This window comes from Puma concolor, chromosome A3 (genome assembly GCF_028749965.1).
Source record: "Puma concolor isolate L17-30 chromosome A3, mPumCon1.1.hap2, whole genome shotgun sequence".
NCBI classification, from domain to species: domain Eukaryota; kingdom Metazoa; phylum Chordata; class Mammalia; order Carnivora; family Felidae; genus Puma; species Puma concolor.
In genome coordinates this window covers 93,308,515-93,452,693 of record NC_141669.1, presented here as the reverse complement: position 1 = coordinate 93,452,693, position 144,179 = coordinate 93,308,515, and the positions used below count along the sequence as shown (strand labels likewise).

Below are 144,179 nucleotides of genomic sequence, written 5' to 3'. Positions count from 1 at the left end.
ACTGGAGAGTGTTATGCTAAATGAAATAAGTCATACAGAGAAAGACAGATACCATGTTTTCACTCCTATGTAGACCATGGGGGAGGGGAAGGGGGAAAAAGTTACAGAGAGGGAAGGAGGTAAACCATAAGAGACTCAAAAAGTGAGAATAAACTGAGGGTTTATGGGGAGTTGGAGGGAGGGGAAAGTGGGTGATGGGCATTGAGGAGGGCACCTGTTGAGATGAGCACTGGGTGTTGTATGGAAACCAATTTGACAATACATTTCATATTTTTAAAAAAAGAAGATGTGGTATATATACTCATTGGAATATAAAAAGGGATAAAATCTTGCTATTTGCAACAACATGAATGGACCTAGCAGGTACAGTGCTAAGTGAAATAAGTCAGAAGGCAAATACTATATGATTTCACTCATACGTGGAATTTAAAAAACAAAGAAAAAAAGAGACAAACAAACAAACAAAAAAATCAGACACTTAAATACAGAGAACAAACTGATGGTTGCCAGAGGGAGAGCTGGGTGGGGGAGAGGGGTGAAACAAATAAAGGGGATTAAGAGTTAAGAGTACACTTATCTGAATCAGCACTGGGAACTGCATAGCATCAGTGAATCACAACATTGTATAACAGAAACTAACATGACATCATATATTAATTACATTTGAAACAAAACAAAGTAATAAAAGAACCAAGGCTCACCAGGAAACCACATTCTTCCCCCAAGGTACTGACCCCAGGACATGGGAGGAAGCACACACTTTTTGCTGGCTGTCCCTTATCTAAGAATGAGACACAGAGCAGGCAAAGCTCACCCTTGGCTTTCACAGCACATTTCAGGCACTGTTAATATCCTGTGCCATGATCACCACTATTTTCTTATCCAGCTCCTTGTCAGCCTCCAGTGGATCCTGCCAGTCATCTTGTACAGCTTGTCCCCACTGACTTTTTAAATTGCAGAATTAAGAAATACAATACAGCAAAGAAACGGTTGGATTACAAAAGTTTGTTTGCACACTGCTCCAGTAACTCAGAACACATTCCCCTAGAAATAAAGGAGATAAGGCATCAACACGGGATGGCTCTCTCCCTCTGCTCAGCAAGAAAGGATTTGGCCTATGATATTTTGAAAGTACACTACTGTCTCACGAGCAAATTGTTTTCCAAAATAATGCATTCTGACTTGAAACTTAGATGTCTAATGCCTTTCTAGGACCATAGTGATTTTAAAGCATGACCTCAAATTTTTTTGTGCTTTTCTCATTGAGGTGAGTCTATGTCCCCTCCTCTGGAATCTGGGCTCTGTGACTACTTGACCAAAAGAGTATGGCAGAAAGGATACTGTGCCAGTTTTATTTTATGAAGATAATATTATCCTGACAAGGAAACCACACAAGGATAGTACAAAAGAGAGAGAGACCTGTATCCCTACTAAATACAGATGCAATGATTCTTTTTTTTTTTTTTTTTTTTTTAGTTTTTGAAAATGTTTTTATTTACTTTGGAGAGAGAGAGAGAGAGAGAGAGACTGAGTACAAGTGCGGGAGCGGCAGAAAGAAAAGGAGACACAGAATCTGAAGCAGGCTCCAGGCTCCGAGCTGTTAACACAAAGCCCAACACAGGGCTTGAACTCAAGAACCACGAGATCATGACCTGAGCCGAAGTCAGACACCCAACTGACTGAGCCATCCAGGTGCTCCACAGATGCAGTGATTCTTAACAAAGATAATTATGACCAAGTGGGTGTTTCTCCAGGAGTGCAAGGCAAGGCTGGTTCAGTATCTCAAAACAAATCAATGTAATCCACCATATTAACAGGCTAAGAAAAAAGTCACATGATCATATCAGTTGATGAAAGAGAAAAAAGTTTGACAAAATTCAACACCCATTCATGATAAAAACTATAGGAAAAATAGAAGAGGTTAGAACCTATCAACTTGATGAGGAGCATCTATAACAAGTATGGTTTCCCTACAAGGTCTCTCTTGACTGCAGGAGAGTGGGAGTTCTTACTGGCTGAAAGGTATGGAAGTCTTGGCTCCCTAGGGGGCTTCTCTGATACCATCCCATTGTAGGGGTGAAGCTCCCTGTTACAGCCCTGTGGGGATGAAATTCCAGGTTCCTCGTGCAGCCTTGGCTGGGGTGGATAAGGATGGAACCCCATTTTTTTTTGTGGAGTTTGGCTGGAGTAGAGTGGTTCTTGTCAAAAATGTTTTGTCTTTCTAGGCAGCCACCTGCCTAATGCTTCAGCTAGAGATAGCAGCTTTTTGTTAGGGCCTTTCTTATCTGTGCCTGTTAGCATTTCTGGGTTCTTGGCTTCTTCAGGTCCAATTCCAGGATATATGAGGTGAGATAAAAGCCTGCAACTCACCCACTATAGTTTTCCTTGGGTCCTGAGGTTCCTAGCCAGTTAGCTTTTTCTCCACCTTCCAGAGTCTTCTTATGCTTGCTTTACATAGGATGTCCTGGATTTTGTTGTTCTTAGCAGGAGGAAGAGGAAACTACATCTATTCCATCTTCCTAGAATATCCGGCAGAAGTCCCAATATTTTTGAAATATTTTTGTTCTCACTTACACTTTATTTGTCTGAATATAGAATTCTGGGTTGTTCTCAGAACTTAACAGTTTATCTGCACCAACTTTTACTTTTACAGTGTTGCCTTCTGATTTCATTTCCTTTGAATGGGTTCCTCTTTCTCTTTCTCTCCCTTTCTCTCTTTATCTCTCTCCCATCCTCTATCTCCCTCTCCCTCTCTCCTTCTTCCTATTCTTCCTCCTCTCCTTCCCTACTGCCCCTCTCCCCCCTTCTCTCTCTCTCTTTCTCTCTCTCTCTGGATACTGCTTTCTGTCTAGAATTTAAAACCTCAGGAATGTGTGCTTTGGTGTGTGTGTTTTCATCTCTTTGGTTAGGTACTCCTAGGGCTCACTCAGTGTGGAGATTCATGGCCTCAGGGATGGAGAAGTGTCCCCTACCACTTATGTGATAGTGGTGGCTTCTTTACCCTTTCTTCTCACTGTTTCTGAGTTTCTAAAGAGTCAGGTGTTGTGTCTTCTGGCTTGCTTCTCTAAGTTTCTTATCTTTTCTCATCCATCTTATATCTTCTTTTAGTTTCTTTTACTTTCTGAACAAATTCTTCTAATCTTATTTACTATTTTTGGCGATTGTATTTTTTAATTTAGACTTTCTTCACATTGTCTGATTTTTTTTCCGTTTTTCATAACATGGCATTTCTGAGAATGGAATGACTTGACTTTGGATTCTTGGTGTATATATGTTCCAATGTCCACTACATTACTTCCTCTGGGTTTCTTAAAAAAGAAAAACAAACAAACAAACAAACAAACAAACAAAAAACCCCAAAAAGTTTATCCTCTTCACCGCATGTCCATTTCTCTCAGTTTCCCTTTGTTTGCTTATTTGTATGTTTGTGTGCTTTTTTGGTTTGCGTCTCTCTTCCATGTTGAAGGGGTTCACTTATCTGATGCTCCTGGAAGCCATTTCAGGCTTAAAAAAGAACTGAGAGCTGATTAGAAAGTGAGCTCTATATTTTTTACTGGTGGCTCCAGACTGCATCCCTTCCACCCTGTTCTGTGCCCCAGAGGCTGACCTACTTGCATCATCTAGCTTCCTTTACACTATGGATTCTGATGGGCTTTAGCCACCGGAGCACTGGCAGGGGATCAGACATCAGGATGAGATAATGTTTGGGGAACTGATGTCCAGGTTTTCTGCTGAGCTGTGTCTTGGCAATGGCTGCATTCCTCTGCTGAAGGTTACAGACCTCTCTTGTCAGTTGACCTTCTCTGACAACCTCAGCCCTAGTTGGGTTCTAGGAAACACTCCCATCCTGACTCGCAGACACAGAAGTGATAACAGCTGCCTCTGTTGTTCCTCCCAGGGCTTGCACCACCCTGCCTTGGTTTCCCTTAACCACACCCTCAGCTCTGTAAGTAACCCTTTTATTAAACTCGGCTCTACCTCCCCTTTAGAGAGTGCCATCAGAATTTCTTGCCAAGGCCCTGATCAATACAGAAGCTCCATGCACTTAGGTAAGACCTGTGAACTGGTGGATTTCATGGTACTATGACTGGCCTTTTCAGTGGAAGACATCCAATGCATCAGTTTGCTCAGGCTGCCATAACAAAGTACCACACATGGGGTGATTTGAACAACAGAAATGTATTTTCTCAGAGTTCTGGAGATCAGAAATCCAAGACCAAGGTGCCAGCAGGGCTGGTTTCTTCCATAGGCTTCTCTCCTTGGCTTGTAGATGGCCAATTTCTTGCTATGTCCTCACATGGCCTTTCCTCTATGTATGCAAATCCCTGGTGTCTCTTTATACAACCAAATTTCCTCTTCTTATAAGAACACCTGTCAGATTGGATTAAGGCCAACCCTGATGGCCTCATTTTAACTTGATCATCTCTTTTTTAAAAATATTTATTTATTTATTTTTAGAGAGAGATAGAGAGCAGGGGAGGGCCAGAGAGAGAGGGAGACAGGGAATTTCAAGCAGCTCCATATTGTTAGCATGGAGCCCCATGTAGGGCTCAAACCCACGACTGTGAATCATTGACTTGAGCCTAAATCAAGACTTGGCACTTAACCCGCTGAGGAACACAGGCAACCCTTAATCATGTCTTTGAAGGCCCTGTTTCCAAATATCACCTACCACATTCTGAGGAACTGGGGGTAAGGACTCCAACATAGGAATTTTGGGGAGACACAATTCAGCCCATAAAAATCTATATCTGGAGGTGTCTCTCTGGATAAGACCTCTCTGGGGTCTTTTTCCTTAGAAGAATCCTCTAATTCATTGTTTGGGGAGCACACACCAGGCTATGAGCCTTTTGAAACAGGTCCTGGAAAATGACCTAACTGTTCACAGTGGGAATTTTCAACTCTTCCAAGAGTTAGTCCTGGGACTCAGTCTCCTCAGTGTGTGTCCAGAATTGTAAACCAGCCTGGTCTGGTGTGTCCAGAGAATGAACTGATCACCTACCTTGGGATAAGAGAAGGTGTCTCTCAGCAACCTGGATCCAGGGAGACAGCACCATCCTCCCCTTTCCACCCTGTTCTTCAGCCCTGCCCTTAGGGGTATTGGGCACCTCTGATGCATTGGCTGTTCTCGGTTACTGCAGAATAAGTTAACTCCTTGCCGCTCCTCCTTTCCACAGGCATTTGGTTTACTTTTTTTTTTCTGCTTTTATGGATATGTTACCACCAGTTCTGTGAATCGTCATGTAGAAGGATCTACACTGATGCATGTTCAGTCAGTGTTAGCTATTCTCTTGTCTGAAACATTCCAGGGATACCTTCTTTGTTTTCTTTGTCCAAATAATTTATTATACTTTTTCCCCGCCTTTCATCATTGTGGTAATTTTTGGGAGGTAGTAAAGACAGAGACTGATCCACCACATTTAACAAAAGATCCACATTGACCTTTTGGAGTTAGGCCCTGAGAGTCCTGCAGTCACTTTGGCCAAGTATTAGGAGTGTCCTTGACCACTAGTATCCAAGCCTATGCAAAAGAGTATAACAAAGGGGCTGGATTTCAGATTTTTTTTTCAGTATTAGGTATTTCTATGTGTATTCCTTAGCATAATATGACTGGTCTTTTTGCCTGAAGAATTTCACCATTTTATTACCAGCTTTCCTCAAAACCCTCTTGCTTACTCTAACCTAGAAATAATTCAAGAGCTTTAATTTTATATCAAATTCTAAAAAATACTTCAGAAGCACTGGACTTACACAGTGCCTGTGTTAGGACCAACCCTTTTTTTATGATTAGTTGTATTTAAATAATCTTTTTTTTTAATTTCTAGAAAAGTGGTAAAGACAGTATGGAAGGCACCTAGGTGCTCCTCCTCATCCAGTTTCTCAGACTGTCAGTTTATATTAGCAGATATATTGATCACATATAAGGAACCGAGTTACTATTAATGAATGTCTCATTCATGTTTCATTCACTAGTTTTTTTTTTTCTAATGTCCTTTTTCTGTTTTAGGATTTAGCTCAGAAGATGAAATTACATTTAGTTGTCATGTCTCCATAAGCCTTCTTTGGTTGACAACTGTTTCCCAGATTTTCCTTTATTGATGACCTTGATGACTGTTGTTCAGGCATTTTGTGGAAGGTTCCTTAGTGTGAGTTTACCTGGTGCTTTTCTCATGGTTAGATGGGGGTTATGGGCATGTTGGTAGGAAGACCACAGAAGCAGAGTGCCATTCTCAACATGTCATATCAAGGGAACATGCTGGCAACATGTCTGATGGTAGTAATCTTTATCCACTGGCCACTCTAAAGCTACTCTCTCTCTTTTCTATGTTCTACTTTTTGGAAGGAAGTCACCATGTGCAGTCCACATTTGAGAGTGGCAAGTTGGGTGACACCTTCTTGAGCCTCTCTCCCACAAATTTTTGATTTTACAAAACCACAGATGATTTTAGATGGCTTGAGATTGGCGATGACTCTCTCTGGATGAGTAGAAGTTGCTCTAAACATCATCAGTTACAGACAAAAACGAAATTGTCTTCCACTGCCCCCAACATCCTTCCTCCTGAAATAAAACAATCGTCGTTTCTCAGAAACAAAGTCCATGACATCACGACAACAGGTTTTTCTACAAACAAGCAGACACACTTCAGGAGGTCTCCTGGGGGTGCAAAGGGCCAAATTTATACTTGGATGTGGATTTCAGAAAGTTATTAGGTTCTTGGGTGTGTTTGTTTGAACAAAGTTGTGTATTCTGGCAATGAGGAGCCTAAGAAGAGTGATTGGAAACCCGGAGCAGTGTGTGGGGGAACAAAGGTTCTAGGTTTTTCTCTCATTCCACAATTTCCTTTGTCCTAGGGAAGATCTGTGTCTTCCATTGTGCAGGACACAGATCGCATTTCTTGGCACTTCCCCATCTCACCAGGCACTTCTGGAGGCTAATGAAATAAGTGTTTAAAGAATTCTTTGTGCTCCCTGGAGGAAAGGAAAAGCCCTGTGCCAAATGTATATTGTCTGTGTGAGGCCAACTGCTCCGCTGTGAGCCACATGCACAGATTTTCAATTTCTCCAGATTCATGGGAGGGAGTTAGTTACCTGCCTGAATGTAAAAAGTACTAAAAACAAATCCTAACACTATGCTTTACCTACAGCAGCTCCCAAAAGTGCCCTCACCTTTCACTGGCATCTCCTAGAGCCCTTGTTCTCTAAGTACCCTCAGCTTTCACCGGTGGTGTCTCTTTTCTTTCCACTTCCTAAGTGTCACTGAAGCCAGTGGTTGCATATAAGTATTTGGGGTCAGGATCCTTTGGCTTTTTGGCCTAAACAACATAACTTTAGTTTTACCAAGGAAGTGCAACTGGCATCCTTCTCAAGTTATTTTTGGAATTACAGACAAAATCAAGACTTTTAAAATGTCCTGGACACGGTGGACCCTGTTACAGGTGCACCTTATTTTATTGTGCTTCCTTTAGTGTGCTTTGCAGACATTGTCCTTTTAGGAATTGAGGGTCTGTGGCATCCCTGTGTAGACCAAGTCTATAGGCGCCATTTTTCCCACGGCATTTGCTCCCTCATGTCTCTGTGTCACATTCTGGTACTTCTTACAAAATTCGAAATATTCTATTAGTACTATATTTGTTCTGGTGATCTGTGACCAGTGACGATCCACTGAAAGCTCAGAGGATGGTTAGCATTTTTTAGCAGTAAAGTATTTTTTAACTAAGGTATGCACATTGTTATTTTTGACATAATGCTATTACACACTTAATAGACTACAGTGTAGTGTAAGCATAACTTTTATATGCACTGGGAAAGCAAAAATGTCATGTGGTTCACTTAACTGTGCTATTCTTTTTTTTTTTTTTTTTTTTTTTTTTTTTAATGAGAGCAGGAGAGAGGAAGGGAGAGAGGGAGACACAGAATCCGAAGCAGGCTCCAGGCTCTGAGCTGTCAGCACAGAGGCCCTCTCAGAGCTTGAACCACAAACCCTGAGATCATGATCTGAGCCAAAGTCTCATGCTTAACCAACTGAGCACCCAGGTGCCCCTGTGCTGGTCCCTTTTTTGTGGTGGTCTGCCACCAAAACTGTAATATCTCCAAGCTACCCCCGTGTTGGGGATGAAATGATCACTGACTATAGGATCACTGCTGCTCCACAGGGGAGAATTATAAGCTACAAATAGGTCAAAAGCAGCTGGAATCCAGTCTCCAGTTCTTTCAATCACTCATGCAATCATCAAAGGTAAACCATGCCTGCGCACTAGCCCAGCACCCCTGAAGACTGGACAACAGAAAGGAGTGGGGGTGGCTGGCACCATGGAACTGAAGGAAGTATATTTTAAAGGAGGCCAAGCTGGAGGCAGTGCACAGGAATGGTTAACCCGGCCAGCCTTGCACACTGTTTCCAGGAACACACCCAGGAAAAGGTGAGGTCCACCCGTTAAATTGACAGTCCGGCCCAGTTACAAAAAGACACTGGGTTATTTTTATAAAGAAAGAAAAGAGGCAATCCCTTCCAAACAAATCCCAGATGGGCTGAGACCCCTTTCTGTAAAATAAACACACCCCGAACTTAGGAAGTGCAAGGGGAAATGTTTACAGGAGATCTGAGAGCTGCCCAGCCAGGGCCCGCAGACCTGGGCCATCTGAAGGCAGCCGCCTTTGTGGAAATCGCCTGGCTGCTAGAAGGTGAAACTCAGCATGGATGCTAGAATCCTACCCACAATGGAATTGATTTCTGACACTCTAGGATGGTCTCCTGCACGAGATGAAATTCTTTTGTGATTTCATTAAACCTTTTATTTAAAAGGTGTCTATTAAGCTACTGCCACATAATTTTATTTTTATTTGAGGGTTTCTGACATGCATTTATAATAAGCAATTAAATTGAATGTGCAATGCAAAGGAAAAGAGGAGTGTGTGCATGTGTGTAAGTGTGTACCAGTGTGTGTGAGTGCACATGGGCATATGTGAGTGGGTATGTACGGTGTACAAATGGTAGATTTGCCAAGTTTAGCAAATAAGAATATAAGACGTTTAAATTTGAATTTCAATAATGTTTTGATCTAAGTATGTACCAAATACTGCATGGCAATATTGTAAATACTACATGTGCAAATACTGCATGGAAAATATCTACACTAAAAACTTGCTCATTGTTTATCTGAACTTCATTTTATTTTTATTATTATTTTTAAGTTTTTATGTATTTATTTTGACAAAGGAAAGAGAGAGAGAGAACAAGCTGGAGAGAGGCAAAAAGAGAAGGGGGGAGAGAGAGAGAGAATCCCAAGCAAGCTCTGCACTGCCAGCACAGAGCCTGATATGGGGCTCAAACTCACTAACTGTTGAGATCATGACCAAAGCCAAAATCCAGAGTTGGACACTTAACCAACTGAGCCACCCAAGCACCCCTGAAATTCATTTTAAACTGAGGGTCCTTTTCTTTTCTGTATTTATCTTGAAATCCTAGTGAATGTGAGTGTTCAGAGTTATGTCAGTATGTGTGTTGTGAGTGTGTGAGTGTGAGTGTGTGCACATGCACATGAGCATGCTACAGCCAGGTGGGGGAGGAAAGTATATGTGAGGAACATGGGTGACAGTGCCACACCAGTCTGAAAGAAGTCACCTACTGTCAGTTTTCATTCCATCCACCCTCTAAAAGCCTACAGTACCCACAACAAATCATAAATTGCAAATCACAATCATTTCCAAAAGGCTTCATACAAATTGAAAGTGTACATTTTTTGAGACTTTTTGTGACTTTGATCAAAAACGTCCATGTCAGGCAACATTGGGTCCAGTGAACTTCCAACTTAGGGACTCTGACGGGCTTTTCCCCAAGACCCAGGATCTCTGACACATCATTTCCTCTCTTATTGCATATATGAAGAACAGTTTTAAATTATAAACTTTCAAATTATAAACCTCACTTCATTAATGCCACCTCTGGGGAAATCATCGTAAAAAAAAAATCTAAAATGTGTTAGCTGCATTATGTGAATTCATGGTTTATAAAATGGACTGCAATGTTTATAAAATGAAAGCAACTGTGAATACCTAAACATCATCATACAGGATGCCCGAGTTGGTTATGGTCCATTTACACAATAAAATAATATGCAATCAGTACAGCAATACTTATGAAAGTTTTCCATCATTCAGACTAAAGGAATTTGAAAACAGGAGACAGAAACACACTTATGAAATTATTTCTCTATGCATAAAAGGTATAAAATATATAGTGCATGAAAAAACCTGGTAAGAAAAGAAAAAACCTGAATGAATTATTATCAAATTGGAAAAATAGAAATGGAAGGAAATGGACCAAAATATCGATAGAGCTTTTTCTTTTGTGTGTGCTGGGTTATTTATTTATTTATTAGATTTTCAATGCTTTCCGCAATGAATGTGTGTTACTTTGAAAAATTGGAAATAAAATTTATTTTGGAAGGAAAATAAGTACACACAGAAATGTGCTGTGGATGGTTGTGATGCGGACAAGGCACACAGCATCCCCATGACCATGTGTGAGCTGTGTGGGGAGCCTTGGAAGTTCTCGCCCAGGGACCTTGTCAACACTGGATGCACAACTGACCCTGTGAAGAATGTGATTCAGGTTCCCTGGGAACTACCAGCTAGCCAGGGACACTGTCAACCATTGGGGGTAGTCATGTTTAGGTAGAAAGAAGGTTTCAGGGAGAGGAAAGTTTCAGGCCTTTATGCAAGGACAGCTAAATGGTGGCTGGTGCTCTGGCATGTGGGCTGACATTGGGTTATGGAGCTACAGTACATATGTATGCCTGGGAGAAGGACATAAAGGCCAGGCCAGCACCCCAGAATTATTTAAGCAGAGTGTCTATCTCCCACTTGTTGGCTTTGTGCCCTTGTGTGATCAAGTTTCCCTTCTCTCCTTTGTGGTTGAATGTGATTCTAGCTGTTGCCTTCTCTTGCATCTCACTTTTCTTGATTGTTTGCATGCATTGATGCCTGCAAAGTGCACTTGTAGATTTGTGTACTTACTCCGAGGCATACCATGACATCTCTGAGCCTGGGAATGGTCAAAGCATGGAGCAGAGGCCTAGTCTCTGTGAGTGCAGGGGCCCAAGGGAAGGTTTATGCAGACCCAGTTAATGGCTAACCAGTCAGAATGGGAGAGTTCAAAAGTGACATGTTGGGGCGCCTGGGAGGCTTAGTCAGTTAAGCGTCCGACTTTGGCTCAGGTCATGATCCCACAGTTTGTGAGTTCAAGACCCACACTGGGCTCTGTGCTGACAGCTTGGAGCCTGGAGCCTGCTTTGGATCCTGTCTCCTTCTCTCTCTGCCCCTCCCCACTTGAGCTCTGTCTCTCTGTCTCTCAAAAATAAATAAATGTAAAAAAAATGGCATCTTAAAAATCAAAAAGGGAATATTGCATTGTATTAAGCTCTGTTACAGGGCATGACACCATGACACCATGTGACATGGATCTAGATACAGTCATTGGAAAAGTCACTTTTGTTCTTGCCCTTGGCATGTATTCCACACTCCTCTATTGGGGAGCAGCTGTGGAAGAGGGGAGCCTGACTGGTCTCAGTCAATGGGAACAGTCATCTACCCTCCCTGGCTTTGGTGACCCCTTGTAAGTCCTGATTCAAGACATGGCTCAATACCTGCAACCCAGTCTGGGCCAATGGAATGCAAGAGCAGATTCCTTGGCAAAGTCCCATTAAAGGGTGGTGTGTGAGTGTGAGGCTGAGAACTGTAGCAGCCACACCATAAAGGAAGATGAGGCCCCTGGGATGGACCTGGCAGCACAGAAGGTAGGGAGAATGCAGGACAGGTGCTGTTGATGAGCCAGCTATTAAATCTAAGCATCATGGAAGGGCCTCTAGTCCCTGAGCTTTCTAAGTGTGGGATCCAATAAATGCCTTTTATTGTTCAAACCTGGTTGCATTGGATTTTCTGTCATTTACACAGAAAATAAACTGGTTTCTAAACTGATTCCTTTAGAAGTTATATTTTTATAAGTCATAATATGGGTAATAATGTATTGGGGAAATAACATGCACCCCACTGTTTATAGCAACACTATCAACCATAGCCAAATTATGGAAAGAGCCCAAATATCCACTGACTGATGAATAGATAAAGAAGATGTGGTATAAATATACAATGGAATATTACTCAGCAGTCAAAAATAATGAAATCTTGCCATTTGCAACAACATGGATGGAACTAGAGAGTATTATGCTAAAATAAATGTCAGTCAGAGAAAGACAGATATCATATGATTTCACTCATGTGTGGAATTTAAGAAACAAGACAGATGAACAGAGAGGAAGGGAATGAAAAATAAGATAAAAACAGAAAGGAAGGCAAATCATAAGAGACTCTTAAATACAGAAACAAACTGAGGGTTTCTGGAGGGGAGATGGTGGGGGATGGGCATTAAGGAGAGCAATTATTGGGATGAGCCCCTGGGTGTTACATGTAAGTGATGAATCACTGGGTTCTACTCCTGTCACCAATACTACACTGTATGTTAACTAACTTGAATTTATATCGAGAAAGAATTGGGATCTTCATGGAAAATTCAGAATCTACAGTTTTCATACATAAGCCACAAATACAATTATTTTCCCCAAATGACATAACCTAGAGGCTCATTTGAAATCATAACTTTCAAAAAGGTGTGAAATGAAATGATTTAGGGGTAAGACCAAAGATGGACCAAAGATGGTCCCAGAAAAGGTTATGTATTTGGGCTCTCTCACCAATACAGCCCATCCTCTTGCCTGCCCCCATTTCTCTCCCTTTCTGTATCTCCACCTCAGTGATCAATAACGTGGCCACGTTAGTCAGATTGCCCTGGACAGATCTTGGCTTCTCCACTTACTGGCTGAATGACTTGGGGCAATTTTCAGAGGAGGCCCCAGCAAACTTCCCTTTAGGTCCCACTGGTTCCCAATGAGGCCAGTGTCCATCCATGAGCCATCCTTATGGGGGAGGAAAGGCCAATTGACAAGTACACACTGACACAACCGTTGGGGCGGGTGAGTCTGTTACCCCAGTTGGCCCAGGCCAGCATTGAATAGAGGGCCAGGCATGCACTAAGCACCAAGCACATTAGAGTTTGAGATTATTTTTTTTGTTACATGCTTACCCAAAGCAGCCTGTTTCTTTCTACTCCTGCCTGATATTGTTATTAAACATTATTGATTAATGTTCAAGTGAGTATCAATATCAAATCTGTGGCCCCCCTAATTGATATGATTTCTTTGATAGTAAGGACTGGAGTCTTGCTCAAGTGGAATAAGGGAGGGGTCTTGCTTTATTCCTTGAAAGGAGGGAACATAAGTGAAGACAGAGAGTGATCAGAACCTTCCCACTTCTTACCTCCCCCAAGAAGTTGCCAACACTGCCAAATTATATTACACACTATGAACATGACCAAGTGTAAATATGAGACAAGATGAGTACCCTTTGCCAATGCTGCCATGACTATAGTTTCTAAACACAAAGCTAAACAAAACTGGGAGGGTTTGGTTTAAAAAACGGTCAGAAGACTTAAAATTTGTAACAGTCACAGAGAGTTAATACCCTAGGATTTCTTTTCCACATCTCAGATTGATTACCCTGTGCTCACTTGCAGTAGGGTGGATAAGATGTGAGCAATCAGAGAAAACATCTGAGAAAGAGGAAATCCATTCTTCACGCACTGTGTGAAAATGGAGAAAGTAGACTCATGAGCAAGAGGAAGACATGTTTCCACTTTAAGAAAAAATCAAGTCCCTGGGTTCAAATCCAGGAAATGTTTCCAGCAGGGTCATAAAATGTCACAAATTGTAACAAAGCTTGTGGCACACTAGACCTCAGTTACCACAAATAATCCAGGTATATGTAAGAATAAATAATAAATTCACTTACATTTTTTATTGCCCCTTTTACTTCACACTTTAAAGAACACTAAGGGAAAAACAAGTTAAATTGCAAAGAAATGTGGCCCATGTTGAATAGCCAATTGAGCAAATACAAATGTGAGCCATTTTTGGAAAAACTGTTACACAAATATCTTTCAACTTAGAAAGACTCATAGTTTAGAGAAAACGTTAACAATAGAGGAGACCTTAAAAATGGTTCAACAAGGACCTTATTTAAAAGGTGTGTAATGAAAACAAACAGGAACAGACAGAATACTGTTTCCATGAAATCTCTAATTTTCAGATTTTATTTGTATTATCTGGGATACCTTTGCTATACACAAAAGAAGACTCACCTCACAGACACAGATGATGAGACAATTTCTTACATCAATTAAGAGATATTTGAAAGTCTGGCAGGCTCCCAGGTTGGTCAATTCAACAGCTGGCAATGGCATCAAGGACCCATGCTCTTTTCTGTCTCTACTCTGCCATCTTCTGTGGGCTGGAATTGCCCCCAATGGTTCCCCTTGTGGTTGCAAGATAGCTCCAGGAATTCTGGATATTAAAACCAGACCTTTAATATCCACTGTCCAGAAACACAAAAGGACCATCCCTTCATATGAGTCCTTCTGAGGAATGAGGAAAACTTTTCCAAGACTCCAGCAATCATCTCAATTACTCGTTGGTCAGACTGGGCCAGTGTCCACTCCTAATTCAGTCATGGCCAAGGCATCAACCCACCATCCACAGCCAGGCCCACTCATCTGTTCCCCCTGAGGAAGGAAGAGTCATCATCGCCTCTGGGTCAATAGTTAAGGAACAAATACCTGAACAAAATTAAGAGTCTGATCAGGAAGTTATTTCAGTGATCAAGTTCTAGTCTAGTTGTTTCTGAAAAGCACAAAAGTTCAATTGTTTGAATCAAGAGGACAGGAAAATACTTTTTAATTCACAAAATAGTTTTAGGATCAGCAATTGGGGTGGTTTCTTTTTCCAGATTTTGCTTCCATTGTAATCTTCTATTTTAAATGTATGATAATTTACTTTATAGACATTGTATACACAGTTTTTGAGGGTCAATTTATTGTAGAGAATAAGGTTTACTTACATTTACTTTGGAGCATACTTTGTTAAGGGAAAATATAATAGATGCACTCCAATGGCATGATTGGGCTGTGCTTTGAAAAGTTGATTTCTGTTGCTTCTTACACAAAATGTTATTTTAAATCTTCTTTTGTTTAACTTGTATATGATGCTAAAATTTCCATAAAGAAATGCTAATTGAATTTTATATGTAACTGAAGAATACAATATCATTTAATATGATTGCAGAAATGTAGATATTTAGTTTGATTGACACCAAATATGGAAGAAAAAAAACCTTGAACTTTGTGTCTGAACATATTTGAGGAGTAATTTTCAAAAAAAACAATAACAACCAACTTCCATCTCCCTAAAAAAGGCCTATTTTAACTTAATTTGGGGAATATAAATTTATATGACAATGCTATGATGTTTATCCCGAGGTATGAGAGAATGTGGCCAGTTTTAGCCAACTCCCAAACAGAAATTAATCCAAATAGCATTTCTGGCAGTTTCCAAAATGGGAAAGCCAAGACTCATCTTACTGTGGGTTGGCTTGATGACCATGATAGTGAAGATAAGTCAAAATTCCACTTGGTTATGAAAGATGTTATTTGATCAAATGTTTCTAGAAACACAAAACTTAGAATTAAAGAAAAATCCCAACTCCACCTTCACTCCTCCCAGTGTTCTAGGTTTCCTTTACTTTTTTTATCTGTTTTGTGGGGGACAGGACTACAACAGGAGACTTGTGCCTATTTTCGTTGCTGACCCTGCAGTGTTCTGAGTACCTGCTTCACTGCTATGCCTGTGGAAACATAAAAATTGTTTATTAACTCTTGTCTCAAACCCATGCTGATAGTAAAATTTTTCCTATTTGAGGTATCGTAAGGAGCTGGCTTCTCTCCAACAAGGCCTTTGGTGTTGTGGGGAAGGATTGATTGAAGCTTTAAGGTATCATGCTGCTGTGGGTTTGCTCTAGCGGTCCACAGATGTGGTACCTGGAACTGCACCATTAGCATCTGGGAACTTAACAAGTGCAAGTCCTTGGTGGCTCCAGAGATAACTGAAGGGGGTACCCAACAAGCTATGTGCAGACAAACCTCGAGGGAATTCTGATGTCCATTCAAGTTTGAGAACCACTGGGTTAGCCATTCTCAATTCTTTTTCCCCTCAAAGATCTACTGGTCACTTAACTGTAAAAATTAGTTTGTTTTAATGATGGGGGATGGGCATGTATGAGTGTTATTTAAGGTTTGGAGGGAGAACTATGGATTTCCCTGCTGTAACCACAACATCCTGGATGCAGCCCAGCCAGTATTTCAGATTCTTGGTCTCTTTGAGCCTAACCCAGGGCCAGAAGCCTGTACCATGGGATGGGCACAGTTTCTGCCGTCCGTGAATAAATTACTGCAGGAGCCCACTGGGCTGAGGGCTCAGCCCAGGTCATCACTGAGTGTCCCTTACCTTGAAGTAATCATCCATGTGTGCTCTGGTTCCTGATGAAGGAGTTTTGTTCATTTCGGTGGTAATCAATGTGCTCCTATTCTATGAGATATGCCACACTAGGGTGTTGAGGCACTGATATTAGGAACACCTGCGACCAAGGGCAGGTGCCATGTGGTGTGGGGACCACCAGATGGTGTGCCATGGCCCAGCTGGAGCAGAGGGATCCTCCACAGAATCACAGAAGGGAGGACAAAGTTTACCTGAGACCCGGATATCCTGAGTCTACATTCATCCTGCCATTAAAAGCATCACAGAATATGGAGAATGGAGTCTGGTGTGGATGGAGATGCAGGAGAAGCTCTCTTGCTTTTCCCACCATAGACAGTACCTGTACCCTGCACCATCCCCTGGGTTCCTTGGCAGAGGATCAGTAGAGCTCTACCTCGTTGGAGGCCCAACACCAGAGGAAGGAGGATGGAGGACTTTGAGCCCACAGTCTCCAAGAGGCAGCTCTGCAACTGTGGAAACTGATGGGAATTTACACAAAAATAGGTGCCAAGAGTTTTCCTTTACAAAATCTCATTGCCTCAAAGCCCCTAATGCTCACCCAGGGCAGAAAGGCATTAGGCAAAGTGTTAAGCAACTAAATGGCCCTGGAGTAAATAGTAAAATAAAAATAAAAATTAAAATTAAAATTAAAATAAAATAAAATGTCCTGAAGTTATAGGGGACCGGACTTAAACTCTAGCTTGGTAGCTCAAACCTGTCATGCAGTCCTGGGGTGAGTTACCCATTGGTTCACATAAGAATGGTTATTTCAACATGCACCAGCTACTTCGCTAAGCAAGTGAAATTCTTGGGTAAGAAAGGGTTTGTGGACATTTATAGGAAAGCACAGAAAAATCAGATCTGTTTTTCCCTGATTTCCACTGAAAGTTTTTCCCAAGATATCCTTAATAATTAAGAAAGAAAATCCTAAATACCCAGCAGCAGAAACCCAAAATGGAAGTGGCTGCTCGTGTGCTCAGTAGTCCTGAAACTGTGTCTCCACATGCTGAGAAGTCACTGTGAACATTGACATCACCAAAGGCATTTTAGAAGTCCTGGTGCCTTATCTGAATTTCTTAATCTAGCAACAACACTAGTGTCCACCCACAGGGTTTTATATTCCTTCTCCATTCCACTACTACTCTGGAAGCAGTTGGGTCGAGTAGGGCTGGACACAGAATGAGTAGTGTAGGTGTCTACAGGCATATAATCGTGCCAGGAAGTCTATCTCCCTCTCCACAAAGAATATGGCTATGCTAATATACTTGCCACAGAGCCAGACATCCCAATACTAAAAGTTCATTCAGCTGGATCTGGAAGATGTTTTCTCTTCAGTGCCTCACTGCCGCATGCACACCTGTGGGCGAGGTGTCACTGACCTGTATGCAGCAAATTCATTAATGGGACGTGTCCAGTGGACCGGGGGAAACAAGTCCACCAGAGAGGGAAGCAGCTGTCGGGAACTGCTTTGCCACCTGAATAAATTCATGTGCAAAAACACCCAAACAAACCCTCAAAGTGCACATGCTAAGTTTTCAAAGGGAACCTCCTGCTGCCTGTCAGGCTGCCTCTGCTAATGCCAGCCCATGGTCTTCCTGTGGTGGAAAGACCCAGATTAAACAACATCCAAGCCCAACAGCCACTCAGACATTAACTTGGCATGGATTACACATCAGGCAGTGTCTGGTTGCCGACAATCAAGATATGGTTTGGGCCCAGTTTCTTCTTCTGGGCCAAGTGGGCAGGTCCTGTCCTGCTCTGACCTGCTTGCCTCTTCCACAAAATGGGAATAAAGTAATTCAAACCCCTTGCCTATTGAGAGGACGGATGAGGTACTCGGCAGACCATACAATGACAATGGCATACACATGGAAGGAATTACTGGTCTTTTCCATAAAGGCAAATCCAGCCACAGACTGTGCAAGGCGTTGTGAGTATTCTGAATCTCCTTCCTCTTCCCTGGATCCAACCTCACCACAGAGCCGGTTCCAATGAGGGATCTAACAGTGTCTGTTAAGTGATCAGTTGAGCCAATCCCTCTCTCCATCCCTTCCACAAATCAAACTCAGGCAGTTTTACTTTTCATGCTGCTTGGTGATACTTAAAAATTAAAGGCAGATTTACAAACACTCTGAAGATGGCAGGCAGGACACTCCATAAAGATAGCTCTGTGAGATGGAGACCTGCTTCTCACTGTGCATACATGGGAAGTCTCTGTGTCACACTCACACCTTTTCTCCCTGCATGTGTTCTCAATAAACCGCTCATAGGAATAAACCAGTTTCATAGGAAACCGGACCTTCTTTGAAATGAGACACTGTATTTAGAGCTGCTCTTGACCAGTCACCATCCTGAGAAGCCATGCAGAGTTCCTGAGTGCAGTATGTGCTCTCAACTGGTGTTTTGGCACTTGGAGTTTTCCAAGCCGATTGTGTCGACCTGGGTTTGCTTTGAGCTGGCTCCAAGTGGGGTGAACCCCTGTATGAGTTAGGGGGTGGACACCAGTGCTGTTGGCTACCTGCCCATATCCCCTAACTCCTCGTTGGTCCAGTGAACGCCTGTGGTGTCCCTCTGCAAGGACCTGTATTCCTGCTTTCTGACCCCCAGGGAAACCATGTCCCCAAGAGCTGCCTTGGGCAACAAGGGGCAGGACTTAATGGCAAGTCCTGGAAACCCTAGTCCTAGTGGATCCCCCATCTCCTTCAGGCCTGGCAGCAGGCAGCAGGCTGCTGTGCTGCATGCTCAACATAACCTCCTGGAGGTGACACAGATGAAGTGCTCATGATGCAAATCTGATCATCACTCCCTGTGTTTGTTCTTCCCTTCCCTTGCTCACTCCCCCTGAAGATGCACCTGGGGTTCACCTTCCAAGCCAACACACCCCTTTCCCTTAAATCCCCCTCCTCCCAGGCCTGCCTCTGAGGATCCTACTTTAAGATTGAACCATATGCTGCAGGCTCTTGCTTGGGAAGATCCCATCAACAAGGCAAAAACAAAGTTTTGGAGAAAGAATTGAAGCAGCTGCTAGAGCTTTTTTCTTCCTTGGACTTACTGACACAAAGCCAGTTAGTGCCTCATAGCCCTTAAATCACTATTGGTGACCCTGACCCTGAGCCTGAGGTGGAAAAGCATGTGATCAGAGTCTGGAGAAGGGGGATTTCCCTGTGATGATCACCCCAAGCTCCATCTGAGCCCAGAAGCATTCACCAGCTGACTGATAATCCCAAGCACAGCCTCCAGACACATGGGGGCAGGGTGACAGCCTGGAGAGTTGGCCTGAGGATCTCCATAGTCAGGAGAGATCAAAGTCACATTGAGTATCCTAGAAGGGCCAGCAGTGCCCCTTCCTTGACAGAGGCACGTCCCTGTGGGCCACCCCCACGGGGCCATCACTGCTGCCAGCACAAGACAGAGACGAGACCACCTTGAGAACACCTTGTTATCACAGGGCCCCTGGTGCCATGTGCAGAGAAGGTGCCCCAAGCGTGTCTGTGTCCATTCCTAAGAGAAGGCAAGGCCATAGCCACAGTTAGACTTATTTGGCCAGCCAAGATCCAGAGGCCACTTTTAAATACAGACAGTTTTGAGGAACTCACACAGATGGAGCAAAGAGAGCAGACATAGATGCCAGCTCCCAGGTCCTTATCCCACACACCAAACAGGATAATAGAGTGAAAGTGACTGGGTATCGCTGGGGGGCTGGAACCACACTGCACCCGAGGGCAGAAGCTGGAAGCTTCAGTCTCATCAGGACCCAAGAGTCCATGAGAGATTGTCTCCTAACAGCCTTGGGGGACATGGGGAGGCCGGTGGGGTATGGCCTCATATTTTGGGAGGACCGTAAAGTGTCTGCCAAGACTCAGATCCACCGCGTTCATGCCTTTGTCTGTGTGGCCATTGTGGGTACCTGCATGGTTGCCTTTGTGGATGTGAAGAATCACCACAGCTCAGTGTACTTATAAACAGATCATTACGATCATAACTCAGAGCACTTTAACTTTCATTCTTCTCCACTGATATTTGAGCACAGATATTGAGCCAGATGTTGTATGTTTAGAGACATATTGTATTATTTAACTGAATCTTTACCAACATTGCAACCCTTTTGCAGGTAAGGCAATAGATCCAGGTGGTTACGGGATAAGTCCATGGTTGGGCTGCTGGTGTGTAAGCCAGGGATTGTCAGAGAACCAGATTTCTGGGTTCATCACAACACTTTCCAACTTCCACTTTCAAACAAGTTTAATGAAATACTTTCTTTAAAAAATGTTTATTTATTTATTTTGAGAGCAAGGGAGGAGCAGAGATTGAGAATCCCAAGCAGGCCCTGCACTGTCAGCACAGAGCCTGACATGGGGCTTGAACCCATGAACTGTGAGATCATGAACTGAGTTGAAACCAAGAGTCAGATGCTTAACCGACTGAGCCACCTGGGTTCCTCTGACATACTTTCATATTATACATAATTTTAAAGAGTGGTCAGGAATATTACCCATTGTTTTATGAAAAAAGAACACCAATATGTCCTTGAGCAAAGTCACTGGGTTCTATCCTGAGTCAGATGGCCTTTCGGTGGGGCCCCTTGTACAAAAAGTGTCAGTGTCAATCAGAGCCACTTCTGATCACCAAATACTATGCACTATTTGCAATTTGTAATGGAAACAGCAGCTTGGTGACCTTTAAACCTCTAGATCTGACTGCCTGGGTTCTCTGAAAACCTAAATTTAACAATTGAACTAAATGAGAATAGGAAAGAAACACAAATAATAATAAATCTCTTTCCTTCCTGGCCTCCAAGCTATATCTAACATCTTTCATCCACAATTTCATATAAACGGAAAAAGGAAGGAATCCCACACTTAGCCCTTCTCCAGGGCCCACAGGGGACACAGCCAGTACAGGCCCTCCTTCTGCTTCAGGAAGAGGCAGGGAGATGGGTGATGGCTCTATGTTTGGTTCTTCTGAAAGGAATATAAACAATGGAGTGAGTCTCATATTAGTTACAAATGAAAATGATTTTACCTGTAACTTCCTCTTTAATGTTTCAAGTGTTTACTCCAATGAATTGATTGTTTGTAGGCTATGATTTTAAAACTTTTAAACTCAGCTGTTTCCTAGTTCTGCTTTCTAAAGTCATAATAGAGAAGATGTCACTGTCTTTCAAGGGACCATACTTGCTGAAACCCCCACAGGAGCCGGTAGCTCATAGGCTCAGCTCCTCTGGGAAGCAGGGCAGGTCTTGAAGCTGTGAGGCCTCTGGTGCTGGAGGAGGCAGCTGGCAAGCTGAGAGCCAGCCTTTCCAAAGCAAAGCTACAATGTAATGCCCTGACAGGATTTTTGACCAGTCCATTAACAAGACTGCTAATATTCAAGGTTAGCAAGGGAATAAGTAGCATTCACTCTCATACCATATTGGCAGAAGTGTTCGCTGTTAACGGTATTTTGGAGAGCATTTTGGTAACACCTATTAAAATTTGAAATGCACATACGCTTTGATCCAGACATTCCACTGTGGGATTTATAGAGTCCAGAAATACTTAAAGATATACAAGTGAGTGGTGAATGTGACTCTGTAAATGACATAAAAATTTGGAAATAATCATCAATAAAGGAATAAATAGGCCACAGAACAGCTTTTATAAAATACTATGCAGCTAGTAAAAAAATGATGTAATTCCATACACCACAATGGAAGGAATTCAGATTAATTAAGTGAAAAAAGGAAGAGTAGAATGATACATTTTGTATGATAGTCTTTCAGGACAATCATTTGATCCAATAGATCCACACACAGACCACTGAGCAGTGCATGTGGGTGCAGCTATATGCATATATGAGGGTAAAGTCACCAAAGGGCTGATAGCAATTAGCTGTAAGATTGTCGAGGAGGACAGCTGACCCAAGCAGAGTCACTCTCCTGGTATTCTGAGACTGGGTGTCCTTGGGTAGCAGGACACCACCATATGTAAATTTGGTTGCAGATGGGAGAGCTGTCTTCCTCCCACCAAGTGATTAGCTGAGAAGTGAATCTCTGGAGCATAAAAAAAGGAAACAGAAACAGAGAAGGGAGGCCCAGGAGATGGAAGTACTGTTGTGTGGGCACCAACTTTTCATCTAGCTTCCAACCTCTTCCAATGTGTAGCATATTCCCACCTTTGAGAGTCACTGCTCTGAGTCCCCTGGAAAACATGGGATAAGTTACTTCCTCTGTGTGTGGAGATGCTTAATTCAACCCAAGTTGTTTCTATTACATGTAAACACATTTGCATCTTAGTATATGTTAGGGAGCTACTTCTATTGATTGGGGAGCTATTTCTAAGTCTCTTGCAAAGTATAGACTCATTGGTTATTCAGCATACTATGCCCTTCTCTCTTGACCTTTACTTTTATTTTATCTTTTCCATCCATGGTACTTAATGTGGTGCTTGCTGCTCAGCTGGCATTTAATAAATGTTTTTGGTGAATGAAAAAGTAGACATATTCAAATGAATCAATGATAGACAAGGACAGCCAGTGGATTTATCATATTCTAACAACATCATCCTATTGACTACAAGCACCTTTAATTGCTGAAAGTCAACTATTTTCACCACAAAATGGAAATTCCACATGCTATTATATTTTACAGTCTGTAAGGCATTTTCACATCCTTTGTCCACCAGTTGATGGGGCCAGGCTGTAAAGGAAGGAGGGATTCTTCCCAACACACTGAGTGGGATGGATTCAACACTCGATTCCAGCCCCCATGGTAACTTTGGCAATATTCTCCTTTGTTAAAGAACAAGTAAAGAGTAGCTTGTGCTGTGTTGCAACTTGGCCCTACTTTGGCTGAGCACACTGAGGAGATGGGGCAGAATCCAATATCCCCAGAAGCCATGCCCACCACATCCACTGTAATTCAAGAGACACTTGAATGGTCAAGTTGGCTCCCTCTGCCACCTCTCAGAAAATTCAGTGTTGCCCAAGACCTTGGGGACTCATATTCAAAACTGAAAAGGAAGAGGGAGGCTTCCCTCTACGTACAGTGAGAAAGAACCCATTTCTCAGGGTCATAGATTCCGTTTCAAGATCTTGCCAGGAGCTTGGTTTATATAAACCAAGAGGCTTGTGATCAAAGTCAAGTTTTCCTGTTAAAGTTGCTAAATATGTCACATCACAATAACAGGCACATTTTAGCTCTGAATTGGGATGTTTGAGAAATAATTCTAATAGCTCTTTTCAAAGTTTGGATTCCCACCAGCTGAGCAATAAACCCAATCATTGCCACTTCTTTCCTTTCTCTCCGCTCCCTATCTCCGACTTGCATTTTCTGGCTGTTGCATGCTACACGTGTAAACAAGCAATTGCAGGCCAAGCTTAAATGCAATCACGTGGTATCCCTGATATTTAAGTCTTCCAACAAAAGATGACAAGTAAACGGCTTAGTAAACGGCTACCATGACTATACTGAGATGGTAAATATAACTTTTCTTGTATATCCAGGATGTTTACAATGAATGCTACACTTGAGTCATAAGCCTTAAAACTTTTATGAAGATTGAGAACCAACTATTTGTTACTTACACCCTTGATTCTTCATCCATTTTACCAGTTTTCTTTGTTACCACCTATTCTTTCCAGGAAAAGACAACCCCAGCTTTCAGAAATGCCTGTAATATTTGGTTTCCGTACATGAGAAGCAGTATGCATTCTAGTTGGACTTTTCTGACTTGTAACAGGAATAAGACCTGTCACCTGGGCAGCACCAGCTCACCCATGTGAGCCACACTTGGCCCCATCACCTAAACCATAGCTTGTATTTGCATTTCTGTCATTATTCAGCTCTGAAACTTTCAAAATCCTTGGACAGTTGTCTTTCTAGTCACATACCATTAACAAATAAAGTAAAAAAAAATAGGTAAACAAAGGTAAAGATCAATAAGTAAGTACATAGATACACAGATGCAATACGTTTTGCTGTCTCAGAATAATGCAGGCACTCAAAATGCATATTAAATCTTTGATTACAATCAAAGAATTAGAATGGACCTGAATGCCTGTTCAATGCATTAGCACATTTTTATTTCACTATGTCTTTTTCTGTGAGAGTTCTCTGTATTTTCTGGATATACATCCTTACAACAGGGAGCAGGCAGTACTAGGATAGACAAGAAAGTGAACAAGGTTAGAGAAACCAGAGCTAGACCCACCTGATTTACAACAAAGGGGCCTCTGAAATATAGTGAAGAAGGGTTTTTTTTTTTCAATAAACCACTGGGTCAGTTGGTCTGCCATGGGAAAAAAGTTAACTTTGACCCCTACTTCACATCATACACAGAAATCAACATCAGATACATAGATCTTACACTGAAATATGAAAGGTAACATGATAAAGGTTTTAGAAGCAAATGGGAATATTTTCATGACCTTGAGGTGGGCAATTTTCAGAACAAGTATATAAAAAGCAAGAACTTCAAAACAAAACATTAATAAAATAAACAATCTTGATGTTAATAATGTCTCATCAAAATGTATCAATACACAGATTTGGAAATAGGTTTACAATGCATGTAATATGTGTATTTTCAAAGTCAGTTCAAAACACCTTCACAGTAAAATGAAGTAAAATAAAGAATAAATACCATTTATTGAGCATGCATTCTTTGGGGTTGGCCTAAAGACTTTTCCCACCATGATCTAATTTAATCCCCATGAAAACCCCAGATGGTAGGTGCCACTAAATCCATGTTTCACAAGATAGGGGAGAGGGCTGTTTTAGGTTAAGTAAGCCCCCTAATCTCACCCAGGTAGCAAATGGCAAGGTTAGGAACCGAACACAACCCTCAGCCTCTGTGGAACTCTCAACCAGTGCACTCAACCTTCCATCTTTCTCTCCTCCTTCCATTTCTTCCGTTCACGCTCTCACCCATGTATCCATTATTACTTCTTTGCTTCTGTTCATCCATGGTAGTGTAAGGTTTTGAATGAATGTCCAACAATATGTGCTGTTTGGACATTTGGTGAAATTGGGAGAGAAGAAATTGAAAGATTGACATGGAAGGATGATGAGTCAGACTTGGACAGATGCTCTAACCTGTCCATTCCCTCTTCCCCTCCAAGCTGCTGGCTTCTCAGCTGTATGGATCCCCAGTTTTGCACCTTGAGAAAATTGTGTTCTTATTCCCTTAAGAAAGGTTTGAAGCCCCAACTTTGACTTTTCTACTTCAAGCAATGGGAAATATAGAGGGAAAACTCTCATGAGGAAATATGTCACTACCCTCAAAACTGTGAACATGAAAACTCTAATAAATTGGCCAAGTTTACAAGACCTCTAGTTCTATGGCAAGTTATAACAATTGTCATCAGGTCAGAGGTAAGAAAAGTTTCAATGATCATGCCATTCAAGTTTGTCAGCCCTGGAGGCATAGCAGAGGCAAATGCCAGAACCAGGCATCATGCTGTTTATAAAGTTCTCCATGTGATTCTAATATTGATGCAGGGTTGAGAACACAGAGGTACTCCAAACTTTCCTGACTACAGGAGAAGCTAGGAGGACTCAGGGATCCCAACAAAATGTGGGTACAAAATGGCCCACAGTCATCTAGAAAGGAACTCATGATGAATTAACCAGGTCAGCATTTTCACTACTCTAGAGAATTCCATAGCTCTGCTCTAAGTGATTAATAAAGAACACCAATGGGGCCACCTGTGTGGCTCAATTGGTTAAACATCCATCAGCTCAGGTCATGATCTTGTGGTTTGCAAATTCCTGCCTCTCATCAGACTATCTGCTGTCAGCGTGGGACCTGCTTTGGATCCTCTGTTGCCCTCTCTCTCTGTCCCTCTCCTCTTGCTCTCTCTTTCAAAAATAAATAACCATTAAAAAATATAGAACACCAATGAAATTCATCTTCTTGCTCTCCAACTTCTTAGGAGACTGGCTGACTATCCATAGATTAAAACATAAATTTATACAAGATCTAAATATTCAGCAACAAAACCAGGGAAAGCGCACGAGTCATGTGAAAGAAACTCAACTCTATCCCACTCCACTGAGGATGGCACAGTTTTGTTTTGTTTTGTTTTGCCTCTTCTCCATCTACAAAAAAAAAAAAAATCAGGATGGCTTACAACCAGGATGCACACACACATTTATACACAATACATTAGGAAAGATGATGTGATGAAATGGAAATAGAGTTATTGAATCAGGAACAGGAAAACATTTTTAAGGACAAAAAATGCACATACAGAGACACTGAGTGAATAATGAGGCATTATTTGTGGATTCCTGAGACTGAAGAAATAGAATACCTAAATACTTATTAAAGGGATTTAATTAAATTATGAAAGGTCAATAAGATAAAAAATGAGGTGACTCTCTATGTTACGGTATGGAGGAATTTCCAAGACAAGCTGAAAAAACTAGAAGTTCGGTCCAGAGCACAGAACCTGATACCCCCTCCAGAAGAGGTGATGCCAGAAGCATGGGCTTCCTCTGCCTCTGGGGAGGGTTTCAGGATGGGTGGAACAGGAGGGAGTTGACATTCATAATAGACCTTTTTGATCTACTGGAATCTTTTGTACTATACGCTTTCCATTTTCCCAAATAAAAAACTAACGGAACACTACTAACACTGTCATTTAAAAGAAGTACATAATTTTTAGAGAAATAGAACTTTAAGACTAAGGAAAGGAAAAACCCAAGTTATTTAGAACTGTGAAGTCCTGAATACAGTATTTTAAATCTGTCTCCTGACCTGTGAAGAAAAGGAGAAGAAAAGAGATGAACTTACAAAAATCCATGTGAACATTAAGTAATGACTTTCCCAACCTGGGTCTGGGTTGCTCAGGCAAGAATGGACATTGTCACATTGTGTGGGCAGCAACCATTCTGCCCAGATGAGCCAGAACTCATGCTCCCAGTGTGACCTCCTACTTGGGACACTTTCCTTCAAACCAAGAACCCGAGTCCTTATGGAGCCCACCTCTGGGCCCAGCCAGATCCACCCAGACATACTCTCTTAGGGAAAGGCCACCACACAGTCCCATCCAGATGTTCCATCTCCCCATCCAGATGTCCTACCTCCTTCTAAGCTTTGCTGCATGATGAAGAGACTATCTCATCTTCTGTGGTGGTCACATGCTGTTATGCTGACTACAGATAATGCTGACTTGATGTATGAGCCCTTTCCTGGAGACAAAATACTGTTTGCATTTTCAGTGCTGGAAATTTTAGGCAGAATAACACTTTGAAAGATTCTAAGCTATAGAAACTTCCAGCAGCAACTCCTTGAATCATACCATATAAACAAAGTCTTTCAACCCCCCCCCCCCATGGGTCTGTTCTGTGAAACTATGAATGTCATGTTCATTTGGGGGATATTGATTTCTGTATTTTCCTGATGCCTCTCCCCTTTACTTCCCTCACTTAAGCTGATGGACAAGCCCCCATACTTTCGTACATTGCAAGAGGTTTGTGGCACGAGAAAGAAGAATTTGTCTGCAAGAGACTTCAGTTGCCTGATTTTGTTTCCCAAGGCCTATCCTGTTTGGAGGTTGCACCCATTGCCAGAGACACAGGAGAGGAGCAGCAGAGACTGTGTCCAGGTGGGCCAGGAGGATGATGGGAAGTGTGGCCTCAGGTGGAAGGCTGACAATGCTTGGCAGTGGGACACCCAGGAGGTGGTAGGATCAGAGCAGTCCAGACACCCAAACACTGAGCTCCAGAATGAGAGGTTAGGGCCCCATGCCCCAGCTACCCCTGTCCCTTTCAAGCTCCCTGAAAGCCTCTGAGGGGAGGGGTCCCCAATAATGCCAGGGTGGTGTCTTTTAGACATTTAGTTGAGGGCAGCAGTTCTGAGTCAGAATGAAGTGATTTGAGGGACTAGAGATAATTTTACTTCTTGCATACCTGAGTATGTGGGTTGAAATCCTACCAGTTATTCATAGCTTTCAAGAACTGTTCCAGATCAAGCCTGATAACTTCTTGTACCCTGACTCTAAGTAGAATCAGAGGGAAAGAGAGAGAGAAAAATTTTGAAAGTGAGTCCTCTTTTGCCTCATGGTATGTTTTCACTATGAAAAAGGTGGTAATGAGCAAGTTCACATTCCTCCTGAAGCCCTCATTCCTGCTTTCCTTAGGGGGCTGCCTCCACTCTCCATTGCTTTATATTTTGTTTTGTTTTGTTTTGTTTTGTTTTGTTTTTGAAAATAGGAGAGGCTCCAAGGCAGGGTTGGAAAAAACTCCATAAAAAGGTCTGTCTCCTGCCACATGCCCCCTGCTTGACATGACCCAGGTTTGGAGAATGGAGGGCTGTGTGCTTTCTGGCATTCCAACGACATGTTTTATCTTCAGGGACTAAATCAATGCCCATGGAAGAAACCGTGAGTCTTCCAGATAAATCCAGCTGCAGGAGGAAGCTGAGGACATACCAGGAGACTTGCAAAGTATACGTATATGAAGAGGTAAACCTGTGTTTCCCAGTGGGAGCAACTGGAGCAGGTGGCTCTCACTGCTCATGAGGAAGGAGCTGGATAAGGTCACAGAGAATCGTGTTCAAGGACCAGAAAGGGACTGTTCTCAAGAGAAACCATAAACTGCCTAGAGATGATAGTCGCAGATAAGATCAAGTGGTGTCATTGTCATCCCATCTTTGCAGAAGTAACATGACTAAAAGCAGACTGGCTGACAAATGCAGAGCTTAGATATGAACTGCAGCCCTTACCAGGGAAAATAGAAACTTTGCTGCCAACCCTAAGAATGACTGTACAGAAGTGAATGCTGCCCCATGCAGGATTGTACTGCAAGCGGGGGTGGGGAACAAGTACCTCTGTATATCTACCTTCCAGGCTAATGGGGTTAATGACCACCACTTTTCACTTTCCCTCCTAAAGACCTGTGGCTGAGAGCACTCCCTGGCCCCACAACCCCTCCTGTGCAGACCTAACATGCAGAACCAGGGGGACAGACAGCTAAGGATGCAGAGCAGACAGCACCTACCCCCTGCTGCCCTGGCCACCCGCACCCACCATGCAGCCTCTTTTTACCAAGGCATCAGGTGGACAAATCACATCCTGTGGGCCAGATGCCACCTAAACACTTGTTTAGTCTGCACATGTTTTTAAGTAATTGCCAAATCATTTCTTGTAAAACGTGAACTGTGTAAAATTGGAGAATCTAGCAAAATGAGGCCCAATATCTCCACAAGCCCACAATCCTCTGGGGCTAAAGTGCACTTCCCTTTCTAGATGTGGACTAGCTCCCTAGTTGGCCATAGTCCCCTGCCACTCTCTATTTCACTGCTAGTTTGGTCCACTTCACTCACTTGTATTATTGCCTGGCCCATGTGGGTTTGGGGAACTGTGATCTCTGGGAGGATAGAATCAAAAGACCTGTAAAGCCCAGACTTCACTGTGACCTGGCTGGATGTTTCCTCCAGCATGCATGTAACCACTCTGAACTGGGGGCTTCTGGTCTCCAAAACAAGTCATGATATCTTCTACTGGTACCTTCAGAGGAGTGGTGAGACTAACTGAGATGGTACTTGAAACACTTTTTTTTTTTTTAGGTTTACAAATAGAAGATAAATCTGGAGTAGGGGGTCAACAATCTTCCATTACCTCCTATTAGGTGTTCCTATGGGTGAGTTGGGCCAGAGTCTTTTCTCCCAATAAAATGCCATCTGGTTTGTGTCTGTACACACAGTGGCTTGGAACATACCCAGATGGGCAACCAAAGCTCAAGTCTTTGGGAGATGCTGGAATAAAAAAAAAATAAAAGAAAAAGGAAACACCTTGCTTGGTATCCTTGCTACAACTCTTCCTCCATCCCCTCCCCCACCTTTATGCCAATTACCACAGTTAGAGAATGAAATGCGATCATTTGAAGAAGCTTAGTGTCGAATCTATAATTTCCTTTGCTGTTTGGGTTTATAGACTATGACTGTCAGGCTCCTTGAAGGCTAGCCTGACACCCCCCAGGATTCTGAAGAATTTTAGCAAATTTGTTTTCTCAAAGGAAAATGCTGAAGCTCCCATGGAGGGGATTCTGAATTTCTCAAGCTGGGACAATGACAGGCCGGTAGTGACTGGGGCTGGCAAGCATCTGCACCCACGCCAGCTGTCAGCCTTTCAGCCTCATGTCACATAAACATAGTTTGTCCAACCCCGCCATTTGATCACCACAAAATAAACACTGTGAGAAATGAATGTGTAACAGCCCTTCCCCCGACTCCCACCCAGGGCTAGGGGAAAGGTCAAAAGAAGTAGGAGGGAGATGACAACTGATCATGTTCCTTTAGCTGACACTAGTAAAGAAGGTAGTAGGTTCCAGCAGTTGGTGGGGATGTCTTAAGTGGAGAGAGGCTTGGTCTCGAGTGCTTGGTGCTCCCTGAGGATGGGAAGATCAACTACTCACTTTTAAACCTACCCCAGGGATCTCTGTCTAGCAATCTCTATGTAGCTAGCATGATCTCTAGTAACAGATGTGTTAGCATATGTACCTAATACCCATGCAAATGTTGAGTCAGGCATTCATATACATTCCCAGGCCAGATGTGAGCTCTTGCTGCCCCTTGGCATCCAGAAAGATTTCATTCAACCTTCCCTTCCCTGATTTGTGGAAAGTCTTCATCAAGGCTTTTTGCAAATTTCTATGAATCAGGGTTCTCTCAAGCACTTCTATATTGGGGCATTGTTTTCCAATTCTCATTTTTTTTTTTTTTTTTTGGTTTGGTCTCCATTTCATTGTTCCTCAGGGGAACTCGACACTATAATTTCATCAACAGACACACACACGCACACATTTATGTCGGTGGAGGGAACACTTTAATAAATGTTTTGGGGATAAAAGGACTTGCATGAAGAACTGCAAACTATGAACAACTTACAATTTAATATCAGATGATTCTGCTCTTTAGATCCCTCCCATCACCTGCACAACTTGCTGGCCATACTGCTGAAGCTTCCTTTGTGCTTTCTCTGTCCATTCTCTTTCCCCTCACCCCCTCCATGTCTCCAGGGTCCTTTCTGTTTCTAATGTAAAGTGGGTTAAGCCAACCACTGGTGCTGTAGCCCTGGCTAGTCCATTTCCTCCCTTTTGGTCCCCAGGAGCCCACCAAGACATTCTCTCCTAACAAAAGTAATTCCCTCCCCATCAGAAATTATGGTTCAGGCTCTTAGAATAACCAGAGCACTCACTCTCCCCCAATGAAGACTCCCCTTTCCACTTCTTAATCCTACTCTTTGGGAGCTGCTGCTGGTTGTTATAAATTTTGGCTTTCAGTACAGAGAAAGACCTGAAATGACTATTTTGCCCATGAAAATTAAGTTTTTCTCTTCTACCTATGGGCACTGCCAGGCTTCTGTCTGAAACCTGAAACCAGGAAGTAGACTATGTAAATTTTTCACAAACATTGGGCAGCTTGTTCTATTAAAGAAAGTATTCTCATATTTTGAGAATTTTGATGGTCTATGTCTTAGTTTTGGTCCCCCCACACAGGCCCTAAGACAAGGGCTTGGATCCAAGTGGTTTATTAGGGAAGTGATCCTGAGAAGCACACTGATGGCTTGCAGAAGCAAGATGGGAATAAGTGAAGGCTGTCAAAATGTGGGCTTAGGAGGGTGACCTCTGGAAGCCCCTGGAGGTCAGTCCCTAGTGACCTGAGAGTCTGTGGGAAGACATGCTCAGATCTATCTGTGGAAGGGCAAAGACAGAAGATATCAACCCCACACAGGATGGTCAGAAATGGAAGGTGACCTTATCAGAGGACCAGGGGATATGGGCTGGACACTGTCTCCATCTGCTACTGAGAACTAAGGTGACTTTTTCCAGTGTAACTAGCAGAGCACCCATGACATGTACACTGTATATACCACTTCATTTGCTTCCTCCAGCAAATCTACGGAGTTAGTGTTCTCCCTACTTGAGAACAAGATGCCTAGAGCATTGGGAGTTTAAGCACTATGCCCTGGCTATGCAGCTGGTCATCAACAGGATCAGGGATTGACTCTTACATCTGATGCTCTAGGACACTGTCCTCAAGAACTGCCACCACAAATTCCCTCCCCGTAAGCATATGCTGTTTCATTCATCACGACATGTGGTCTGTGTCCACCACGACCCTGAATTTATACTGGCCTGTGACTGCTTTGACCAAAACAATGTGGCAGGGTTAACACCATAACAGTCCTGAGACTAGGCCTTATGTGCTTCACAGCTTTTATTTTCTCTCTTAAAGTCAGCCACCATGAAGACGGTGGGCCACACTGAGACCGCTATGCTGTGAGAAAGCTCGATTTAGCCTCATGGAGAAATGGAGCAGCACCAAGACACCAGTGATGTGAGTGAGGACTTCCCTGACCCTCCAGACCAGTCCAGAGGCCAGAGACACATACAAAATGAATGCCTTCTACAAGTGTTATGAGGAGCAGAGCCACCCAGCTGAGTCAAGTCAGCACACAGCATCATGAAAAGTAACAAACCATTATTGTTTTAAGCCACAACATTCTGGCATGGTTTATTAACTGAATAATGCTATTTTTCCCATAGTCACTATCTACTTGTATATAACTTAGATAAGCAGAATCATTTTTTAAGATAAAAAAAACAATTACATAGAAAAGATTTGACAGGAAAATCTTAAGTTTCTCTCAGGCATCATGCAATTTTGAAGCCATTTCTAAGGGCACTGTAGCTATGGAACAGGCGGCAATCATGTGCAATGACCTTACAAATGAGAACACAGCAGAATTCGCAGGCCCAAGGCCTGCCCCTGCTCTGAGTCCAGGATGGTTCATTAGTGTGCCTTTGATGGTGGATTTGCCTTGCTCTGTCTCCATTTGAAAGTGATTTATCAGGCTCAAGAGGAGAAACCTTAAGCCCAGTTGCTCCAGGCCCCATCATTAACACACAGGGTAACTGAAGGAAGGCCAAAAAGCCCGAGGACCAGCCTCACTTGTGGCTCAGGACAGCTGTGACCATGCTCTCCAAGACAGAGTCACAGTCAATGAGCTGCCCAGGCAACAGCTCTCTGGGCACTAGTAGAGGTGAGAGGTAGAGGGAAGAAGGAGGAGGCAAAGCCCTGTCCTAAAGGTACCAACAGCCTAGCAGGAAAGATAAAACTCATGTGAGACAAAATTAGGGGGCTCAAGAAGAACGAGGTTGGAGAAATGACACTGCCAAACTTCAAGTCTTAGTAACCAAAACAGGTGGTATGGAAAAACAAAACAAAACAAAACAAAACAAAACATGTAGACAAAGAGACCAATGGAACAGAATAGAGAGACCAAAAACAGACCCACTTAAAGATAGTCAACTGACCTTTAACAAAGGAGTAAATGTTGAGAAAAGACAGTCTTTTTCAGCAAACAAATGGTACTAGAAAAACTAGATGTCTACATGTGGGGGGTGGGGGCGGGGAGAACCTAGACACAGACCTTAATACTCTTCACAAAAATTAACTCAAAATGGATTATAGGCTTAAATCTAAAATACAAACGTATAAAACTCTTAGAAGATAACACAGGAGAAAATCCAGATGACCTTGCATTTGGCCAGACCTTTTTAGATACACCCAAAGGATGACCCATGAAAGAAAAAAAAAAAAACTGATAAGGTGAACTTTCATTTGTATTAAAAACTTCTGCTTTTTTTTTTTTAATTTTTTTTTCAACGTTTATTTATTTTTGGGACAGAGAGAGACAGAGCATGAACGGGGGAGGGGCAGAGAGAGAGGGAGACACAGAATCGGAAACAGGCTCCAGGCTCTGAGCCATCAGCCCAGAGCCTGACGCGGGGCTCGAACTCACGGAGCGCGAGATCGTGACCTGGCTGAAGTCGGACGCTTAACTGACTACGCCACCCAGGCGCCCCAAAAACTTCTGCTTTGAGAAAGACATGGTTAAAGAAAGGAAAAGATAGGTCAAGGACTAGGAGAAAATATTTATAAAACAATTACCTGATAAAGGACTGGTGTCCAAAATACACACACACAAATCTCTTACTACTCAACAATAAGAAAAGAAAACAACCTGATTAAGAATGAGCAGAATAGCTGAGCAGACACATCACCAGAGCTGAAATACAAATGACAAATAAAGATAGGAAGAAGATGCTCCATGTGTCCTTACGGAATTGCACAAGAAGACACCACCGCTCACCTACTAGAGTGGCCATAAGTCCAAACACTGACAACACCACATACTGACAAGGATGTGGAGCCACAGGAGTGCTCGTTCATGGCTGGCAGTAACGCAAATGATCCAGGTACTTTGGAAGACAGTTTGGTGGTTTCTTATGAAGTCAAACATACTTTTACAATTCAGCAATCCCACTTCTTGGTATTTATGCAAAGGAGTTTAAAATGTTTGTCCACATAAAAACCTGTACATGAATGTTTACAGCAGCTTCATTTGTAATTGTCAAAATTGGAAGGAACCAAGCTGTCCTTCAATAAGTTAATGGATGAACAAAATGTGGTAGATGCAGACAATGTAATATTAGTTGGTGATTTTACTTATTTTATTTTTTAATGTTTATTTATTTTTGAAAAAGAAGGAGAGCACAAGCCAGGTAGGGGCAGAGAGATAGAGGAGGACAGAGGATCTGAAGCAGGCTCTGTGCTGACAGCAGAGAGCCTGATGCGGGGGTTGAACTCACAAACCGTGAGATCACGACCTGAGCAGAGCTCAGATGCTTTACCTACTGAGCCGCCCAGGCACCCCACTCAGTGATTTTAAAAATGAGTTATCGAGCAATGAAAAGACATGGAGGAACCTTAAATGCATATTGCTAGGTCAAAGAAGCCAATGTGAAAATGTTTACATACTGTACAATTGTAACATGACATTCTGGAAAAGATAAAACTATGGAGACAGTAAAAAATTATCAGTGGTTGCCAGGGATTTATGGGGGCAGAGTTGGGGAAGGAAGGGGTGATGAACACGTGGAGCACCAGGGGTATTTCAGGGCAGTGAAACTATTCCGTGTGATACTGTAATGATGGATACATGTCATTATATATTTGTCAAAATCCTAGAATGGGAATATCAAGAGTTAACCCTAATGGAAACTATGGACTTTATTTAATAATAATTTATTAATATTGGCTCATCAGTTGTAACAAGTGTATCACACTAATGTAAGATATTCATAACAGGGGAAGCCAGGGTGTGAAGAAGGAGAGAATATGTGGAAATTCTCAGAACCTTCTGTCCCTTTATCTGTAAACCAGAAACTATTTTTAAAAAAGAATAAAATAATAAGCTCTACTAATTTTAAACAAATAAATAAATGTAGATATGTAGATATGAATGTCGAGGTAAAGAATATACACCGAATTCTTTCTCTGGGTGGTGGGCTTATGGTGCTTATTTTATTCTCTTTTCCCATCAGTATTGTCTATTTTCCTGCAATAAACATACAAAACAGAGACAGAGAACAAGAGAGCAGGTGTGAAAGTGCCTTTCCCTGACTTATGAAAGGGGAGAAGGGTCAGGACAGGTATACTGACTGAGTAGGTTTCCAGGAAAAATTGGGAGTCTTGAGGAAGGAAGTAAACAGAAGTCTGTCTTGTTTGTGGAAGAAAAACCTGGGTAACATAAAGAGAGTGTGAAACACCCTAACAATCCATCCATAATGAGATTTTAATGTGTAGTGAGAATAATAAACACTGTGTTTATAGAAATACATACTCTAGAAATTATTTAAAACTTCAGAGCCTGAATATTTTGTATTGCACTATAAGTTCACACTGCTTCTTCCACATACCCATTTGAGCATCACAGAGCAGGTGCTGTAGTCCCTCTTCTTCCAAGAGCTGAACCAAGGCAAGAGAAGCTGAAATGCCCAAGGCCACATGGCACGCTGACCCCTCTTCCCATCACCCATCACTCTTGGACTTAACAGTGCTGCTCTTGAAGTGACCACCATGTAATTAATTGAGAACTCCAGATCAAGGGGCACAGATGGGCCCCATATAAGCAAACCATGTATAAACAAAATCTGAATTTAGCAAATGTATACGATTTTGTTCAATTTGCAAAATGATTTAGTTGAAAAGGATTTGTTTGGTCCTCAATTAACATATATAGTTTCACCAACTTCTTCTTAGAAATGATTTTGGAGAAGGATGTAGAAATTAAGAAAATAGCTAGAACACTGAAGGAACTAATAGCTGTTCCCTTGTTTGGCACACATTTATCCACTCTGTGCCCATCCCCAGGGACAGAGGAATGGACAAGTAGACAAAGTTTCTGCTGTCACAGAGCCAGGGAGACAGTCAGTAAACACAGAATTACATTATTATCTAGTGCTGAGTTATTCTAATGAAATAGGATAAAATGTGGGTCCAGCCTAGCCTGGGGGGTGGGAAAAAGCTTCTCAGACTAAGAAATACTTACACAGATGCTTGTCAAATCAGAAGGAATTGGCAGATAGTAGTGGATTGAGAGCCTTGGATATGAAGTCAAGAAAGTGTCAGGTGTAGGAAGCGGCATGTGCCCTGTTGGCAGGAAAGTGCTGGCTTGGTTGGACAAAGCTGACACTTATCAGTGAGTCTGAGACAGAGCTAGCAAGGAATCAGGTAAAAGAAAAGGCTTAGGAGATAGGCAAGATCTTACAGGTCAAGGTGAGGAGTTAGGACAATATTCTCAGAACCATGGAGAACCCTGAGGATTCTGAGCTCAGGGGTGGCATCTTCCAATCTATTTTAAAAGAGGATGGAGCTAGAGTATAAATATTACCAACGCGATATTTGTTTTAAATCTTTAATTATGATTCTTCTGAAGTTATAGTAAAAAAATATTTTAAAAATAATGCTGGGGCACCTGGGTGGCTCAGTCAGTTGAGTGTCCAACTTCGGCTCAGGTCATGATCTGTGTTTTGTGAATTCGAGCCCCACATGGGTTCACTGCTGTCAGTGCAGAACCCGCTTCGGATCCTCTCTCCCTCTCTCTCTCTCTCTCTGACCCTCTCCCCCTCACACTCTGCCTCTCAAAAATAAATAAAACATAGAAAAAATAATAATGTTTGGTTTGCATCCATTATTAACCTGTTTCCAGGACTCTGGGGAACAGGAGAGAGGTGGTGGTCACTTCTGTGGTCCTTGCCTGCACCTGCCACATGGGGGCAGCACTTCACTATGGCCATCACGGCAGGGGCGTCCTGAGCACAGCAGATGATTGCTAAAGCTGTGGATCCTGGAGGTGCCAGGGAGACACTGTCTTCCAGAAGGCCACAGACACTCTGTGACACACTTTATTACCCAGGCCTACAGGATGTGTTATAGCCCTCATACCTGTTTCTGACGGAGTCCATCCCCAAGATGACCCCTCCAGAATTTTCCTTTTGGCTCTTTCCCCAGGCCTCTGATAATGTGGCCATCAATCTGAGACTGCTCACAGGAGGCCTTCTGCTCCAGGGCCCAGGCTGGTCCTGGTGCTCAAGCAAAGCTGATTTCGCAAAAAGGCCTGATGGTCACCCACCCTATCAGTCCCTCAGCGGTATTCCTGAGCCCCTGTGGGACCCAGCTAAGTCTATTGTTTTCACCTCTACAGAAACGGAGGAAGTGATGTTAGGCTCCAGGCTCATATCTGGAATGGGCATTCGTATTAAATCCTTATACCAAGTTTATAAGCACAACTGCACAAATACCTACTTTATAGATGAAAAACAGACAACAACAATAACATTGGCACGAAAATACAAGATGTCAGAGTCACAGAACAAGTAAAAGATGCCATTGGGATTTGAACCAGCACCTCCCTCCACCATGCTGCCACAAAAACCCAGGAACTGTGGGCTAAATCACAACCCCCCAGCCACTCACCTGCGCCGACACTTTGCAAGAGGCAGCAGGCCCCCCAAGGGCAGGTTAACGTGGTGCAGGTGCTAAAAGACCACCCTTCAAAAAAATAATTCATGGGGTGCCTGGCTGGCTCACTTGGTGGAACATGGGACTGTCTTGGTCTCAGGGCGGTAAGTTCAAGCCCCACGTAGAGGTTAATATGGCATAAAAATATAAAAATAAAATCTCAAAATAATAATAATAATAATAATTCAGGAAGAATTTACTTTCACAAAGAAGACAATCACAAAGAAGAAATCAATGATGTCTGAACAACATTTTTTTTTTAAATTTTTTTTTTTTCAATGTTTATTTATTTTTGGGACAGAGAGAGACAGAGCATGAACGGGGGAGGGGCAGAGAGAGAGGGAGACACAGAATCAGAAACAGGCTCCAGGCTCTGAGCCATCAGCCCAGAGCCCGACGCGGGGCTCGAACTCACGAACCGCGAGATCGTGACCTGGCTGAAGTCGGCCGCTTTACCGACTGCGCCACCCAGGTGCCCCTGAACAACATTTTTTGTCTAAAAGTATACTATATTCTTCCATAGTTCAGTTCTGAATAAACTGAGGATCTCTTGGGGCAACTGAGTGCTCAGTCAGTTAAGCGTCTGACTTAGGCTCTGGTCATGATCTCACTGTTTGTGAGTTCGAGCCCCACGTCAGGCTCTGTGCTGACAGCTCAGAGCCTGGAGCCTGCTTCGGATTCTGTCTTCCTGTCTCTCTGCTCCTGCCCTGCTCATGCTCTCTCTCTCTTTCTCTCTCAAAAATAAATATCTTTAAAAAAATAAAAAACAAAAATAAACTGAGGATCTCTTTCATTCTGTGTTGCTTTAATATCTACCTATTTATTGAGTACCTGCCTTTATAATAAGCACTTTATTCTGTATATTGTATTTTTTGTTTCCCTAATTTCCATTTTTTATAGGTTCCATTTGTTTACCAAAAAAAGTCTCTTTTCATTTATTATGAGCATGTTTTCTTTTACCTCACAGAGAATAGTTTCAACAGTTGCTTTAAGATCCTACTGATTCTAACATCTGGGTCATCTCCATATTCGGGTTTCTATTGTTGTTATTTTCCTGTTTCTTAATATATTGAGTGATTCTAGAGTCTTTTCTGGCATTGGGACCATATGCTTTGGAGTCAAGATTGCGAATGTTCATTTGTTTTTGCAAGAAGATAACTCATTTGAGCTCTAACTGAAAGGGAAACCCCGCTTTCCCTGACAGGAGAACAGATCTCAGCTCAGCATCTTGACCCTTAGCTGGGCTGCTTGAGCTGCAGTTCAGACATCAGCTGAGAGGCAGGCAGAACCATACACAGAATGTGGGTCCCCTCCCCCAACCCCGACTCTCCTTCTTAAGACTCTCATGCTCCAGCAGCTTCAGTGACCTTGAGCTCTGACCCCAGCTCTTTAAGCCAGTAAAGAGGTAAATTGTCCATTGGAGAGTTAGCCTCCCAGAATGGTGCAGACTGGGGCCTGCCCTCAGCTAGAAGCCTGAACAATACTGTGCCATTCCCTTCTTTCAAGTATTGATTCCCTCCCAGAAGTTTCTGTGGGACTCTGCTGAGAACATATGCACCCCTCATATCAGCCTTAGAGCCACCCCTGAGGAGGGTGGTGGCTTAGTAATCATCCCCATCTTACGGAATAAAAAACCCAGGCTCAAAGAGGGTAAATCATGGCTTCAAGATCAAGGTCACACAACTAGTAAATGTCACAGCCAGGAATTGAACCTCATTCAGCTGGGCTCTGAAGCCCCAATTCTTAGTCCTCAAGCTGTGACATGCTCTCTGGTTGGCACAGTTGCCTTGGCTCAGCAGTGGTTGCAAGACAGCCATCGGTATAAGCTGAGTTGTATGTGGCAGAGGGCCACAAAGTGAAGGGAGGTGCTTAGGGATGAGGATGGGACAAGGAGTGTCAGCAAGTCTCCTGGGAACAGAACTCAAGGACATGGGGCTGTGGTTCCTCCCCTTTAGCTCCAAGTGGAAGCACAACAGAGAGTCATCCCAGGGGCTGAAATAAGCTAAGTTGACAGGGAAAGTCAACCTATGACTTTACAAGATGTGCAGAGAATATTCTACAGAGTATTTAGAGGAAAGGTGTAAAACCTCCTTAACTGGACAGTCGTTGATAAAACCCAGTGCTATGGACTCCTACAGGTCCCTGGGCAAGAGCGAGGCTCTTCCTTACGACACCGAAGTGGTAACTGGCATCTGATCTGCAAGACCACACTGGAACTCTGCCGCTTACTGACCAGCTTGTTCCTGTGTTGCTTAACGCTTCCACGTTTCATTGTCTGAGAGGCAGTGTGTCTTTATTGGGTAGCTCCTAGGAGAAAGGAGACAGGGTATGCAAAGCACCTTGCATGGAGCTCCACACTACCAGATCCAAAAACATGGATACAAACCCTCCCTCCATCTGCATGCCAATAATATCCTAGTAGAGAGGCTTAAAGGAACACGGGGCTGCACTAGTCTAATAAAACCCACCAATATGTGAGCCTGTGAGGTGTGTCCTGTACTGGTTCAGGCAGGGGAGGGGCTACAAAGTTAAATCAGACAGACATGTCTCCTTCTAGATATCTAGTATAGGAGACAAGGAAGCCACAGAAACTCCCGCTAATCCAGATACAGCCCATGGACCAGCAGCATCAGCTCCCCCAGAGCTCATGAGAAATGCAGAGTCTCAGACTCCACCCCAGAGTTGCTGAACCATGAACCACGGTTTTTTCTGTTTATTTATTTGAGTGAGAGAGAGAGAGAAAGAGAGACAGAGAGAGAGAATGGGTGGGGGAAGGGCAGAGAGAGGGAGACACAGAATCTGAATCAGGCTCCAGGCTCTGAGCTGTCAGCACAGAGCCCAATGCGGGGCTCAAACCCATGAGCCGTGATATCATGACCTGAGCCGAAGTTGGATGCTTAACTGACTGAGCCACCTAGGTGCCCCAAGCGTTCATATACATGTTAAAGAAGTGCCCACTTAGGAATCTAACTGCAATCAGCTTCATACAGGTGTGTGTCAGGTGTAGGGGCATTAACACTAAAAAGAAATTGTTTGCTGGAGGAGACAGTGTTTGGGACGGTCACAGAAGCAGAAGCACCTGGTTCTTGATTTGGGTCTTGAGGGATGATGAGCAGCATTTATCAGAGGGGAAGGTCATTCCTGTTGGTGGGAACGGTGTCCTAATAGATGGTATGAAACGCTGGGGAGTGAGGGCAATACTAATTGTTTGCAACTGGTGTAGGGTTTGAGGGGTGACAAAAAGTAAGAAACAGACAGAGACCAGGACATGAACCCCTAGATCCCATGCAAAAAGACAGAATTCAGTCCAACTGCTGTCCATTTCTCGCTGTCCTGGAAGATCACCATCCATGACTCACTTCAGGGTGTGAAGATGAACACCTTCACCGAATATAATAATGGGAGTCTTATTTAGACGGGAGAGAAAAAACAAGTCAGAGCTGTGTTTACAGGAAGAGCATGAGCTGAAGTGAAAGTTGGCAGAGAGGAGCAGAGTCACAAATGCCAGTAAAGAATGTAAGGCAGGAAAGATGAACCAGACCAAGGAGGTAGGAGGGCTTTTGACATCCTGGTCCTGACATTCAGGAATGATGTCCACTGAGAGGCAATCCTCATCCCAAAGGTCCTGCAACCTGGCACCTTCGATAAAGGATGGCATCTTCCTGTGCCTTCTGCTCGGTGGATGGGGCTCCTCTCCCCCAATGCCCTGATGGTGCAACATCATGCCCTAAGGGACCCATGTCCTTTCCTGCCTCGGGCTGGCCTCATGGGAAACCTTCACGTGGCCAGGCCAGTCCACAGACATCATTTTCCTCCTGACTCCATGCTTCTTGTTTCTTGTTGGGAGAAATGAAAGGCAGACAGCAAAATCTAGACTTAAAACAAGAAAAACCCCACTGGCAGGTAGATCCCATTGGTAGGGTCATTTTCCCCAAATCCGGAGGACCATTTCCTTTCTATTTTATTCATCTCCCTTCAACAGATGCAAGCATGACTTTAAATATTTCAGTAGCTGTATTTTAAAAGGTAAAAAGAAACAGGTGCACTTGATTTATATAATATATACGTGTGTGTGTGTGTATATATATATATATATATATAATATAAAAGGGATTTCTTACTTATCTGAACTTCTAATTTAATTGGGCATCTTGTATTTTTATTTTTTAAATCTGACAAGTCCTTTTTGGGTCTGTTTTGAATATATATATATATATATATATATATATATATATATGTATGTATATATATACATATGTAAATTTACCAGTATATCCCAAATATTGTTGCAGCATATAGTGGCTATGAAAAATTTTAAGGACACAATTTACATTTGGTATATGTTTACTAAGGTTTTGAAATCCAGGTTGCATTTTACACATAAAGCACATCTCACATACAACTGGCCACACTTCAAGGGCTCAATGCCACACCGGTCAATGGCTCGAGTACAGCCCTAGGTATTTATCATGTAGCCTTGTGCTCCTTTCTGATACCTCTTGGTTAATTTTGTAACTTAAGCTTGTTATTAATACCAGTATATTCCATTTTAGCCAGTATCCTTATCAGCTTCCCATCTAGTCAGCTTTCTGGCTTTTTAAAAATGTTCATTAATTGGGGTGCCTGGGTGGCTCACTCAGTTAAGCATCCGACTTCAGCTCAAGTCATGATGTCACGGTTCATGAGTTTGAACCCTTCATCAGACTCTGTGCTGACAGCTCAGAGCCTGGAGCCTGCTTCAGATTCTGTGTCTCCCTCTCTCTCTGCCCCTCCCCAGCTCATACTTTGTCTCTCTCTGTCTCAAAAAAATAAATAAACATTAACATTTTTTTAATGTTTGTTTATTTATTTTGTGTGTGTGTGTGAGAGAGGGAGAGAGAGAGGGAGAGAGAGAGAATCTCCAAGTAAACTCCTTGCTCAGTGCAGAGCCTGATGCGGGGTTTGATCTCATGACTGTGAGACATGACCTGCACCCAAATCAAGATTAGGACACTTAACCAACTGAGTCACCTAGGAGCTCCAGGTTTTTGGCTTTTGAGTGTGGGCAGGACCAGGAGGGGAAACAGGCCATGTTAGGGAAAGCATGAATCATCTATTTCTTCCCTGTCTGTTCCCACTTGTTCCAAAAAGCTTCTTAGGCCTTGGTCAGGAAATTATTCCACTTTTTGGGAAAACTTGTGCTATCCAATAGTTTTCTAAGAGTCTGCTGATTAGCTTAACTGGTGCAGTGGTTAAAAGCATCAACCCTGGATGGTGTGAGTTTGGAGCCCACCCCACTGTACTTACCAGCTGTGTGGCCTTGGATAAGTTGCTTCTCCTCTGAGCACCTCAATTTCCTTACCAGTATTATCAGAGCTACTACTGCAATTATTAATCATGGGATGAAGCTGGCTTATGACAAATGTGTTCATTCTCAAGTTCTCCATCAATTCAAAACAGACCCAAAAAGGACTTGTCAGATTTAACAAATAAAAATACAAGATGCCCAGTTAAATTAGCAGTTCAGATAAATAACAAGTCCCTTTTAAATGTAAGTACATCCCATGCAATGCTTGGGGCTTACTTATACTGAAACATTGTTCATTGTTTACCGGGAATCCAAATTGAACAGGATGCCCTGTATTTTGTCTGGCAGCTGTATCCAGGAGATGATTGGCAGTTTGCTCCTTGGGTTTGGTGCTCTGGGCTCACACACAGCATGGTAGGGGCACTGTTCTTGTGTCCAGTTTTTGTAAGGGGTAGCACTGATGGCTGGATTTCTAGAAGCAGAGACTGTAAAGGAAATTCTGGTTTGTTTAGGACAAGGAGAAAGTCAGTGATGGAAGAAGGGTAGAGAAAATGAAAGCTAAGTGAGTATATGGTAGCAGCAGGAAACCAGCTTCAGCCTGATCCCATGGAGAGCTGTGGAGCATGTCTGGTACCCGAAGCAGATCTTTCCTGCAGGCAGAGGAAACCTGCCTTTTGTACCCTCCCCCATAAGTCACTGGCCATGGACTATGAAAGAAGATAAGTCACCTCTGGTCTGAAGTATCCTGGCATCTGCAGGCTTGCATCCAACTACCATAGTCATACTTAAACCAAACTGCTGCACAAGGATCAGATGCCTTACTGAGAGTGCCACTCAATGGCTGCCAGTGCAGATGCTCACAGCAGCTCGCCCAGGTCTCATCATGGACATTGCTGCTGTTTTCTCCATGCCTGCTTCCTCACTTGGGCAGAGAAGCAGTCAGAGGGCCGTGCTGTGCAGGGCACTGCCTGAGTGCCAGCTAACTCCAGTGAGCTCCGCTGAGAGGGCTGAAACCTTCTTCCCACATAGAGGTTTGAGGAATGCAATACAGACTTATGGGTGAAAGAATTGGTTTGGTTCAAGAACTCTGAAAAAAATCACCTGCATCTTTTTATTTATATATTTTTAATCCAGCAAGTCATAAGCATGGGTTGTTTATTTTGAAAAAAAAAAAAATGTCTGGACATCTTGGTTGTCAGATTTCAAATGAAGAAACACAAAACCAGAGTTTATTTACATATGTACAAATCTCCATTTTTCAAGGCCTGAACATTGCAACAACTAGAAACTTCTTTATGACTGATGAAAAGGTACCTGGTACTTTTTAAAGAAGGTTTGTTTCCATTGAATACCTTATTTTTAAAAAGAAAACTGTCATATTTAAAAGTTTGTGGTAGGGGATGAGGGAAGATGGCGGCGTAAGAGGACGCTGGGCTCACCGCGCGTCCTGCTGATCACTTAGATTCCACCTACACCTGCCTAAATAACCCAGAAAACCGCCAGAGGATTAGCAGAACGGAGTCGCCGGAGCCAAGCGCAGACGAGAGGCCCACGGAAGAGGGTAGGAAGGGCGGCGAGGCGGTGCGCGCTCCACGGACTGGCGAGAGGGAGCTGGGGCGGAGGGGCGGCTCCCCGGCCAAGCAGAGCCCCCGAGTCTGGCTTGCAAAAGCTGAGGGGCCTGACGGACTGTGTTCCGACAGCAAGCGCAACTTAGCGTCTGGGAGGTCATAAGTTAACAGCTCTGCTCGGAAAGCGGGAAGGCTGGAGGACAAAGGGAGGGAGAGCTGCTGAGCCCCCGGACGACAGAGCTCAGTTTGGTGGGGAACAAAGGCGCTCGCCAGCGCCATCTCCCCCGCCCATCCCCCAGCCAAAATCCCAAAGAGAACCAGTTCCTGCCAGGGAACTTGCTCGCTCCGCGCAAACACCCAACTCTGAGCTTCTGCGGAGCCAAACATCCGGCAGCGGATCTGACTCCCTCCTGCTGCCACAGGGCCCCTCCTGAAGTGGATCACCTAAGGAGAAGCAAGCTAAGCCTGACCCTCCTGCCCCCGTGCACCTTGCCTACCCACCCCAGCTAATACGCCAGATCCCCAGCATCACAAGCCTGGCAGTGTGCAAGTAGCCCAGACGGACCACGCCACCCCACAGTGAATCCCGCCCCTAGGAGAGGGGAAGAGAAGGCACACACCAGTCTGACTGTGGCCCCAGCGGTGGGCTGGGGGCAGACATCAGGTCAGACTGCGGCCCCGCCCACCAACTCCAGTTATACACCACAGCACAGGGGAAGTGCCCTGCAGGACCTCATCACTCCAGGGACTATCCAAGATGACCAAGCGGAAGAATTCCCCTCAGAAGAATCTCCAGGAAATAACAACAGCTAATGAGCTGATCAAAAAGGATTTAAATAATATAACAGAAAGTGAATTTAGAATAATAGTCATAAAATTAATCGCTGGGCTTGAAAACAGTATAGAGGACAGCAGAGAATCTCTTGCTACAGAGATCAAGGGACTAAGGAACAGTCACGAGGAGCTGAAAAACGCTTTAAATGAAATGCAAAACAAAATGGAAACCACCACGGCTCGGATTGAAGAGGCAGAGGAGAGAATAGGTGAACTAGAAGATAAAGTTATGGAAAAAGAGGAAGCTGAGAAAAAGAGAGATAAAAAAATCCAGGAGTATGAGGGGAAAATTAGAGAACTAAGTGGTACACTAAAAAGAAATAATATACGCATAATTGGTATCCCAGAGGAGGAAGACAGAGGGAAAGGTGCTGAAGGGGTACTTGAAGAAATAATAGCTGAGAACTTCCCTGAACTGGGGAAGGAAAAAAGTATTGAAATCCAAGAGGCACACAGAACTCCCTTCAGACGTAACTTGAATCGATCTTCTGCACGACATATCATAGTGAAACTGGCAAAATACAAGGATAAAGAGAAAATTCTGAAAGCAGCAAGGGGTAAACGTGCCCTCACATATAAAGGGAGACCTATAAGACTCGTGACTGATCTCTCTTTTGAAACTTGGCAGGCCAGAAAGAATTGGCATGAGATTTTCAGGGTGCTAGACAGAAAAAATATGCAGCCGAGAATCCTTTATCCAGCAAGTCTGTCATTTAGAATAGAAGGAGAGATAAAGGTCTTCCCAAACAAACAAAAACTGAAGGAATTCATCACCACTAAACCAGCCCTACAAGAGATCCTAAGGGGGACCCTGGGAGACAAAGTACCAGAGACATCACTGCAAGCATAAAACCTACAGACATCACAATGACTCTAAACCCGTATCTTTCTATAATAACACTGAATGTAAATGGATTAAATGTGCCAACCAAAAGACATAGGGTATCAGAATGGATAAAAAAACAAGACCCATCTATTTGCTGTCTACAAGAGACTCATTTTAGACCTGAGGACACCTTTAGATTGAGAGTGAGGGGATGGAGAACTATTTATCATGCTACTGGAAGCCAAAAGAAAGCTGGAGTAGCCATACTTATATCAGACACACTAGACTTTAAATTAAAGGCTGTAACAAGAGATGAAGAAGGACATTATATAATAATTACAGGGTCTATTCATCAGGAAGAGCTAACAATTGTAAATGTCTATGCGCCGAATACCAGAGCCCCCAAATATATAAAACAACTACTCATAAACATAAGCAACCTTATTGATAAGAATGTGGTAATTGCAGGGGACTTTAACACCCCACTTACAGAAATGGATAGATCATCTAGACACACGGTCAATAAAGAAACAAGGGCCCTGAATGAGACATTGGATCAGATGGACTTGACAGATATATTTAGAACTCTGCATCCCAAAGCAGCAGAATATACTTTCTTCTCGAGTGCACATGGAACATTCTCCAAGATAGATCATATACTGGGTCACAAAACAGCCCTTCATAAGTTTACCAGAATTGAAATTATACCATTCATACTTTCAGACCACAATGCTATGAAGCTTGAAATCAACCACAGGAAAAAAGTCTGGAAAACCTCCAAAAGCATGGAGGTTAAAGAACACCCTACTAACGAATGAGTGGGTCAACCAGGCAATTAGAGAAGAAATTAAAAAATATATGGAAACAAACGAAAATGAAAATACAACAATCCAAACGCTTTGGGATGCAGCGAAGGCAGTCCTAAGAGGAAAATACATCGCAATCCAGGCCTATCTCAAGAAACAAGAAAAATCCCAAATACAAAATCTAACAGCACACCTAAAGGAAATAGAAGCAGAACAGCAAAGGCAGCCTAAACCCAGCAGAAGAAGAGAAATAATAAAGATCAGAGCAGAAATAAACAATATAGAATCTAAAAAAACTGTAGAGCAGATAAATGAAACCAAGAGTTGGTTTTTTGAAAAAATAAACAAAATTGACAAACCTCTAGCCAGGCTTCTCAAAAAGAAAAGGGAGATGGCCCAAATAGATAAAATCATGAATGAAAATGGAATTATCACAACCAATCCCTCAGAAATACAAACAATTATCAGGGAATACTATGAAAAATTATATGCCAACAAATTGGACAACCTGGAAGAAATGGACAAAGTCCTGAACACCCACACTCTTCCAAAACTCAATCAGGAGGAAATAGAAAGCTTGAACAGACCCATAACCAGCGAAGAAATTGAATCGGTTATCAAAAATCTCCCAACAAATAAGAGTCCAGGACCAGATGGCTTCCCAGGGGAGTTCTACCAGACGTTTAAAGCAGAGATAATACCTATCCTTCTCAAGCTATTCCAAGAAATAGAAAGGGAAGGAAAACTTCCAGACTCATTCTATGAAGCCAGCATTACTTTGATTCCTAAACCAGACAGAGACCCAGTAAAAAAAGAGAACTACAGGCCAATATCCCTGATGAATATGGATGCCAAAATTCTCAATAAGATACTAGCAAATCGAATTCAACGGCATATAAAAAGAATTATTCACCATGATCAAGTGGGATTCATTCCTGGGATGCAGGGCTGGTTCAACATTTGCAAATCAATCAACGTGATAAATCACATTAACAAAAAAAAAGAGAAGAACCATATGATCCTGTCAATCGATGCAGAAAAAGCCTTTGATAAAATCCAGCACCCATTCTTAATAAAAACCCTTGAGAAAGTCGGGATAGAAGGAACATACTTAAAGATCATAAAAGCCATTTATGAAAAGCCCACAGCTAACATCATCCTCAACGGGGAAAAACTGAGAGCTTTTTCCCTGAGATCAGGAACACGACAGGGATGCCCACTCTCACCGCTGTTGTTTAACATAGTGCTGGAAGTTCTAGCATCAGCAATCAGACAACAAAAGGAAATCAAAGGCGTCAAAATTGGCAAAGATGAAGTCAAGCTTTCGCTTTTTGCAGATGCCATGATATTATACATGGAAAATCCGATAGACTCCACCAAAAGTCTGCTAGAATTGATACATGAATTCAGCAAAGTTGCAGGATACAAAATCAATGTACAGAAATCAGTTGCATTCTTATACACTAACAATGAAGCAACAGAAAGACAAATAAAGAAACTGATCCCATTCACAATTGCACCAAGAAGCATAAAATACCTAGGAATAAATCTAACCAAAGATGTAAAGGATCTGTATGCTGAAAACTATAGAAATCTTATGAAGGTAATTGAAGAAGATTTAAAGAAATGGAAAGACATTCCCTGCTCATGGATTGGAAAAATAAATATTGTCAAAATGTCAATACTACCCAAAGCTATCTACACATTCAATGCAATCCCCATCAAAATTGCACCAGCATTCTTCTCGAAACTAGAACAAGCAATCCTAAAATTCATATGGAACCACAAAAGGCCCCGAATAGCCAAAGGAATTTTGAAGAAGAAGACCAAAGCAGGAGGCATCACAATCCCAGACTTGAGCCTCTACTACAAAGCTGTCATCATGAAGACAGCATGGTATTGGCACAAAAACAGACACATAGACCAATGGAATAGAATAGAAACCCCAGAACTAGACCCACAAACGTATGGCCAACTCATCTTTGACAAAGCAGGAAAGAACATCCAATGGAAAAAAGACAGTCTCTTTAACAAATGGTGCTGGGAGAACTGGACAGCAACATGCAGAAGGTTGAAACTAGACCACTTTCTCACACCATTCACAAAAAGAAACTCAAAATGGATAAAGGACCTGAATGTGAGACAGGAAACCATCAAAACCTTAGAGGAGAAAGCAGGAAAAGACCTCTCTGACCTCAGCCGTAGCAATCTCTTACTCGACACATCCCCAAAGGCAAGGGAATTAAAAGCAAAAGTGAATTACTGGGACCTTATGAAGATAAAAAGCTTCTGCACAGCAAAGGAAACAACCAACACAACTAAAAGGCAACCAACGGAATGGGAAAAGATATTTGCAAATGACATATCGGACAAAGGGCTAGTATCCAAAATCTATAAAGAGCTCACCAAACTCCACACCCGAAAAACAAATGACCCAGTGAAGAAATGGGCAGAAAACATGAATAGACACTTCTCTAAAGAAGACATCCGGATGGCCAACAGGCACATGAAAAGATGTTCAGCGTCGCTCCTTATCAGGGAAATACAAATCAAAACCACACTCAGTTATCACCTCACGCCAGTCAGAGTGGCCAAAATGAACAAATCAGGAGACTATAGATGCTGGAGAGGATGTGGAGAAACGGGAACCCTCTTGCACTGTTGGTGGGAATGCAAATTGGTGCAGCCCCTTTGGAAAGCAGTGTGGAGGTTCCTCAGAAAATTAAAAATAGACCTACCCTATGACCCAGCAATAGCACTGCTAGGAATTTATCCAAGGGTTACAGGACTGCTGATGCATAGGGGCACTTGTACCCTAATGTTCATAGCAGCACTCTCAACAATAGCCAAATTATGGAAAGAGCCTAAATGTCCATCAACTGATGAATGGATAAAGAAATTGTGGTTTATATACACAATGGAATACTACGTGGCAATGAGAAAAAATGAAATATGGCCTTTTGTAGCAACGTGGATGGAACTGGAGAGTGTGATGCTAAGTGAAATAAGCCATACAGAGAAAGACAGATACCATATGGTTTCACTCCTATGTGGATCCTGAGAAACTTAACAGGAACCCATGGGGGAGGGGGAGGAAAAAAGAAAAAAAAAAAAAAAAGAGGTTAGAGTGGGAGAAAGCCAAACATAAGAGACTGTTAAAAACTGAGAACAAACTGAGGGTTGATGGGGGGTGGGAGGGAGGAGAGGGTGGGTGATGGGTATTGAGGAGGGCACCTTTTGGGATGAGCACTGGGTGTTGTATGGAAACCAATTTGCCAATAAATTTCATATAAAAAAATAAAAAAAATAAAAGTTTGTGGTAAACACACACACAACTTTAAAGCTTCTCCCCCACCCCTACATTGTCAGTCAAATAACCCAGAGTCTGGCTCATGCCCAGCCCCAGGCACATATCCTCCAGCACCTCTTCCTCACATGGAGTTGGTCAACCTTGGTGTTCCCATAATTGGAACTTCTTCACGTAAGCAACGTTATTACTGCTCGCAGTAACAGCACTTAGTCCTGGAGCATTTATTCTGTTTCAGGAATTGTATTAGAAGGAGTATATGTGTTATCTCCTTTGATACTTACTATATTTGGTATTGATACTATTTGATAGTAATAGAGCCATTTCTACTATTAGCTCACTTTACAAATGCAGAAGCTGAGGCAGAGAGAGTGAATGGTGAGTTTGCAGAACAGAGGGAAGATGGGGAGGAACGACCACCAACCAGGTCTCTTCATGCCTTGCCATACCTTGGCTTGGCTCCTGCTCGGATTCTTTGCCAGGAACCCACAGTGAACCTGGTATGGTTTGATTTTTCTTTTTTTTTTTTTTAATTTTTTTTAATGTTTATTCATTTTTGAGAGAGAGAGACAGACCATGAATGGGGGAAGGTCAGAGAGAGAGGGAGACACAGAATCTGAAACAGGCTCCAGGCTCTGAGCTGTCAGCACAGAGCCCAACGCAGGGCTCGAACTCACGGACCGCGAAATCATGACCTGACCGAAGTCGGACGCCCAACCAACTGAGCCATCCAGGCGCCCCTGATTTTTCTAGTAAATGTGACATTTGTCAAGCCTGGTGTTTTGTTACATAGCAGTGGTAACTGGACCCCCCCCCCCCCATACACACACACCCATGCACATAATCCAATGATCATAACAAATTAGGAGGAGCTTGGGATCAGAAAGTATTCTTTATTGTATGCAAAAAAGAGGAAGTAAGGTAGAGCCAGAGGGGCATGGATGTGAAAGAAATCAGATGTCCCTACAAGTCCTTCCCTCACTCCTCATGTGCACTTGCTGACTCCCCACAACCCAAGCATCACCTGCTTAATCTATAAGGTGGGATTAGTAGCCAAATGCTCGGATTCTGAGAAGAAAAGAGATCCATATGTACACACACATGTATACACATACATATGTATATGTATGCACACAGATTCACATGTATATACGGCTGACTCTTGAGTGACATGGTGGTTAGGGGTGCTGACCCCCAGCTTAGTAAAAAACCCAGATGTAACTTTTGATTCCCCTAAAAACTTAACTACTATTGGTCAGAAGTCTCACTGATAACAATACATTTGATTAGCACATATTTTGTATGTTATATGCATTATATACTGTATTCTTAAATAGAGTAAATTAAGAAAAAATAAAATATTATCAAGAAAGCCATAAGGAAGAGAAGATCCATTTATAGAACTGGACTGTATTTATTGGAAAATGTCCACGTGTAAGTGGACCCATGTGGTTCAGACCCATGATGTTCAAGGGTCAACTGCACATGCATAGGTTTGTGTACACATACACACACATATACACACATATACACATGTACATCATGTACACACATGTACACCTAGTGGGGTGTTCAGAACAGATTCGGGCTGCAGTCAGTGCACATTTCTCCTCCTTCCACCAGAAAACAAGATTTACCACAACCCCCTTTAAATAACATCCTTCTCAAATATATTTAAGATGGACAGCACTTTTAAAATACCTTTTGGAGGAGTACCTGCCTACCCTGTGTCCAGCCTGTTCCTCACCCAGCCTTTCTGTAAGCCCTGCCATCTCCTCCCCTCACCACTGCAGGTGGGAGTTGGCAGGAGCACCTGCATCCTTCCCTGGATGGAACCCAAATGCCCTGGGGATCCAATTCTGATTCAGAAGGTCCAGGCTGGGGCCTCAGGTTCTGGATTCCTGACAAGCTCTCAGCTGATGGCAAAGCTGTGACTTTGCCACAGCTTTGGCAAAGCTGTGACTCGATCCCTTCTGTTTGACCTAGAAGGTTGCAGGGGTCCCTGCTACTCTGGATAATCCAGGAACCCCCACTCTGCAAAAGAAATGTGGCTAGGAACATTTCTTAGTAGCTGGTCAGACACTCAACTATTTATCTATTCAACAGGTATTTATTGAACAGATGTGCTATAGGCCAAGCATAGCCATAACAGCTCTTTTATGATACAAGGGACTTGTTTTATGATCAACCTATTAAGTAGTGTGTTTTGCAGCTGTCACTATTTGGAGCCTTCCTTTGGGCATGGGCACAGAGATTTAGAAAGTTACCACAAACACACAAAAATAAATTGTGTTATTTCTAACAACTGGTAAAGTAGGAATAAAAATACATCAAAAAACAAAGAAGCATACATAAAAGAAGTCAGGCGTGGGCTGGCATTAGCCTGGAGGTGGCCCTTTAAGAGGAGGACTGGGCGTCCCAGCTCAGCAGTGGGCTTTGCTGGAGGCATTTCCTCCAGGCTTGATACCCATTGTTTGGAAGGAAAACCCGAGCACATTCACCACCCCTGGCAGACTTTTGCCTTTCTGACTTCACCCCACAGTGCTTCAAGCTAATCCAGAGACTTGCACATTACACTGTTTATACATTCAGAAACTAAGCTCATTGTAGTGAGGACTCTGTGATCTGTACGTGTTATCTTGGTAACCATGTTTGAAGAGAAGGAAGATCCTTAAAATAACAGTCATTATCTCAGGGACTTGGCATCTGCCAAGTATTGTCTAGATCTTCACATGGTAACAAAGTTAAAAATATCAGAAAAGATAATTATCTCCTTAATATCACGGAGATGCTTAGCAAGGCAGGAAGAGCAAAAAGAAGGTACTTTTGTGCCTCTTCAAAGACCGGAAGCCTCACATGACAGGACCGAGGAGCATACAGAGGGAAGTAGAAAGTGTGTCCTTGTGATAGTGAAACTCTCCTGGAAACATGCAAATTGTACATATGGAATAGACACTGGAGAAAATTCGGGCTTCCAAGAATAAGGGGGGGGGGGAGGCAAAAGGAACAAATGCTTTCATCTACAGTTGCATGAGTTAAGTTCTCTTCCCCACCCACTTTTGTGTGCAGTTTGGGTCCTATTTGGTGAGGGTTCACATGTGTATCTGGCTCGATGCTACTGCAAATCCTTTAGAGAAGTAGACATGAATACCTTTAGCCAGAGGAAAGGAAAGAAAGCCACAGGTGGAGTACGTATGAAAAGAAAGAATCATCTTTATCATTTCATTTGTTCTCTGATTTCAAGAAAAGTTAATATGTATGACAGTATATTTGGGAGAAAACAGATTTTTAAAAATAAAAAGGAATGCTACCTATAATCCCACTACTGAAAAACAATGATAGCAACTTGAATACTCCCTCTATTTATACACACTTAAAAAAATTAAGTGTCCACAGAAAAATTGTAAGAATTGTTCAGAAAACTCCCATATACTCGTTATGGAGATTCATCAATTGCTTACACTTTTCCCCATTATCATTCTATCAGACTCTCTTCTTCTTTCTGTCTAAGCCATTCAAGGGTAAGTTATAGACATCCTGCATACCTACTCCCTAAATATTCTACTTGTGTTTTCTTTTTTTTCAACGTTTATTTCTTTTTGGGACAGAGAGAGACAGAGCATGAACGGGCGAGGGGCAGAGAGAGAGGGAGACACAGAATCGGAAACAGGCTCCAGGCTCTGAGCCGTCAGCCCAGAGCCCGACGCGGGGCTCGAACTCACGGACCGCGAGATCGTGACCTGGCTGAAGTCGGATGCTCAACCGACTGCGCCACCCAGGCGCCCCTCTACTTGTGTTTTCTTAAGAACAAGGACACTCTCTTACATTACCACAGTACAATAATCAATATCAGATTATTTAACATTGAGCAATACTATTATCAAATCTACAGACCACATTGAATGTCGTCAGCTGCCCTGTGATGCCCGTGCTAGTTCTTTCCCCCTCACCCAACATCCAATTCAGAGCCACATTTGTCAGTTCTCTTGAGCCTCCTTGATTTGAAATAGTCCCTCAGCCCTACATGGTGTTCTTGACCTTGATGTTTTAAAAAGTATAGGTCAGTTATTTTGAAGAATGTCCTTCAGTGTGGGTTTGCCTGATGTTTCCTAATGGACTGATTCAGGTTATGCGTTCTGGGCAGTAATGCCACAGACATGCTTGGTGTTCCTGTCAAGGTATCATCTTGTGTGTTATGTGACATTGGCTTGTCCCCATCTTGCTGATTTGAGCTTCTATCCTTGGTTTAAGGTGGTGTTCATCAGCTGTCTTCCCTCAACAGCTCCTAGTTTCTCCTTTCACATGCCAATTTTTTTAAGTAAGCTCTTTGCCCAGTGTGGGGCTTGAACTCACAACTCTTGAGATCAAGAGTCTCATGCTCTACCTACTGAACCAGGTACTCCTTTCACCCAATTTTTAAAAGCAAAAATCTTAGTCTGTTTTTATCTTGCATTAACCAACAATGTTACTAGGATGTTAAACAACACTTTTATTTCATAAAAGACAAAGAAGTTCACCTGAATCTGACAAAAATGGTAAAAGGTGGCTGTAAAGGATATGGGGGCATCACAACTGGGAATGTGTCCCAGTGTCTCTGTAGTGCAGCAGAAGGTGAGGAGATCTCAGTTTTCCATCTCCCATGCTATCAGGAGGCAGTGAGAGAGAGGACACATTTGAGGTCATGGAGATGCTCATGAGATAATCTCCAGATGTCCACAAAAGTCAAAAGTATGGTTCTCAAACTTGAACATGATTGAAATCCTCTGGAGGGGTCATTAAAACACAGCTTCCTGGGAGCCAGAGTTTATGATTCAGATTCTGGGGTGCAGAGTTTGCATTTTTAGCAATGCTTATGGTGATGCTGGTACTGCTGTTCCAGGCAACCATCCCACTTTAAGAACCACTAGTCTAGACTTCTTTAGAATGACAACTAGTAGCATCCTGCCCAAACAGGGAACCCAACTCTCTGAGAAGTCCTTGGCTACCATCTCAAGGTCTACTGACCTTCAGCATTTCATGTCCCTTCAGTTGCTACTGGCTATGAAAATTACCTCACTTGAATCATGAGGTCTGACACACACACAAACACACAAAAAGATTTATGACATTAGGAAAATTGAAAACCCATTCCAGCTGCTCTGCTCGAAAGTCATTCCTTCCTTAGTTATAAGCAAAGTGCTTATATACATATAAAATACATATACATATAAAATATACATATATATATAATACATATAAATTTTTATATGTATTTTTTATATACATATAAAATATGTAGACTCTGAGCTCCAGTTCCACAGATTCTGCTTCATCCAGCCAGGGGTCCAAGGATCCAGGCTTTAACCAGAAAATCTCAGAAGCACATTATATAAATCCTACCCATGGTCCCCACACAGATCAGCTACAGCAATTCCCAGTCTTCTTTACTAGATCCTTTTACCCAGTTTCTAGAACAAGGTTCTCAAATTTAGGCATTCATTAGAATCATCTGGGGAGTGTGTTAAAAATGCAGATCCTGAACCGCAGCTCCCCACCTTGTCCCAGCATTCTCAAGTCACCTGTGAGCCCTGCACCTGCACTTGACCACATGCCCCATCTGATTCTAAGAAGCACTGTTCCCCCGAAAGTGATAGCTCCTGTCTTGGGGCTCTGCACAATGAGAGTCAACCCATCACTCAGCAAATGTTGACTTGCAGCATGAATTATGTTAGCAAAACAGAGGAGTTGGAACTTGCTGGTGTAATTGTTGCTAATGGTATAAAAACACATATCCTGGGGCTGTTCCAGACGCTGCCTTTGAAGACCACCTCCACCCAGCTTCTAGAGGGCTGACAGAGAAGAGAAGAGAGTGCACACATCAACTTTAAATACATGTTTACTTACTTTGAACATGGTCCCTGCACACTTTTCTAGTCATATTAAACTGTTCAGACAGTGTCAACATTCAAAGGTCCTCCAGGGCAGGTGCTGCCCAGAATGTAACTTGGCTGCCAAAGTTGATAAAGAGAAATGTTCTCCTGTAAGGTAAAACCAACCAAGGTATCATCAGGTCCTGGAACAGACAGGAGAGGGAAGCTCTCTTCTTTAGGCTTGGGTCTCTGGATTGCCTCCACACCCCTACCCTCCTGGCTCCATCTCGGCTACTTCTTCTCTGATCTACAGAAGTCTGAGCAAGTCTTCAAATTCTCTCTCATTGTGAAATCTGCCCCAGGGTCACCAAGCTGAAGGGGAGGCCCATGCTCCTTAAACCCTAATGCAGTCCCCAGTCTGGCCTGCATGCTTTTGAAGAGCACCTTGTTTACTTGCCTTTCTCTCTCCCACAGTGGATGGTGAGCTCACAAGAGAAGACACCAGGCTTTTGTCTTCATCCCTGTAACTCTCAAAATTCTTAGCCTAATGCCTGGAGCATGCAAAACCAAACATGGATGGATGGATGGATGGATGGATGAGTACCCAAGCCCTAGAAAGACAATGGGCATTGGAGGGGGAAAGCCACTGTCTGACAGTCAAGCTGTAGGGCCCAGAGCAACATGTCAAGGAAGAGAGAAAAGCCATGGGCAGGGGTATGATAAGGGTTTGCAGTGCAAGGACAAGGACAAGGACAAGGCAAAGAAATTCCTCCTACATGTGTTTAGAGGAAGTCAGACTCAATGCTCAGAGTCTGTTGCAGGACTGTATGGGGACAAGTATTTCCAAAGCTTGGGAGGTGGTTAATGAATGGGTAGAGGTGAGGCCTTTCTGATTATGGGCCACAAGGCAAGGAAGCAGTTGGGTTCAAGTACTTCCAAGGGCAGAGGAAATCAGCCTACTCCCCTCACTTGAAACTTGTCTGTTAAATGTTAGTCATTGACATTTTCTAAACTAGAGACTAGTGCTGACTGAGTATGCACGATTTACTCTTTCTTTTTTTAAAATGTTTTAATGTTTATTATTTTGAGAGAGAGAGAGACAGAGTGAGAACGGGGGAGAGGCAGAGAGCAAGGGAGACACAGAATCTGGAGCAGGCTCCAGGCTCTGAGCTGTCAGCAGAGAGCCCGATGCGGGGCTCAAACCCACGAACACTGAGATCATGACCTGAGCTGAAGTCAGACGCTTAACCAACTGAGCCACCCAGGCGCCACACAACTGACTCTTTCTTACCCTCTGACTTGTCTTGAACAACCTTCAGTTGGGCTTCTCTCTTTCGATGGCTCTTTCATTTCATTATGAGAGAATAATGAAAATGTAGATAAGCCCATGGAGGATGATGCAGGATAAAAATTCATTCAACACTAAAGTACACATTCACTAGCTCAGAGCTTTGTTTTTTGAGAGGCCAATGAGGAGGAAACTGGAGGAGTTTCACTGATGAAGATACAAAGAAGAAAGGCTGTGAGGAGGAGAACCCAATTGTCCTTTCTGACCCTCCATCCACATTCAGCAAAACAGGACAGAGAGAAGCCTGGTAGGACAGCTTCTCGCAAATTCTCATCCTGTTGAGACTGACTTCTGCTTTCCAGAACTCCACTGTTTTTCCCAGGTAATGCCTTTTCAATGGGCTACCTTTCTTCTGGCTGTTGGAGTGGTTTTGCAATTGCTTTTCTGTTTTTTGGAGTAGGATTTACATAAACAGCACATTTGAGTGACAGTACAAATGATTCTGGCACCTTTTAAAGAGCATAAACCCAGCAAGCCATCAGCAATAAAAAGAACTGTCAAGCATTGCTCTGAACACACACAGCAGGGCGATACAATACAATTTTTTGAATATTCAGAATATGTAGACTGTGTAATTAAATGACTTTATTATTGTGACTGTTTTCTGCTGAAGTTATTTGAGACATGTTTGATGGCTCTTTTTAAGTGATTTATAAGACTTCTAAAGAGGCTGCTGCTAATGATGATAACACCAGTTATGCAATAAATGTTTGTTGGATGAGTCTTTACTAAAGCTGTCTTCCTGCCCTCAGCCTTAAGTGGATCTGGCCCTTCTGCCCATTTGCAAAAGGGAGCAAAGTGTTGGTGTCAACTGACCTTGCCTGCCAGCCACAGCTCAGCGACACCTCCTCCCCAGAGTACTGGACCCAAGCTAGGCCAATAAAATTCTCTTCCCTGGTAATCTGAGTGGGGGCCACTGAGAATATGATTTATTTAGAAAGTGATGGGTCACCAAAAGGTAAAATTTGGGGGTGGGGGGAAGCTTGGAGCCCCACGCAAACAGCAAACATCTCTGCTAGATGCCAACATGGTGTACATGAAGAGGGTGGTAGAGGTGAGACACTGTGGCGTCTCTACTCTGCCCCATGAGATGAGCAAAGTGTCGGGAGATAATTCATCACAGTCTCTCTCATCTCTGCACATCCTGTGCACCCAGGCCTTTGACTTGAACTATTTTCCCAAGGCGGTTCATATAGCAAAAGCCTTAGAAGACAGGGATAATGTCTCCTTGGGGCAGAGAGCAGATTTGTTTCCTGATCAGGATAAGAAAGATCCTATTTCCTTCTGGTGCAACGGTGAGGTAGGTTTGCTACTACTCTACAAGATTAAGATTGCTTAAACTCAGAACTCTTCAGCTCTGATGTAAACCCACTGTGTGTGCAGCATCCCCCTGGGCCCACTTCCCTGTCATCTTCATGAGATGGGGGCCGGAGGGTAGACAAAACAGAGTGATATAAACAGGAAACTCATGCCCCTATTGAAACCTCAGAGATAAAGTCCTTGTCTCTGACCCAGGACTTGATCCAGCTTCCATGAGACTGTGATAGGCTAATTGGTTAGCTTTCAAGTAGGGTAAATATTCAACCCTTCATAGTTCTTGACAAAGCATTAAGAACCAGGTGACTACCAAAAGCAACAAAGACTAGAAAGGACCAGAGAACACCACCAGAAACTCCAACTCTACAAGCATCATAATGGCAATAAATTCATATCTTTCAGTACTCACTCTAAACATCAATGGGCTCAATGCTCTAATAAAAAAACATAGGGTAACAGAATGGGTAAGAAAACAAGATCCATCTATATGCTGTTTACAAGAGACCCACTTTAGACCTAAAGACACCTTCAGATTGAAAATAAGGGGATGGAGAGCCATCTATCATTCTAATGGTCAACAAAAGAAAGCCTGAGTAGCCATACTTATATCAGACAATCTAGACTTTAAAATAAAGACTGGATCAAGAGATGCAGAAGGGCATTATATCATAATCAAGGGGTCATAATACCAAAAAGACCTAAAAATTGTAAACATTTATGCACCAAATGTGGAGGAACCCAAATATATAAATCAATTAATCACAAACATAAAGAAATTCATCGATAGTAATACCATAATAGTAGGAGACTTCAACACCCCACTCACAGGAATGGACAGATCATCTAATCAAAAAAATCAACCAGGAAACAATGGCTTTGAGTGACACACTGGACCAGATGGACTTAACAGATATATTCAGAACATTTCATCCTAAAGCAGCAGAATATATATTCTTCTCCAGTGCACAGGGAACATTCTCCAGAATAGACCATATACTGGGACACAAATCAGCACTAAGTAAGTACAAAAAGATTGAGATCATACTGTGCATATTTTCAGACCACAATCCTGTGAAACTGGAAATCAACCACAAGAAAAAATTTGGAAAGGTAACAAATACTTGGAGACTGACGAGCATCCTACTAAAGAATGAAGGGTCTAATCAAGAAGTTAAAGAGGAAATTAAAAAGTATGGAAGCCAATGAAAATGATAACACCACAACTGCAAACCTCTGGGATGCAGCAAAGGTGGTCATAAGAGGAAAGTATATAGCAATCCAGGCCTTCCTAAAGAAGGAAGAAAGATCTCAGATACACAACCTAACCTTACACCTTAAGGAGCTGGGAAAAGAACAGCAAATAAAACCCAAAACCAGCAGAAGACAGGAAATAATAAAGATTAGAGCAGAAATTAATGCTATTGAAACCAAAAAACAGTAGAACAGATCAATGAAACCAGAAGCTGATTCTTTGAAAGAATTAACAAAATTGATAAACCACTAGCCAGTTTGATCAAGAAGAAAAAGGAAAGGACCCAAATAAATAAAATAAAGAATGAAAGAGGAGAGATCACAACCAACACACAGAAATAAAAACAATAATAAGAGAATATTATGAGCAATTATATGCCAATAAAATGGGTAATCTGGAAGAAATGGACAAATTCCTAGAAATATATATACTACCAAAACTGAAACAGGAAGAAATAGAAAATTTGAACAGACCCATAACCAGCAAGGAAATTGAATTAGTAATCAAAACTCTGCCAAAAAAACAAGAGTCCAGGGCCAGATGGCTTTCCAGGGGAATTTTACCAAACATTTAAGGAAGAGATAACACCTATTCTCTTGAAACTGTTATAAAAAATAGAAATGGAGGGAAAACTTTCAAACTCTTTCTATGAGGCCAGCATTACCTTGATTCCAAAACCAGACAGAGACCCCACTAAAAAGGAGAACTATAGACCAATTTCCCTGATGAAAATGGATGCAAAAATCCTCAACAAGATATTAGCCAACCAGATCCAACAATACAGTAAAAACAATTATTCACCACGACCAAGTGAGATTTATACCTGGGATGCAGGGCTGGTTCAATATCCCAAAATAATTAATGTGATTCATCACATCAATAAAAGAAAGGACAGGAACCATATGAACCTCTCAATAGACGCAGAGAAAGCATTTGACAAAATACAGCTAAAAACCCTCAAGAAAGTCAGGATAGAAGGATCGTACCTCAAGATCATAAAAGCCATATACGAAAGACCCAACACTATTATCATCCTCAATTGGGAAAAACTGAGAGCTTTCCCCCTAAGGTCAGGAACAAGACAGGGATTGCTACTCTTGCCACTGTTATTCAACATAGTATTGGAAGCGTTAGCCTCTGCAATCAGACAACACAAAGAAATAAAAGGCATCCAAATCATCCAGGAGGAGGTAAAACTTTCACTCTTAGCAGATGACATGATAGTCTATATGGAAAAACCCGAAATATTCCACCCAAAAAACTGTTAGAAATGATTCATGAATTCAGCAAAGTTGCAGGATATAAAATCAATGCACAGAAATCGGTTGCATTCCTATACACCAACAATGAAGCGACAGAAAGAGAAATCAAGGAATTGATCCTATTTACAGTTGCACCAAAGCCCATAAAATACCTAGGAATAAATCTAACCAAAGAGGTGAAAAATCTATACACTGAAAACTGTAGAAAGCTTGTGAAAGAAATTGAAGAAGACACAAAAAAGTGGAAAAATATTCCATGCTCCTGGATAGGAAGAACAAATATTGTTAAAATGTCTATACTGCCCAAAGCAATATACATATTCAATGCAATCCCTATCAAAATAACACCAGCATTCTTCACAGAGCTAAAACAAATAATCCTAAAATTTGTATGGAACCAGAAAAGACCCTGAATAGGCAAAGCGATCTTGAAAAAGAAAACCAAAGCAGGAGGCATCACAATCCCAGCCGTCAAGCTATACTACAAAGCTGTAATCATCAAGACAGTATGGTGCTGGCACAAGAACAGACACTCAGCTCAATGGAACAGAATAGAGAACCCAGAAATGGACCCACAGACGTATGGGCAACTAATCTTTGACAAAGCAGGAAAGAATAGCCAATGGAATAAAGACAGTCTCTTCAGCAAATGGTGCTGGGAAAACTGGATAGCGACACGCAGAAGAATGAACGCGGACCACTTTTTACACCATACACAAAAATAAACTCAAAATGGATGAAAGACCTAAATGTAAGACAAGAAGCTATCAAAATCCTTGAGGAGAAAGCAAGCAAAAAGCTCTTTGATCTTGCCCGCAGCAACTTCTTACTCAACACATCTCTGGAGGCAAGAGAAAAAAGCAAAAATGAACTATTGGGACCTCATCAAAATAAAAAGCTTTTGCACAGAAAGAAACAATCAGCAAAACTAAAAGGCAACCGACAGAATGGGAGAAGATATTCACAAATGACATATCAGATAAAGGGTTAGTATCCAAAATCTATAAAGAACATATCAAACTCAACACCCAAAAAACAAATAATCCAGTGACGAAATGGGCAAAAGACATGAATAGACACCTGTCCAAAGAAGGCATCCAGATGGCCAACCGACACATGAAAAAATGCTCAACATCACTCATCATCAGGGAAATACAAATCAAAACCACAATGAGATACCACCTTAGCCAGAATGGCTAACATTAACAGCTCAGGCAACAACAGATGTTGGTGAGGAGGCAGAAAAAGAGTGTCTCTTTTGCATTGTTGGTGGGAATTCAAGCTGGTGCAGCCACTCTGGAAAATAGTATAGAGGTTCTTCAAAAAACTAAAAATAGAACTACCCTACGACCCAGCAATTGCACTACTAGGCATTTATCTAAGGGGTACAGCTGTGCTGTTTTGAAGGGACACATGCACCCCCATGTTTATAGCAGCACTATTAACAATAGCCAAAGTATGGAAAGAGCCCAAATTTCCATTGATGGATGAATGGATAAAAAAGATATGGTATATATACATATATATACAATGGAGTATTACTTGGCAATCAAAAAGAATGAAATCTTTCCATTTGCAACTACATGGATGGAACTGGAGGGTATTATGCTAAGGAAATTAGCCAGCCATAGAATGACAAAAATCATATGACTTCACTTAGTTGAGGACTTTAAGAGACAAAACAGACAAACATAAGGGAAGGGAAACAAAAATAATATAAAAACAGGGAGGGGACAAAACAGAAGAGACTCATAAATATGGAGAACAAACTGAGGGTTGCTGGAGGAGTTGTGGGAGGGGGGATGGGCTAAATGTGTAAAGGGCACTAAGGAATCTACTCCTGAAATCATTGTTTCACTACATGCTAACTAATTTGGATGTAAATTTAAAAAAATAAAAAAACAAAATTAAAAAAAAAAAAAAAGAACCAGGCAACTGATTGAGATGTTAATTCTGCACAAAACAATGTGTGGTGTACCAAAAAAGCAAAACCCCATTTCTATCTATGATCAAGGAGCTCTTTCAGCTTCTAAATAGATTTGTGGATACTTTTATTATGAGTCTATTTTTAAATACACGCATTATAGCCTGAACACTGGGAAGGCAATTTTCCATGTATTGATTCCTATGTCAATCAATTGGGAGAGAATTTGAATTTCTAAAAATGTCCTAGGGGCAAAAACATTTTTCAAATGCTTGTCTAATCTTCCTGGAAAGGTGGGAGAAGAACAGGAAAGGCTACTTCTTGCCACAGTAAAGAAGATGTCTAGGAACAGAATGTCTGAATTAATCACCTGGTTCCTGTGACAGTGACACTTAATGATAAGTGCTGAGGATATATTAGCATTTTATAAATAAAAAACCACTTGTAACTGTGACATAAATGCCTGATAACGTTATTATCCCATTATCTCATATGATGAGGTAAGCAACTCTTGTGTTCATATCCTAGAGATGAGAAACTCAGGCTTAGAAAGGTCAGTGACTGGCCCAAGGATAATGGGCTAGAATGCTTCTGGTTGAAAGTAACAGAATATGCATCTGAAAGCACTAAAACAACAACAATGTGCATTACTTTGCATAAAAAGAAGTTCAGTGGGAGCAGGTCCAGAGTTGGCTGACTCATTAGCTCTCACTACTGTCGAGTACCCTAGTTCTTTCTTGCTTCCTGCCTTACCATCTTCAACATACTGGCTCTCATATCAGATAAGCTTTTTACCTCATCATCACTAAGTGGCTGCAGCCCCTCCAAACACTATATCCCTGCCAGACAATAGCCAAAACTTTCCCAGAAGTTGCCCCTGCAACTTCAATAATGTACCCTCATATCTCTTTGGCCAGAGGAAGGGCATATGCCCATGCCCAAACAAATCACAGATTCTGAGGAGAACCTGAGTACATTTAAAATGGAGTCCTAAACAAAATCAGAGATCTATACATAAGGAAGAGGAAGTAGTGGTATTTGGGAGGCATATAACCATGGCTGAAACTTTGTCAGAACCAGACTGGAATTCTGGGGCCTAAAGGCCCTACACTTAAATTCTAATGCTATATTTTTCATGTCAATGGAATGTTCTAGATTTCCACTGTTCTGTATGGTGGCCACATGTGACTATTTAGCACTTGAAACATAGTTAATGTGACTAAGGGATTGAATTGAATTTTTTACAAGTTTAATTCAAAGAGACACATGGGTCTAGTGACCACATGGGAACAGCACATTAACAGCATTGCTGGGGCATCCAGTAGGGTTCTAACACTGGAGAAATATAATGTGAGACACAAATGTAACTTACATTTTCCAATAGTTGCATTAATAAAGGTAAAAAGGAACAGGTAAAATTCATTTTATAATATGTTTGACTTTACTTTCATATCTAAAATATTATTTCAACATGTAATCAATAAAACATATTAACATGATGTTTTACATTCTTTTGTTCACCGTCAGTCTTTGGGATCTGATGTGTCTTTTACACTTAGCACATATCTACATTTCAGATGTTCAGGAGCCATGTGGCCAAGGTAGTCTAGAGATTTCAGAGCATTCATGCCAAATGATCTTTCCTGATACTGGTTCACCACTCTAGGAAGACAAGAAAGTGAGGCTCAGAAAGGCTATGCCAGTGGCTCTCAGACTTGAAGGTTGTCATAGTCCCCTAGAGCTCTGGTGAGCACTGTGGCTGGTCCTCACCTTCCGTGTTTGTGATTCTGAAGGTCCAGGATGTGCACTTCTCATAGGTAGTGCGGGTGCTGCTTGTCCCGGGTCCTCTTGAAGCAACAATGCTCTAAACGAACCGCCCACACTCACACCTGTCATGAACAAAGCATTCAGAACGAAACCCATGTTTTGTCTTCCAGTTCATTCTCTTCTACATGCAGAGTGATGAGGCCAGGATGCTGGGACAGCCGGAAACAACTCCCAGACAACAGAACAGCGCTCAAGGCACTCAATTTCCTTGATCCAAACAATTGACAGCAGAGTCTGGACACATCATATGGATATTACATAAACATTGTTCCTATCCCAGACTTGTGCCCTTCTAATGCCGACTTTCTGCTTAGCTCATATGATTTCAGGCTTACTTTCTTTCGAGAAAATCATTGAATAAGTAATAAATTCTTAAAAGAATTCCTTGCCCTCATATTTAATGTCTTTGGGGTGGAGTGGGGATGTATTATCATCACATTGTCCACATATCACTAGAGTTCAGATGGGAATCTGAAGAAGAGGCAATTATGTAAATCACTTCTGACAATGCCATGCACTCAGCCCCTGGTAAATTATGCTTTAGTATACTCAGCAGAAGCTATCAAAGCCCAGCTGAGATCCTGAGAGCTCTTCAGATGATTTTCTAATCAGCAGGTGACAGAAGTGGCTCTCGGGACGATAGTCCTCATACGGCTGAAGGTCAAGTCTCTTCAAGGTGCACTGCTATTTGCAGAAGAAGCTGTTCTTGCAGACCTGCTGCCCAGATGCTCGGAGGCCAGATGACTCCTGACCAGGGGGGGAACACCTGAAGTGTGGAAATAGAGGAGGTAGTCACATTGCCCACAAAGGAGCTGTTCCCCCTGGCTCAAGGAGGGGCTGTGAGGCCCCCACTTCACCCTCTCAGCTCACACTGAGAAACTCACTCACACTGAGAGGCTCAACTCACACTGAGAAACTCCAGGTGCCTACCAGCTACTGGGGCCAGCCATACCCATAGGTGGCCCTATCGCGACCTGGAGGAGAGAGAAGGACCCTCAGATCCAGCCCAAACCCAGCCCTTTGCTGCTTATAACTATGTACAGGTGAGCAATTTGGGTCTGATGCCAGACATTGAATCAACAGACCCAAAATAGGCCCCTCATATATACATCCTACAGCAAAGGGACAGGTGAGCTAAAAAGAACAGCTTATAAATGCACTTTGTTTCCCCCGCTTTTACTCAGCATGAATGTTGCACTCTGTTTTCTCTAGTGGCATATTTAGTGCCTTGGGAGAGGACAGCTATGGGGTCCCAACCGCCCCAGCCTAATCCCATCTGGTATCCAGCAGGTTGCACCTTGCCCCTCTTGAGCTGTCTGTTTCTCTGTGCAGAGGGGTCTCTGGTTTCCTGGATGCTTCTTTTGACCTGTCCCTTCAGCCTCCCTGGAGGCCCAGTGATTTCCACACACTGTGGCCCCCAGGTTGCCTGTCTCTTATGGTTCCATTTAATTGAGCAATGCATCAATACACTTTAGAATTATCTGGAGAGCCTTTAAAATATTCAGATGCCTGAGTCCCCCTCCAAACCAAATGACTCAGAGTGTGTGGGAATGGGGCCCAGGCATCCGTGGTTGTGAATTTTCCCAGGGGTGCCAACCTGCAGCAGAGGGTGCCTGGCTATCAGGGAAGTGAGCTCCCAGAAGCTGAGGATCCTGTGTCAGATCCTGTGTCCTGGGCTCCAGTGAGGGATGGGACCTTCTCTTCTCGGCCAGTCTGAGCATGTTTGTGCCTGGTTTTTGACACCCCAGCAGCACACATGTTCCATGAGTGATGCCTGCGCCTTCCAGCTCACCAATGCTAACAGAGGGGGTCCTCTGCTTAATGTCAGAAAAACCAGATGTGCCCAGGAGCTTTGAGCTACCAAGCACCAGAGACTTCAGATGGAATATTAATAATAATAAACATATTATTAATAATAAACATATAGTGTTTATTGGAGCCAGACCCTGTTGTAACTGCTTCACATATGTCAACCTGTTCAGTCCCCACAACAGCCCATCTGTGGTAGGACTAGAGTTAAGGCCACTTTACAGGGGATGAAGTAGAGAAACAGAGAGGTTGAGTAACTTGCCCAAGGTCACATAACTGGCAAGCAATGAGCTGGGACTCAGATCAAAGCAGTCACATTATGTTATGCTGCCTCCCAAAACGTCTGCCCTTCAAGAATTACCCCCTCCACCCCACACTGTCAGCTCAAACACAAATCCTAGTAGCTCAGCCTCATGACCTTCTTGACTTGGAAGAAGAACCTCCATATCAGACCTCAATTTCTAAACCTGTTCTAGTCCATGATATTTTACCATTATGATGATGCTGCAGTGAAGGCAGTGATTCTTGGTATAAACTCAATCTTTTCATCATTATGGCAATTTTTCAAAAGCTAAGATACTCTCTTCAATCCCTGAACCCCACTCCCAACATAGGCCTGGGGTTTGAGGCCAGATAGAACTTGAGAGCAAAGTAGAGAAATGGGATGGGCAGGAAAGTGTTCATCTCAGGATGAGCTGAATATGACCTAGGTGCACATGTCCCTCCAGAGCCATCTCAGGAGGGGGTTCAGCACTGTGAGTGCTCATTCTCTCAAGAATTCACTGTTGCATGAGTGGTCCACACTTCAAATGCTTCTCTGATCCTTCCCTAAATATAGAAGTCTGGAGAGAGTATTTTTGGAAATGGTATGATTCCCTGCTCTTGGTCTTGGACACATAGACATTTCAATTTAATCTTCAATATCTCCTGGTGTTGTCAGTGAAATGCACACCTCACCTTTACCACTGCAAACCCTTTCCCTATGATGCTCTGGGGAGATGTGTGACAGCCCCTTAGAAGTTAATCTGGTGCTTCACAAACTTTATTTTCTGCCACCTAAAGTGGAAATTCAAAAGTTAAATTGGAGAGTCCCCCATAATTAGGGGATCCTTGTCCTGGTTTGCCTGGAAGAGTCAGGTGTCATGCTGTTGGTCAGCACAACTGCTAATAGAGCTTCCTTTCACTCCCAGGAGAATCTGGTTTGAGCATAACCCATCATTAAGGTGTGAGTCAAAGCAGAATAAAGGTCAGGCTGTGTCTGCAAAGCTTGCTCTGTTTGGGTCATTTGCACAAAGTTGGGATAGAAGTAATGCTCTCCCCATGTGTCTTAGGATTGTTTTCAATACAGGTTAGATATAAAAACACTGTTCGTAGAAACCGATACATCTGACAATAAAACCTATAATAATAATTAATGGGGGAGTGTGTCAGTGGCCTCTACCACCCCCTTGACCCTTTACCCTCTGAAGGGAACTAACCAGTGGAACATCAGACAACAACGTGGGGCCAAGTGGGAGCAGGCAGACCTTCTCTTTAGTCTCATCACACAGAGAGGGTTAGAAAAATAAATAACCTTGACAGCTGACACTCACTGAGTGCTGATGACGGCCAGGTACTCCCCCAGTTACCATAGGTATGCCAAGGTAATGGGTCCTCATGGCACCTTACCAAATAATTACTACCATTACACCCACTTTCCAGATGTGGAAACAGAGGCACAAAGAGATGGAGGGACTTGCCCAAGGCTGCATATCTGGGAGGAGGTAAAGCCGTATTTGAACCAGGCAGCCTAGTTTCAAGGTCAAGATGCCACAGTGCCGAGCCTCCCTGCCCTGTGTGTACCTAGAATGCACCAGTGTGCCCTCTCTGCTTGCCGCTGCAGCAGTCCTGGCACAAACATGCAGCTCTTGCTTGTGCTGTTCCAAATGCTCCAAAGGCTCTTTGTGTAAACCTCACAGACCTGGACCCCCAGGCCACCCTCTGTCATGGTAAGGAAGCCATGCAGACCCCAACTCTGACCCTGACAGTTGGCTTATACACACTCCCAGCTTCTCCACCTCCTCAGATGACGGCCCTAGGCCTCCTCCAGGCACACAAGGCATACCTTATCATCACCCACTACATTCTGCTCCCCTGCCAGGCATCCAGTACTGCTGCCACTTCGCAGTTCATTCCCCAGGCCCCCAGCAGCATCTGCTCTGCCAGCTTCTCTCTCTGAAGTACACCTTCATCCTCACTATCATGCTCTTTGTCTCCTTCTTTGCCACCACCCTTCCCCTGTGATCCCAGGAACTTTCCAGTATGTTTCCAATGTGGGGCGGTGGTGAAAATATAAGCCTTCCAAGGCCCTGCACACAGTAGGCCATCATCCCATATAAGACAACATATGCAACCATGCTTCGCAGGGGACTCATACTCTCCACTAGCATTTGTTGAATGAATGAATGAATGTTCAGTCTCCCTGACTTCTGGACTCCAGAAATGCTGGGTTTGGGTGTCCCCAGTGCTACATGCAGCACACTCATAATGTGGGCTGTTTTCTAAAACCGCAGAAAACAGCAATACATATTTACCTTATTAAATGCTAGCTTGGTTTGCTGTGAATTGTATGTCTGCATGAGGGGAGAGAGGGCAGAGCCAGGAAAGGTTAGGAGAAAAACTCTCCAAAGTAGAGGTGGGAAAGATCCCAAGGGCTCACGTGTTAGGCAAGACACCAGGAAATATTCAGAGATGAGAGGGGGCTGGGCATTAAATGGACAGAGAGAATGATGGTAGAGGGGTATCCAGGCATGCAGAACAGCTGTGGGACACCTCCCCTATTGGGCCTTGAGGGGAATCATTTAAAGATTTCCCCCAGTGTCCAGGACTAAAAAGAAAAGCCCCTGTATTTCTCCTTCCACCCAAATCTTGGGTTTCTGTCACCCCCCCCCAAACACCTGCACCCTAGAATGACAAAGCCACCATCTCTTTCCCCATAAGAATCTCTCCCTTAGAGACAATGAGGAAAATGAGAGCAAAGAACAGACTAATTTAAAGAGTGTCCATAAAGGGGAGGAGGGTTGCTAAGACAAATCTTTTATTATTAATTTTTTTTAAGACAAATCTTTTAAAGGAACCATTTGGGTGGCAGAAACTAGGGACAGAAATTAGACTTAGCCACTATGTTGCACAGGGGCTGATCACCGGTCCCTCCCCTCTCCCCACCCCCCCCTCCACCAAATCCTGGATAAATAGCAGTCAGACCTCTGACAGGTCACCTCTAGCTGGCCTGAATCATCCCGACACCCTCCCCTCCGCAGCTGCTCCAGCCATCCAGCATAGGAGATGGGACCCCACCTCTGGCACCTGGTAGCCACTTCCAGATGCATCAAAGACATTTCAGGAGTGTGCTAAAGGGAGGCTCAAGGAGGCCACTGGCCTGCAGAGGTGGTGTTCCAAAGGGCCAGCATTTCCCTGCCAATTATCTTCCAAGACAAATCCCCACTTCACTAATTCTGCTGTGCCCTGTGCCTGACCAGTAGGGCCAGGGTTGTGAGACTGCCTGCTGGATCCCCAGACCCGGACTGTAGCCCAGAATCATCCAGCTCAAGGGTGTTAACTTGCACTCTCTGGAGTTTGGGAGAAGGAGGGAATCCAGCCCCGAACACCGACATTTCCAGAGCACCCTTTCCCAGGCACCTTTCAGAGACCTCAGTGGAGACGCCTCAGAAGTCAGCCAGCTTGGCATAGGCTTTGCGGCTCTGGCTCTGGGGCTAGCTGCCGCTGTCGGTGCTGTCCTGCGCGATGAGCATCGGACGCAGAGGCTGGCCTTCTTTTGTGGCATCTCTCCTCCTCGGTGGATCCTCCTCTGTGCCTCCTCCTCTGGCATCTCCGTTCCCGGCGCCCACCCACCTCCATCCTACAGAAATCTCACTGAAAAGGTCCTGGGATTTGCGATTGCGCGGAGTGAAGGGAGGGGGCGACTGGGACCCGGGCAGACCGGGAATTCACAGCGACGCCTTTGGGAGCTTCAGGTTCCGCTTCTAGGAAATGAGTTTAATGATGGGACAGACCCTGCAGGTCTTCGAGAAGATCATAGGGGCAGGGGGGCGCGGTGGAGAGTAGGAGGATGTCAAGCGCCCGGCTAAGGGCTCTGCACGCTCAGCATAGTCGCTACCACCCCAGGGCCGCGTTACCCAAACGGAGGACTCTGGGACCCCTAGCCCCGCGGCTGCAGAGGGCAGAGCAGGGGAGTGGGAGGCCAAAGGTCAGACAAGACAGGATCTGAGGTGAGCAGCTGAGGGGGCGGGAGGTCCATCTGGGGCTCTGAACGACCTGGGGCGGGGCTGGATCCCAGGCGGGGGCGCGGAGGTGGGCAGGCCGGGCGGGGCGCGCGGGCGCTGGGACTGGGGTGCGGAGGGCGCGCGGCGCGGGATTGGCGGGCGCTCCCCGCCGGGCCCACCGCAGGCTTTTCAGGCGGAGCAGGCAGAGGCGCACGCACCTGCACCGGAGTCCCAGGGCAAGTACTCTCCACCGCGCTCCCGCCGCCCCGGGCGGGCACCCCTGGGCATGAGCACCCCCCCGACGCTGCCCCCAGAGGGCGAGGAAGAGCTCCAGACAGCCTGGTCCCCTTCAGTCAACACCAGCTGCGCCCCTGCTGAGGAGGAGGCAGCGGCGGGGACCGGGGACGCAGGGGCACCGGGCATGGTCGCCATCCAGTGCATCTACGCGCTGGTGTGCTTGGTGGGCCTGGTGGGCAACGCCCTGGTCATCTTCGTGATTCTCCGCTACGCCAAGATGAAGACGGCCACCAACATCTACCTGCTCAACCTGGCCATCGCGGACGAGCTCTTCATGCTGAGCGTGCCCTTCGTGGCCTCGTCGGCCGCCCTGCGCCACTGGCCCTTCGGGTCTGTGCTGTGCCGCGCGGTGCTCAGTGTGGACGGTCTCAACATGTTCACCAGCGTCTTCTGTCTGACGGTGCTCAGCGTGGACCGCTACGTCGCCGTGGTGCACCCTCTGCGCGCTGCCACCTACCGGAGGCCCAGCGTGGCCAAGCTCATCAACTTGGGCGTGTGGCTGGCATCCTTGCTGGTCACACTGCCCATCGCCATCTTCGCTGACACCAAGCCGGCTCGGGGCGGCCAAGCCGTGGCCTGCAACCTGCATTGGCCGCACCCGGCCTGGTCGGCGGTCTTTGTGATCTATACTTTCCTGCTGGGCTTCCTGCTGCCCGTTCTGGCCATCGGCCTGTGCTACCTGCTCATCGTGGGCAAGATGCGGGCGGTGGCACTGCGGGCAGGCTGGCAGCAGCGCAGGCGCTCAGAAAAGAAGATCACGCGGCTGGTGCTGATGGTGGTAGCCGTCTTTGTGCTCTGCTGGATGCCTTTCTACGTGGTGCAGCTGCTAAACCTGTTTGTGACCAGCCTTGATGCCACAGTCAACCATGTGTCCCTCATCCTCAGCTACGCCAACAGCTGTGCCAACCCTATCCTCTATGGCTTCCTCTCAGACAACTTCCGCCGTTCCTTCCAGCGGGTTCTCTGCCTGCGCTGCTGCCTCTTGGATGTTGCAGGTGGTGCTGAGGAAGAGCCCCTGGACTACTATGCCACTGCTGTCAAGAGTAGAGGTGGGGCAGGATGGATATGCCCCCCACTCCCCTGTCAGCAGGAGCCCTTACGACCAGAACCCAGCCGCAAGCTGGTCCCTCTCACCAGGACCACCACCTTCTGAAGAGCCCTTTCACCTCCTCCCCAGCCTGGCCACCTGTAAGGGAGTCTGTGCTACCCTGACACCCCAGCAGACTGCCTGTCCTAGATGCTCATCTAAGAGCCACCACCTGTTCCCACCACAGCCACAGCCACCTTTTCCCAGCAGTCTATGGGCCAGCCCCAAGAGCATCAAAGCTCCTTTCCTTTGTTCTGTCCTCAGGACTCTGGTTTCTAGGGAGGCACCTCCATGGGGGTAGGACTCCTCTGACCACCAGTCCATGATGTTAATTATTCCTGGATCTCTGACTAGTTTCCGAGGGGTGGGAAGCAGGGGGATGCCAGGCAGGAATGGCCATCTGCATGTGACGTGTTACAGAATCTCTGCCTTGGAGAGGGCTGTCCAGAGGGTGGAGGCAGCCTGTGCCCTTGCTCTCTGCAGACTCTGCCTGTGGTGGGGACATAGCATGTTCAAAAAGGGAAGGGAGGAAGGAAGATGCCTCCAAGCACACCAGTGGCTTCCATTCCTGGGATCTTTTCTAACTGAAATTGATGCATGACAGCCTGGGGCACCTCCAGGCCCAGTGCCTGCTTGCAGTCAGAAATGTCACTCCAGTTTTCTGGGGCTAGCAGCAGGCTTCCCGTGAATAGGAAAGGTTTGGAAAGTCATGATGTGGGATTTGTTATGAGGCACAAAACCAGGTCAGTAATAATAATAATAATAATAATAAAGCAGAAAGGATGAATCTCATCTAGTCCTATGGTGTGATTTTTTGCCTTGACCCTTTGTCATGAGAACATGAGACCTCATTAAGTTGACCAGTTTATACCGCAGTGGTGAGTGGGAGGGAACTGGAGGTGGGAGGGAAAAGACCAGAGAATGCAGATGGAAATCAGCCCAGATTTTGGATAGAGGAGGCAGCTCTGTCACCCACTGTTAAAAAAAAAAAAAAAAAAAATCGCAATTCAGTAAAACACCAGCCAGATGTACATAATAAACATATCTAGGCTGAACATGGTAAACAGCTGTAACTTCTTGCCTAATGTTAACCCAAGGATAAATTAGCTTTTCCCAAAGGAAAAAGTCAGCTTATGAGAGCTTTAATCCTGTTTTCTGTGAATAAATCCTTGCAATGCTTCTGTAGGGGCCTGGAGTGAAAACATGCAATTAAACATATGTGAACACCTGTGTGGGAGACTCCACCTGGCTGAGCAAAGCAAAACACCCTTCTGGGTTTGGCCAGCCCATCCCGGTACAGAAAGGAAGATACTCAGGGAGGGAGGTGAGGACAGCTGGAGAGAGAGCCCCTCTACTCTTCAAATGGGGTCAGACTTGCAGCTTCCTAGCAGGAGGGCTTCAAGAGAAAACACAAGGGACCTGCCAGCCTAGCAGAACTTGCCTGACTTGAGCCTTTTGGGGCAGCCAGCAGGCATCCCAAGGTGGGCACAGAGGGCTTCTAGGAGGCTAAAGAAGATTGAGGAGGGCAGAGCAAGGCCCAGGGAGATGCTCTGCTTCCACCATGGGCAGGGGCTCCTCTCTGAGGAGGAAACAGAACAGGGCTCTTCCCTGAAGTGTTAGGGCCAAAACCAGAGTCTTATCTGATATGAGCAGGTGCCTGGTGTATGAGAACCAGGCAAGAGAGCTGACTTCTGGTCCTAGATATAAACATTGTGTAATCCAGGCAAGTGACTGAACTCTAGGGTCCTCAGAGTTCTGTCTGTAATAAAACGAGGTCTTCCAATGTCGGCACACCGTGACAGAGAACTAACCATATGCTCTTTTTCATGTGGCTATAGAATCTAGCTTCTTCCCTACTGAATGAAAAACAAAAAGCCTTACCTACATTGTGTTTGGGCATATAACCATTGGATCCTTACTCCTCTACATGGCCAGCCAGCAGTATGATCTGTAGGCGGTAATCAGTGTTGATCCAAATGTGTCTCATAGGGCTGGGTGGGTGAGGTAGAGATGAAGGCCATTAGGGTCTGCACATTGGGGTGGTCTACATCTGTCTGAGAGAGAAAATGTGTAGCCAATCTGTGTTGTATCCCAGAGACATGGCTGTGGTTTGGGAGCTCCTAACTAAGGTGCAAGAACCCCTTGAACTCACAAACATGTGTGCACACATGCACACACATGCATGCATGTAAACACACAGACATCAATTGTCCCAAACCTATCATACCCACTCGAGTTGCCTTGGGCAACTGGAGTAAGCCAGTGCTGGTGTTGACTGGCCTTGTGTAACCATAATTTCTTAGCAGTCTTTAAAACTTAATTATTTCTTTGTTCCCCAGTGCCTGGCAGCATGCAGCAGTGTGGTCACTCAGTAAATGTGGTGGAGGGGCCACTGGAAAAGATCTGACATGGGCATGGGCTGCTGGGCTTTTGACCCTCTTGGGTGGGGGCTACAGTCCTTGTCTTCAGTGTCCAACAGTGATTCACACCAGGCCAACTCTCTGATGAGCAAGACGGAGCACTGACCAGGAGTCTTGGCAACACTGGGCTGGGCTGAGTATTTGAAAATGCAATGTTTTTAACTTGGTGATGGCTGAAGTAGAGGTAGCCTTAGGTGGTGAAAGGAAAAATCCCTGAGAGGCAGGGGCCCTCCATCGGCCAAGCCAGCCAGCAGTGAATGCTATAATTTCTCTGAGCCACAGTTTCTCACATGAAATATGCACAAAGCAGGGTGTGGGTTTTGAGTTCTTCTCAGCTGTAAACTGCCTTTTCGAAAGCACTGAAGAGGCATGCTGAGGCAGTGGGAGGGTGAAAGACAGCATTCTTCTATGCTTAGTGCTTTCTCTATCCCTTGTTAAAAATTAGCATTAATGCTGCCCCTGTCCTGGGAGTCATAAATCACGCAGTGGAGGGGCAGGCTAGGGGTGGAGAGTGTGCTGGTGGCCAGTGTCTTCCTCAGCTGCAGAGCCTTCTCACTTCTTGGCGATTAGCAACTCAGCACCCACAAAGTATCCCGGGCATTTGTTGGGGGACACATTTAGAGTCCACCAACAGTGGTAGTTAGCATCAACCCTGAGGCCTTTGTTAACAGCTGATTACATGAACCCCTCAGGTTCCTGAGCAGAAAATTTGCAGAATTTGTGAATTAAAGTCAGAGATGGAAGTAGCTGGGGTCCTGAGAGCATTTCACATTACACATTTCACCTGCCTCAGGGGTCAGCCATGAAGACATGCAGGCAGGCTGTGGCCTGAGTCCTGCTTCTACTGACCATAACAGCTTTTGGCTTCAAAGTGAATGAAAATATTTTTTACCTGGGCAGAAACAGCCTTCAGACACCCCTCAATCAGTGAACTGCTTTGCATTTTAAAGCTGTCTTTAACTTACTGTTCAGTGACAAGCCAGGTATTTATTTTCTCCAGATGATTGTAAAATGGTATTTGAACATGACAGGTGATCACTCATTGGAATTCTTGCCCAACCTGTCAGCTCTATGTCATTGAACAAAGATGCATACTATTTTCATTTTTTCTTTAAATTCTTGGCATCACTTTCATTAAAAACAGCATACCTAGCACTCCTTAGGTGCCGAAGGCTGATATCAAAGGAAAAAAAACAAAAAACAAATGTATGTTTCTGCTGTGCTATTCAGAAACCAGACATGGAAGACTGACCAGTGGCTAGGCAAATTCCTATAAATTTGGGTTTTGAAGCTCTTTTCTGACACCCCTGTCTTTCACCACCCCTTACCCAAAGCATGTGACAGAAAAGCTTCAGATTCCTTAAGCACAAATATCAGAGTGCTAAGGTACTGTCCTTGAAGCTCTGCTTTGTGGAAGTGTGTGCTGGGAGTGTGGATCAGACAGCATGCTGAGTGCTGCTTCTGGCAGCTTTGAGGTAAGATGGGGAGTCTCCACAGACAGCACCCCTGTCCTCATGAAGCTTGGAGCTTAGAGGCAAAAGATGACCCTTCATCAGAGAACCACAGAAATGATGGTACAATTTTAAGCTAAAATAAGAACACACAGGAATGGACTCTGGTTTCTATGAGATGATATACTAAGAGAACCTGACATCGTCATAGGGTAGGTTTCCCCCAGAAGGTTGCTGGAGATGACATCCTCATAAAGATGAGTGGGAATCAGCCAGGAGAAGAAGGGGTGGAGTGGAAAGTGCAAAGGGCTCAAGGCACAGCATGTGCAAAGGACCTGTGATGGTAAGCACTGAAGATGACAAAGATGATTGGAACAGAGGACGGATGATGCCCAGTCAGCAACAGGCACTAGGAGACAGACCAGCAGTGCCTCATAAGTCCCCTTGAGAATTTAGGACCATGCCACATCACAACAGTGGCAGACTTTAATGAGAGGGTCAGGTCAACCTGGCAAAGAAACCCATCAAGGAGTCTTGAGTCCTTGTAAAGTTTGGGCACTTGTGCCCTCCATTTTTCAGTGCGAGGCTGGCAGGTGGAACGCGTTCTTTCCATTTCAACAGTCATCAACTTTTTTCAACAGAAAGGCAGAGTTCCCAATCATATGAATGGATTGGCCTAACCAGGAGGGGCACCTTTGAAAGTGGGGGAGAACTAATGTTAAAAAAATCCAAGATCATTAACTGAATCACTCAGAATGGAAGTACTGACTTGGTTAAAATAAAACCTTTGGCTTTCTATTAGCGAAAGACACTGTGGGTACCCACTGATGCCACATAGAAGTGTGGTGCCTGGGTCTAGATGGGCTGCCTGAGGTCAAGGCTGGCACAGTGCAGATGTGCAGTGGCCTGGAAAGAATAGACTTGGGGACACACAGACCAGGGAGAGAGAATCCACATACCAGCCTAGTGGGACCGCAGGAAAAGCTCTGTGGCCCCTGGAGAAAGGCTAGAATGACAGTATCTACCCCCTGATTATTCAGGGGACTGGCCCAGAAGAAGGCTAAACATTCAGAGAGTGACCAAATGACAGAGAAGGAAAACAACAAGGTCGATGCAGAGAATTGGCATGTTTTGTTGTATTTTTTGATGTTTTTAATTTTTTTTTAATTTTTATTGTATTGTTGTTGTTGTTGTTATTCTAGAGAGAGAGAGAGAAAGCAAAAGAGTGCAAACGGGGCAAAAGGGCAGAGGGAGAGAGAGAATCTCAAGCAGGCTCCCTGCTCAGCATGGAGCCTGACTCGGGGCTCGATCCCACAACCCTGGGATCATGATCTGAGCTGAAATCAAGAGTCAGATGATCAACCGACTGAGCCAGCCAGGCAAACTGGTGTTTTTTTAAATCAGGATTTCTTTAGCCTGTGATTTGTTTTCAATCTATTTTTATTGAAGTATAATTTACATAAGGCAAAGCTTACTCCTTCTAGGTGCTCAGTGCTATGAATTTTGACAAACCTACACAGTTACGTTATTTAACTGCCACTGCCACCCCAAGTTAAGATGGGGACTGTTGTTGTCACCAAGCATTTTCCTCATGGCCGTGACACATGCCTTGAGAGGGCAGGTTGCCAATAGCATGGAGGACATGAGGGGATCAGATCTGGGGCAATGTGATCCCTAAATTGAGGGAGGCCCTCCACCTGATACCATTTCCTGAGCTCCTTTACACAGGCAGGGATCCCTCAGGAAACAATACTCAGGAAACGTTGCCCTTTCGACCTCCCATATCTGAAAAGAACCACCCTGGGCTCCAGAAATCCCTCACCCACAACCATGGGCTTGAGTATGTCTCTGGGCAAGGTGCCAGCTTCTTGATGACCTCATAGGCTTTTACTCTGAGCTCTGGAGAAAGAGCACGGCTTTCCCTCCAAGCCAGGGGTTCGGACTCCCTCCAAAGCCTTGCAGAGTGGATACCCCTTAAGTCCCCACAGAAGCTTCATTTCCATTGATCTCAGGCCCACAGGCTTGCTGCTGGGTAGCTCTGTGTTTACTGAAGCCTTATCCTGAGCTCTGGACATTCAGACAAATGAAACAGAGAGGCCAGGATTTACTCTGGGCCCTTCTCAGACTTCCCTTTCTTGTCGTGTTACTATTAGACTTATGAAGCCCCACCTTTAGGAGAAGGGCAAAAATGTTTGAAGAAAGACAGGAATCACATTCTGGCAAAGAATCACCAAAAGTGTCACTTTTGGATTCAGTCATTATTTCAAGACAACTTTAACAATATGTGCCCCTATTACAGGCAAGATGGTGTGCAAAGTTCTAGTTCCCCAGAGTCCGTGGGAGTCCTGGGCCCCTGTTCTCAAGGAATTAAATGGAATTGAGGTGGAAAGCAGAAGGAAGAGGGGGAGGATTCAGGATACTGTTGCAAAGCCCTTCTTCCTCACTGGGTGGCTGAAGGAAGGTCTGCTGGGGTCCTACAGCCCATGAATATGCAATTGAGGTCAGCCTCAGTGTGAAGCCAGAAGAAAGATTCCAGAAGGACAACAGAGAGAAGTTGCCACATGTCCAATATGCGGAGGGGAAGAAGGATAATCAGTCATGGGATAAAATCAGTCGTGATATGTCCCATTAAAAAAAATAAAAGATTTATTTCAGACAGAAAGTCAGAAAAGTATCTGGCCTATGGCCTGGGTGTGGGGGGCATTATCATCATGGACCCCAGTTTGGAATCTCAGTGTTTATCACTGGATCCTAAAACCCTTCTGTGGCTAGCTCCCCTGTTTCCTGTGGATGTGACTTTGAATTAACGCATCCCCCAGGGTTCTTTTGTCTTTCGTAATCACACTTTCGAAACAAGCTGAGAAGGGTTTTGATTCTGTTAGAATCTGATGTTAAAAAAATATTTCTTTTCTGTTGTGAGAGGAAATTGGTTGTTTGCCTACATCTGAACCTACTGACCAAGACAAAAAGGGGGTGGGGGCGGTGGAGAAGGACTTTCTCAAAACAAAAAGAGATAGTGCTGAATCTGGGCACACATTCTGAAAACGAAAGGAAGAGTCAGGCATTGCTTGTATTATTTTATGAAGAAGCGCCTGCAAAGGTCAGAGGATGTGTTTTCAAATGAGCTTGGGCACCCCCCCACCGAGTCTTGACCATGATGAAAATGTGCTTTCATATGTTCTTTGTAACATTAGTTTTCCCTGAAGATGTGAAATAATAATTAACCCCTATTTAACATGAGACCAACAGAAGCCTGCAGAGAGCGTGGCCCTTCTTCTGTCACCTGGCCCTCCACATCCAGAATGGCAGACCCAGGGGCCCAGGAATGGGAGTGGCACAGCAGGTGGTTGGCACAAGGGATAGGAGGCAGCAGTGCCCTGATTTCCCTTTGCACACACCTTCCTTACTTCTTTATTGCACCCTCAAGCCCCACCCCCGAAATTGTGGAGCAGGGGATTCACCATCTAGCTTTTTTGTGTCTTTGCGCATCCCTGGTGGGCTGCCAGAAATTTGGGCAGCACAAGTCCAGAACACAAGGCAAATGAGCAGGGCACTGGGAGACCTAGGAGCCGGATTTCATTGAAACTTGTTTGCTGAAGGTTAAGAGAGTCGGGCTGTCTGGTCAAAGCTCAGAAAAGTTCATCCTTGTGATTCAATCATGAAAACACAGGATTCTTGGTGCGGGGAGACCCTGAAGAGGTCGAGGGAGGGTTAGCGAGTGTCATCTGGTGTGTGTAGACAACTCCAGTGGCATGAAGGGGAGTGGCTTGAGCGACCTCTCTGGTGTGACCAGGATGATCTATGTATTGATGATGGTGGTAGTTCCCAGAATGCACGTATTCTTCAGGACTTACAGATTGGGTCACCAAAAAGGGTGAATTTTAATGTATGCCAATTATGTTGTGGTTTTCTTTTTCTTAAAAAAAAGAGATAAAATAAAATACACTGGCCACCATTTGGCCCAAGCCTGCTCTTCCTGCGACCTGTGGTCTTAATGGCGAGAACTTTCCAGGTCTCCAGATTTTAATTCTTGTGGCACCCTAGTCAGTGATCAAATACCACTTAGGTCCTTAGGAGCTTAGGTTCTTCTTTGTCCCCACAGAGAAGGACAAAGATGAGCAAACATGCCTGTATTTTTCCGAAGTCCCCTCACTTTGGTGGATGAGACTGCCTTCCCTCAGATGCAGGTGGCAGCTGTCAGTGTTTCTGAGTCGGCAGTCTCCCATATGCGGCAGGCCCCTGGGAACTCAATCAGGAAGACGAATCACAGAAGAAATCTGTTTAGGTGTCCACACCCACCAGCCCCCTTGCAGTCCCTAGTGGGGCAGATGGTTGATAGAGTTAAAAGATTTGCCCAGAGTCACCCTTCAAGAATCTGTGGACATCTGGGGCTGTCTATCACTTTCAACTCATGATTCCTCTCTCTTTTGCAAGTTCCTCCTCTTTGGTGTTGCTACATTTGAAGGCCCTGTGTAGCAGGTGAGGGTGAAGGTGCGGGTAGTGCTGCCTTTCCCACAGCTCTAGGGTCTGCCTGGGCTGAGCCACTTTTGGGCCCTGAGAAAGCAAGCTTTGGGGTGTGTTCTCTCCTTCTCTGTGGCCTTCCGGGAGCACAATGGAGGGGATCTCTGAACCCCTATGCGTTGATGGGATTAGTGAGCAGGGAAAATAGAACTTGGAAGCAGGATTTTACAGCTCCTAAGGGGCTGCTTCTCACTCTGCAAACATATCCCTCCTTAAGGAATCCCCACATCCCACCATGATGCTTCCTCTGGAGGGGGCAGCAACCCTTCCAAGTGACTGCACCTTGCTTGGAAAGAGTACTTTCCACTCTCTGCACCACCCTGAATTTGCTCTCAAGACATTTGAGATCTCAACATAATCATTTTTAATCCACTTATGCATCTACTAATTTATTGGCAAATATACAAACATTTATTGGGCACCTGCTGTGTGCCAGAACCTGTGCTAACTCACTTCATTCAATGTTCATGGAAACCCTGTGGAGTGGCTGTGCTAGTACCCCATTTTACCACCCTATAGGGGTTGCATGGTATCCATGGTCATGTGACAACCACATATCAGGTTGGGATTCAAACCCAGGTGTATATGACACCCACAACTCATGTTTGCTCTGGTGGATGCTTACAAGGGAAACTGTGCAGGTGTCTGCCTATGGGGGCATGTAAATAAGTTTACAAGTAGCTGTTATCATCCCAACCAATTTTAGTACAGAAATTGAATACCAATATGCTCTTAATAAAACTCGAGTGACATGAGATGCCTGGGAGGCTCAGTCAGGTAAGCGTCTGACTTTTGGTTTCAGCTCAGGTCATGATCTCATGATTCATGGGGTCCAGCCCTGCACTGGGCTCTGCACTGACAGTATGTGGAGCTCTCCCTCTGTCTCTGCCCCTGCCCCACTCATGCTTTTCTCTCTCTCTCTCTCTCTCTTCTTGTCTCAAAATAAAGAAATAAACTTAAAAAAAACTCGAGTGACATACTTGCTTCTGGTATAGAATTTCCCATCTGTAAGCTGACCTGGAGTCCCCTCACCCCATCCTTCTCCCCCCTTACCTCTCCATTCTACCTCTTCAGTTCCATCTTGGTGATCTTCCACCTTGTTCATCATGCTTCATGCCCTGCCCTCCGCTAAGACTCTTTCCTACAAGGGCCTTTGCACATGCTGTTCCTTCACCCAGACTGCTTTCTTCTCCACTCTCCATTTGTCCAACCCCTGCTCCTCCTTCACATCTAGTGTTAAGGGTCAAAGACACCTTATTTACTCCTGCAACCTAAGTCCCACTCTCCTATTGTGCTGCAGTTCTCCTCCTAGCTCCTACTACTGTCTCTAAGTTAAATACAGTTTGGGAGCAATTTGTTTTATATGTACCTCCCCCATGTGAATGTAAGCTTCTTAAGGCAGGGCTTGTTAACATGACAATCACCAAACCAGGCACAGAGTACGTGCTCAATAAATATTTGCCAAAATAGTCCAACAAAGGGGTTAGAGCTGAGGAGGGGAGAAATGCCATTTCACTCATAAAATCAAATTCTGAGTTATCTAGAAGTATGACCCTGGCCTTCTTCCCCAGGCCCTACAAGTTGTGGGACATCATCAGCAACCATGTACCAGTTGCTGAGATTTGGAGTTCTCCCTCAGACCTGAATATCCAATAATGTGAACACAGAGTGAGACCATATAAGATGACCCACAGCCCCTGTTTCATAAGGTTTACTCTGATTCTAAATGCTGGGGAATTGTTCTTACAGCTGACTGATTTGTTTATGACCCTGGCATCTTTCTCGGAGTGAGGCTGTGGTTTCCCAGTTGTTTTGAGAATCTCAAGTTCAGATGAGTCCTATAAGCAGGGATGCTGATCTCCCACTGGACAGGGAATGAGGAGGATAGGGAGGAACTAGGACCCCACCTTATTAGTGCCCTGGGCTCCAAGATGCCCCAGTAAGGGTTTTTGGCTCTGAGTCTTAGAAATGTGTTTTGGTCTTCTTATATTCCTTAAGAAAAGCCCCCTCCTTTGGAGGAGGAAACGCTAAAGCAATAAGCCTTAAGTCAATTTGCTGGCTACTTGGAAGCAAGCCCTTTCGAAAAATGGAAGTCCAGTAGTAAGGACAAATTTGTAACGTATCACTCTCTCCTCTTGACCCCCAGCACAATTCATGTGTACCAGCTTTGCCTGCACACATCAAGTTTTTCCTTCATATGTGCCTCCTACTGAATTTGGTTTTCCGCTAGCCTACCAAACTCCTAAGGGCAACATTGCTCAAATGTGCTATCTCGGGAGGGCACTGTGCATAGTAGCCACACCCCAAAGCTGTCAACTTCATCCAGGATGGATGTTGAAATCTCCAACTTCATCTTCACAACTGTAACTATTCAGATGACAGCTAGGAAATTCAGCATTATCCAGATGTATAAAAATACATGAATATTTGATCAAACTCCATTCCCTTCCAACTTCTGTTTTATGAAAATTTTCAGAGCACTGCATATAAAACTTAGCCAGTGCCACCATGGGAGGAAAAGAGGCCCAGGAAAAGACAGTGTTTCTAATCTCCAACAGAAATAAGAATGGCTTAATACTGCATGAGACCTTGGTATGTGGAAATGATGGTTTGAATTTGAGTCACAGACTGAGACCCCTCATGACTGTTGTGTTTACATATCTCAGAGGGCAGATAATGCCAAACCATTCACAGGAAGGACACAAGCTGGGATTCTAGAGATGCCCCAAGAAGAACTGTTTCTTTAACTCATCCCAACAAATAATCCTATAATGTGTTTCAAAACACATAGGCACAAGTCCTGTGTATGAAGTTGTTATGGTTACAGAGAGAAACATAAATATTTGTGCACACAGACATAACATGAAGTCCTCCTACAGTGAAAACAATCTCCTCTGGAGAGATCTTTGAAGTCAGAGATGGTGCCTTGAGCAGATGGAACTAGTGATGGGGTGTGGAGCAGCCTTTAAATGCATGGCATGGAGTTTGCATTGTTTGTGAGCCCTGTTTAATGACAAAATGAGGCGGTTGGGGAAGCCTAGGTGAACAGAAACAAAACCCAAGAGCACACTGTTATTTGTTTATTTTCTACATGTGATGTCATAAGCAAGAGTTTTGCCTGTGTTCTAGTTTGTCTCCAATAAATAAATAACTATGTACAAATGTGCCGAGTTTACAAAATAGAGGAAAATCTTTGTATTACAAAAGATACACTCATAGATACATTTTCCCCAAACAGTGAAACATGATTTCGATTTCAGATTTCGATTTCGTTCCTAGCTTAGTTGAACCAACAACCCTGTGTAGCAATGTCTAAAGGTGTGTACCTAGTCTTTTCTATCAGAAAGCAAAGCTATAAATGGAAAATTCCTCAGTTTCTTGAGAATATAGGCCCTGACTTGGCCTGCTACTTATTACTGATCCACATTTAATGTATTCCAGAAAGTTGGAAGCTGTCTGAAACAGTTCTCAAACTATACTGGTCAGACCCCTGCAGATCTTGTTAAAATATAGATTCTCATGCAGCCCAAGTTTCTGCATTTCTAACCAACTGCCAGAGGCAGGCAGCTCCTAACTCTTGTCCAGTGACCATGTTCTAAGTGGCCAGGGTGAGAAGGTTTCTTGGAAGTCGGAGAAATTCTTAAGGGCTTGATCAAGGTGAGGTCCTAATTGAGCATCCTCCAGGCTCCATTTCCAAGCTCCCAAATTCCCCACCCCCACTCCCTACAAGGCCAGCAGAACTGGTTTTATTTTGGAGCACAAATTACTAGAAGAGTAAAACTCAAAATGGTAACTGGCATGAACTGTGCAGCTCATAACTTTCTTAAACTGTCTCGTGGGAGATCCTTCATTCCCTTCTCAATCTAGAGCTATCACGAGAGCATTTTCAACATTGTCAAAAATAACCAGTAACAAGAACAACAACAGCAATTGTAATAATGGGGAAAAGAAACGGCATAAGGAGCAATAAAGACCTTTTGGTTCAAATGAAAAGTGACAACAATAAAACCCAGGCTCACTGTTTAAAAAGTTAAAAACAAACAAACAAACAAACAAACAAACATCCCTTAGCTTGAATTTCTATGACAGTCCAGCAAACATTAGTTAAATGAGTGTCTCTCACATCTTAACTTTTGTTAAAATGATATTGTTCTGGAAGTCTGAAGTTTCAGGATAAATTAGCAAATCTGCTTCAAGACCAAATGGATTCCCAACCATCCTTGTTTGTAGTGTTTCTGTTTCTGTGTCACGGAGGAGTTTTGCTTAGGCAGACATGGAAGGGTAGAAGCAGGGTCTAGGGTGGGAGACTCCAGGTGGGTTGGCTGAGTTCCAGGTAGGGGAAATTTGGGAGAAAATGAATAGGGAACTGGGGCTTGGCTTTATCAAGGTGAGCCCACCAAAAAAACCTACCAAGATAGTTTTACCGCCACCTGAAGAGTGGAAGTACATAAATATACAAAAAGGGAAGGGGGAAGCAAGGAAGGGAGAAAGAGCAGAAGGGATATAAAGTGGGTATTGGACACATACAGGTAGGGAAAAATGCAAAAGCAAAAAATAACAAAATAACAAAACCATCCTAAATACTTAAAAAATAAATATCTTCGTCATTACTGACACCTCGATTACACTCACTAGTCCACAGGATCACAGTCTGCCCCAAAGACTGCCAACCAACAACGCTCACCCCTCCTGTGCCCCTTGGCGAGGGCATGGGACACTCTATAGTCTGTGCCTTCATTATAGTCTGTGTCTTCATTGCCATCTCTGCCCAGTTGTCCAATGACGTGTGGAAGTGGCTGGGGCGCAGACTCCTTCCAACCCCCACCCCTCCCCAGCAGTGTGCAGAATCAGCAAAAGGGGCGGGGAGGGTATTCTCCAGTTCCCATGCCAGTTAAAGTGCTTTGGGTTAGGTGGCCAAGGAGTAAGGCTGGGGAGGGGAGGGAGGGAAGGCCTAGCCAACACCAGGGTCCAGGGAGGCAGGCCCTCAGAGCTTCTGGGGCGTCTGCTCGGTTCGCACTTGCTGCAGCACCACCTCCTTGGCTGGGGACCCACACTTGTACTCCAGCTCCGCCCGCGTGGTGCCTTGCTTCTTGCGCAGGTGGCACAAGAGCGCCAAAAGAGCTACAACCAGAGATAGGCTGGCGATGGAGATGCCGATGAGCACTCCAGAATGCAGGGGCCCTACCGGCGAGGGGATGGAGGTGGTGCTAGGAGTCGGGCTGACCGGGGGCTCCCCAGAGCCACTGTCACTGTCACTGTCACTGTCATTGTCACCGTTTATCTTGGGGTCACAGTCAGTGGCAACCTGGCCGGCAAAGGGCGAGTCAGGCCCGCAGATGCACTCGTACGTGCCAGGGAGGTTGCGGCACGCATCGGGGCAGTCTCCATTCTCACACTCATCGATGTCCGTGCAAATGTAGCCATCGTCCAGGATGTAGCCATCAGGGCACTGGCAGGAATCCGGGTTGTTGGGGTCGCAGTCAGCTGGGCATGTAGTCTGGTTGCAGAACATCTGGCACCTGTGCGGGGCCTGAGGGCTAGGTACGAAGCCCTCAGCGCAGATGCAGCGATAGTCATTTTGGCCCACGGACTGGCACTGGTACTCGCAGTTACTCCCGAAGCACGGGTCCACGGGCTCCACGCATTCGCCGTCCACCATGTCGTAGCCCGGGTAGCAGTGGCAAGTGAAGGCGCCCTGCGTATTAACACAGAGCTGCGGGCAGGGACTGGGCATCTGGATACAGTCGTCCACGTCCTCGCACCGGTGCTGGTCTGCAGCCAGCTGGTAGCCGGTCTCACACATGCACGAGTAGGAACCAGGCACGTCCGGGCTGGGAATGCAGAAATGCTCGCAGAGTTCGTAGCAGGACTGCTCCTCAGGCGCGGCGGCGCAGGAGCGCCCGTCCGCCTGCAGGGCGGCGTCAGCTGGGCAGAGGCAGTGCGACGTCCCGGCGCTCCCGTTGCAAGTGTGCTCGCAGCCGCCGTTCTCCACGCTGCATTCCCAGGCGCCAGGCGCTTCCCGGCCCCAGCGCGCCTCGGCCTCTCCCCGCGGCGCCACGCACTCCAGCTCCACTCCGAAGGGCTCTACAGCGGCGGAGCTACCCACCGGCAGCGCCTGGAAGTCAGCGCCAAGGGCCCGGAACGGGGTGCTATAGGTGATCGCTACACCGGCGGCCGCCACCGCGCCAGAGTCCACGAGCAGGGGCCTGCAGGAGGCTGCGAAGTGGAACTCGCAGAAGAAACCGTCGGCCTCCGCGTCGCATTGCTGCTCCTCCCAGGCCGGCTCGCCGGATGCTAGGGCCCCGGCCTCGGAGACTGCGACGCACAGGGGACCGCAGAGAGGCGCCCTGTCGACGTGGAGCCGCGCCCACCTGCTGTAGCTGGTGCGGTTGTCTCCCGTAACCCACTGGAAGCCGCGCAAGGGCCCGAGTTGCTCGGGGTCGTCGCAGCCGTGCTGGAGCTGCAAGCCGATCCAGAGGCGCGGGCTGTCGCCGCTGTCGCCGCTCAGTAGCAGGGAAATGACATCAGCCGCCACTGAGGAACGCACGGTCATCAGGTGGCCCCCCAGCTGCTCGCAGGCCTGGCTGGCGGCGGGGAAGGTCGCGGGGCCGGGGAAGAGCGCGAAGCAGTCGTGCTCCACGCACTGGCTGCCGCGTGGCTGCGGCCCTGGAGGTGAGGAGAGCCCCAGGCCAGCGGGGGCCAGAACACCGAGGAGCAGGACCCGAAGCATGCTGTCCCGGCACTCCTTGTGCAGGCGCCGGGGAGAGCGCAACCGCCGCGACGGGGCCCAAGTCGGATCCGGGCTGAGAGGCGCAGGGCGCTGCTGGCGACAGCCGCTTACGTTGGTCCCAGCCCAGAGGCGTCCAGCCGCGGCGCGCAGCCCTGCAGAGGCAGCCTCTGACATGCCGGGGGGCCGGGGCCCGGGTTTATAAGTGCGCGGCCCTCCCTCCTGAACGTTCGGGAAAAGGAAGGAAGTGCCTAGTGGGAAGGGCTGATGCTGCATTCTCGGATTACTGGGTTCTTCGGGAGACTTGTGCCCGCCCTCGCTCCTGGGATCACCTCGCGGAGATGAGTAAACCCGGCGGGGGAGCTGGGAGGTCCCCGGACTGGACCGCCAGGCGCAGGCGCCACGGGAAGACAGCACCTCTGTCAGCTACACTCATTGTCCGCCCCCGCCACTAGGGCCCTCAGGCTCGCAGTTCTGGGGGGGGGGGGGGGGGGTCTTAATCCGCAGCCCCTCCTAATCTCTTGCTCCTGTTTCTTTTTCTTATAAATGTATTGTTACTACCGATTTCAAAGGAAGCCTGGATTGCAGAACCTTGGGAAGTGGAGACGGGGGAGGAGGGTTTTGAATGAGGGGTGGGGGGAAGTAATGCCCTGGACCTGTAAGCCTCTAGAGGGAGGTGCCCACCAAGAAGAGGATTTCGGGAGGAACTGCCAAGAGCGTGGACATCCCTGAAGACACGATCGGTAGAAGAGAACTGGACTCCGCCCCGGAGGGCAGAGGGTGTGGCCTAGAGCAGGAGACGGGTGCGCTCGGCCCCAGAGGGCAGAGGGTGTGGCTGGTGCGAGGATAGGCAGAGGGGGAAGACTGGGGTAACACAAGCACCCCCGCGCACAAGCCAGGACCCACGGGTCCCTGAGCGCGAGCTGCCTGGCTGGATCTCATCTCGTCGCGTGGGAAAGTCGCGAGGATACTGTCAGGGTTCCAAGGTCTTGTCACCCTTCAGAAGCAGCGGCAGGCGAATTCCTGCCGAACCCTATAGGGGCAGGCGAGTTGGGAAGCGCGCTAGCCTGTTTGGTCTGTTTTTGTCCAGCTTCACAAAGGGATAGCCTATCTCGCACCCCAAAAGGGGCACACGGGAGCCCTCGTGGGAAGACGCTGCTGGCTCCAAGAGGATCCCACTTGGGACTGTTAAGGACTTTTGCATTTGGCTGAGATGTCAGAGTGACATAAAGGTGCATATAAATGCCACTTGCGTTGCAGAAGAGCGGTCGTGCGGACGGGCAGGGTGGGGAGAGCAGCGAGGAGGAGATGAGAATCTGTCACTTTCGCGACCTTTTCCGCTTATTCACGTACCAAGAATGCCGGGGGTGGTTCCAAAACTTAACGGAGTGACAAACTTTTTTTTTTTTTTTTTTAACCCTGTGCCGTCTCCGCTATGGTCACTCACAACAAAGCACCAGGGGGCGGCGCTGTTGAACTCTAAACAAAGGCCCCAAAGTTGGAGCTCTCTAAACTTGGACGGAAAAGAGTTAAGGGTGTGGGGGCCTTAACTGCCTTAAGCCTAGGGCAGGAAACTTGGCTCCCAGGGAGTCCCAAGCAAATTCTGTCGCTTAGCTGGGTATCTTGCCTCTTTGGTTGGGCAGAGCCCAGACCTTGTAAGAGAGAAGTGCAGTGTAGCGTCTTCACTAGCGAAGACAAGCACCTGCCCACTCCCACCTCCAGACTGTACTGACGGATAGTTACCCAGGGGGTGGGGCGTGGACACTCCCAGCATGAGAGGCATAAGGTACATGACACTCCCAGCATGAAAGGGATGAGGGTCCTTCCCTACACTGCCCGACATTCAAGAGAGCTTGACAAGCAGTGCCTCCTGAGAGCTGGGTGGGGGAGGAGCACAGCTTGGAGACTGAGGTCTGAAGCTTCCCAGAATGGGCGCCTCTACTCCTCTGGGAAGAAGAAGAAAAGACCAGCAGATTTGAAGAGTTGGGTTGTCTCCCAGTGAGAGCAGGCAGGTGCTGGCCTGATATCCCACCAGCTGCCTGGGCTGAGCCAGGTGTCTGGACTTACCCCCATGGCCTGCCCCCTGCCTGAGCTGGAGTAGGGCTGCCTCAGGGACAGCTTGCCCTGGGAGTGGGGCCTTCACATCTGGGCAGGTCCCTTTGGACTTTCCCAACCACCAGGTCCCAGCTGAAAGATCTCAGGAAGTGGGAGCAACCATCTGGATGCATGAGGCTAGAGAAGAGACAGGACCAGTTACACCCTTTGCTCAAACTTCACTAAGATTTTCAAGTCTGCCAGCCCTCGCCAGAGTTGAGGGGCATGCAAGGATAGGGCCCTGCCGCTCAGCATGCTGGCTCACTTCTTGGATGAGTTCTAGCTGATTCATTCACCATGGCCATCTCTAGTGGGGAGTCCTATTCAGGTCTCCTTGAGCCATCACTTTGAGGCTTTTATGCATGTTTTAAACTTCTGTCCTTCCTCTCTGTAACCCCTGTGCAAAGGGATGGACCACTGCCTATGTCTCCATGGGGATGACACACTCAGTTCCCTCTCCTTGGCTGACCCCTGGCCCTGCCACCCTCACTGAGGACTTACTAGCCCAGGCCCATTTCACTGTTTCATTGGAACAGCTCTCTTTAAGAATACCCATTATCTTCTAAATACTGAAGCCAAAAACTTATTTTCCCTCTTCATTTTTTCTTGATGTCTCTATGTTGTTTGCACTCTTGAGCCCTGGCTGTTTTCAAGTCTCCCCCTCCCACGACTTCTAAGAAACCTGCGCTCCTGCTTCTTCTCTCCTCTGCTTGCCAGAAGAGTGGCTCCTTTGCCTTTCCTGCCCCAGGAGGTTCACCAGTCCTCACAGTTCTGCCCATGGCCTTCACCTATCTCTTTACAACCCACTCTTTTGTCAAATTCAATGGTTCTTGTGGATGCTGAAGGTCTCAGGAAGAGGAGTTCCTGCTGACTGTCAGAGAAATGCCTCATCCTGTATCATCTCCAATCTATGTCTCCTGTCTTTTTATCTACCAGGAATGTTCTCACCTTTGTTTCTTTTCCATCTACTGGGATCTGACCCTTCTGTTAAGGCACAGGTGACATGCTGCCCCCATCACAATTGTTTCTGAGTAACCAAACCAGAACTGATCTCTCTTTGAAGTTCATAGGACTTTCTATTGGCAATTTACCACTTATCACATCTTCCCTGTTTTACAAGTAATCATGTGTTTTTAATCATGCTGTTTGCTAGATTTATAATCTACTTTCTTGAGAGTGGAGCATAGCTTTTACACATCTTTGTATCCTCATCCACCTACAGCATGTTTTGTTTGCAGACAGTGTTCAGGAGTTTTTTGAGCACCTGTTATAGATATTTCTCTGTGCCCTGCCTCCAGTGTGACTTTCTCATGTTAACCTGCAAATGCAAAGGTGGGGGACTTCAGAGCCTCAGGGTAAGGAGTGTGGGCTGTGCGGCCACCATGGCTGGATTTGAGTCCCAGCTCCATCATTTATAAGTTGTGTCATATTTAGCAAGTAGCCCAGCCTCTCTGTGCCTCAGTTTCTTCAACTGTGGGATGAGGAATCCTAATAGTCACCCCTTCAAAGTGTTATTCTGAGGACTGAATGAGTTATGCATGTAAAGCAGTCAGAATGGCTGAACCATGGTAAATTCTCAACAAATTTTAGCTAGAAAAAGGATATACTCGGGTTTCTATAATTTGAATTCAGCACTGATTGTGTTCGACACCCTGCATGGCTCCTGACCATAGCAGAGACTCACTAAATGTCTACTGGGTAAAATGCAATTCAGCTGAGCATTTTTACCAATAATAACAATAAGCAATTGTGAAAATAAAATCAAGGACAAAAATAAGTTCACAGACCAGGAGGAATAAGGAAGGAATTGAAGATAGCCCAAGAAGCATGACCCGTGCCCCAGTGTACCAAGAGGGCTCTTAGTAAGCCTCAGGCTTACTCCCCATCTGGCTGGAGGCTTCCATTATCAATAACTCATTTTACAGATGTGGAAACTGAAGGTCAGGGAGAATAGGTGACTTCCCAAGGCCACACAGCTAGTCAGTGGTGAAAGTAAGATTCTCTAACTCAGTTTCGGATGAAAGAATTAGAATGTGCAGTACATCAGAGCCCTGATTTTGTCACTTACCCATTGTTGGAATTTAAGTTATTTAAATCTCTGGTTTTCTCTCCCCAAACTGGAGGTATAATATCTAATTTACAAGGTTGTCATGGAAATTAGAAAATTTATTAACAGAGGGTGTTACCTTCCTTGTAACATAGCAGCTATTCAACAAATACAGCTGTTACTACTGGTGAATGTTGTTAGAACAGAAGTGGAGAGGAGTCCAGATGCAGGAGGGGGTCCAAGGGCAATGTGTTGCCCCAGACATATGCTAGCCAAAGATCTTTTTCAAGTGTGGGAGGCAGCTTTTTTCTTAAAAGACTTGAAAAGAACTTTCTAGTTCCAACATGATCACTTACTGAAAAACCACCTACTAGAGGGCACAATTCCAGGTGCTAAGAACATCAAGACTGTGGAGATACGTGACTGACTACTAATTGTTGCTGGTGATGAAAGTTCCAGGACCTTTGGATGGAAAATGATGTTGGAAAAACTTGGGGACAAGGCAGATAAAAGTTGCATACACTATCAAATATGATAGGCACTAATCACCTGTGGTTAGTTAACTTAAAGTCATTACAATTAAAGTTAAAAGTTTATTTCTCAGTGTCACCAGTCCTATGTCAAGTGCACCATAGGCTAGTGACTACCAGATTGGGCATTACAGAGACAGAATATTTGATCATTAGCAAAATTTCTTTTAGATGGTGCTGCTGTATACAGTCAGATAATGTCACCTGAATGTACCAGCCATTGCTGGAAGCACATTAGTGTCCCTTTCTTAGGTTCAAAGGATGCTGTTTCACAATTGTTTTCAAGGTAATGGTGGTCAAAACTGCAATCAGAATCTATAAGGGGAACATTAATAGAAGTATTAAGGGGTGCCTGATTGGTTCAGTCAGCTCAAGTCATGATCTCACAGTTCATAGGTTGGAGCCCTGGTCAGGATCTGTGATGACAGCTCAGAACCTGGGGCCTGCTGCGGATTCTGTGTCTCCTTCTCTCTCTGCCTCTCCCTCACTAGCTCTGTCTCTGTCTCTCTGTCTCCCTCTCTCTCTCAAAAATGAATAAAATTTAAAAATGGGGCACCTGGGTGTCTCAGTCAGTTGCGCATCTGACTTCAGCTCAGGTCATGATCTCATGGCTTGTGGGTTCGAGCCCTACATTGGACTCTGTGCTGACAGTTCAGAGCCCGGAGCCCGCTTCAGATTCTGTGTCTCTGCCCCTCCCCAGAGAGTGCCCTCTCTCTCTCTCTCTCACTCTCTCTCTCTCAAAATAAAAACATTACTGTCTTTTTTTAAAAGAGGAGTGCTAAAATTATATAACCATCATTAGTACTTGACTAATAGATACATCAATCTTATTTTTAACCTTGATGTTAATTATAATAAGTTAGATATTAGGAAGAAAGAAATTACAAAGGTAAAAACATAATATTTATAAGCCATAACAATACTACAATGCAACCATAAAAATTAAGACTCTGTGGCTAAGCAGCAATATATGGGTCTAAGCTTGGAAAATAAATGTCTGATAAGCAAATGTTATTCAATAGACAATATCATGTCAGTATGGCAGAGCAAATATTTTACTAAATTTTGACTCTTACCCAGGCTTTCTTCAAGAAGCAAGGTAAAAATGGGCAATCTTTTCTTGGCTCATTTTTTTGTTAGTAAAATTATGTTTCATCTACAAAAAACCCACAGCAGACATCATACTTAATCATCAAATACTAAAAACTTTCCTCCGAAGATCAGAAACAGAAAAAGATGTCAGCTCTTGCCACTGCTATCAAGTGTCCTGCAGATTCTCACCAGAGCAGTTAAGGCTGGAAATGAAATAAAAGGCATCCAGATCAGAAAAAAAAAGGAATAACATTATATACATTCATTAATGACATTCTCTTGTTTGTACATAGAAAGTCCTAAGGAAAATATTTAAAAACTATAAGCACTAATAAATGGGTTTAGAAGTTGCAGGATACAGTATCAATACACAAAAATCAATTGTATTACTATATAGTAACAAGGCACAAACTGAAAACAAAATCAAGAAATCAATTCCATTTACAATAGCATCAAAAAGAATAAAATACTTAAGAATAAATTTAACAAAAGAAGTGTAAAATGTATACTGTTGGTCCTTGAACAATGCAGGGGTTAGGGCTGTCACTCCCCCATTTCCATGCAGCCAAAACTTTGCATCTAACTTTTGTCTCCCCAAAGCCTTAACTGCTAATTAACTACTGTTGAAAATAAGCCTTACTGATAACAGTTGATTAACTCATGTTTTGTATGTTACCCGTATTATATAGTGTGTTCTTACAATAAAGTAAGCTGGAGAAAAACAATTATTAACAAAATCATAAGGAAAATACATTCACAGTCCTGCACTAAACTCCCATATAGGTGGACCTATATAGTTCAAACCTGAATTGTTGAGGGGTCAATGCTGCCCCAAAAACCACACAATGTTAAAATAAAAAATGTTAAGTTCTAAATAGATGAAAAGTCATCCTTTATTTATGAATCAGATTTACACTTGTGTTTTCTCCTAAGAGTTTTCTAGTTTAGCTCTTACGTTTAGATCTCTTATCCACTTTGAGTTAATTTTTGTATGTGAGATGATACACAGAATTACAAAGAGTACCAATCATATTGAAATATAGTTAGAAGAATATAAAAAAGAAACAAATACATGAAATTAAATACACATACTTCTTTATGGATTTTAAAATCACAAGACCTTTATGGTGTATCACATAAATATCATAATCTCAAAGTGGCGATCAGTGCAAACAAGATGTTGAGAGTTCTAGAATAATAACCATGGTGTGGTGTGAAGTATCTGTGATTTCAGTGCTGATAACTTTTTCTCCCCCAAGAATGGAAGTATACGCTAAGTTTCAGGTAGAGATTAGTGAAAATAAGGACGCAATATTTTTTATTAAATTTATGGAACCCCTGAATTAAGAACAACTGAGGTAAAAAAAAATGCAGAACTATCTTGGTTAGTCAAATAGAAATTTCCAGAACTATGTTTCGTCAAGGTGTATGTATGCCATTTTAGACTCTTCCTTTATTTTTTTATGTAATATTTATTCACAGCAGATTATGTTTTTATTGAAAACACAATACATATTTGAAAGGAATGCTCTGTCCTTGAAGATACTCTTCACAAGGGAGCCAAGAAATCCAAAAGCGTTATTTGAAAAACGTCAAATATGCTTTGACGTCTGGCAAACATTTCCTGTGGGATACGTTCTTGGCTCAGCTACATGCAGGATGAGAGGCTTAAAAGTGAAGCATGTGTGGAAAACATACCTTACTTATGAAATTAAGAAAAGAGAACTTATATATTTTTAATGCTATGTAACAAAATTATATTTTAATATGTACTTTAAATGTGTTAAATGTAAGAAATCCAGCAACAAAAACATTCATCTGTCATAAAACTAACTACACATAATCTTTTTCGAAAATTGGAAACCTGAATATTTTGTTAGCATACAAAGAACAGTTAATGAATTATAACAGATATATCCATTGGATGGGAAGCTATAGAAATAGATGATCTGATTTAGAAAAAAAACTACACATAATATATAGTTTATATGTGTATATATTAATAAACTTATCTGTGTTGAAGCATAACAAATGATTTTCACTTTCCTCTATATTTTTTACAACAAACATGTTCTTCATAAATAATGGGTTCCAATTCTTTTTTTTTTTTTTTTCTTAATGTTTATTCTTGAGAGAGGGAGACTACAAGCAGGAAAGGGACAGAGAGAAAGGGAGATACAGAATCTGAAGCAGGCTTCAGGCTCTGAACTGTCAGCACAGAGCCTGATGCGGGGTTCGAACTCATGAACCATGAGATCATGACTGGAGCCAAAGTCGGATGCTTAACTGACTGAGCCACCCAGGCACCCCTCCAATTCTTTATAAAGAAGGCAAAATTACTTTTTGGCAATTGAAAGCTAGTGGCTTTGAAAGTAATTTGTTAATAATATGCCACCTAAGTTTTGAAGTCTTATGCAAAATAGAATGTATTTTGAGTCACTCTTAGCTCACTGCTTTTGAAGCATTTAATGAAAGTGTCTTTAGCAGCATCACAGGAGAGTTGCCCTTGTGGACTTAGGAAAAACTTAGGTTTTTGCATCCCAGATCTCAGCACACATGCTTCCCCAAACAATGATTTCACAAGTGAACAGATTTCTATCACAGAGATTCAACCAGGCTATGTAGTAGAGCCCTATCCTAATGCACCCACAACATAACTACCAATTTACTATTTAGTTGCTACATCTTGTGGCTTCTTGCTTTGAGTTGTGGCAGGCAAGACAATCAGAGCACCAGTTAAGACCCAGGTATGGGAAGAATTTTGTGCAGGGCAAACTTCCTCTGTAAAAGGCCAGGTAGTAAATGTGTCAGGCTTTGCTGACCCTTTTGTCTCTGTTGTAACTACTCAACACTGGCATTGTAGCATAAGCATAGCACTGTCCAATATAATCAATATACTATTTACTGCTATGCAATAAATCTTCCTAAAATTTAGTCATGGGAACAATCAAAATTTGACCCCCCCCCATTATCTAGTCAGATTGTTATTGAATAATACAGACCTGAATTCTTTTAGTAACTCCTAGATGCTAGTTAGATAGCTTATTTCTATCAATATCTGGTCAGTCAGGGTTGCAGACTAGCTACTACACACCTTTGGTGGCTGCAGTCCTGCAGGATGGTTTGACAACTTTGGGTGATTTGACTCGAAACATCTTGAACTTGGGAACACAGGCCCTCTGAGGAGTAAAGGAGTCACAGTCCACAGTCCACTGTAAGGAGGCAGCTTTACTCTGGGCTCAAGGTGGCCAACATTTGAGTCTGTTACTCAGAAATTCCACTTCCACCCACAGGCCTGCAGGTATTTGAGGCTTCCTCAAGCTTTTGAGGGAGAGGAAAGGGAGTGGATCCCCACTGAGGGAGCTTCAGGTCCTGCTCACCTGCATCCAGAGCCAGCCCACCCATGGGGAGATGGGGAAGCATTCAGTCCACACCCAAGTCCCTGTGAATACTTTCCAGAGTGAGAATAATTCTGAAACCAGATTCCAGAGAAGCACTGGCAAAGACTCCTCATCAGGGTTTCTTTTTCTTCGGAAGGGGTTTCTGGGACATTTAGTAAGATCCAGCTTTCCAGAGTCCCTCAAAGGGCTCTCCAGAACATGAGGAACCCTTCCTTGTCTTATTCCACAGAAGAATGATTTTCCTTGGAACTGGTTGTTGCTTTTATGGTCACTTCTGGTGACCAGCTGGCTACTGAAGAACCTTGGATCCAATAGATGCAAGGGAAAGTTCTGGCAGCATTATTCATGGTGCAAATTAAAAACTCCAGCTGGTTCTACAGCAAGCAGATAAATGCACACAGCTGAAAATAAAGTAAATGAAGAACTTGAAATATGCCACAGAAACATTCTGTAATTCTCTATTTTCTCACAATGTGTGCACTTTCTGTTCTTTTGCCTGTAGTTCTGAGTTTGGACATCATTTTCATATTTCATCTTGTAATCTAAAAGTTCTTATTTTGTTGGGAATAAAGAAATCTCTGAATCTGGGGGAAAATAATAATTGAAAAAAAATATTTGACTTCCTAATTCTGAGAAAGTGTCCCAGCATCTTTCCAAGCAGTTGAAAACATCATTCAATATAGATATTCTCCCGGGCTCAGTAGAATTGACAAAGATGTGGACACCCTACCCCCAGAATATTTGGGCATTGCTGCCTCTAGCAGAGCAGAAGATAGCTTGGGTTGGAAACAGGGTGGCCCTGCTGGTGATGCAGGCTGAGGAAGACAGCAGACTCCTGCAGGCTTGTCCCTCAATATGTGATCCCCAGACCAGCATTCTCACCTGGAAGTTTGTTAGAGCAATGTCTCTGACTCCTCCCCATGGCTTCTGAATCAGAATCTGCCTTTGACAAGATCCTGGGTGGTTGGTACACACAAGTCCCCCAGCATGGTTGTGCCTGAGGAGGAACCAGCAGGGCAACTGAATGGCCTCATTGAGATGAGAAGCTCCTTGCCCTGCCCTCCATTAGAGTTTCAATGATCCTCTCTAGGTGTGTGGAAAGGTGCTCCTAAAACCATTAACATCAGAATTATGTCTTCTCGCTGTAAACACCATTCATCACCATGGGACTTGTCAGCAAAGCAGATTCTGGGCCCAGCCCAGTCCTCCTGAATCGGAAACTCCAGGGGTTGAGCCCAATCATCTGGATTTGAGCATGCATTTCTGGGGATTCTGATGTATACCCATGAGAACCACGGGCTCATGGTGTATGAGATATGAATGAAAGTGGCCTCCAAGGCTCTGAGCACATCCTCACCACCCCACCTCATCTTCTGTGCTTTCCGCTCTGGGTCCTGGCTTTGCCAACACATCCATAGACCCTGCAACCACAGTTCTTGGCTCCAAGGCCACATCTAACCCAAATCTTATTGTAATTAAATAGTAGAGATAAACTTTTAAGCCAATCAAGTTGGAATTAGAATTTAGCCACAAAGAAGAAGGTACAGCAGGCATCACTATCATGAGGCTGAAAGTCATGCATTGGGATAAAAGCAGAAAGATTGAAGAAATCCAAGATGCTAAAAGCATTAAAAACTCATAGCCCCACTCATGAACAATCAACCTCTGGAATTCTTGTTAGGGGAGATAAATCAACCTTCTTCTGATTCCACCACTATAATTGGATTTCTGTTACATGCAACCAGTCACATGCCTAGTTGGTACAAATTTGAATAAATTAAAGTATAGCTTCCTGGATTGCCATTTATCTGATCTAATTTATTTAAATTTCAAGGCCTGACCCCTATTTTTAGTCAAATACATCATTTAATAGTATCTTCTATATGTTCATTAGGTCATATCCCTTAAACCAGGGGTCAACAAAGAAGGATAGATATTCAATATTTTAGGTGTTGCTGGTCATTTGGTCTCTGCCATCATAGATGAAAGCAGCCATAGGCAATATGTAAATGAATGAAAGTGCTGTGTCCCAATAAAACTTTATTTGTAGACCTTGAATTTTTTTACAATGTTCTCAAAATATTTTTCTTCTTTTGATTTTTGCCTAACTATTAAAACATGTAAAAACCATTTTTAGCTCATAGGCCTTATGAAAATAGGCAGCAGGCCAGATTGGGCCTACAGGTCATAGTTTGCTGATCCCTGCCTTAAACACATTAAAAAAGAAAAATCCCAGATGACATAGACCTTGCTTATAAGAGTTTTCTCTAGTTCAAAGAAGATATGCAGATAGAAAGGTAAAAACCCAACAACTGAAGTAGCACTTATTCAAATGTAAGGGGCAGTGGCAGAGAGGGGACCCCAGCTCTAAATTTTGCCCCATTATAGATGTATTTATTACTGTTGTACAAATCTGGTGGGTGAAAAAGAGGTTACAGAGTCAGAAGGAAAAAAGGAGAAAGGAGAAGCCAGAGTGTTTAAGAAGTTGGAGTTGGGGAAGGATGAAGTAAAATGACTGGAGGCTTTGAACTGCAAAGAGAGAGAAATACTGTTCCAGTTCTTTCAGTTCAAGGCCACAAAGCTTCCCCATGGCTCCCAGACAGAGTTGGCCTTGCCTTGACTGATCCCCATCAGGTACTTGGAACCCTCAGTCATGTAGTTTCCAGTAAGTTGTGAGCCTAGGCTTAACATCGCCCTCCATGTTCTGAACTCACCACATCCAAGGCAGAAATAAGCCCTTTCCATCTTTGGTTACTTAATTAGCTCAATCTGGTCTGCTGCACAGGTGCTTCTGTCCCATGAATTAGTTCATACAAGGTTGGCAAATGGGAGCCAAGGTCACTGTCCTGCAGACATATACTAGTTCAGACACTGTTTTTCATGCACTTTTAGAAATCACTTTTTGGTGACTGTCACTACTATATTACAGAACAAAGCTACATTTAAAAAAACTTGGAAGTACCTATAATTTAGTTATAATCTTAGTATGCAAGGGAATATGTTAGTTTCCTATTGCTACAGTAGCCAACTACCATGAATTAGTAGTTTAAAACAATACACATTTGTTATCCTAACAGTTCCTTCTGGATGTAAGAAGTTCAAAATCAAGGTATGGTAAGGCCATGTTCCTTCTGGAGATTCTAGGGGAGAACATTCCAGCTTTTGGAGGTTGTCTGCATTTCCTGTCCCATGGTCCACTCAGTCTTCAAAGCCAACAGCTTAGTACCTGCCAATCTCTCTTCAACCTTTGCTTTGGTTGTTGTATCTCTTTCTTTGACTTTTCTATCTCCCTCTTCCATATTTTAAGGAATTTGTGATTACAATTGGGCCCACCAGACTGAGGCTATAGATCCAAAGATAATAAAGGGTTAATAATAAAACCAAGGAAAAAAAATCATTTTGTTGAAATGACATAATAACCCTAACATTTCTGATTTTGACATAGGTCAAATACGTCAAAGATATTATCTGGACCATGTTTCATGAAATCTTCAGGGGCTTATAAATGACATGAGTTAAAAACACCATTCATCTTTTTGACCCTAACTTTATTTCTTAAAAGTATCATTTCAAAAAAAAATTCATTTCTGAATTTCATTCAATTTTTTAAATTTCACACTTAAAATTACAAAATAGTATGCTGATTCCTGGGGCAGATGAATGAGAAGTACAATGTCATAAATCCTCAAAGAGGATTTCTTGGCCAGGTGCAATTGTGGCACCTCACTTACCACAGCAGAGTGTCAGAAATCCACATCCACACATCTTTTGTCTGTCATCTAAATTAGATGTAGCTGGATTTAGCAGCAAATCTGTGTCTCTCAAATTGGTTGGCAAGGCCACCAAACCTGAGTTTAAAAGGTTCAATTTACTTATAATACCACATATTCTTTTTTTTCTTAATTTAATGATAAGCAGGAGAATTTGAAGTAGGAGAAGAAAGACAAATGGAAATAAAAAGGTTCTGTGAGCTGTTCTCTTCACAGATTTGGTTTGCCCTATGCCTCTCCAGAAGCCAGAGCTGGATTCAAGATCTAAAGCTTCGATGTCTACTCACTCAATGACATCAGTGTGGGTGGTCTGACCCCACATAGTTGTCTGTGGCTTCCACAGTGACCAGCACATTCTTTATTGCTCACTTTCAATTCCCTTCTCTCAGCAATTAATTTTACTTTTAAGACAGTCACCTCCCCTAGCCAAACCATTGAAAGATGGAAATACCATCTTGTCTTCTAAGAAGGCACATACCTTAAACCACTGGAAAACCTGAAACATAGTAAAAGGCTATGTCAGTTTTTCCTCCAGTTTCAGAGTTGGTACAGAGCAATGCTGTTGAACTTGAGCAATGTTTATGGCAAAAATAAGTGATCACAAGCAGGAAAGCACTGCAAAGAATAACAGTCTTTCATTTATGGAGAGATTTTATTTGCTTTAGCAATCTAATAGACGGAAAGAAAATTTCTGTTAACAGGAATGTCACCCAGCAGGGTGCCTGGTAATAAAAATGTCACCATCAACTATGTTGTAAGAAAATGTTTTTTTTTTTTCTATATTTTGCCACTGACATTTTCTAACCCTTTAAAAGGAAGTGCAGTATACCCTTATCCACAGGATGAGTTTGTCTCTGATGTGTCAAGGCTCTGGCAAGACAGTCTTGTGAAATGCAGCATCAAAATAGAAACAGCCCAGGTGTTCCTCAGTAGTTAAAAGGATACATGGATACGTGAATTGTGGTATGTCCATTCAATGGAATTCTATTGAGCAATTAGGAGGAATAAACACACAACAGCAGGGATGAATCTAAAAAGCATTGTACTGAATGAAAACAGATTTACAAAGAAGAGTAAGCTCTGATTCCATTTTTCACAAAGTTTTCTAAAAAACTAATCAATGGTGGGGAAAAAAATTTAGAGTAGCAGTTGCCTCTAGTGAGAGCCTGGGGCTGGGTGTGTGGTCACAATTGACTGAGAAGCAGGGTGAGGAAACTTTCTGGGGTGATGGTCATGTTCCTTACTTTGATAAGGATGTGAGTTATGAAGGTGTCCATATTTGTCAAAAGTCACAGAACGGTATGCCTAAAATGTATACATTTAATTGTATGTAAATTTTACTTCATAAGAAAAACATAACCATAAACAATTATTGGACTCTAGTTAATGGCATGTGCTAAAGTGTTTAGGATGAAGTGTACTGATGTCTGCAATTTACTTTGAAATGCACCCAAAATAAGATGTACCAATGGGTGTATAGATGGGTAGGCATGTGATAAAATAATTACAGTGCAATATTAGTGGTAGAATCTGGGTGGGTGTATAGATGCTCACTTACATGTTTGAAAATTTTCATAACAAAATGTCAGAAAAATGGCATTGCTAGGGGAGTATACCCTCTTTCCATTAAACATTTTTCACTAACTTGAGGGAGACTCACTTTGCTCCATTGACAAATGACAATCTTGAATATGCAATAAGCATTTGCTTTAGGCACTAGGTGGATGTCCATCTGTGTGACACCTGTAATAGCAACCACAGCGGCTGTTCTGTGACTTCATCCTTCTCTAAGTCAGGGAATAGTTTAAGGACAGCCACAGGAAGAGCCTTGTGAAGGCCCCAGTTCATCCACCCAGCAGAACGACACCCATACTGTCATCCCTCTGGGGAGTTGCAGCAGCTCTGAGGTTCCTTCTAATCAGCTCTTATGTGCTCTTCCAAGACTGTTTCACTCTTCCCCTTCATGAGCCTTCCTTCCATGTAAAGTCTTTCTTTAGTATTCCTAAGGAACTTCCTGGAAGCTTTCCCCTCCCATCTTCCATCTCTATACCCTAGCCACTTCCCTCCACTCAGCTCCTGAGCGGTCTGACCCACATTGCCCTGGGCGGCTGTGCCAGCTGCTCCTCATTGTAGCTGTCTTCAATCTCCCACTTTGCATGTCTGTGCCTTTCTTACTCCTTATCAGCACCATGCCCAAGCCACCACTGCTTCACCCTTTTTATTTCCACCACCTGCCATTTCCCTTATCTCATCCATCAAATATATTTATTTTATTCCTCAGTTAATGTTTGTAAGCATGTAGATATACATACATACACATACTTGTGTACACACATGTGCATGCACACACACATAGGTAGTAATCACATATTTATTTTGTTTACTTATCTTCTCTCTATCTGCTCCATAGGGTGGGCATCATGTCCATGTGATTTACTTATGCTTAGATGTAGAGCATGATGGCCATCACACATTTTAGGCTTAGAATAGATATCACTTGTTCGAATGAATAATTACTTCTGTTCATCTCAGCCTGTTCTGGCCCTTATGTATTCAAATACTTGAGCTTAAAAGCCTCGCTCAAGCTCCAACATTTAAAAAATAATAAGTCTATTATTTTTATTGCTCTTTTTGGTACATCTGCTTCTCAACTGATTTGTAAGCTCTCTGCAGGCTACAACTAAATCTAATATCCCTATTACAATATTTTATGTATAGTAGGAAGTCTTAACCATCTATCAAGTGATTATTTTCTGTCTAGGAGAAGATTTTTTGTCTTTGTTTTTTTATTCAAGAATAGCTGACACACTAAATTACGTTAGTTTTAGGTGTATAAAATAGTGATTTGACAATTCTATATGTCACGCTATGCTCACCACAGTGTAGCTACCCCTGTCACCATATAGTGCTATTAAGTACCTTCAATGTACCACTGAGTACATTCCCTGTGCTATACATTTCATCTGTGACTTTTTCATTCTATAACTGAAAGCTTGTATCTCTCACCTCCTTCACCCATTTCGCCCATCCAACCAACCAACTCCCTCCCTGCTGGAAACCATCATACAGTTCTCTGTATTTATGGGTCTGTTTCTGCTTTTTATTTGTTTACTTCTTTGTTTTGTTTTTTAGATTTCACATATAAATGAAATCACATAGAATTTATCTGACTTATTTCATTTAGCATAGTACCTTCTAGGTCCATTGTGTTGTTAGAAATGGTAAGATCTCATTTTTTTTTTATGGCTGAATAAAATTCCATCTGTAAATATCACATCTTCTTTATCCATTCATCTATCAGCAGACACTTGAGTTACTTCCATATCTTGATTAGTATTAATAATGCTGCAATAAACATGAGGGTACCTAGATCTTTTTGAATTCGTGTTTTCATTCTCTTTGGGTAAATACCAAGTAGTAGAATTATTGGATCATATGGTGATGCTATTTTTAATTTTTAAAGGAACTGCCATACCGTTTCCCACAGTGGCTGCACTAGTTTGCCTTCCCAACAACAGTGCATGAGGGTTAGCTTGCAACTGGTTTTACTAGTCAATGCCTCATGCCACTGCAAAACCTTCTCTGATTTTTTTCAGAAATTAAATACATGATGGTTTTAGTAAACTTCAGAATATAGTGCCCACAGGAGCCACAAACATGCAGGGAGGATTTAAAGAAGTACAGAATCTAGAGCTCTGAGGACTTCTGTTTTATCGAACTCTTAGAATATTTCTGGATCCTCTCACGGCCCTCCCCCAACACTCCTTCATTTCAGTGCAAGCAAATGAGCGGATTAAACAAGCAAATTCTGGAGGTGAGCTGCCTGGTGTCTTCATCATGGGCAGGGGCAGGGACAGAGCCAGACCTAGGCCTTAGTGAAGTCTGGTGCAGACCCTTTCCAGTCCCTTTCTAGAGCTGACTCTTGGAGCAAGGCCCCTCTCTGTGCCACAGGTTCCTCCTCTGTGCAGTGAGGATGAAAGCCACCTTCAGCAATGTGTCTCAGAACCTGGGAGAAGATTCTTAATGGCTTTCTCAGCTACATTATACAGTGTTTATAAACTTCTTATCCTTCCATCCTTTGGCACCCACTTACCAATAGTCCAAGTCCTAGGACCCTTCTGGAGATGAGAAGGGCTGCTGAGGTCTTGGATACCAATGGTTACTGGGAGACTCTCACAGGGATCCAGGTGGCAGAAGGAGATGGTGATGGCAAGGCCAAAGCTGAGGAAGGGGATGTGCAAGGAAGAGACAGCATGGGAAGTCCCATTCAACCAGAAAGACAGATAGGCACATTGGCAGAGGGAGACCAATGAGCTTACTGAGCTCTCGGCACCTGCCTTTGATGCAAGGTTCCATTTCATTTAGCAACTGGCATGAATTTAAAGATCCATTGATTGGTATGTTTCAATCTGTACTTGTTTTGCAGCCAATGTTCTGAGATGTGCGCATGTCTGCGCACACACACACACACACACACACACCACATGTACCCTCCCCCATTCTTACCTCCACCAGGCCCTTTCCACACAGTTTGGTATCTACTCTGTCCTAAACTAGCTCTTAATAGATTTCAATCTGAGTAAAATAAAACTCCCTGCTTTCCTTTTTATTGATCCAGGGTAAACAAAGTTCATCTCTTTGAATGATACAATTTATACTGTGCCTAGTAAAATAACCAGAATTGTGTTTCCTTGTAATAGTCTTTCATCAACATCTATGGAGTGACATGGCTTTAAGAGCAAAGTTATGGGGAATCAGATAGGCTTCAGTTTAAATCTTGGTTCTGATAGCTGTGACAATGGACAAATTGCTTAAATGTCATCAAGCTTTAATTTCTCTACCTATAAATCGAGCATAATTCATAGTGTCTAGTGCATAATGAAGACATTTAGCACAATACCAAGCACATAGGATGGGCCCAAATAATCATTACTACTATTCGCTCTGTTTTCATGATAGCTAGGACCTCTGAGTCTCGGTTTCCCTTCCCGTTCAAAGTAAAGATAAAAACCACATCCTAGGGTTAGATGACACAATACAGGTGACACAATCAAGGTTACTCTGAACTTGTGGGTCTGCCTCATGGACATCCAGGATGGACAGTGGAACCAGGCGGGTGTATGGGAAAGTGTCAGACATTTGTTACAGAGAAAATAGATGTTGCTGCTTATGCTGCTGTCAGCAATTATACTGCTATTAAATTCCTATCCAGACCTTGTTGGCAGGGAATTGTTATGAAGATCCATGGTCCTCAAATCTTAAAGCTTATGAGGATGTATGATCATCTTCAATAATCTATATATCAAGGTCATACAAAACTCCTGGGCAAATCTTCAGTTTTAATCCAAAATTATTGTGTCAAACTTCATTTATTTAGATGGGATATAGGAGGATGTGTTTGTCTTGTTGGGAGAGAAAAAGTGAGTCTGAAAATGTGAAAAAAATTGAATTAGAGAATGTTTTAAATGGCAGTGTGGCAGACACTTTATGACACCCCCCTTTCCCGATCCACAAGCCCTACACTTTAATGTCCCTTCCAGTGCTTGGGCTAGAGAAGGTCATGTTGTCCAATTCTAGCCAACTGAGCATAAAAACACGTGGTGAGTGACTTGGAGGGTTCTTCAAAAATGACAAGCTTAGGATCTGGTTTTGGTAAAACAAAACAAAACACTAGTAATAATACTTCTGGACAAAATATGAAAAACAGCCATTTGAAGGCACTGGGGCATTACCAAAACCAGGCAGAAACTGCAGGGATTTAACCCTTTGAAGGAAGAAATTACTTTGGATGATATCCATGTTATTCATACTTTCCCTGAACATACCCCCAATTCACAGAACGTGAGGTAACTAAAACACTTGTAGGCAGTCTTGTGTTATTGGCTGGAAGTGTCAAAAGATGGATTTCAGGGTTTACACAGCTGGATATTAAGATGGTAATCTTGGAAAACAGGAAGCCACAGGGAAGAGTCCCAGATCATCTAAATATAAGCTCCACTTAAAGCTTTGACTAACCCCATGAAATACATGCAGGAAGGAGAATCCAAGAAGCCCAGTGGAAATTAACAGACAGATGAATGAAAAGGCTGAGCATATATGTCTTCCACTGACCACCACAGGGGAGGCAGAGTTTAAAGTTTAAGTATCACCAAGTTAAGAGGGCTTGGTAAACACCTGGGCTTTTCACTGAAATCCCCCAAAAAGCCATACTTTAGAAGTAAAGATTATATCCCAGAACTAAGGAATTTACTCTAGGATTAAGGGGAGAAAACACAAAATATACATACCCTAATAAAGCATAAAACCAAGTCTTCACAAGTTCTGTGTAATCAACCAAGAATTTAACAGCCTGGTAGAATAAAAGTCAAATTCACAGAACAGAGGGAAATTATACAAACGAGAGCCTCCAAGGTATGTCAAAGTCTGCCATAAAATTTAAAATACTAGATGTAAAAAGAAACAGGAAAAAATGACTCATAATTTAAAAAAAAGAGAGAGAGAAAGCTATCAACAAAACAGGTGTTAAAATGAATCAAAAAGTGTAATTAACAGATAAAAACTATAAAGAAACTATTATAAGCATATTCAAAGAGTTAAGGAAAAGATAATCATATTGAGTAAACAATAAATCTCAGGAAATAAATGAAAGCTAAAAAAGGAAATTCTAGTACTGAAAATTACAATATCTGAAATGAAAACTTTACATTATGATATAGGAAATGGTAAGGAGATAAGTCAGTAAACTTATGAATTTGAATATAACTCAGTAGAAATCAATCAGTATGAAGAATAGAAAGATACATAGATTCAGAAAGAATAAATAAAGCTTCAGTAATAAGAAATTGGAGTCTTAGATGCAGAGAAGACAGAGAAAGAATGTAACAATAAAGTATTTGATGACATATTTCCCAAATTTCCCAAATTTTGTTAAAATTTTAGTTCCAAGAATTTTAGTGAGCCCCAAGCAGGTAAGTACAGAGAAAACCATAATTATGTCTCTTATGGCCAAATTGATGAAAAGGAACAATAGGGGGAATATCTTGAAAGTAGCTAGAGAAAAACAAACTGATCTCTTATCAGAAACAATGAAAACCAGAAGACAATGAGACAATATCATTAAAGTAGTTAAACAAACAATAAAGCTACTGTCAACACAAAATATTATGCCCAGATAAAATATTCTTCAAGGATGGAGAAGAAGTAAATACATTTTCAAATAAAAGAAAACTAAGATAACCCAGTGCTGGCAGATGTGCACTGTAATAGTGCTAAAGGAAGCTCTCAGGTGACAGGAAATGACACCTCATGAAAATTGGGATGACATCCAAAATGGTAAATATGTGAATAATTATAAAAGATAACATTTACTCAACACCCTCAAAAACAACTGACAATTTAAAGCAAAGACTATGACATTGTATTGTAGGATTTATAAGTTCTGTAGATATAAAACACATGACCAAAAAAATACAAAAGACAGGCATAATAGAATTATAGTTTTAAGTCCTTGTTATTTCATACAAGGTGGTACAGTATTAATTCTAAACAGACTGTGATTAGATATAATTTCTAAAGCAACAATAAAATAATAATATTCAGGGATATCTGTAAATACCCACGGGAAGTCCATCTACAGGCTGAAATTTTCAAGCTTGACTATAGGTAATTGCAAAGACTTTAGCTAATGGGTGTCATGGGTGAAGCTGCCCTCCCACAGTGGACTTGAGGCATGGCCAGTGCACTGCAGTCTCTGAATGGCGGTGCAGTCAGGACTCAGGACCCCCTGGATGGAGCTGCTCCCTACATATTTGCATTCTTAGCCCTGGATGCCTTCATTCCTAGGTCTGTTTATCTGAGACCTGGACAGAGGTCTTTTTCCTGTACCTTGGCTGAGGTCTCCTTATGGGCAGGGCTGGGAGCCAAGGAGAATCTTGAAGACTTTTCCCCACTCTGACTCAGTCCACTCCTAGCCTTCCCCTTCTCTGACTCTACCTCCTCATAACCCATAAAACTTCTGGAGCCTTTTGTTCAGGGCTTCCTCCACAGTGAGACCACTCCCATGCTTGTGTTGATTTAGCTGACCCCTTACCCATGCAACTCCATGGGAGAAAATGGAACAGGGGTTCAGCACTTTCTCCCGTTTTAGATACTTGCATATACTGTCTTAGTAAGTGATTAAAGGATTCATTGCTTACTTAGTTTTTTAATTTTTTAAAATCTTTATTTATTTTGAGAGAGAGAGAGAAAGCTCAGGAAGGAGAGGGGCACAGAGAGAGGAAGAGAGAGAATACCAAGCAGGTTCCACGCTGCCAGCACAGAGCCCCATGTGGTGCTTGAAACCACAAGCAATGAGACCATTACTTGAGCCAAAATCGAGAGTTGACACTTAACCAACTGAACCATCCAGGCACCCCTCTTTCATTTTGCCTTATTGTTGTTTTAATCAGCTACTCCTACACCTGACAGATTCTCTCTCTCTCTCTCTTTCCAGCTCAGCTGAACTCCTGACACCCAACAGAAAAATAAAAATGCACTAGTAAAATATACTGAAAATTTAAAACTTCTCTTAATGGATGGAAAGACAAGCCACAGCCTGGGAAATATCATCAAAACAAATATCTGAAAAAGAAATGTTACCCAAAATATACAGAAAACTTTTAAAACTCAACAATAAGACTACAAATAATCCATTTTTTTAAATGGGCAAAAGACCTGAACAGACACTTCATCAGAGAAGATACACAGATAGCAAGTAAGTGTCTGAAAAGATGTTCCACATCATGTCATCAAGGAAATGCAAACTAAAGCAACAATAAGATACCACTACACACCTATTAGATTAGCCAAAATCCAGAGCACTAACAATACCATGTGCTGGCAAGGATGTGGAGCAACAGGAGATCTCATTCATTGCTAGTGGAAAGGCAAGATGAAACAGTTTCTTTGAAAAGCAGTTGGGCTGTTTCTTATAAAACTAAACATACTCTTATCATCTGACCCAGTAAGCACACTCCTAGGTTTTTTACCCACCAAATGGTTTGAAAACTTATGTCCACACAAACACCTGCACACAAAAGTTTATATTTTATTGATAATGTAAAACTTGGAAACAACCAGTATGTCCTAAGGTGAACACATAAACTGTAGTACATACTGACAATGGAGTATTATTCTATATTAAAAAGAAATGAGCTATCAATCCATGAAAGACATGGAGGAACTTTAAATACTAAGCCATAGCATAGCCATATTGCTAAGCCAATCTTAAAAATCTATGTACTATATGATTATAGCTATATGACTTTCTAGGAAAAGCCAAACTGTTGAGACAGTAAAAGATCAATTTTTGCCAGGGCTTTAGAGGGGAGGAAAGAGGGAGAGGTGAACAGGTGGAGCACAGGGTTTTTTTAGGGCAGTGAATACTCTGCATGACACTGTAATGATGAATACATGTCATCACACATTTTTCAAAGCCCATAGAATATGCAACAGAAAAAGTGAATCCTAATGTTAACTGTGGACTCTGGGTAATAATAATGTGTCAATATTGGCATATCAAGTGTACCAAATGTCCCACATCAATGCAGAATGTTAATAACAGGGAAAGTGTTGGGTTAAGTGTTGAAAGATTATACGGGAACTCTTTGTATTTTCAGCTCAATTCTTCCATAACCCTAAAACTGCTCAAAAAAATATCTAGTAATTAAAAAAAAGAATACTTGATTAACCCAAAATAAAACAAGAAAAGAAAAAAAAAAAAAAACAGGCAAGAGAGGCAGAAAACAAACAACAAAATGATAGGCCTAAACCTAGTAAACTGATTCGATCAATATGATTTTCTTGAAGCAAAAGTAATGCATTGTGATAGAAAGGAGGGTGTTTGTCTCTGGGGTAAGAAACGACTGGAGGGAGCTTGGGATGTGTGCCAGGTAATGGCATGTTCTGTGTCTTGATTGGAGAGATGGTGATAGGGTGTATGCATTCATCAAAACTCATCAGATTGTATAGTCTGGATTGGTACCTTTCTCTGCAGGTAGATCTTACTTCAAAATTTAAAACAAGAAAAGAAAAAGGGACTGCCTTGGTGGGCCATGCCATAAACATGAATATGAAAGCCACAGGTTGGTGATGAAGGACCAAAAATATTGGAAGACCCAGAGAGCAGGGGCCCTAGAGTCCCCATCTCTGAACTCTTTATCAAGTGAGAGAAATAAGCATAATGTCAGCCCGGCTTTATTACGTGCAGTCAAATTCACTGCTAAATATTGTGAGTTTGCTTCACATACAAGTGGAACCAGAATAAAATACCCAGAACAGATATTGATTCATTTCCATTCATGTAAGAATTATTTGTAATTCATATCTGTTTTACAAAATAGCATATAAGCATTGAGATAAGTGTCTTAAAAGGTGAATTTTTAGTTAGGCTAAAGAGCTTAGCTGAAAATCTCTCATCAAACTCATTTCCCCAATGAATATTTATTTATTTATTTATTTATTTATTTATTTATTTATGGTTTGTTTTCTTGTTTGTTCAACTAACACATGAATTGATTCTAGACCTTCTGACTCCAAATTTTGAAATAACAAGGCCCAAATGAACTATTTTTTTTTCTGTGCTCAAAAAGGATAAATGCCTCATGGTGAAGACCATTCATCATGTACCTAAAGTTAACAAACAACACTTAATTTCAGCCACAAGCCATTAATCATCAAATCTAGTCTCTGTGAGCATTAAAGAAGTCATTCTGGGCATCTGGTCTCCTCTGTGCAATGCAAAAAAGTATCTTAATGAAAAGCCATGACTTTCCGGCTGACACTGGTTTCACTTCCAACTTGGCATCTGCAGTAACCAAGAGCTTTTCTAAAGTTGTTTTTACTTATGAATTTTAATAACATAAAAGTTGTTTCCGTAGTAAAAAGCTGCTTCCCTAAAAGTACTCGGCTTAAAGCCAAAGGGTAGGGTTTGGCTGGTCATCTCAAAGAAGGAAATGTGTAGTTAGATGATTTACAGAACTGCAGAAGGGGGATGGTGATAAAAGAAATAACCCAATAATGTGAATTTTAAAACTCCATATTCCTTATATGGGAGAGGAAAGTGGGTGTGGAGCAGACAAGATATTTTCTTCATGGTATTATTGAATGTTTTGATGGAGGTCAGCAAAATGAAGGGGATTAATATTTCTTGTGCTACTTTGGAGAGAGGTAGAGAGAAGATTGGTCACAGAAGAGGTACCTCCCAATCATTAAAGCTGAGTGCAAGATATAGACAAGTAACCAGCATTGGAGACAATTCATACAGTTCAAGGCTAACTTCAGAGTCATTCATTTTTTATTACCTCTGCAATAATGAAGCCCAACTCAATCATGGTTCCCTGTTCCATAAAAAATACAGATCACAACTTATAAACTTTTATTTTTATCTATAACATCACTAACCAAGAGTTTAAAGTCAACTTAATGATGGTTTCCAGAGGGGAGGAGCTGGAGAGATGGATGAAATAGGCGAAGACGATTAAGAGTACACTTTTCATGATGAGCTCTGACTAATGACTCGAATTGCTGGATCATTATATTGTGCACCTGAAACTAATATAACGCTGTATGTTAACTATATTGGAGTTAAAAAACTTAAGAAATATAAAAAATAAAATAAACTTAATGAGGTGTAATTTACATACAATAAAATGTACCCATTTTATAGGTATGGTTTGATGAGTTTTGATAAATACAAACACTCATGTAACCACCACCCAATCAAAACAGAATTTTTTTTCCCGTAAAGTTCCCTCAAGGTCCTTTGTGATCAGTTCTCATTCCACTCTCATATAACCACTGATCTACTTTCTAGCATGATAGAATAGTGTTACCCAGTCTAGAATTTCATAGACATGGAATCATGTGAGTTATAGTCTCATGTGTCTGGTTTACTCTGCAAAACATAATACTTTTGAAATTTACCCATGTCATTGTTGTGTATAACAAAAGTCTTCCTCCTCTTCTCCTTCTCCTCCACCTCTTCCTCCTTCCCTTCCTTCCTCCTCCTTCTCCTCCTCCTTCTTCCTCTTCCTTTTCGTCTTCTTCAGAATATTTCACTGTATGGTAAAAAGCTCAATCTTTATCCATTCACCTGCTGATGAATTTTTAGGTAGTTTGCAGGTTGAACCTCCATAAATAAACCTCCTGTGAGTATCTGTGGCCAAGAGTTTGTATAGATGATGGTTCCATTTCCCTTGAGTAAATATCTAAGAGGAGACTGCTACATCACACATGTATATTCAGGTTTTTAAGAAACTAGTCTATAGTTTTGAAAAGATTGCTGCATTCCCATGGGCTTACATGACAGCCTCAGTGGAGAAGTAGCCTTTGAGGGCAAGGCACAACTACAGGGTGATTCGCACATGCTTTGTTCCCTCCTCCTCCTCTGCCATACACAAACACATCATTTTGATCCAGATAGAAGATGGATGACCACTCTGGGGATCAGTGAAGGTGTGGTCATGGTATCTGCCCTCAGATCATGGTGAGTTGCAGGTGGCACGATCTCTCTGGGGATGGCAGGCAGCTTTGTAGAGATTCCAGTCCCAGTACTTGTGTGTGTGTCAGTGTGTGTCTGTGTGTGTCTCTGTATGTGTGTGTCAGGGGAATGCACAAGCTTAAGTATGTGCGTTTGGACATAAAATATTATTAAAACTACCCACAATTGCTTCATGCTCCACCTTTCTTATCTTGAATAGGTTGAGAGGACAACCAGTCTAGCTTGTTGCTGGTTGACACTTTTTCAATTATAGCTCCCATTCATGTTAATTGAAGGCAGTGAAACCTAGTGATCAAGACTGACACCACCAGCTTCCATCCCTACTTCATCAGCTGGCATCTGTGTGACCATGGGCAGGTTTCTCACTTCCCTATCTAAAGTGAGAATAGTAATAGGGCCTGTTTCTCAATCAATAAATACTATTTTCACATCCAGTAAGTAGTAAAAGTTAAATGAATGGTTTCCCCTATGTGGTTTTAATAACATGTCACATGAAATAATATATCCAGTTGGTCTTTAATTTAAAGAATATTTATGACTCAACTATGTGTGAAGCACTGTGTGAGGCACAATAAGGATGCAGTCCCTTCCCTCTAGCACCTTATAATCTCTTAGGAGGCCATAGCCACTGAGCCAGCACTTGAGAATTAAGTGATTGAGGACATTAGATAGAACAATCCAGAAAGAGAACCCCTTTCTTAGAGTCCTGATTCCCCCTGAGAAAATCAGTCTATGACTTGTGGAAGAAGGAAGGGGTGTCTCAGCTGGATGTAAGGGACAGGTGAGGATGCTGCCAGTGCTTAACCTGTAGCCCTTAGGCTTTTCACTGTGTGCGGGTCAAGTCCCATCTGTCTGTGCCCCATCCCTGTACCTGATGGCTTCCTCAGCCCTTCTACCCATAATGTTTGGTAGTCTGGAAGTGCCAGCAATTACTCACCACCACCCCTGAGGGCAGCCCCCTCCCCATTACAGACAGGAATCAGTGTATGAATACCCTGGTTCCCTTGTCCTGCAGGTGGAATGACCCCTCTGGGTTTAATACATTTCCTAGAACTTCCATGATTACATGACTCTACCAATGTTCCTCATACTTCTAAGGAAAGTACTTGCTTTGGAATCCTTGTATCTAGCTCTGCTTTTGGGAGTTGGAGTGAAAGGAGACTGGAGGCCAGATGGACATTAAGGTGACAGTCCAGGGGAACTGTAGTGAAGGCTTGAGTATGGGCAGCATCCTGAGACAGACAGGGTCAGGCTGAGCAGACTGTGAAGGGGCAGTTGATGGTCTCTGGCTGCTGGTAGGGGAGAGAGAGGTCACAGATGTCAAGGGTGCAAACAGGACCATCCAGGGGTGGCATTGGCTCACCCTGCCTGTGATACTGCTCCAATGCCCTGCTTTCTCACCATTCAACACTTATTGAGCACCACTGTATGCAAGGCCCTGGTCTAGATGCCTGGGGTATATCAAAGACCACTGGCCTTCTGGAGCTTGCATATATATAAATATGGATGATAAATAATGCATCGTAATTATGAAAGGAAATTATAAGCTATGTTAGAAGGCATCCAGTGCATTGAAAAAAAGCAGGGCCGAGCAAGCATCCCTGGGAGGCTGGAGAGAAGGAGCATAACCCACTGAGACAGAACAGAAAGTGGAAAGTATGGAAGAAAAGTCAGGAGACACAGAAAAGAGAACCACCTACAAATTGTTTCCAGAATAAGAGAGTCAAGAGAAAAGACAAGAGGCATGCTCACAATAGTAAGAGAAGAAAATTGCCCTAAACTGAATAAAGCAGAGGTTCTCCAGGAAACAGCAGCAGCTTCACCTGGAAATCTGTTAGAAATGTAAATTCTCGGGCTTCATCCCCAACGTCCTGACTCAGAAACTCTGGGCTGAGGCCAGCTCTGTGGGCTTCAGCACCCCTTGTGGGATTAAGCACCCCTTCAGCACCCCAACACACACATGTTCAAGTTCACAAAGTGCCAGAATAAAGCACCCTCCTGAGATGGGAATGTTCTAGCACAGGCAGGATGGGAAGAAGGACCACATCTGTACACCTGACGTGAAACCTCAGAACACAGAAGGAAGTGAGAAAATAATAAAAGCATTCAGCAGTAGAATAGAAAAGAAAACAAATTGCTTGTGAAGGAAAATAATCATATGACATCAGCCTTCACACCAGGAACAGCCTGCGAGAATGCAAGGGCTCCGTATCTACAGCGTTCCTGAGGATGATAGTTTACAGGCAGTCCCCAACTTACCATCACTCCACCTAGGTTTTAGGCTTTATGACAGGGTGAAAGCAATACATATTCGGTAGAAACCATACTTTGAATTTTACATTTTGATCTTTTCCCAGGCTAGTGATATGAGTTACAATCCTCTCTCATGATGCGGGGCAGGGGTAGCTCCCACTCAGCCACACCATCATCAGAGTCAACAAATGGTCCACTGACAACCATTCTGCTTTTCACTTTTAGCGCAGTATTCCATAAATTATATGTGATAGTCAATACTTTATTATAACATAAGCCTTGGGTTAGTTGATTTTGCTCAACTGTAGGCTAATGTAAGTATTCCAAACATGTTTAAGGTAGGCTAGGCTAAGGCATGATGTTGGGGGGCGGCAGGAGGTCAGGCATATTAAATGCACCTTTAACTTACAATATTTTCAACTTACAATGGCTTTACTGGCATGAAACCCCATTGTAAGTCAAGGAAAATCTGTATATTACAGAAATCATTATCCAGGTAAGCCATCATTCAGTCGGGAAAAGAAGTATTTCCAGTAGCACAAGGTTGCAGCAAATCTAGCCTTCAATGGCCCCCTCAGTAAAAGACAAAAAAACAACCAACCAGAACACTTGGTATTTAACTCCACTCCTGTGAAATTCAAGAGCACTTGGAATTAGGGGAGGGGGAGTGGAGAAGGAGATCATGTACAATTCGTAGCATCTAAATAGGTGTTGATCATAAAAATGTATAGAAATCAAACAGTAAAATTCAGATGCAGTGAAGGTGGGTGATAGTGTTGGAGGTTAGTGTAGTTTGAGAAGAAGAGAGAAGAAATCACAGATTGCTACGATTGCTCCATATTCTTGTCATTTCTTTTTTCAGGGAGAAGGATATAGCTATTAATTAACATTAGATATAAATGGAGAAATACAGGTTTAAGTATATGAGGCAAAAATTAAGATGAGTCATTTGAAGAATACAATCAGTCCTTACAAATTTCCATACTATTAAGGTAGAAAATAGACAAAGAAATGTCAATCAAGCCAATAATTGATTAAAAAGAGAGAAAGAGAGAGAGAAAGAGAATAGAAGCACCAAAAACACATTAAAAATAGAATAAACAAAATAAGCTGCTGCAAATTTACTAGTAATCTCAGTAACTGTGAATAGGCTAAATCTCCCATTAAAAGACAAAGATGTTTGATTGGATAAAATGAGGGGAAAATCCAGCTTTGTTTTTACAAGAGACAAACAAAGGAGACACAAAGAAGCTGAACATTTGTTTTTAATTTTTTAAAAATGAAAAAGTATTCAACAAATGTAACCAATTAATCAGGTATATCAGTTGTGATAGACAAAATATAATTGATATGAACTTGTTAAGAAAGGTATACTTCATATTGGTAAAGCATCTGGCAATACATATCAATCACTTAACCACACAGTTTTAAGTAGAAAGCAAAACTGGTAGAAAGGTCAGCAAAGTCACACCACCATGAGAGAAGATGACAGGGACAAAGTCAATGGAAGAGCCTGATGTGGTCAACATGCAGAACCTGCATGCAGTGCCCACACTGTGACCAGAGAAGGCAGGCCAGGATGCCCAGAGGTCATCTGCTTGGGGTGCCCATGCTGTGACCAGAGGAGGCAGGCTGGTACGTCCAGGGGTCATCAGCGTGGGGTGCCCACACTGTGACCAGAGAAGGCAGACCAGGATGCCCAAGTCATCTGCTTGGGAGGGCAGATGATTGCTTTGACAAGAAAGTGAAAGACTTGATTTGTGACATAATGTTTTTGGGAAAGGAAGACCCTGGTGAAACAGGGTAAAAGGCACAATTATTTGCTCTACCTCACAAATTTTATTATTTTCATTTGTTATTTGAACATAGAAGGATTTCTACAGCACACAAGTCATCAATCAGCTTAACATTATGATATGAATTATGTGGACAGGCATAAAACGTGAAGTGGGAGAGATAAGCAGTGCTTCGCAGGAAGAGCTGGCAGGATCATGATACAAAGGGCATTGGTCTTCAGCCAAACTCGGCGAAACAGAGCTATGCCTTCTGTGAGTGTGGTCAAGGAAGTTACAGATGGCAGTGAGGACAAATGGCCCCCAAATATCTCAAACTGAAGTGGAGATGTGTGAATGGTGACCCAATGACCTTGCTGAGTCATCCTTTACCTTGCTGTTCTCTCTTTCCCTCTCTCTCTCTCCCTCCCATCTCTCTGCTCTCTCCTTTTTTTAAATCTCTGTTTCTTCTATTCCTTCCTTCCCTTCTTGCATTCCTTCCTTTCTTTCTCCTTCATTCCTTCCCTCCATTCCTCCCTCCTTTCTTCCCTCTCCTTCTATCTGTCTCTCCTTCCTTCCTTCCTTCCTTCCTTCTTTCCTTCCTTCCTTCCTTCCTTCTTTCTTTCTAACCACGCAGTTGAATTCTATGGACCAGTTTCAACCAGAAGAGAAGATCAACATCCAAGTCAATGGTGACAGATTTCAAATAAAAACCCCAAAACTAGAATTTGGGGTTGGGCAGCAGCTCAAGGTGCTGCAGCTGTGGGGACCCAGAGGCTCAGGTGAGGACATGTATGTGCAGCCCCGTGAAGAGCATCCTGTCAATTCAGGCTCCCTGGGAGTGGTTGCTGGCCTCATGGGTTATCCTGGCTCTTTCATTTCTTTGCTCTCCTTTGCTCACTTTTCACCACTTACCTGTCCATCATTTCCTCCACAAAGGATGGCCTGGGGGTATAAGGAAGCTGTGAAGGGCTAATGGAGACTTAGAGTATGTGGGTTTATTTCCTGTGCTCTGTCCCCTCTTACTGAATAAATTTAAAAGTAGGTTGAGAACTTGATATGTTCATCCATCCATGTTAAACTCCCTGGCATGTGCATGATACATATGTGAGTCTTGTATTTTAATCTACATGTCATCTGTTACAAATGGACTTTGTTGTGCAATAAATATAACTCTGTATAAATTGAATTTCCTTGTAAATGATTCATATTTGAAATATTTATCTAATATTGTTATTTTAGTTAGCAGATAGCAAAAGTCACCAAGAGACGTTAAATTTGGCATTTTTGTTCATGGGCTTTTCCTAAATTAGGAAACACCGGCCTCGGGTTTTTCTGTATGAAAGAGAAGAATGTTGAAATTGTGGTGTGTGTGTGTGTGTGTGTGTGTGTGTGAGTGTGTGTGTGTGTGTGTGTGTGTGTGTGTTGGGGAGCAGCGATGGTTGTTTATGTTAAGATATAATTTCCAAATGTATTTTGTCACTCACTGGACTGCTAACAGGATCAGCTTTCTTTAACTCTAAGAAACGAATGGTCATCACACGTGTCCTGTCCATCTGCAGGACAGCAGGATCCTATCCAAGCCCTGTTCTTACCCAGCACCATCCAAGAGGCAGGCAGACTCAGATCTGAACACCTGCTGCCCTGGCATCCAGACACAGTGAGATTCGTGCAGCCAAGCTGGAGGGGATCAGGTTTGCCTGTCCAATGAGTTAAACAAACTGAAAAGGCTTTGCTGACAAAGTGGTGACAAATGCTCCTATGCTAATTAGGGAATGGTGTGCTCACATCACACCAGTTGTACATGTTTAATCCTGCACCAGGTGTCCCCTGTGCAGTTAAAATGATGTGGGGAATTAAACAGGCAGAGAGGCATGGGGCAGTAGACTCCAGGTCAGAAGAAAATATCTGGAAGCATGGAGTCCGGCCTGGCTGGGTTCAGCAGCTAGGACCCAGGACACACTGTGGCCCCATCCCTCTGAATGTCCCTGTTCCTGTGGATAGGGCCTTGCCCCAACCTAGCTGCTTTGGGGTCAGTATCACAACCAGTAGGTAGAGATGCAGAAGTGGAACAGCCAAAGTACATTTTTTTTAGCAGCTCTTTGAGAAGGGAAACGGATATGCTTAATGGCCATGAATGTAAGTCCTTCAGTGTATCTTGAGTTGTTATGAAATAGATTGAAACAAGGTGACAACAACTGCAGTCCAGAGTTTATTAGGTTAGGCATGTGACATAAAACACAAAGGACGGCAGGCTTGCTGCTTGTCGAGGCGGACTCGATATGGCCCTTGGTTTCTCAGAGTTCCGAGGCCCTGTGCATCAGCCAAGCCTGCCCTCCCCCCGCCTGGGAAACAGTCGGGCCCAGGACAGAAAGACGTCCTGCACAGAAATCCCACGATGGCAGAATTAGTGGAACAAATTTCAAATACACAGATTTAAAAATACTAAATTCTTATCTAGCATTTGTGAAGGGATGACTGACATTTACAGTCCCATTGAGTGTCATAGAACAAGGCCTTGCAAACAACCTAATTCAAGTTTCAGTCAAATGTGCACCAAGAACCCAGTCCAGAAGAATGGTGGGCAAGATTTGTGGAAAGGAAATGCTTGCCCCCTTGCAGATAAAGAGGAACAATGTGAGAAAGATATTCTAGAGTTTTTTTCCTAGAGGAGATGCGCATGATCCCCAAGAACAGGTCAAAACACAATGCACTTTTTAAAAAGGCACTTCAGCGTGTATTAGTTTTGGGAATCTGGAACAGAATATGGTATTTGATTACAGAATATGTGGAGAATTCTGATTATCGGCTTTTTTGTTTGTTTGTTTTGGTTGACAAATGCCACAAACCACATTGCTATAAGCAGTAGGTTTTGCAGCCAGACAGGGACAGATGTTTTCAAGGATCATATCTCGGATTCCCATGCTAATCTATTGTTTAAGGTGATGGAAACATGGAGGGGACATTACACCATTTTGCAGCTGCTAGAAAGCCATGCTTTCCTGTTTTCCTGATTTAGACAATGGAGAAGCTAAGGAGAAAAATAATAGGAAAAGGCTGTCCTATATTTGCTTTTAAAAATGCATTACTTTGAATGTAGTACATTTTTGGGAATAAAAACTCCTCTGTTCTCGGTTTTCACAGAAACGTTTATGGGAAAGAGGGTTGGAATAAAATCAGCTAATGATCACATCTATATTTTCCAAAGGTAACGTTCAGTGATAAAAGTGCAGGTGCCACCAGAATGAGTTCAAACAGGGGCTCCTGACTGAAACATAAGAATAGTAACACACATGTGCGTGTTTCAGGGACAGAGATTCATTTCCAACCTAATTCTTCCTGTACTGTGCACATACAACGCTCACATACATGTTTAACTTTTTATTCCACCTTTTTGTCTAATCATGGACAGGATGTTAGCCTGCATCCCTCCCGTTCTTAAGGCAGAACCCACTTAAGTCACCCACTTGATGCTGAAGGGAAAACACGATGTGGATGTGTGGTGCCAGATGCCACAATTGTGATGATCAGGCATGTGGGTGAACCAAAGGGACACCTGCAAGGCCATCTTTTGCCTCAAGGTCACGATGTTGAGCAGGGGTGGGTGCATCCTACAAAAGACCTCACTGGGTCCAACTCTTTCTTTTTTTTTTTTTTTTAATTTTTTTTCAACGTTTATTTATTTTTGGGACAGAGAGAGACAGAGCATGAACGGGGGAGGGGCAGAGAGAGAGGGAGACACAGAATCGGAAACAGGCTCCAGGCTCCGAGCCATCAGCCCAGAGCCTGACGCGGGGCTCGAACTCCCGGACCGCGAGATCGTGACCTGGCTGAAGTCGGACGCTTAACCGACTGCGCCACCCAGGCGCCCCAAGGGTCCAACTCTTTCAAAGGCATTTTCAGATAATTGCCCCACCTTTGCTTTTTACACTCCTCAGATTCTGGAGCGAGGCTTGTCCAGCATCACATGTTTAAATGAACAAGAAAAAAGAGCAGTGATTATCTCTCAGTTCGGGAATGAACATAGTGGGCTGCATGTTTTAGGAGTCGTTCTCCCTTTCAATTATCTTCCTTGGGAGATGGAGAGAGGGGAGAGGGTGAGTTTCTTCCTAATATAAATTGTCCAAGAGCATCCTAGAATTATTGAATTATGGGAAATTCTATTTGGGCAAAAATATCCATTGTCTTTAAGCCTGTTGCCAAATGGACCTGTCACCTTTTCCCCATCACCCTGGCCGTTCTGCTGCTCTGCAGGTCAGGGACAGAACAGCCCTCAGTCTGCCCCAGCCCAGCCCAGGCACACAGTTGGAGGAGTCTGTGCACAGCAGAGTCTACCTCTCCCATGCTCCAACCCCTCCATTTCCCAGGCTGTGTCATGGCCGAGCCACCCGGGGAGCTTCTGTATATATAAATGGACAGTTTGCCGACAACTAGTTTGTCAATGGCCACGTGGCCAGTGGTTCATCCACTGCTGGGTCCCCATCTCCCCAAACAGTAGTTCACATCCCTCATACAAAATGGCAGCAGTATCAAAGGGGAGAACAGTATTTGTTTGAGGCCAGTGGTTTTCATCAGATAAGGTCATCCAATTCAGGGATCTTGGCCACTGGTTGGAGCTTCCGGGAGAGAAGGTAGGGCTCGTCTGCTCACGAATGGACTGATTCTGCTAGAAGGGATTTGGGGAATTATTTATCGGTCCATTTCTCCCCTTGTGTGTTTCACAGTGGGTATCTGCGGTCTGCCTGACATCAGGGATAGGGCTTCACATTCCCACGCACAGAGGGATTTGAACACAAAAGTCAAAAATGGGGCTGGGCAGTAGAAGAAGTCAGACTCCGTAAAAATGAGAGAGCATGTTTGGGGACCTCAGCCAGTACAAGGTCCCACAGGCCCTCAGAGGGACTTAGGGGAAGCCTAAATAGGAATGTCTTCTTTCCCCTAGTGATAAGGGTAGAACTGTAAAAGCCTGGAGGCAAAGCTGTTGAATTTGCAGTTAGTTCAAGTAAGTGCACATATTGTCAGCAATGCCTCTGGCCAGCTCTGAATAGTGGTGTGGTTGGTTCCCACACAACAGACAGCCAAGGGTCCTGGGGCCAGTGGATATAAGCCTTCGTCTCCTGAGTGTTACACACCAGTATTTCAACTGAAACCTAAACAATATTAGATGTCTTTAAAAAGCAAAGTTCCAAACACCTTGCTAAGTCCTCCAAAACTTTCATCTTTATGTATACTCACTCCTTCAGTTACTCTTTTTCCTAAAAAAAAAAAAAAAAATCTAAACTATAGAATTTACATTTCAATATTGGCAAAAGGATATTTACTTAACTCTGAGGGCCAGCCATTCACCTGGTAGCTATTCCTGCCCCAGGTGTCCGCCTCTGGAACAGATGTGTTTCTAAGGCAAAGCCAGAAACAATAGGGCACCCTGGTTTTGAGAGGCAGACTTGGGAATCCCCGGAAGGAAACACATTCCTAATCTGTTCTGCGTGGTGACAGCAACAAGCCTGCAGGTGACCTGAGTCCTCCTGGTGCTACTCAAGCGGTTGTGGGCAGAGAGGAGAGCGCTTGTTGGGATGAGCGCTGGGTGTTGTATGGAAACCAATTTGACAATAAATTATATTAAAAAAAATTAAAACTCCTCTAATATAAAGTAAAAAAAAAAAAAAAAAAAAAAAAAAAAAAAAAAAAAAGCTCTGATCATCAGTGAATCCCACGGCTACTTTCCAGTGACCCAGGCAGAACCACATGAGAAGGTAGTGCTCTCCACCACTACCTCAGGAGGGGAAATCTTCACAAGCAAGCATTTAAAAAGGAAGATATAAATTAAAATTGCTTCAAGCAGTTTTTATGGTTGCAAAAGATTTGAATTATTATTTTTCTCTCTCCTTCTCTTCTCCCCCGCTTTTTTAAGAACAAGAGAAAAATATGACAAATGTTCTTTAAGCAGCACAGGGCCAGCGTCCCTCCTGTCTGGTCCCTGACCTGGTTGCAAGCTATAGCCACAAATCAGGAATCATGCCCTCAGGAAGCAATACCAACTGTGAGCTGTGTTAAAATGCTTTATGATGCCAGCTTTCAAAGCTCAGCATCTCATCTCCCTCATACAGTGTTAACAGTCAGAATGAGAGACTTCTAGGGGCTTCATCCATCTACAATCAGAGCATTTAAATCCAGAGCACAATGCAGGGAAGGCAGGTGGCATAGGAGAGACGACTGTGACTTTTCACCTTGTGCGTGTTCACCTCATCAATAGTGTGTGTTAACACAAGTGCATTTAGATGGATTGATTCAAGTATTTGTGAAACAAACCTCAGGCCTCTCTCTCCAGCTTTTTGGATTACTGGCTTTCAAAAACACTTTCAACTCACTTCATCCTTCTCCCACACTTTCCAGACTTCACTTGCAAAGAAACCCAAAACTATTAGCAATGTTAAGAACTAGGAAATGCAATTTGTAAACTTCCAGCATCCTTGCTACTTGAGCAGTCCAGTGTACTATGGTCATTCTGGAGGATTTCAACAAGGTCAAGCTTATCAGGGCTTGTGATGGGAAAATACATGAATGCAAATGTAAAGAAATGTTTCCAGTCCTCAATATGTTCCTTTTGACAAAAAAAGAAAAGAAAAACTTTTTACATCATTAAACAATGATTTAGTCTCTGTTATACCAAGAGGAACAAATCATTTCAACACTAATTAGCATTAGCAGACAGCCTTTTCTCCTCAGATGTTCAAGCGAGCAGGGAAGCAGTTTAGAAGGAGCCCCATTAGCACCTGATTTGTAACTCCCTCATCCAGAATCAGTGGGAAATGTGAAATTGGTCACATTTGAATTTGCAAAGGGAAAGTGAGTAAGAATTGTTAACATCCACAAAATACCCGAAATCACATCCCAACCCATTGCTTCTACTTCAGGATTACCACGCACAAGTAGAAAATAACCTGTATATTCCAAGGTGCTAGGCTTTTAAGAATGTTTACAACTGTTTGCTAAGATTCCAGTCCAGTCTTTGGGAAGGATGTGGGTCGCCCCTTCCGATGGGGTGTGGAAAGCTCTGAGGATGATGATGGCCGACTGGCAGTGTCCCTGGGGCTGCCTCACCTTTCAGCAGTCCGTCCCTGGCGTTGGACTATGGGAAACAATGATGACAGTATTGGAAGCCGCTTTGACCTGCCTTGCACATCTAGACCCTGGGAGAAACCCGCGTGGTCCACGCACCAGGCAAGGAAAGAGCCTCAGTGAGTGCCTCTGGGCCAAAGGGTTTAGACAGCGCCTGCCCCTTGTGCTCCGCCTGCTTTGTATGGTGGTCCTTGCCCTCCCACCTCCCTGCACCTGCCCACCCTCCTGCCCCCTGTAGGTGATCTGAGGCCTCCTTTACCTGTACTGATTCTCCAAGGCCCTGTTCTCAGCCCGCTCTGGAGCCCAGGAGTAGCTGTCAGCAGCGTTCTGGGGCTTTTTCTCCTTTTCCTCCTCCCTCTTTGCTTTCCGCTTGCGATAGACCAGAAGTCCAAGAGCCAGAGCCAGTAACAGTAAGATGGCTATCACTGTGCCCAGGATATAGAACAAAAGCAGCTTTTGCCCATCGGTGCCATTGTCACTTTGTTTGGACATGGAATCCTCATCCATATTCTCCCCACGATCTGTGGTAGCCTTGGGGTGATGGGTGCTGGGCTCCATCCATTCGCCAGGGGGCCCACTGTGAGCCAGCATGTCAGGCACAGTCAGGGTGGTGGGGGCCTCAGATGAGAGGGAGGGACTCTTCATGGTGGATGCCTCCTTGGAGGTGCCCTCGGAGTCCCTGGTGGGCCTGGATATTGTGGAAGAATACACAAGATTCCCCTCTCTATCTCCCATATCCTCTCCCTGGGGAGGCCCAGTCTGTGGTGCCAGAGATGTGGACCCTGTGGTACACGAGACCCCATCCGGGCCCAGCTCCCAGCCCGGCAGGCAGCTGCAGCGGAAGGACCCCTGCGTATTGAGGCACAAGCCCTCACAAAGGCCATGCTCCAGGCCCTCACACTCGTCCACATCCAGGCACTGGGTGCCATCCTCCTTAGCCAGGACATAGCCCTTCTTGCAGGAGCAGTAGAACGAGCCATCTGTGTTAGTGCAGCCCTGGGCACAAGGCGAGTGGCCAGGGGCACACTCGTCCACATCCTGACAGGCCTCCTCCCCAGGGCCACGGGGCTCGTAGCCCACCCAGCACTCACAGTGGAAGCCCCCGGGGGTGTTGACACACTCTTGTGGGCAGGGGGAGTCCTGGCACTCGTCCACATCCACACAGTCCTGCTGACTTGAGTCCAGCTGGTAGCCTTGGGGGCAGAGGCACGTGTAGTTCTTCCTGTGAGGTCCCAGGACACAGGTGGCTGCCCCTTTGCAGGGACTGGAGCTGCAAGGGTTCCGGGAGGCACAGGTCACCAGGTCGTCCAGCAGCCGGAATCCCGGCCGACAGCCACAGCGGAAGGAGCCATCACCACCCTCGAAACAGTCTTGCTGGCAGCCCCCGTTGTTGAAGCTGCAGCCGTACTTGGGGCTAACACAGAGGGGGCCTGAGCTGCCCCAGTCGAACACATCTGAGGCCTTCTCCTTACACAGGAAGTAATGCTCCCGACCCTCGTCCCCATCCCCACAGGCCACGTTAGCCACAGAGGCAAAGGGCACAGTGTCCAGGGAGGAGCTGGTGGCCTGGAACGGGGTCCTGTATTCCACCCGGCCTGGGCCCCCCAGAGCCAGAGGCTGGCACATGCCTTTGAAACTGAACTTGCACACAAAGCCCTCGATGTTGCTTCCAGGAGAATTTGGGCTCCCACAGGGGCCCTCAGACCATTTGGGGAGGTGGCTGGCATGAGACGGCAGAGACAGATAGAGCAGCAGGGATACACAGCGCCTAGAGATGCAGGAGCTCCTGACCTCCCTGTTCCAGTTGGTGTAAAGTGTGTCTTCCCCGCCGCCCACCCAGCTGAAGCCTTTCAGCGGCAAGCTGGAGTCTAAGCACTTTCCCTTTTCGCGCTGGAGCCCGATCCAGAACTTGCCCATCCGAGCTTCTAGGGCCTCCTCCAACTCCAAGAGCTGGGCCAGGGCTCGCTGGATGTGCCAAGCCTCCTCTTCACTCTTCACGGTGGCCAGGTTGCCCCCATTCTTGCTGCAGTGACTCTGGGCCTCGGCCGCACTCAGCTTGCCCCAGTGGGCTGTGTAGCAGGCATTCCCCGCGCACACCACAGCTTCCCTGGGAGCTCCAGCCCCCGCCCAGGGCTGGCCCAGGAGCAGCAGCGGCAGCAGCAGGCCGGCAGAGGTGGCCATTATGGCTCCGTGTCCCCTTCAGCGGGAGGCTGGCAGCCTTGCAGTGACAGCAGCTGAGCTGAGAGGAGAACTGAGGGCTCCGACGCAGACGTTCAGGCACAGGGAAGAACACAAAGACCGAGGGCTTTTCACATCCCCCTGACCCAAGGCGCATCCTGTACTGTTGTACTTCTTATTTCTCACCGGATACTGGGGCTTCCTGCAGTGAATAGTTTTCTGACTCCTGTTGCCTTCATCACGGTTTTGTTGTTCGTAAAAGAGGTCAGGCGGCTGTGTTGGGTCCCTGGCTAATCGCTGGGGAAATGCAGAGGCGTGGGGGCAGACCGTTGCAGCTGGGAGACACCCTTCTGTTTTATTTGGGCTCCCTTGTCTTCCCCATCTGCAGGAGGAACTTAAATGGCATGCTACAGAGTGAGTGGAGACTTTTGGGGACTAAGAACTTGAAAAAGCTCACTTAGTAACCCATAATAAAATTCCACTTTGGTTTGCAAACAGCCAGAAGAGAAAAAAAAATTCTCAGACTTGAGACATGAGGCCACGGATGGTTATAATTTTCAGCCTTTTTTAGAAGCAAACTGGATTTTTCTTCTGCCTATCTCATGTTCCCTTTGGCTTTGGAAGTCTTTTTTCTTTTATCCTCCCCATCATGAACTTTAAATAGATGGGCAGTTTTTAAATAGGAACCGGGCCGTGGGAATCACAGAGTGTCTAACACAATGCCAAGCTCCTAAAGAACATTAAAATAAATAGGGTGAAATTTGGCAGTTTTCAGGGTTTTGTGGTGCATATATTGTGTTGTGAGGTGGCAGTGTCACAAAAAGGCATCAGAAAGAAAAAAAGAAAATGCTTCTGGCCTCATGGCCCTGGACTGGCACTCCTGTCTCCCAGCTCAGAGTTACCAGGAAGGGCCAGAGTTCTGAGAATCCTGGTCACGGCAGGCCCCTTCCGCTCAGCAGCTCATCAAAGGCCCTTGAAGAAAACAAAGGGTGTTCCTCCTGCAGTTCTTCCTGCAGATGTGTTACTCACTGGCGCTGTCTTCGGTTGGGGCACTTCCCCTAGAAGTAGACCCTGACTCAAGGACTGGGGACAAGTCATTCATTTGAGAGGGCAAGTCAGGCAGGGAATGGGGGTACCAACACAGGGTGCCTGAGTGCATAGGTGACACTGGGGCTCCTGCACTGTGGTCTCTGGAACACCTGCATCAGTTTTCTGAGCCAAGGAGAGGGGGCTGTGGCAGCTCTCCTCCAGCCCCTTTCCTCACTGGAGGCAACAAGTTCTTGGCACTCTGGACTGACAGGAAGAACCTGGCTGACCAGAGGCAACACTGAAGAGAATTGCAGGGAGCTGCCAAGGGGCTATGGGCATGGCACCAGTGTCTGCTACATCGGCCCTCCACAGAGATCTGAGTTTAGGGTGTTGTGAAGATAATGAACTTGCTGGCTTTCGCCTCCCCAAGGCATGCGATGCCCATCTCAGACTCTTGGAGATTCATCAGAGGTGTTCCTTATGTTCTTATTTTAATAAGATATTTGATATAGTCCAGAGATTCTCTCCCAGAACCCATAGGATACTCCTGTGTTCTTTGGTGCCATCTATCTACCCACTCACCTATCCATCCATCCATCCATTCACCCATCCATCTAACCACCCACTCATATATCCAACCATCCATCCATCCATCCATCCATCCATCCATCCATCTATACACCCACTCACCTATCCAGCTACCTAGCCAATGTTATTTAAGCCTCCAGCATGCACTGGGCTGGGCACAGGGATTAAAGGAGGGAACTCCTACCTTCATGACCCTTGAAGTCTGTTATATTAGATAACTATGAACATGTTGAACAGTTGTAGCTATGACACGTACACAGGGAGAAGATGAGGGTGTCAGCCAAGGTACTGACTTGGTTGGGAAGTGGGAAGTGGGAAGTGTGACAGTCTCCTCTGATGGAGAATGGCAGTGAAGCTGGAATCAAAAAGAAGAATAGCGAAGAAGGGGAATGATTTCTATCTGGGGTAACAGCATGAACAAAGGCCCTGTGATATGAGGGTTGTACCCTTTACAAGGGAATGAAAGAAGGGCTGTAAGACCAAAGCCTGAAAAATGGAAAGGAGGACCCAGTCAAGGAGAAGCTCTGTGAGTTCAAACAATGAAAATTTGGGGTTTTGTTCTGAAATCCATGGGGAAACACCCAGGGACCAACTTGTTAAGACCTGCATGTAGAAGATTGGGGAACAGGTTGATGGACCCCAGCAATGTGGGGGAATCACTCAGCAGGCAACTGCCGATTTCCAGGCACATATGACAGTCACTTGACCTGGGCTGGTTCCCCTGGATTAGGGATAGCAGATTTAGTGATAAGGATCCAGAACACTCTGTTCTTGGCAATGGATGGAGTAGGAATAGAGGACATGGGAGGTACCCAGTAGGACTTCATGGCTCTCTGCTTATACTACCAAGGGTTGGGGGTCCTAGAAGGCTGTGTCTACTGGAGGCAGAAAAATGGGACCTGGGCCAGAGAACAATTGGAGGGAGGCTGCCTCTTGGGGCCTAGAGTCTCCCTGCCTCCTCAGGACTCTGCATTCACCCCCTTGGGAAGATTGGGAAGTAGCCAGACTACTTATTGTCTGTAGAGCACAGAGCTAGATTCCTCAGCAAACTGTTGTGATCCTGCAGGACTCATCCAACACATTGCTTGGTTGGTGCTTAAGGACGTGGGTTGAATCAGTGACTTAGAACTTATTAACCAGTCAGACCCCCAGATCTTTGTCAGGGTATTCCTTTGCTGGCAGTCCTTCATCTTTCACATGGGAACTTTCAAATCAACTACTCTTCACTTAGCCAAGTGTTGACATCATAAAGAAGAAAGTGAAGCAAGGCCATGTGCTCAGTTTATCTATTCATTAACCCAGGGAGAATTGTAAAGCATCAACTGTGAGAAAGACCATGTTCAGTGCAGAAAGCTGCCTTTTCTTAGGCTTGTGGATTCTACTTTATTATCTCCAGTAACCTGGTTATCTAAGCCTCACTCTTGATCCCCCTCATCTGCAAATGACATGGGAACAGGGCCTTTGGATATCTTTCTTACTCTAGTGTCAACAACAGTGAACTCATGTAGTTATGTATCATTCCCTCCTCTGGAGCTGGGAAGAAAGCAGACTAGCAAAAGAGCAGGGACGGAGTCCACTGCTGAGCCCTCAATATGTGGCACAAGGAACCAAACCATCTGTCTAAACCACAAGAGTGCATTTGGCCTCATACTGACCCACCGAATGTTGAATGCAGAACAGTTTCTCTGTTATCTCCTCTCCCCCTGTACCTCACATCTTCTGAATTTCCCTCTGATCCTTGATCCTTCAGTCTCTGCCTGCTGAGCTTGGCTGAGTTAACTCTCCTGGCACCCCATGGCCTGATGTTTCTAGCTCCAGGTGTCCTACTGTCCTCTCCCTGCTGTATACTCCACAAGGATGTGGCAGGAGCGTCAGCATGGTGGGGTTGGGAGCACAGTGCTTTTGCCTGTGAGCTCAGCAGAAGAAGGAGAGCTTACTTTTACCAGATAGAACTTGGCTAAGTTCACAAAGGATTGAGGATTGTTTGGATACCAACTTGGAGGAAATTCTGAACATCACATACTGAATTCCTCCATGGATGACAATTTATTACATTTTATTTAAAATGTAGATTTTAGGGGCGCCTGGGTGGCGCAGTCGGTTAAGCGTCCGACTTCAGCCAGGTCACGATCTCGCGGTCCACGAGTTCGAGCCCCGCGTCAGGCTCTGGGCTGATGGCTCAGAGCCTGGAGCCTGTTTCCGATTCTGTGTCTCCCTCTCTCTCTGCCCCTCCCCCGTTCATGCTCTGTCTCTGTCTGTCCCATAAATAAATAAAAACGTTGAAAAAAAAAAATTTTAAAATGTAGATTTTAGGGGCGCCTGGGTGGCGCAGTCGGTTAAGTGTCCGACTTCAGCCAGGTCACGATCTCGCGGTCCGTGAGTTCGAGCCCCGCGTCGGGCTCTGGGCTGATGGCTCAGAGCCTGGAGCCTGTTTCCGATTCTGTGTCTCCCTCTCTCTCTGCCCCTCGCCCGTTCATGCTCTGTCTCTCTCTGTCCCAAAAATAAATAAACGTTGAAAAAAAATTTTTTTTTAAAAATAAAATGTAGATTTTAGGGGTGCCTGGGTGGCGCAGTCGGTTAAGCGTCCGACTTCAGCCAGGTCACGATCTCGCGGTCCGTGAGTTCGAGCCCCGCGTCGGGCTCTGGGCTGGTGGTTCAGAGCCTGGAGCCTGTTTCCGATTCTGTGTCTCCCTCTCTCTCTGCCCCTCCCCCGTTCATGCTCTCTCTCTGTCCCAAAAATAAATAAATGTTGAAAAAAAAATAAATTAAAAAAAATAAAATAAAATAAAATGTAGATTTTATCAAATCTCTCTGAAGATTGATAATTAAAAAACAGGAATCAGCAGTTGGAAGACCAGAGAGCTTTCCTTGACAGATCTTTGAATACAAGCCACTTTACATGTTCTAGAATAAACGTAAACCTAATAGCATGGTGTAAGCACTGAGCCATGACCCCAAACTGTCTACTTTTATTCTGGACTCTTAATGAGTACTCTGCTCTTTCTTTTTAAATTGTCCTAAAATGTACTTCATACAATGTTCGGAATGGATCCATTCCAGTCTCTAATATGGGGATAGTTTAATCTCAATTATTCTGGAGCACAGTGATCGGTTTGTGGGTCATTCAGGCATCTGATGTCTCTTTTTCTTTATTCTCTAAACTAAAAATTGAATGAAGACATGTCCAAAAGGTACACTGCATTTTTCCTGACATACACAGCAGGTATCCCCAATATGTATGTTCATTGTCCCCCTTTTGTATCTTCACTCAGGAAATGTATGTCAGCACCTACTATGTGCCAGGCTCTGTTTTCTGCACAGGGAGGAGGAAGGGACATGGGTTTCGGTACTATTTGATTTTGCACCAGACAGGTAAGACAGAGGACAAGAGGACAGTCCTTGGTAGAGAGGGACAGGCTGGCCGGCCACAGGCTGTCAGCAGCAATTGTCTTGCTGAGTGAAGGACACCTTCTAGAGGTGACCCAGGTAAGTGGGGGGCCTGAGGTGGCTGCCAGGGAGCGGTGCATTTCACAGGGTTTGCAGGCAATTTCAAATAGTAAAGTACTAAAACTGATTCAATGATGGTCTTGTTTTTATTGTCTTTTTACTTTTGCCAATTCCCACCAATTCTAAACAAGATCAGTGATAAAATTCTGCTCCCCAAACACACACACACACACACACACACACACACACACACACACACACACACCTCTGTTGCTCTACATTCTAAACAATTGTGGTGGTTACTGTTATTTTATTTTTTTTAAAGCTTATTTAGTTACTTTGAAAAAGAGAGAGGGGCAGTAGAGTATGAGTTGGGGAGGGGCAGAGATAGAGAGGGAGAGAGACAATTCCAAGCAGGCTCCATGCTGTCATCATGGAGCCCCACACAGGGCTTGAACTCACAAACCACGAGATCATGACCTGAGCCAAAACCAAAAGTCAGACACTTAACTGACTGAGCCTCCCAGAAACCCCTGTTTAATAATATACATGCAAGCTTCAGTGCAGCACCTTGTAATTACATATCTTTTAATAAACATTGTATTTTCTGTGGAAGCTTATTTGGGAAATTCCCAGTGGCAAAGCAGGACTCCACCCCACATGGACCACACCTTCCACAGACCTGTGGAGCAAGTTCACAGTGGCGGGGAATTGTTCAGCCGGCTCAGTCTCCAGCTCCTCTAGCAGATTCCCAACAAACAGTAACAGCACAGAGTCTGTAGAGAGAAAGACACAGAGCTCAAGCCACTTGTATTCCATCACTGTCTGTGGCCACTTGGGTTATTTGTAATTGAAAGCTTAAACCAAGAGAACAGAGATAGTTAATTGAATCTGAGTATTTTTTTTTCTTTTCAACTGAAGCTTCACCTTTTAAAATAAATGGTTTAAATTTTTTTTTTAATGTTTGCTTATTTTTGAAGAAAGAGAGACAGAGCATGATTGGGGGAGGGACAGAGAGAGGGAGTCACAGAATCCGAAACAGACTCCAGGCTCCAAGCTGTTAGCACAGAGCCCAATGCGGGGCTTGAACTCACAAACCATGAGATCATCACTTGAGCTGAAGTCGGTTGCTTAACCAACTGAGACACCCAGGTGCCCCTAAAGTACATGATTTTAAAATGAAAAAACAGATAAAGAAAACTCACTAATAGTGATCGTGACATGATCATTTCTGAAAGTTATGGCATTAGACAGAAGAGTGAGCCACTGCACTCACCCACCCAGCTTGTGGATTTTTTGCATTGAAGGGATAGAACACATGCATCCTTGGTTCAAATCCCACTGGGTCACTTAGTAACTGTGTGACCTTAGGCAAGCTGCTGAACCACTCTGTTATTCATTGTGTAGTAAAACAATCTGTGACCGTTTTCTCAAATGCAATGGGAGACAATGCAGTGTCATTTTCCTAGGTCTTTGTGAGGATTATTAAATGAGCTCATACCTCAAAAGCACTCAGAACAGCGCCTGGCAGGAGGTGAGCTACCATCACACCAGGAGACTGAGGAGCTGAGACAGCCCAGACTCTCCTTTTACAAGAGCTGGAGCCTCAATCTGGCCATTTGCTGGCTTTGGGATTGAACCCAACCTCTTCACGTCCAGAGATGTTGATTTCCTCATCTGAAAAAGGGGAAAATAAGAATCAAGATACCATCATGTTGTGAGCATTAAATTCAAGGAGACAATAGCTGTTAGCACTTCCTGTGGAGGCTGGGGCAGAGCAGATCTTCAGGAGACAAGAGTCACTGTTACTGTGAATGCAAGGAAACAGAGAAGAGGCAGGCTCCACACCTCCGGCCAGTCCCCACTGAAGAAAAAATGAAAGGGACAAAAAGGCCCCATTACATTTGGTAGAGACTTGGAGATTTTCTTTTTCAAAGAATTCCCTGCCTTCAAGTCTTGTTTGGCTCCTTGGCTGGTTAAACATTCTTCCTTAGAGCATTATTGATTTTTCCACATTTTGTAAATAATCTCCTAACGTGATTTATCATGCACAATATTTATAGAAAACTTGACCGGGCTGAATGTTGTTTTTAAGGTTAACTGGTGTTCACCTCCTGACAACTGGCTTTGATAAGAAAAGGCCACTTGTCAGGATTTGGAAAGAGATAAATCACAAAGAGGAATAGTGCTTTTCGGCAGGATCTTTTTTCTTTTCATCTCCAGCAACAGCTCTGTGCTTGAAATACAAGGTTGTAAATCATGCTTCCATGGCTAAGCTGGGCAATTTGCAGGATCTCTTTGGCATTTACAATATTCTCAGCGGTTCCAATAAGCTGTCATAACAAGTTAGTCCGATTTAGACAATATAGTTTCATAGAAATGCAAATGACCTCTTTGGCCTCACGCGCCAAGTTTTGATTCTCAGTAAATGAGAAGAGTAACACTGCAGTTGTTTGCAAGGAGGTCTCACAGGTTGAATAGATAGAATTTTACTGCTTTCAGGAAGCTGAGTGGGCAGTCTTGGGGGTTCCTGAGAAGTATAGACTAGATGTAGAGAAGCAGACGTCTCAAGCATCCATCGAGAACAGGCCAGATACCAGGTAGATCCAGGACATGCTGAGTGGGTGCTAAACCATTTGCAACTGGGAGCCTGGGCTGCAGAGGAGAAGAGTGTCCTGCTCCAGGAGCACACAGAAAAGACAGGCCCCATCTTCCTAGGTCAGGACTGCTGCCTGGCCTCAGTTGGCATCCTCAAACTCACCTCAACTACAAACAGGAATGATAATTCCCACTTTCTGTAGTTGTGATTGCTGGCAAATATGACACTTCCTAGTCATGTGACTTTTGCAAATATCTTTCCTCTCTGGACCTCAGTTTCCTAATATGTAAATGATGTCACACAGCCGGAAGCATGTGGATTAAATGAGATGACAAAGTAAAGGTTTTGGAAGTCAGTTCTTCACCAACAATTGCCATCATTAGCCCTGCGAATAGAGTCTCACATTCACTACGTGACAATTTTATGATTACGGTTATTTCTGCTCTAGTTGGTTCTGAAACAGCCACCACGAATACCCCAGGGGTAGCACAATGCCCAATAGCCCTGAACGGGACCCAAGGAGGTCCGACTGCCTGCTGTGGGGGCCTGGGAGGTTGAATGGGAGAGGAGCCAGCCAGTGCAGACAGACCATGGCCATAGGTGTCTTTAACCCAGGACCCCAGGCAGATGTGTGTAGTGCATGGGGCACTGTGTGTGTATTCAAAGACAGCACCATGACCTGAGATCTCAACATGTGCCCAGCAAATTTTTCCTGCCTACTGTGGGATTGAATTGTCCAGAAGTTACCACACTGTATTTTCCCTCAGTGGTGCACTGTTATGCCAATCAATCACCCTTGCCACTGGGGTTACAAGTTGCTGTTGGCACCTAGGACCTGCTGACCCCATATGGGTGCTTGGAGGCTGCTTTTCTGCAAGGACACTGATGCTTCAAAGGCCCAGGCCCTGCTGGCCAGGTGGAGACAGAGGAGGCAGCAGGGCCATTCAATTGTAACTGCCGCTCAAACAGCGCCATCAGAAGGCTCATGCGTGGACTCCTGACTTCTGGAGCAGAGCCAGGCTCTCCTGGAAATGAGCTGGGAGCTCGCCTGCTGGCTGTGAAGCATTCAGATCCACAAGTCAAGAACTGCAGCCAGAGTGTACAGGGTTCCCTGAGTGCCCTGAGGGCTCCCTAGAATCTGATCTTCCTGATTGGCCCAGACTATTCCATGGAAATGTAAACTAGACACCCCCCTCTCCTGTCTTCCTGTAGCATGAGAAGTCAGAGTCCCTGGGGTCTAGATAGAGATACACTGTGAATTCTCCTCTGCTGCCTGGTCCAAGCTCTGTGACTTCGGGGGAGTGACTCAGCTCTTCTGTGCCCTTATTTTTCCATCTACAAAAGGCTACTGTGTCACTCTGACCCTTTTCCACACAGTAGGAGGAGGTGAGGGCAGGAGAGGGCAGACCCTGGAGGAGATCAGCCCGCATTCATTGCCTCTGTCACAGCATTTACTGGGCAAATGAAGAAGACTCCTGTTTTCATATCGTAAAAAATGGTGGAGTAATATAGTTCCATCAAGTTGTTTTGAAAATAAACCAGGTTGCTTTTTTAATATCCTTTTTAAAAAAATAATAAATAGCTGACCTTTTTATGAACTGCTGTGTTTCCCTTAGCATCTTCTTGGGAAGAGGGGTGTAAGGAGAGGAAAGCTGGGCAGTCAGGACAGGGTAGGGATACAGCTGTCCCACAGCCCCAGTGGCCAGAGTGTCTCCAGCTAACAGGTAGGTGTTGACAGCGAGATATGTGACGTGGTGAGAGTGTGGGTGTGGGTGGGTACCCAGGGCACAATGACAAAGAAAAGTCCATATGAGTCAGGCATCCAACCATGACTGGACTGTCCTGGACAAGAAGGCATGACTGACCCCCCAGTACCAGCACCGAATCTTGTTAGAACTGACAAGAGTCCAAGTAGAGATGGTCCACGATACACAGAGGCCCTGTGTCCCAGTTTCTGGAGGTTTCTGCAACTGCAGCTGCCCATAAGGTGGAATTAACTGCCCATGCTTGTGCTCATTTGTCTAATTTTATTCAATGGTGGCTAAGTTTCGTCACCCCATTGCTTTTCCCATAAACATTCTGGATTGTGTCTAGTTTCCATCTGAAACTATGAATCACGTGGTCCACACCCTACCTTTCTCCAACACGGCAAGGGAAATATTCCTGTTGGCAGGATGCATTCCGTCTTATTTCCTAAAAGCATCCTGGTTTATGTCATATCCCTTTTCCAGTCCTTTCTAGAAGATAAAAGTTAGAAAGTGGCCTGATCCTCAGTCCTGGGAGAATGTAACAGAGCTCTTGGGCTTCTGCTGTAATATTTGGTGTCTCTCAATCCAGGGGTGTCACCCATGGTCAGTGACAATCAGTAATGGCAAAGCCTCATAACTTCTAGACGTGAGCCTCTTTATCAGTATGAGGAATGCCAGTCCTAGACTAGGTCTAACTCTTGCACATTTTTTATTAGAATCACACAGTGTTCTTAAAAATTTGAGTTAATGATCAATATTTAAAAAGTGTAAGGTTTTACACAAAGATCTGGGTTTCTAGCTTCTTATGACAAATCAGAGTGTGTAGCAACACTGGCCTCAGTCCAACGTGGCCATCAGCAGCCACACCATGCTCATGGGTGCTGCTGTGATGGATCCAGTAGCCCTGGGACCTCAAATCCACTAAATAGCATCTCTGTAGCCCACCTGTCTTCCACCTAAAGCTATGATCATTCTTCAGCTGAAAGTTGCAGGGGGTCTATCCAGAATTCTCTGGGTCCCTCCCTCTATATGAAGTAGGATGTAGAGAATCTTTCTAATCACAACAGCTTATGACTCCTTGATGCCTCTTCAACAGATGCTCCCTCTTAATTTTCCAGAGGGGAACTCAGTTGTGTATCCATTGGCCATAAGCTTCAGGAGATGCTGGGAGATTCCTTTATCCAGCACATGATCCTGGACAAGTCTGAGCCAATGATGACATGTCCATCCCTCTGGCCAACACCTGAGTCTGGGCAGACATGAGACCCAGGCTGACCACGTGGTGTGAGGGAGAGTGCTAGGTGCTTGTCCTCAAACAGGGAAGCGAGCAATAGTCATCCTGTCCTCTTATCCTCTGATGCTGTTGTACATAGCTGCTGGGGATCAGGAAAAGCAGGCATGCTTGGGACAAGAGAGAACAAGGAACCTGGGACCTCGGAGGCCTCAATGAATTGCTACATTAGCTAAGCCTGAAATCACCCTACCTGAGGCTTCTTAAATGAAATTATTAGCATACTTCGTTGTGTGAACAACTTATATGTTGGCTATCACTTGCAGCCAAAAGCATTAATTCCAGACTTTTGAGTCCTAAATATTTTACTTTGTGGGACAAGAGATGACCCAGAAGCTTTTCAAGTTATTCCCAAGTCTGCAGGGCTTTGGTCTGTTTGCCAAATCAAATCCCCCCAAAAAAGTTCGAGGGGTCAAACTATTCCCCCCACCCATATTGGAAGAGAAAAAAAGTCTTCTAGTTGGCTCTTTCTGGTGGAAGAGTAGGCATACCTTGCCAGGAGCTGATAGTGAGAGATGTAGCTGCTTATACCTGAAGATATTCCAGATGGAATGCCATGAAACAGCTGGCAAAGTCATGTTTGGAGAGAAGGCTTTTGTCTGTTTGTCCATGCTTCAATAGCCTCCCCTCATCTTGAGGTCTAGTGACATCAGGGAGAGGTAGATGGCACAAAGAGGGCCATGGAACACATGGCTGAGCTGCCCAGAGACCTGGCTTCTACACCTGCCATCACCTCCCTGTTTCACATGGGAATGAAGTGGGTGGCAGAGAGGAAGGCAAGAACCCAGGCTGCTACAGTTTCCAACATTCAGAAGCCGCTTCTGAACTACACCAGAAGCAGGATTGGAGACTGGGATGAAACATGATGATGTCACATCACACAGAGCAGCGGCAGCTCCCCATGATTCCCTACAAAAAGTAAAGTCAGAATGCCCAGGGTCTGCAGGCACTTCACCTGAGGGATTCAGCAAGTGTGTGTTGTTTCTTTTATCTCTTATGTTGAAAAGGCATAAGTGATTTTGGTGTGTTAGTGATTCATCTCTGTGTCCCTCAAACAAATTATAATTTTAAATGGTGACCAACTTACAAGAGTTAGGTTGTCACATGGTGAAAACAGCTGGTTCCATAGAATTCAGTGAAAGAAATGTGTTTCCATTCAACTCTAATTCAAGTTAGAGGTGGTGGAGGTGCAGAATGACAGTAGATTGCTTTACTAGGACACTGCATCATTCAATAGATCTATGTAGAGTCATAAAGGACATGAGTGACCTGCTCTGAATGAAGTTTACTGTTGATTTCTTCTCCCTGTAACACAGCAAACTGATTCACAAAGACACAGAAGGGCAGTAGACATTTTAGCTCCAGGGGATGCTCTGCTCTGCCTGGAAAGGCTGAGTCAACAAGCGAGGCTGGCTTCACCAGGTCTTTGCACCCGCCTGGAACGCATTACGAGAATGTGCCTGCAGGACAGCGCATCCCTGCCCCGACCAATGTCCTTCTCACCTCCTGCCACTGCCATGCTCCTTATGGTTGTACATGTCACCTCTGCTTTCCTGTCTCTCCTGCTTCTCTCTTTACAGCCTCTTTGATGTCCTGAAGCTGCTCTCACAAAAGTCCCCTCTGGCTTCCGTGGGTGACCATTTGGCTCATGTCAGTCCTCAGTTTCTCAACCTTCTGGCATTCCTTTGATGTCAAGGACATCAGGCAGTCTGCATACCCCCAGGTTTCTTCCCCTGGTGGCTGATCTCCTGGTCCCCTGTCTCCTGATGTCTTGGTCTCCCCTGAATTACCTCACGTATCCAAACATCGCCATGACTGATCCAACTCCTTACTTCTCACTTGGGCTGCTCCAAATCACCAAAATGAAAGTCACGCTCACTCTTTGCCTGGCCCCATGAAGCACGCAGTTAGTTATACAGGATGTGCATGGAGCGTCCTTACCTTCTGTCCCCCCAACCTTTTATGGATAATCTGTCATCAATCCAGAATTTCCCTTCTTCTCTCTGCCCAGTCTCTTCCTGTGCTGCATCTCCACCATCATTCATGGGGACCTCTGTGCAGGACTCCTGGTGGGACGCCTGCTTCAGTTCCAGCCTCTCACACTCACACTGGAAGGTGAAACCACTTTAATATGTAAACGTGGTCTCTTCTTCCCCATCCTCCACCACATACTCCTTCCTCAATGAGATGCTGCTGAGGCTTCCCACTGCTTTCAGGAGAAAAACCAAAATCCTAAATGGCCTGGTTAGGTCTGGTACTTTTCCCCTTTCTTTTCCCATCTCTGCTTTCTCCAGCTGTAGCACTAGGGGCTGCCGGCTCCTCCCACAGGGCATCTGCAAGCTATGTACACTGGCCTGATTACACACACATGCCTACACATTTGTACATATATGTACACCAACACACACCTATCCACACTTACACGCATGCCCCCACATGCTTCCATATACATACATGCATGCGCACCAACTCACACCTATACACCCCTATATACACTTGCAAACTCCTATACATACCCACAAACATGCATGTACACACACACATACACTTACACACATGCCTACACACACTCCTATACATATATCTACACACATCTACACACATACATGCATGCACACCTACACATAGACTCCTATATACACATGTATGTGCACTTAGACACACATACCCACACACTCCTATACACACTTACACATATTCACATACATATACTCTTATACACATGCTTACAAACACATACACATATATCTATACACACGTATATCATGTACTTATACATATATCTATACACACACAAACATGCACTCCTATATACACACTTATACACACACATTCCTATATGCATACCTACACACACCTACACATATACACGCACTCCTATATATATACATAAACACATATTCACACATATCTACACACACACACACACACACACACTCTTATACACACATGCCTACTAACAATACACACATGCCTAGAGACACACATACATATACACACAAATCTATACATATACCTTTCTATACACACACCTACACACACATACATGTGCTCCGATACACACATATAGACATGGCCACACACACAAACTAGTTAACTAGTTAACCCTTTTAACTTCTTTAGGTGTTAGTGAAGCTGTGCCCATCTTCACAAAGTAGATCCAAATTCCATGTTATTTGTTCTCAGAGCAAAGCCTCCCTGCATTGCACCTCTTCTCCCTAGAACTTCACACATTTGAAACCTCATATAGGCACGTGGGACACAGTGTCCCTCCAGTAACTGTATGGGAGGCGGTGTCTCCCTCCAGTAACTATAAACCTGTCAGAGCTGGAAACCCATCTGTCTTGTCACTGTAGGTCTCTGGTGGCTGCTACAGGAGTAGGAGGTCAGTAACTGTTCAATGACAGTGAGTTGGTTGAATGAAAGAATGAACAATTTGTTGAATGAATGAACCCCCAACGTGAGCATGGAGGGAAGGAGGAGAAGGTCTGTTCAGCTGGGAAATCCAATGGACAATTATGATGTGTATTGCCAACTTGTCTGAGGCATTTACATTTCAGAAAGAGGTCTGTTCAAGTTTAAAAGCAATGGAGGAGGGTTTGCTAGGTTGGCCCCTGCCCCCTGCTGCTTGCAGTTCTTCTGTTCCTGTAAGTGAAATAGAATTCATGACTGCCTTACGCTGGCCTTCACCTTTGCTCACCAGACCCCTTCTGCCTGTGTCAAGCTCCGTTTTTCCATCTCCACCATTCTGTCAGCATGGGCACATGCATTCTGGAGGATGCATCAAGGATTCCTGTCCTTCCACATTGTGCTTTCCATTGTTTGTTAACATCAGGGTTCTTAGCTTTCTCAAGCAGGGTTGACACTAAGATATTATTTTCAAGGCCCACCACTCAGTGTTCCTTCTTGACTTTCCTTCTCCTTGTGTGTCTTTTTGTAAAACATTAAATCCCACTGTCCAAAATACACTAGGGAATGCTTTTAAAGGAATAACACCCACACAAAGATGGTGATTAGAACAAGCACAGAGGAGGGAATGGCAGGAAGAAGGCCATCTGGTCACACTTGTTTTCATCATCCTTTAAAGTGTCCCCATTTTGAGCAAAGTCTCTCAGATGTGAAGCATTCAACTTGAATATTCTTGCCTTCTAAAGTAGGAAGGGCAGGGCAGAGACAAAGTGCATCCCTAAGGCTGCCAGGGAATCTGGACCAGGAGGACCAGGGACTGGAAACCACCAAACACCACTTCTCCTGGCTCCTGCAATGACACTGGGCATGATGCTCATTTTTAGTATCAAGAGAATCATCGTGGGAGTGTGACAAACCACAGTGTCGAGCCCTAGCCTGGACAAAGTAAATCAGACTCACTGTGGGTGAGGCCTGGGCTGGGTGTCCTTGTTCTCTCTCTCTCTCTCCTCTCTCCTCTCTCCTCTCTCTCTCTCTCTCTCTCTCTCTCTCACACACACACACACACACACACACACACACACTCACCCAGACCCCCCCCCCCTACACACACACACAGCATTGAGAAACAAAAGGCCTGGAACAGTCCAAATACTCAATATACCCTCACTGAACAGACCTGTCACCTCTCTTTCATAGAATAACATATTGCAGCTCCAGTAGAAACCTCTTTCCTAGTAGCTAGCATTTGCCTGGATATGTGTGTGCACTGTTGTGCACAGGGCCCTTAAGCTGAGCCACAGGACATCTGAGCATCTATGATAACTGGGAGTTCAAAGAGTTTTCTCATACTTTGTCTCATTAATCCTCTTACTCACCAGCAAGGGAGGTTCTCCCAAGAGCACATGCTGAGGTGGGTAATGACAATCCTCTCTAAACTGGAAAGCTGCACCCAAGACCAACTTGGAGGAATGATGGAAGAGCCAGGAATAATGATGGAGGATCCAAGACTAATGAAAGGCATAAGAGTGATGATAGAGCCAGGTGTGATGATGCACCCAGGAATGATAATGGAACCAGGAGTGATTGATGTTAGAACCAGGAATAATTATGAAACCAGGGGCGATGGGAAAGCTATGAAGAACAGAGGGCCCAGAAATGATGATTGAGACTAGAAATGATAACGGGATCAGGGGTAATGCTGGGTCCATAGGTGATGGTGGATCCAGGGGTGATGGAGAAGGCAGAATTCTGACCTAGATCTGAGGGTGGAAGAAGGGTGGCAGGCAGGTGAGCATCCATCCGGGTGGTTTATTATCCACTTCAACCTGATGATGCATAGGTCTATGGAGACTATCAGGGAAGGGCATCCATAGCCAGAACACTTCTCCCTGTCTGCGTCCAATCCCTCTGAGACTCTACTGTATTAATTCCATGCTCACACAACAACCTCCACACAGATGTCCATATCAGATTAGTTTGTAGTAGCCCCCATTTAACAGGAGCCCAAAAGTTCTTCCATTAGCTCAGGGTTAAATAAACTGTGGTCCATCAAACACCATGAATACAACTCAGTAACAACAAGGTAAGAACTAGGCACACATGTCAACCTCCAGGTAATAATGCTGAGTGAGAAGAGCCAGTCCCAATAATCATACGCTGTATGGTTCCATGTATATAATAACTTTTGAAATGATAAAATTTTAGCAATGAGAGGCAGAATTTTGGTCACTGTTATAAAAGGACAAGGAGGTGTCCTTGTGTGACAGAAATTATCTGTGTCTCGACTGTATCATTGTTGGTATCCCAGGTGTGATAGTGTATTACATAGTTCTGCAAGATGCTACCATTGAGAAAACTGAGTAAAGGGAACATGGCATCTTTCTGTGTTTTTTCTTACAAACTGAATGTTACCACACAATGATCTCAAAATGAAAAGTTAAAAAAAAAAAGGAGAGGGTCTTGGACACATGTTTATTCACACATGCATATAACCTAGGTGGAAATTGCTCCATCACCTGTTAGCTGCAGAAAAGCCAGACCTATTCACGGAGGCCCACCAGCATCTACCTCTGTCTCAACCTCTGTCTCAGGCCAGAGTTAGTCCCAAGGAGTCCCAACGCTTTGTGGTCCTTTGGTAGGACCAAAGCTAAGGGCCCTCAGAAGGGAGGATACCAGTCCAATGCATGGGAAGTGTGGGGAGCCATCAAACATGTCTGTGAGGTCCACTGAAGGACCAGTGAGTAACATCACCTCCACTATTTGGAGAAGATACCTCAACCGTGAGCATAGCAGCCACACCTCTGCAGCTAGTATCTCTAAAATATAAATATAATATGTAATATAATATAAAATGTTAACATAATATCAGGGGTCACCAATGTTTCTCATAAAGGGCCAGATGATGAACATTTTTAGCTTTGCAGGCCATATGGACTCTTACAATTGCTTAGCTCTGTCTTTG

The 144,179-nt window shown here is 44.0% G+C and overlaps 3 protein-coding genes across 4 annotated transcripts; 1 reads left to right on the top strand and 2 right to left on the bottom strand.

Moving 5' to 3' along the window:
• The first annotated feature begins 71,293 nt into the window (after positions 1-71,293).
• Positions 71,294-73,986, top strand: SSTR4 (somatostatin receptor 4). Its single transcript, XM_086699849.1, has 2 exons — positions 71,294-71,816; positions 72,013-73,986. The coding sequence occupies exon 2, from the start codon at positions 72,097-72,099 to the stop codon at positions 73,258-73,260; it is 1,164 nt and encodes a 387-aa protein (XP_086555975.1). The 5' UTR covers positions 71,294-71,816; positions 72,013-72,096; the 3' UTR covers positions 73,261-73,986.
• Positions 73,987-84,651: 10,665 nt separating this feature from the next.
• On the bottom strand, positions 84,652-88,736 carry THBD (thrombomodulin). The gene has a single exon (XM_025932441.2). The coding sequence runs from the start codon at positions 88,587-88,589 to the stop codon at positions 86,571-86,573; it is 2,019 nt and encodes a 672-aa protein (XP_025788226.1). The 5' UTR covers positions 88,590-88,736; the 3' UTR covers positions 84,652-86,570.
• A 6,215-nt stretch (positions 88,737-94,951) lies between these two features.
• CD93 (CD93 molecule) lies at positions 94,952-127,481 on the bottom strand. 2 transcript variants are annotated; one of them, XM_086701554.1, is made up of 2 exons: positions 125,189-127,481; positions 94,952-97,878 (listed from the first exon to the last, which is right to left on the bottom strand). In XM_086701554.1, the coding sequence occupies exons 1-2, from the start codon at positions 127,108-127,110 to the stop codon at positions 97,833-97,835; spliced, it is 1,968 nt and encodes a 655-aa protein (XP_086557680.1). In that variant the 5' UTR covers positions 127,111-127,481; the 3' UTR covers positions 94,952-97,832. The 2 variants fall into 2 exon arrangements, with proteins under 2 accessions (XP_086557680.1, XP_025788239.1); XM_025932454.2 differs by lacking the exon at positions 94,952-97,878 and adding an exon at positions 120,010-124,939 and having other exon boundaries at positions 125,189-127,479.
• Between the last annotated feature and the right edge of the window lie 16,698 nt (positions 127,482-144,179).

What these genes read in the sequence shown, in the direction of transcription:
- CD93 (XM_086701554.1), bottom strand. Translation starts at nt 127,110, where the DNA reads ATGGCCACCTCTGCCGGCCTGCTGCTGCCGCTGCTGCTCCTGGGCCAG. An exon ending in GCCTTGGAGAATCAGTACAG is followed by an intron (nt 97,879 to 125,188) that starts GTAAAGGAGGCC and finishes CTTTATTTTCAG; the next exon opens with CTGTGTGCATTTATCTGCTT.
- THBD (XM_025932441.2), bottom strand. Translation starts at nt 88,589, where the DNA reads ATGCAGCATCAGCCCTTCCCACTAGGCACTTCCTTCCTTTTCCCGAAC.
- SSTR4 (XM_086699849.1), top strand. Translation starts at nt 72,097, where the DNA reads ATGAGCACCCCCCCGACGCTGCCCCCAGAGGGCGAGGAAGAGCTCCAG.